The sequence below is a fragment of the Bombyx mandarina genome, chromosome 13 (genome assembly GCF_030267445.1).
Source record: "Bombyx mandarina strain Sakado chromosome 13, ASM3026744v2".
NCBI lineage: Eukaryota > Metazoa > Arthropoda > Insecta > Lepidoptera > Bombycidae > Bombyx > Bombyx mandarina.
Window position 1 is genome coordinate 1,762,363 of NC_143220.1, and position 134,242 is coordinate 1,896,604.

Here is a 134,242-nt window from a genome sequence, read left to right on the forward strand (position 1 = left end):
GTGTATATTAGTATGTAACGCAATCTTTAAATATGATTTTGACCCCCTTCAAAACGTCGATTTAACTCGAAATTTAGCATACTTATTAAGGACCGGTGACAATACAATATTTAAAAAAAAATGAAATTCAACTAAAACATGAAAAATAAATAATATGTAGTTCAAAAAAAAACACTTTTATAGAAAATCCAACTAAAAAATTGAAAATAAATTTTAATAAATTTGAATTAAAAATAGTGTAAGAAAAAATGATTTTATTGTAAAAAAAGCGTGAGGTGCTTTTCAGGATATTATCAAAATAACCCTTCTTCTCATATCTGTTCATAAAGTATTTATAACTACTGATACCATGAACCCCAGGCATTTTTTTTTAATAATAAAATCATATTTTCTTACACTATTTTTTGTTCAAATTTATTAAAATTTATTTTCTATTTTTAGTTGGATTTTCTTTAATAGCGTATTCTTTTAGTTTTTTTAAACTATTTCTTATTTATCTTACATTGCGTGCTACACACTGCCCTAGGAATAACAAACAGCAGCCTTGAAAAAGTATAAATTTTAAAACATGAGTGCTGTCACGATAGAATAGATAGAGTACCTATATAAATTCTAAAAGCATGACTATCGTGTAAGTTAATCTAATCGTACTGAAAACATATTTCAAGTGGTTTATCAGAAAATAAACACAGTAGGTATTGTTATAAAAATTCATCTATTTGAGTGAACTTGACTAGTAACTGATAGTAATATATTGTATACATTAGTTACTTATATTTAAAACATGGTTATTTTTTAAGTATATTAAATAAATTACCAGTAATGTTTATCTGAATGATAGAATAATAGCGCGCAAACAAAGTTACGAAAAAAATGTATAAAAATAATTATTTCAAATTTAAGCCCATATTTTACGTAAAATTACGGTTTAATGTTAGGAAATCGTTGGTATTTTGTTACCTTACTACTCCTTTACATAGTTTTACGTAAATAAATTAGTGGAACGTCCATAACTATTATTACAGTTTTCAGAGATCTACTTTTTTCTATCTAAATATAAAGTTTTAATATAGATGACAAAAAATCTAAACGTAAATAATATAATAGAGTAATAGCAATGTCACAATACTGGTCAATTATTACAAACGAAATTAATCAGCACACGCATATCTATCTGGGTTACGTAAACTAATTATTAATTTGTTTTGAGCATAACAAATGCTTCGAGTTAAATATGGACACTGCAAAAGGTCATCACCTTTTAGACGAGTACTTGTAAAATGAGACCATTTTGTTAAAAACAATTACCGAGAATTTTCCTTAAATCTCAACATTCAAATATCAATGACATCCTTTTCGTTCGTATTTCGTTTCTTGCCATATCTGAAGTACTCTTCTATTTGCAGTAAAGATTTATCTTTCGTTTCCGGTAAACAGAAATATAAGAATAAGGTACCGAATGTTGTCGATAACCCATAAAACATATATGTCCCATGATGCCCTATACTTTCGAACATAGCCGGCGCAGTCTTTACTGTAGCAAAGAAAGATATTGAAGTCATCATTACACTAATACCAGACCCTATTCCCTTTGTTTCTGCGGCAAATACTTCTCCTACCATATTCCAGGGCAAAAGCGATATACCCATATTGGAGACTACAATATAAAATGCTATTAAACTAAGCGATATGAACGGTGATATATGATGAATTATATTCTTATCAACAAGATACAAATAAGTGGCTAGGCCAAGTAGTGACAAAGACGTGAACACACCACTAAATAATGACATAGGTCGACGACCTGACCTTCTAAGTAAGATGCATGCAATAATTAATGACACACATCTTAAAACGTCTATACTTAACATCGCAGCGTAAGCGTGAGAATCTTTCGCGCGTTTACCCATAAGCTTTTTCATCATATCAGTGCTATAAGCACATATTACGTTTACTCCTGAAAGCTGAGTGATTGCGAAGAACGTAACCATGATGCACAAGGGTTTCCAGAATTCAGGTTTCTTGATATTTTCTTTTAGGGTCTCAAATTTGCTTTTCGATTTGTCTCTTCTTGATTGTTCTGCTAGCATTTTTTCAAGTTCTAGCTTCATGGCCGGGCTTGCACCCCTGAACCATTTGAAAGATGATATGCAGTCGTCAATCCTGTTGATTGAGGCAAGCCATGCGGGTGATTCCGGCGCGAAGAAAAGAATGATTCCAGCCGTGAGTGGGAATAGACCACAAAGCTGACAGGCATAACTCCAATGTAGGAAAGTTCCAAATAAGTGTGATAAAAAAACACCAACTGCGATTCCCAAAGATAGTGATGCTAAGAAAAACCCTCTATAAATCGGTGTAGTAATTTCCCCAACATAAACTGGCCCGAGGGGACCAAGCCAGCCTTGACATATGCCGGTTATAAATCTTCCAAAAAGAACTAAATGTAGGATATTGTTCGCAAATCCAATTATACACCACCCTAATAGGAAGAAGAGTGATACAAAAAGGAGGGAAATCCGTCGTCCAAATCTTTCCATTAAATATCCTGACATCAGGTTACCGAAGAACAAGGCCAAACAAGAGATAGCCGCTGAAAACAATGAGAAATGTATTGATAATTTTGTAAGTGCATGGAATCTTACTAATACTAACAATTATTTAATAAAAAAGCACATAGGAACAGGAACTAAGGAAAATATAAAATTATTAGTTTTGAAACTTATTAAAAAAAAATTTACTAGTTAATCATCATTACTATCAATTTGCTTTACTTGTACAATTACTGATCTGTACGGTACATATTTTGGACTAACATGAGAAGGCCCTAGTAGCAGTGAAGCGTACTGGCTTGAATTCAAATTAAAATTCAGAATTTTGATCTCATGTCTCTATTTCAAAATAAGAATGTTTTTTTTTTATTAAAGCAGGCCTTCACAAGCACTTTTAAGTTGCCTTGACTTTACCACCGACTTTCAACGCAGTTTCACTGCTAAGAAGAATTTTGCACTAGCACTTTTCAAAATATACTTTTCAAAAACTACACTCTCTACACTACTCGTTACATAATATAACAGGTCTGAAGATAAGAATCCGATTAGTGACCAGTATGGATCGCGGTAGCTATTTAATTCATGAGAGGTCATTAATTAATAATTAAATGTTTATTTATAGCAATAAAATCAATAGCAATGAAATAAAAATAAAACGCAATAAAATAATTGATCAATTATCTGGTCATCGAAAATATGTTATCAACCTTGAAAATTAGTTAACTATACCTATAACCTCATTAAATACCATTATAATAATTTGCTTCGAGAAAATAATTGAATTTGCTTTCAAATTTTATAACGATTTAATAAATATAACATTAAATAATTTTCGAAATATTTTCTATATACCTATATATATATATATATATAAATTAATTGCTGTTCGTTAGTCTCGCTAAACGAACGGCTGCACCGATTTGGCTAACTTTGGTCTTAAATTATTTGTGGAAGTCCAGAGAAGGTTTAAAAGGTAGATAAATATGAAAATGCTCGGAGTTAAATAAAAATAACAATTTTGTTTTTCCTTTGATATGTCCCCCGTTGGACGGATTCCTTTTGTTTGTTTTAAGTTTATTTTATACAAAAGCTTAGGTCTTTTACTTATCGATTGAGGTACTACGAATTCTGTCGGGTCAGCTAGTTTATATTAAAAATTTCCGTTCAAATTTCAAACCTTTGTACACGCAAAATTATACACGTACCTACCCATGACTCCAATTCGGTAGTGAATTTGTTCCTTCCTAAATCATTGGTCAGTTGTGGTATAAGGACGGCGGCTATCCCAGCCGTAGACCCGGCTGCAAGATTCAACATGAACACGCCCAAACAGATCAACGCCTGCAAAAAGAATGTTAAAATCTTCGTGAGTAATCAGAGTCACCTTGTATTTAAACTTTTGGGTTGGGATCAACGTCCTAAATATCAATTTGTTTGGAGAATGGAATTCGTTTTAAATTATTAAATTTCAACATTCGACATTAACAACAACAACAAATTTTAACATTTAAGTTTTTTTTAAATAAAAATCTACAAAAGTAGCTATATAAATTAGATGATTTTTATTTTATCGTTCACATCCAACTGTGGCCGAACTCACGGTCATTGTTTCCTTTTAGCTCTTGTCTTTATCAATATTCGTATGAACAACATTTTTCATCAGTCAAGCCGGTTCGTCTAGATTAACAGACAATACAAATCAACGATTTTAATTAATTCTATAATAAAGTATTAAATTCTGAATTAATAGACATATTTTTAAATGTCAAATATTCTAGCCTGTTTAGGTCGGCACATTTGTACAGAATTTTTTTTTTTTTTTGTGTATGTAGCAAAAATATGTGAACGAGTTAACAGCCCTCCTATCTGCTTAGTGCGAGTTTTTTTTTAACGTTCTCTATAGCGTAACAGTTAACTCAATTTTGTATGGAGTTATACCAATATCAATACTCTGAGAGTGAAACGGCAAACTCTCCGATAAACCACTTTGTCGCCTGTACGAGTATAACACCCATGAGAAGAGATGAGCTGCTGCTATTCTAGGCCATTGAAACATTGGTTTGACCTCCATTATTCCGATAAATAGCTACACAAAATTAGGTATACTTATTACAATTGTTTTCTTCTAAAATATTGATATTGACTAATCCGATTATAAATTAAAGGGACGTTGAATTAATTAATACAACAACGTCTTATAAATGTTTCTGAAATTCTCTCTCGAAGTTCAGTTTGATAACTGATTTCATTCACATTCGGGTTTTTTCACGCAGTCATGCTATTTTCTTTACATTTATATGCTAAGCTATCTTGGTTTTTATCTTCATGACAATAGGTAACAAAGTTGAATTAAAAAAAGAAAAAAAATTTTTATTAAAAAATAATACGCATGTCAATTAAAGGCGAATTCCAGCCGTTGCTTTACTGTTAATATAGCATTGAGATATTATAATACAAAGTAACATATCAATTTAAAATAAATACCGAATTTGCTCTAACAAGATCTAATAAGAGCTAAGGTATTCTAAATTTATTTGCATTAAACACAACGTGAAGCGTTAGATGTTGCAGAATCCGACGCGACATAAACTTTAACACAACTACTGTTTTTGTTGACTTTTGAAACATGCATAGTAAAGACATTAAAATAATTTTAAAATTATATTATATTTCCGCGATCTATGACCTAATAGGTCGATGTCCGGTGTTAATACTTAAGCGATTACAGCGTAGAGATTCTGCTGCAATAAAAAATTCGAAATAGTAATTCTTGTAGTTGCAAGAATTAGATATGGCTTAGGTTAGTGTTTGCTGTGTGTGACTTCCACGATGATAATAAAAAAAAAATATATATTACAACTAGCTTTTGCCCGCGACTTTGTCCGCGAGAAATAGTTCACAAATAATGCTTTATTTTAGAACAAATTTGATTAGCATAAAAAATGTTATAGTGAACTAACCTTATCATATAGACATATGCTGTCACGGACTTTTTTAGGTCTTTTAAAGGGGAACAGTTCTGTCATACATTATGCTAGCGAAACTTTAACCGTTTCTGCAGCGCACGCAGCGGAAGCTCTCAAAAGAGAAAAAAAACCCCGATTTTGAAACATTCTTTATTGTTGCTGTGCTTGTATTAGTCTGAGCGTGACGTGATATGGCCTATAGCCTTTCTCAATAAATGGGCTATCTAACACTGAAAGAATTTTTCAAATCGGACCAGTAGTTCCTGAGATTAGCGCGTTCAAACAAACAAACTCTTCAGCTTTATAATATTAGTATAGATTTGAAAGGAATAGAATAGCCGCTGAACCAATACAATCACCTTAATAGCGTGTGTGAAGGTGGATACCGATATAAGGTTCTGATATCTGTGGACTACGCTAATAGCTAGAGCTATTACTAATTTCTTTACGAGTTGGCGAACTGATATTCTGTCTCTTCATTATGCCCTAAATTTTTTTGGAGAAAAGGGCTGGCTTATGGCTGGCCCGATTTTTAATGTCGACAAACGCAACTACATACCGTCAGGCGAGCCAGTATTGTTGAAATAGAACAATATGTATTCTTTTTTTTTATTTATTGCTTAGATGTGTGGACGAGCTCACAGCCCACCTGGTGTTAAGTGGTTACTGGAGCCCATAGACATCTACAGCGTAAATGCGCCACACACCTTGAGATATAAGTTCTAAGATCTCCGTATAGTTACAACGGCTGCCCCACCCTTCAAACCGAAACGCATTATTGCTTCACGGCAGAAATAGGCGGGGCGGTGGTACCTACCCGTGCGGACTCACAAGAGGTCCTACCACCAGTATTCGTGCGCCAACTGTCGTTTACTGATAGCAACATACCACAAAGTATCTGCTTATAAACCGCATCAATTGTGTTAACTTGATCAGCTAAAAGACACACGAACACAAAACACGAATAAAGAAATAAACAAAGCCACAAATTTAATCATTTTGATGTAGACCAAAAATTCGAAAGTGAATTTTTATCGAACGAAAGTAGACGACACTGAAACGTTGCGACAAAAGGTTAGTTTCTAATAGTTATATTACAGTTTACAGCCTCACTGATAGTAAGCGATAACTACTATAAGCTGATACTTTAATGTGAACTTGTGTTCCTGTGAATTGGGTTTCAATAGCCCTAAAAAAAGGTTCGATGAACTTCAGGTAAGTGGCAAAAGTGAATCAGTTCTTGAAATTAAATACAAGGTTTTTTTTTAAACCTGTTTACGATTTTCGTTTTAGTGAATGTCGCTTCAAGTATTTTTAGGTTTTTTTATTAATAAAGCATTACTAACTAAAATAACATTGAAATTGAGTTCCTATTACAAACACTTGTATCTTTTATCTCGAGCGATTTATGGATGATAGCATATTCTAAATCACTTGAATTATTTCCTGATTCCCTACACTTATGTAATTTTTCACTCTGTTTTTTTAACACCCAACAATTGTTTCAGTGATCTTACAGGTGATGGTACAGGTTAAAAATAAACATATTCAACGACTGTCGATTTTCTGAAAAATTAATTTCGACCATATTTACAAAATGTTAAATAGTTTTCCATTTATACCGTTATACTTGAGTAAAACAATCCAAGCTGGATATTATCTTTAACGTTGCACTAATACTGTTTTGAACATTTTTTTACAAACTATTCATTGCGACAACTAGCTATATAGTAAAATTTAATAACCGTAAATTTTAAAGCTACTGTATTAAATACATGAAAAATTTCATTTGTTTTCGTAAATTTAAACAGCAGTTTGCAAAAAGAGCCGTACTATTCTTGCATGAATCAACATAATTATTTCACCTTGTGAATTATTCAATAAAATTCGATTAAAATAATATATTGATACCAACAATTTCCTAACAAAAGTTGTTATATTTTACACAAATTACCACAAACCTGTCTTTTAAATGGTGAACGTTCTGTCTTGTAGTAATCGTCTTTGTCGAAAAGAACAGGCTGTTCGCTTCCGTTCTTTTGGATTTTCTCCAACTCTGCCACAACACTGTCGTCCATCATTGACCGATTAAATAAGACTGCCTGGCTTCTAGTCCGAAGATGAAGTTATGAACTCAATCGTGATATAGTATTGTAGTTTATCTTATCATCGCACACGCCTACTGTCGACGACGTTTCGACAAAGTCTTTTGAATATTGTAAACAACGGCATGATTTTGTTACCGACAACACTCAGACCGGTTCTGGGAATTTTAAGCCTACTAAAACCTAATAAATAACGTGCAGCCTGCTCGACCGTGGCGTTAGTGTGGACAATTCCGTTTTTATTTTATATTTAACAAGTAAAACCTGTTTTTATTAGACGCAAATGAATCCACAAGAAGTAGTTGTCCTTTAAAAGCCTAAATATTTTTTATATTCTATTTAAATTACCTCTAAACTCTTAAGAAATTGAAATATTTTACAAATATAATAATTATATTATTGTATACGAAAGAAAACAAATATAAATTTAGATTTCTAAAGTTTTGAAATCATACCTAAATTTCTACAATATAAATTTTTTTTTTCGTTGCCGTTAATGCGCATATTAAAAATAATATTATAACTCTTTATTTAACAGCACATGTACAGAGTAAGCTAATAAAACAAATAATAGATGATGACATAAATCGGCGGCCTTATCGCTGAAAGCGATCTCTTCCAGGCAACCTTACAGGGAGAGGAATAAGCAAACTGGACGGTGCTATATCTTAATAAACTTACATAAAAATATATACTTATATACAAATGTGAAAAATAAATACAATATAAGATAGACTTACATACGATTAAATACAATATTAATTAATATTATGATATTTTAATTTTAAAAGGGCAGAAATTTTGTAAAAAGAAGTACAATAAAAGTATTTATAAATAATGATGTGATGCTGAAGATTACTAAAACGTCTCAATTTATTTATCTAAACTTTATCGTGTTATCAATTACTAGTGGTCCCGCAGTAGTCGAAATTCGACTATAATTAATTGAAATTATAAATTTCAACATTATTATGGTCCTATTGTTATAGATTTGGCCAAGACTACACTATAGACAAATACTCGTAATATTAAAGATTATAACAATACTAACCTATTCTTAATTTGACTACAGTCTATAGGCAATAACAACAGTTTGACAATAAACAAAGAGTAGGTATATGTGTGTGTGTCAAACACATGGTAGTGTGAGTAATGTTTTCTTTATTGTTTAATGTTTATGCATTATTTAAAAAAATATTAGCATTGTTCACTTCTTCTCTATATTCTCTATAAATATGGAAAGTTTCATACTCCTCCGTCAGCGCAATTTTCGTAAAAAGGGATACAAAGTTTTTGCTTCACGTATTAATATATAGATTGTTATGCAATAAAAACGACAAGCTATTTTCCGTAAGTCTTAATTTATGAAACTGGACAGCTTAATACGCAATTAGGTAAGTTGGTACGTCATTAAATTTGTTTTTCTAAGTATGCCTTGATAGATAACAGCAATAAGGTTCATATTTTGTAAACATATTTTATATTTTAATGAATCCTTTGATGCCCACTAAAATATGTGCGTTCAATACATTTTATTAGTGTGAATCGACGCTTTAATCTGTACTAGTTGTAAATAAAAACAAAAATGAATTCAGAATTCAAATTAGAGCCGCAGTGAGAATGATAACGGTATAATATCTTATTATCTATTTTCCTACAGGTGAGAAGAAGACCACCATCATATCATTATCTCTCTGGGAACAAAATCAGCAATAGGTAGTAAAAACTTGTAAATAAGTAATATTTCCCGATGGTAAAAAAATTTTTAATCACTCCATTCCACAAACGCCTACGAAGTTGAATAGCAATACATAAATACCCCACAGTTGCTAAGTCTTAACATGATCGAATAAAGAATAGAAGATTGTTTTGATTCTAAAAAATATGTGGTGTATAACATCAAATACTACAAATAGCTCATAGCTAGATATATGTCTATAACACAAGCGAACACTAGTTCCAGAAAGAGATGTTTCCTGATATTGCCTTCTATATCAGGTCCTCGACCAGACGGACAGCAAAAGCTTCCCAAGTCATACTGATTACATCGCGTCATTCCAAGCGCTGTGACATTTTCCTCTTCAAACGAGGCTTGCGGAGAGAGGCTTCCTTGCTTGCTAGTAGTAGGCAATGACTTGGCTCTGCCTCTAACATTGGCGGACCGTGTGCTTGTCAGCCTATATACGCAATAACAAAGAAGAATCGAATTTATGTCCCATGGTAGAACACGAAATTCACGTTGTAATGTTTATCGGTACTTAACTCGGAAATCTAGGCATCAAGATTGCGCTATGCATAACCAATTTAATAACGTTACTCAGTTCTTACTGAAACAAATAAATACTTTGATACACACATTCTCCCGTTAGAGCGCAGCTAAAATAGCCCTCTAGGCTACCAGCAAATAAGTAGGGAGAAGAAAAAAAACACGTTCTACTAGCCAGATGTTTAATATTTTTATAAAGATCTTATACAATTCGACCTCAATAAACCAACACACACAAATGCAAAAAGCTATCGGCTAATTAACAAACAATGACTTAACCCAATTTTATATGTGTGCTGTCGGAAATGATTTTTCATTTTTCAATGTTTATGTAAATGCAACTTCACAGGTAATCACCGATTGTTAAACTTAAAAAATATCCAGAAAATACAAATACAATTTGATCTGATATATTTTTAAGTTGAAGCAATTTATAATTTTGTCCTGTTCCTATCACTTTCTGTTCCGTACAAATTTAACTAGAGAGTCTCTTTAACGTTAACAAAGTCTTGCATTTTTTTAATTAACTTACACTCCCTGAAGAAAGCTTTGAATGCAATTAACACTAATCTCACTAACAAGACCCATAAGGTGTGTAATTTTGTTGTGGACAGACTAAGTAACTCCCGACCCACTTTTAAGTTGCTACAGGATCTTATAATTAGTCGTCTCAACGTGAATTCCGTCGCTCACGATTATTAGACGTGATGTAAAATAAATTATAGCGAAACCGAAAAACATGACTACTTCGCACTACCCACATTGTAACCGCCGCGGTGGTACAACACAGTCCGTTGATGAATAAAAAAATTGGGTATCCACGTGATACTAATTAATTATGACCTTATTAAATGAAAAAGTTAAAAAATACTAGCACATTCTTCATTTAAACAAATCATTGAGTCTATTCTTAATTTTGTACATAATTAAAGAGTAAAACAGAGTTTCATAGACAAAGGTTGAATTGAAAATGAAAATGAGAATAATTTTTCACATATAAACGCTTTTTTTTAATTTGAATTGGGTCATTTCTCAATGCAATGCAAATTCTAACTTCTTTGTAACTATGATAAAAAAACTGTTTACAATTCAACTAAAAGCAACAATAAAGTCAATTGTAAAAAATATCTTATGCACGAGAACCTTACTTATTACACAGGTCAGAATTTCAGGTTAATTTTAAGCATAAATAGCAGAACCGTAAAATCTTTTGGCGATTGTCTGTAAAGCAATGAAGGTGAATGCTTCGAACCCAGAACTAAATATCTGATTAAATAGTATCTGCGATTGTTCTGAATAACTAGCGTCTAAAAATTTAAATGTAAGTAGAATATTTATAATAATTACCTCAGTAACACTGAAACGAATAAAGGAATTCTTAAAGGGGAAGAACAGAAGATTCCTTTTTGTTTTTCTCGACTACATCAAAAAGTCTGACTTGAGAAATATTCCTCCAGAATATTTAGATCATACAAAAATAGGCAATTATAAATATAAAAATAATAATCTTAACCTTTATATTTTTAACTTAATTCCTTTTTTATCACGTTAACCTGACAAAATAGATCAAATACTTTGACTTAATACATAGTCATATGATTAGGTCACTAGGATTATAATTCATTAAAATGTTAATATTGATCCATGGCTAAGACAATAATGTTCCCTAAGCGTGTTATTAATGTCAGATATAATGGAAAAGGTGGTTCATTTTATAGCAAGAAAAGAATATCTACAAATATCAGCAATGCCAAGAGTACAAGCAGATTGCCTTCTGTTTTTGCTGGCTGAGCAATAATAAGCTCAACAAGCACTCATGACCGTCTACTCGAAGACATAATCAAGATTAGTATTGTTTTAAGGCTATGTTCTTAATTCATTGGTTTCAGCAACATGTCTTCACTGCTTAATTACAATTTTGAGTTTGACGTTCCACCAATATTCCACACCTTGCTGCTTGCAATCATGATAATGTGGATGTTACACCGGTGGCAACAATCTTCTAGGCTGTTTCGATTGGGAAATAAAATCCCTGGACCAATGGCTTTACCTTTAGTGGGTAATTCGCTACTGATTTTAGGGAAAAAAGCTGAAGGTTGGCAACTTTTCCATAATTTTTTAGCGATTAAGCTATTTTTTAATCAAAGTTACTTATTAACGTTGGAATAAAAGAAAAAGATTTTGTACCAATTATTTACTTTAATTATTCAACTTCTTTTTACTTGGTATAACGGGAGAACGTAATTTTGTACTCCTTCCTATAATAATTAAAAAAATATTTTTTAATTTTTTTTTATTGCTTATGGGTGGATGAGCTCACAGCCCACCTGGTACTAAGTGTTTATTGGAGCCCCTAGACATCTACAACGTAAATACGCCACCCACCTTGTGATATAAGTTGTAAGGACTCAAGTATAATTACAATGGCTGCCCTACCCTTCAAACCGAAACGCATTACTGCTTCACAACAGAAATAGGCAGGGTGGGTAGGTACCTTCCCGTGCGGACTCACAATAGGTCCTACCACCAGTAACAGCAGAACAAGTGTTGCAAGTGTACATATATAACTGTGAATAAGTTTTATTTTTACAGATTTAGTAAAATATGCTCTGGATTACTCTGAAAAATATGGAACTGTTGTGCGTGCCTGGGCTGGCCCAAAGCTCGTCGTGTTTCTAACAGACGCTAATGATGTCGAAGTAATTCTTAACAGTCAAATTCACATCGATAAGTCTCCCGAATATAGATTTTTCAAACCATGGCTTGGAGAAGGATTACTTATCAGTTCAGGTCTATTTTATTACACTTAAGTTTAAATTGCTATAATTTAAATAAAACACAAAGTTGTTTTTTCTCATACCTACGCCGAAAGTTCGGTTTTCCTCCCGCTGTGCAGGTAAGAAATTCTAACTTTTCCTCCCGCTGTACAGGGGAGAAAGTGTAACTTTTCCTCCCTGGGTACAACTGCGCATGCGCGTTAGTGTCTACGTCTGCTCTCACGCACCTAAAATTCTCCGCCATTGTTGTGCTCGGGTAATTTTCAATATTGTGTTTAGTGTAAAAGTGAAATAAACAAAATGCAATAAAATTTAATACTGAAGTATTAAACAAAGACGAGTTCATCAGACAGTTCTTATTCAATTAGTAGTAGTTTATTTAAAAATTAAAAAACGGTTAAATTGTTTTTTTATGAGAATGGGGGGCTCCGCCTTCCCTACCCCCTGCCAGGGCTTCGCCCCTGGACCTCGGCTCGGTACTCCCGAACTTACGGCCTGGTAGGAGAATAAATAGAATGTGCAACGCGGAAAAAAAGTAGGACATCTCGTCCCGCATGTTTGCCAATTTTACACGCGGAAGGAAATGTCCCGCTTTTCTCCCTTGGTGCACAATGTACTATAACTACAGTAGATGAGCAATTTTATTGCCCCGTTTCGAATACCTAAAAAAGATACCTTATTGCATACATACACAGTAATAACCTTCAATCGTATGAAGAAATAGAATAGATAATCTATTTATTTGGCAATCTTGGCAGTGTTTTTTTAAATTTAATGCACTAATTTACCTGAGGGAATTTTGATTCTAATAGTGGTTCCATGTAGCTCCTTGCATATCGAGTTCCACATTAATTATACAACAGCTGTCCTATATCTCAAACTGAAACCCATAACTACTTCTATGGTGGTATTGGTCACAGCAAGCCCCACAAGATGTCATAGTAATTTGCGTATTTTATTTTATTACATGATTTTACTGTTTAATTGTGGAACTCATTTGCGAGCATGTGTTTGATACATATTGTTACGCCGGTAAAAGTAACGCCATCTATCGCCGTATAGTCGAACGAATAACGAAAGATCTAGTATATGTCTAGAACGCTGGAGGAGTACACCGCCATCTATTGTCAGATAGCGGAAACACACAATACTAGATTTTTGTGGAATATTCTCGACGATTCTAGCGATTTCGTCTCGATTGTAAGAGTGTGGCAGAGATGCCACGCAACTGCGTTGCGCAAACTAACTAGTTTGCAATCGGAACTACTCGAAGCGAAACAGCGAACGGATCACCTAATACGAACCGGAAGAAGTGAATTGAGAGTTTTAAAGTGTTTGTTGAGTGTTATAAGCATTCTAAGTGTTGGATACAATGTTAATTTGTAATTCGGTAGAATTTTTATTTATTCTCAACCCCAGCGCGTAACAATATTTCCTTCTAAAATTGGTATCTGCATGCGGTGTTTAAGCCCTGGAATAATTGCATTTCTCGGTCTGAATATACCAGGCAACTTATTGATCTTTCAATATTTTCACCTAAATAATAATTAAAGCCTCAAATAGGCGTGATAAAGTAAATTCCCTGTTACTTATTGGTCAAAACTTCAATTTGAGACGCAAAAACAAAACCTGTATACCGGATATCGTTCTTTGAATAAACTTTTATATCATTCCAGGTGAAAAATGGCGTTCACATCGAAAAATGATCGCTCCGACATTCCATATAAATATTTTGAAATCGTTCATGGGAGTTTTCAATGAGAACAGCAAGAGCGTTGTTAAAAAATTACGTTCTGAAGTTGGAAAAACATTTGACGTTCACGATTACATGAGCTGCGTGACAGTGGATATCCTACTAGGTACAATTTATACTTACTTAATTATACATGTTTTCATTATTTTTAACTAAAATATTCCACACGCTGCTGACATCTGTTTTGTCAAGGTCATTGCCATGCGATAGTTCACATAAAGGTTAATATCAAACGTTTTGAATGCTGGTATACGTCTTATTAAATCCGATTAATTATTCCGATAATATATGGCCAGTTTACTTCTTAACCTTGTTCAAAATAACTCAAAAATCTGTTAAATTTTATAAACCGACTAGGAAAATTATTTTGTATTTAAGGAAAGTTTATTTCCGAATTGTTCCCATAGATATTTCCTTCCAAATCGGTCGAATAAATTATGTTTTATTTCAAACTAGCTGACCCGGCAGACTTCGTCGTCCCTCAATCGATAAATAAAAGACCTAAACTTTTGTATAAAATAAACTTAAAGCAAACAAAAGGAATCCGTTCGACGGGGGACACATCAAAGGAAAAACATCATTGCTATTTTTATTTAATTCCAAGCATTTTCATATTTATCTACCTTTTAAACCTTCTCTGAACTTCCACAAATAATTCAAGACCAAAATTAGCCATATCAGTCCAGCCGTTCTCGAGTTTTAGCGAGACTAACGAACAGCAATTAATTTTTATATATATAAGATAGATAAGCGGATCTGCAAAAGTAACTTTTAAAATACTTTTTCTTTCAGAGACAGCAATGGGAATAACAAAAACGACGCAGGATGCTGCGAGTTTTGATTATGCTATGGCCGTAATGAAGTAATTATAACAAATCTTTGAATTCAATAAATGAATAATGATATTTTCTTCGTTTACTGGTGGTAGGACCTCTTGTGAGTCCGCGCGGGTAGGTACCACCACGTTGCCTATTTCTGCCGTGAAGCAGTAATGCGTTTCGGTTTGAAGGGTGGGGCAGCCGTTGTAACTATACTGAGATCTTAGAACTTATATCTCAAGGTGGGTGACGCATTTACGTTGTAGATGTCCATGGGCTCCAGTAACCACTTAACATCAGGTGGGCTGTGAGCTCATCCACCCATCTAAGCAATAAAAAAAATTAAATAAAAAAAACCTTTGCGAGTCGTAGGCATAATTAATATTACCTTTACGGCTTAATCTGGGATTATTATTACTGACGTTTTACGCTTTTCGTGCTCACGGACGGCTAGTGTTATTCGTTGATATTTGAATATACTTCATATAGCATCAAGTTGTATATGCAATTTAACTATACTTAAAGAAACATTTGATTGATATCTTATTTTTTAAAATGGAGTAAGATTAAATTTTAGAAGTTTTTAAACGGTTTTTAGGTATATGCATATAGTTAATTTAGATAACACGTAGCCTACCTAACGTTAATTCGATTACCCATGATTTGAAAAACGTTTTTTTTTTGCTTAGATGGTGGAAGAACTCACAGCCCACCTGATATTAAGTGGTTACTGGAGCCCATAGACATCTACAACGTAAATGCGCCATCCACCTTGAGATATAAGTTCTAAAGGTCTCAGTATAGTTACAACGGCTACCCCACCCTTCAAACCGAAACGCATTACTGCTTCACGGCAGAAATAGGCGGGGCGATGGTACCTACCCGTGCGGACTCACAAGAGGTCCTACCACCAGTAAATAAATAATCGTCATTATCATCCCACTGACGTCCCACTGCTGGACATAAGTTTTCCCACAATGACCGCTTCTGCGCAGCCCGCAAAAAGGGGTTCCCACGACCTATATAAGAGGCCGTCAGCGCAAAAGTGGCATAAGCTTACCAAGTTAGTATGGAGATAATGATGTTCGAATTTACTTTTACACTGCTTCGTAGGCAAAAAAATATGCGCTAAAATAATGTTTACAAAGGGATCTGTTATGTACGGATAAAACTAGCGATAGGCCGATTTTGCATCAAAATTTATTATGTTTTAAATAAATTGCAATACATAAGCACGCATATGAATTGTAGATTAGGCCACTTTTGCGCTGACTGCTTCATAGAGCAGGTTGTTGGTTCACGCTTGGCCTACGCATGCTGCGTCTTAAAATACGCAGTCTCCACCCTAGAACTTTACGAAGAGATACTAGACGTGAATCAGAAATTGCATAATTTACAAATCTTGTTCTATTTTATTATGTTCCTTTGCTTTTTTTAGAATGTGCAATATAATTCATCAGAGGCACTACAAAGTTTGGTTACATTTTGATGCCATATTCAAATTGACTTCACTTTTCAAAAAACAGAGGGAGCTTTTGAAAACAATTCATGGTTTAACAAATAAGGTAATGTTTAACAATTTCTAACAAAATTATGAATTTAATGTATTTTATTCTGATATTCTATTTCAATGAGCTTGCTGCTAATAAGGTGCTAAAAAACATTTAATGATGGAATAGAATTCATTAGTGAGTTACAAGACAATAGAATTATATCAAGAGCTCTGACTCCGCAGGTCCACTAATAGTGAAATGGTTAGTTAGTGTATGTTATTTAGTTAATATTTGGATGTATCGCACCATTGCAATTAAAATTGTAAATTTTATTGTCATTGATTGACTCTCGCCCTATCGCATTTAGAAAGAGGTGACGGCGGCGACCTAAAAAAGTCTCTGTTTACATTAGATTATCACATGAAGTTAATTAAACTGAAACAAAATTTTAAATGTTCGCGTTTCTAAATATCCAGGTTATAAAAAAAAAGAAATTCATGTACCTACAAAACAAAGAAAAAGGCATAATTCCACCAACAATAGAAGAACTGACTAAAATAAAAGATACAAATGACAGCGTAATGGAAGATTCTGCAAAAACACTTTCCGATACAGTTTTTAAGGGCTATCGTGATGATTTGGATTTTAATGATGAACAAGATGTTGGTAAGCTATTAGATAGAAATAACTTCTAGTAAAAATCAATATTGGAGCCATTTGAAATCTCTGAATACACTGAATACTAAATACAATAGCCCTGTTGTTTTTTCACTAGATACTAGAATCAACATATTTTACGTAATGTCAGTTAGGCTACCGAAATCCATTTTCATGATAGTACTTTCTTTGAATCCAAGCATATTATTATATGCAATACAGAGACAATTGCGATTGGCCGTGCACATTTGAGTTCAAATTTTGTCCTCCAAGTTTTGTACGCATTTATTGCCGGTTCATAGAACATGGAAATTAGTAAAAGGATAACCATTTGTTTTATATTTATGTCTATTTTAATGATTTAACTTCTCTACCTTAGCAGTTATTGATTTAATGAATATATAATTATCTTTATATTCAAAGGCGAAAAGAAGCGTCTCGCTTTCTTAGACTTGATGATTGAATCTGCACAAAACCAGACATGTAATATCAGCGACCACGAAATCAAAGAGGAAGTTGACACTATTATGTTTGAGGTAAAGGAATATGTAATAAAATATCTTTTCAGAGTATGGAGTAAGCTATGGAACTATAATCGTCTTATACAATATATGAGATTTTTGTCTGCCTTATTTAGCTTAGTGAATTAAAAACTTTATTAATTTAATTGTATAGTGTAAGCTGACCTCAAAGTTGAACTTAACAATATCATTATTAATAATGCAATGTATGTACTCTATTCTATTATAAAGGGACATGACACCACAGCAGCTGGATCAAGCTTTGTCCTCTGTTTGTTGGGTATTCATCAAGAAATTCAGAGTAAAATATATGATGAATTATTTGAAATCTTCGGAGATTCTGACAGACTGGTGACATTTGCTGACACGCTCCAAATGAAGTACTTAGAGAGGGTAATTCTGGAGTCTCTGAGATTGTATCCACCAGTGCCGGCTATAGCAAGGAAGCTGACGCGAGATGTCCAAATCGGTAAGCTTCAAATGTTTAGAAAATATGGTGTCCATACTTATTAGTTTTGTAGAATCTGCATGCTCAGTGTATCAGAGCTGTGCCTAAAACAACAAGCGAAACAGAGAAAATCTATGATTGTTCATTTACTTCCAATACCTTTACAACAACTATAAATTTTCAATTGAAATCTTATCTGAGATTTCTTCAACTGATTCAGTTAAAGATCTGAAACATTCATAGAAATATTTTAAATTGAATTTAACATCAGCACCGTTGCCATCACAATTGTTTTTGAATAATTTATTGAAAAAGAAATAACAAACCGGAGAAATGCTACGAAATAGCTCTGATAGGTATATTTATTTCAGTTACAAACAACTACATTATACCAGCGGGAAGTACCGTCGTTATTGGAACGTTCAAAATTCATCGTGATCCTAAATATCATAAGAACCCGAATGTTTTCAATCCAGACAACTTCTTGCCAGAAAACACACAAAATAGGCACTACTACAGCTACATACCGTTCAGCGCTGGGCCAAGAAGCTGTGTCGGTGGGTAGATCTATTAATATTTATAGTATATAAAATCTAGTAGCCAGTGAGCCATGAATACGTTTGTCCATCTTAGCTAAACATACAAAAATACTATGGTTAAAATCGATACGGGTTTTTTGATTTTAATATATTGTAATAACCCCAACCTAACGATAGCACTACCTACATATATTAATGTTTTTGAACTGTTACGCGATTTTGCTATAGACAATACTATGTACAATACTATATCGACGGCAAAAAGCAAACCTGCTATAACCCATAAAATGTTCACAAAGAAAATTATTTATTTAAAAAAAAAAATCTCCTAAACTATAAAACTTAGAAGTATCATTTTAAGAACCAAAATGTGTTTTCTTGTTTTCTATCAAGCCGAATACTAAGATTTTACCAGAAGTAAGTTTTATTATGTGTTTGTGTTGGTTACAACAATAGCAACTTTTTGTCTGTTACGTGAATTTGCTGTAAATGAAGCATATAAATGTATGGGAGACTCAAAATCAAACATTTATGCGTAAAGAATATTTGATGTAATTACATAAACCAATAAATTATCTGTGTCAATTCTGAAGTAAATGATATTCTTGTGTATAACTAGATGCATTTCATTTGTCGTTACTGCTGGAAATACTGAAAGGATGGTAAAACATAACGCTGTAACTATGGAAATTTATTTATTTTGTGAGAACAAAATAAAATATTTATCTGGAAATTATCGGGAAAGAACAAAAACAAAAGTTTATGTATATTTTGTGAACAATAAATGTTGAATAAATAAATTATTTTAGGGTAAATTAAAAACATTATAAAATATCATAAAATCAAAATGTAATCAGTTTAACAATTTTTAAATCAATTTGCACTATCTATTTCTTGTATGACTTCTTCATCTGTGTCCATTAAGTAATCCTTTGCTTTAATGCTTACTTTTAAATTTTTATATTCTGCAGCAAACCTTGAAGGAATTATGTTTTTATTGACTAGACTCGTTAAATCCTTGTATTTTTTGGCAGATATTCCTAATGCTGTAGGGTATAACATATCCTTCAAACAATTTGTATTTTTTAATGGGCTTAAAGGAATTGTTATGGTTTCTGCGTCAGGTAACATTGAATTTTTAATATACATCAAGTTGGGTTCTTGATTCTTGAAGGTAGCAATACTTAGTTTTGAAATTGATAGCTTTTGTTTTTTATTAAATGTAGAGTTAACAAGATCGTCAAAACCAATGAAATCTTTTCCATTGAGTACTTCAACTTTGTATGGCTCTGGATCCAGACGTGCCAATTCCATTATAGTAGGCCATTGTGATGGTGCCCAAACGATACACTTTCCTATTTTTAGTCTCAATGGTAGCGTGAACACTATCCACCGGCATATAGGTATGGCCAGGAATCAAATAATTAATTTAAATTGTCTTTATGTTCTTGCATTGAGACAGTGCGTAACGTATCATGCTAAGGACAAATTTATTTTTGTTCTGGCCATAACAAGAATCGCAATATAATAACAAAGTTCTTGTTAAACCACATGAGTCAATTTTTTAAATATAATTATATAAGCAAGTACAAATTTCGTTAGCTCCACGGTTTGCATCTATCTCTGTCCACACATTGCAGTATCCTCTTCTAGTAGAGCTTTCGTAAATCGTAAAATTATAAACCGATAATTTTCGACTGTAATAGAGCATCATTGAATCTCCATGTGGAGTATTTAAAACTTTTTGCATGTCAAAACTTGCACAAATTATACTTTTATCCTTTTTATGTATATTTTGATGACATTTAAATCTTTTATATGATTCATCCTTTTCATTAGCATGCTGTTGTATTTTTTCTGTTTCTTCTCCGGATTTCTCTTCATTATTTTTGGTATTCACACAAATGGCACATTTATCTTTTTTCGGCACGTGGAAACCGATATTGTAAGATTTTTTAAACCAGGCCCTAAATACTTGAAAAGACATTGCTTTTATTTCACTTTGCCTGCAGTTATCTTTGTATATACGATACAGGTTAGATACGTTCCTAAATTCTTCGGGAAAATACAATCGTTTTGAGTATTTCCTGCAATAGTGCGATGGCATTTTCGGCAAAGATTCTATAAAGTTGTTTGCATGTTCTGTAACTATTTCGTTAGTTCTATTAGATCCACCATTTGATACACGTCCATCGGTTTTCGCATACCCACCATCTGTGTTTTCCAATGTGTACAGAATGAATCGCTGAGTTATGTCCAAAGTACTTAGAAGATATTTTTGACAAACTCTTCTCCTTCCTTCTCCTTCATTTATGAAGTAATCGTAAGCGCAACTTCTTGTATTATTGTCTTTATTTGGTCGTTTGATTGCCTTTTTCACAGCACATTGAGCTATCCAATCTTTTCTTCTTTGGTTACTATTAAGTTGCCAAAAATATGAAAATGATTGTTGACCTTTCTCCTCAGCTATATTACCACAATCATTTCCACAATTCTTACTAGCACATGGATTTGATTTCAATATTTTAGCTTCAATTAACTTTTCTTTATGATTGCTATAAGATTCACCCATTTCTTTTTCTTTTTTTGTTTTCTTTCCAAATAGAAGCTTTTGTTGTTTTTTTCTTAGCAGAAATGTTATGGTCTTCCGTTTTATTTTTTATGTCTTTCTTTGTTATTTTCTTGCCTTGCTTACTCTTTTTATTCTTCTTGTTTTTCTTGTCTATAATGCATTATATTATTTAGTAATATATTTTTTTATTATTCATAATAATATTGAAACACATGGCACTTACATTACACAGATACATATTTACACACACATACATACATACACACAAACGCATGTAAACATATTTTTACTCTGACAACACTTACTCTTTTTACTTTCATCATTAGATGTGTCTGTGCTTTCTTCTGTATCATATTCTGCGCTGGAGGCTTCGGAAGGGAAAGCTTCATGTAAAAATTGTTCAACGTCCTCATCCGACATGTATGTAGTCCATATAGGATTTATTGTAATGTGCGTTTCTCTTAAAGCTGTTTATTTTCAAGTTTTGCGTATATGCAGAAGCTGTTAAGGTAAGTAATCATCATCATCATCATCATCAGCCTATAGACGTCCACTGCTGGACATAGGCCTATTAAGGCCTAGGCCAACTAAGTAGGTAAGTAAGATGTAAGTAATGCTATAATACAATTGGTAGCATGGTTAAGCAAGTTCAATGAACTGATATTAGGTATATTTTATAATCACATTTATAACATAAATGATTAGTAAGAATAAGAAATTGACAGTTTACCTGTATGTGATGTTTCGTTCGTGGGTCTGGGTAAGACAGAGACCATCTCATCTTCGGCTCTACTAATTATATCATCACCACCTTCAATATAACATTGTTTTACAATTTCATGGTGGTCTTTACTAGCCTCATTTTCTGATCTAGGCTCGTTGTGTATTTGTCTAGAGTCTATGTCTAGAGAAAATTTCCCTTCACCATTATTATCTTCATGATTCTGTTCATTCAACGCTAATGTTATGTTATTTAAATTACTAAAATTATGTTTAATTTCCTCATTTTCTTCAGAATCGTACGGAGGAATAATTTTAAAGGCTTCTTTTATATGCGTCTTGGATGGTGTAGGGAATAATTTTACTGGTGTAATAATTTTCATCACTTCTTTAGTTTCTGCTAAAAAACAGTCGGGTTTTCTGAATGTTGGAGTTAAATTTTCTACATCTAATCTACGTGATAACTGTCGGGGAGTCATTTCAATATTCTCATTGTCCTGTTTTTGTGTATCAGTATCATTGTTAGTGGGGACCACATCATTGTTCATAAATTGAAATTTTTCTTCAACATGAGACATTTCAGTAGTATAAATTTCTGACCTGAGTGTACTTGTGCATTCTTGTATGGTATTATTTTTATTAATCGTATTTGTTTGCGTGGATGTCTTTTTAGTCTTAATACTAGACACAAGAGTCAATTTACCATTTTCATTTTTATAGGTTTCATCTTTTAAAATGTTTATTTTTCCTCTTTTTTTGCCAACAGTAACATCCGGTTTTAGCGATTCTTTCCAATCAAGACGGCGTTTAGACATCTGAAATCAATTAATGTTTATAGTTATACGAACTTACTTTGCAGTAGGTAGGAAACTAATTAACATAAAATTTTTAAATTATATAATAACAAGAACAATACTTACCTTTTAAAGTCACTAAAATTCCGCGAAGACACACAGTAACAGCAAATACGTCATACCTTCCTGGGTGCCGCGAAGCGACTGAGCGACGCGGTAAGCCGCGACCAAGTGAGCGCGAGCGCGCGTATTTAATGGCGGTAAACGCACATAATCAACACAGTAATATTGTATTAAAAATGGCATAGATAACAGGAATGTAAAAACTTTTATGTGTTTATGTTGCCGTAATTAGCGATTGTCTACAATATCATAGTTGTTATTCTTGTAGTACACTACAAGGATCAATTGTTTATACTAAATGTCGTAAACGTGGTACCTTGCTAAAAAATAATATGCAATTTTGCTGTAAACCGCACTAACCAGCGTACAACGGTGCTGTAACTACAATGATTACTTTATTAGGAAAAGCAAAGTTGGTGTAAATAACAAATGCTAGGAAAATGCTGTTTTTCATGTTATTTACTTCAAGTAACCAGTTGTCTTTTTGAAAAAATAGGATTAATTCTATTGCTGTACAAAAATTTCTAATCGTCGTTGAGCCACGGGAATAGAAACATTCGACTGAGTTTTTTTTTCTGATTCCAAATATGAAATAAAAATAAATCGTTACTGATGTGGGGTACAGCAGGTTTGCTTTTTGCCGTCGATATTGAAGTACTACCTGTTATCCAAAATTTTATTTTTCTGTTGCTGTTTATGGACGTATTAGCTCATGACTATCCTCCCTATACGAAAACCCACTGATACTGAACTATAGTCGCTGTGACCACTTATTGTGACAATCTGTGAGTCAGAAATCATCGAAAATACTGTTGTCTTCCTGTGTAAGTTCGCAATGCGCCATCACCACTAATGCAATGTAAAAAATGACCCAACGTATAAATAGCAAATGACGCAATTCCTACTCAGTTGTTATTGTAACTCGAAAACAAAAATCATCAACATAAACACCTTTGGACCCTTATTAATCTACATAGTTAATTATTGATCGACTTAATGTGCATAATTTGAATAATGATTTTCACGACTAAAGCTTTGATCATTTAATTTGAAAATAATACATAGAAAACTGTTTATTGAAAGCAAAAAAGTGTTCGAGGGTATACTTAATTCGATAGAACCCTCTCGTACACAGTGGATCTTTAATTTGATACAAGAGTACGACAATCAGAATCTATACATTTATTACAATGCCAGGCGTGTTCCACGATTTCAAACACTTTGATTACTCATAAAAACTTTAAAGTGCATTTGATATTAAACATTTATAAATTTAAATAAAATATCCTAAGGACAGTAAATCGCTATATTTAAAAGTTAAGAACTAAAAACTCTGAACAAAATTAATGACCTAATACAAATCACAGTATATGAACTAAATAAAATTACGTTTTGTTTTCAGGTCGCAAATATGCTTTACTTAAACTGAAAGTGCTGCTCTCAACAATTCTTCGTAATTACAAAATTACATCCGAAATATCTAAAGATCAATTTGTACTTCAGGCAGACATCATTTTGAAGAGATACGATGGCTTCAAAATTCGAATTGAACCAAGGAATAAAAATCATTCAAATCCTGTTTAAATTTAAGAATTAAATAAAGGTGATTGATTTAAACAAAGATGATTGTGAAATTCATAATATGTACTAACCGCTTGCTCTGAAAACATTATTCATATAGTTCAAATTAAAAGTTCAACCGTAAAAAAACTCTCAAAAGACTTTCTTGAGTGAGATGAATCAGATTTTTACAAAGTGACTGACATTTTAACTATTTAATTTACATAAACTACACTCTGTAAATCATCTGTATACATAATATTTTGTACAAGTAGTTTTTACGCAGGGACTATTATTATACATACGTAAGTTAGTTGAAAGCAAACGTTCAGAACACCTGAATTAAAAAAATAGTTGAAATTTTAGTTCGACTTTTCATTACATATTATTATGAAAAATATTAAAATATGTTAGAAAGTTATCTAAAACTATATAACGTATGATTAAAAATACATACGGCTTAGCATACTATATGGTACTATGGAGAACAGTCGTTTATTATCATCAGCCTGTATCTCTCCACTGCTGGATGTAGGCTCGTCCATAGTCCGCCACAATGAACGGTCCTGCGCCTTCCTTATCCAATATCTTCCCACATATCGCAGCAAGTTATCGGTCCACCGGGCAATGGGACGTACTACGCTGTGCTTACCGCTATATGGTCTTCAATCCAGAACGCAGCTGATCCACGCAACTACCAGTTCTGCGACACGTATGTCCAGCCCATTGCCACTACAACTTGCTAATCATTAGGACTTTTTATTTTTTTATTGCTAGGTCGTTGGACGAGCTCACAGCCCACCTAGCGTTAAGTGGTCACTGGAGCCTACAACGTAAATGCTGCCACCCCCCCTTGAGATATGAGTTCTAAGGTCTCAGTATAGTTTCAACGGCTTCCCCACCCTTCAAACCGAAACGCATTACTGCTTCACGGCAGAAATTGGCAGGGTGGTGGTACCTACCCGTGCGGACTCACAAGAGGTCCTACCACCAGTAATTACGCAAATTATAATTTTGCGGGTTTGATTTTTATTACACGATCTTATTCCTTCACCATGGAAGTCAATCGTGAACAATTGTTAGGTACGTATTTCAATAGAAAAATTGGTACCCGCCTGCGGGATTAGAATACTGGTGCATCGCTTTAAACGAATGCACCGGATTTTTTTTTATTGCTTATACGGGTGGACGAGCTCACCGCCCACCTGGTGTTAAGTGGTTACTGGAGCCCATAGACATCCACAACGTAAATGCACCACCCACCTTGAGATATAAGTTCTAAGGTCTCAAGTATAGTTACAACGGCTGCCCTACCCTTCAAACCGAAATGCATTACTGCTTCACGGCGGAAATTGGCAGGGTGGTGGTACCTACCCGTGCGGACTCACAAGAGGTCCTACCACCAGTAATTACGCAAATTATAATTTTGCGGGTTTGATTTTTATTACACGATCTTATTCCTTCACCATGGAAGTCAATCGTGAACAATTGTTAGGTACGTATATGCCCGGATTAATACATAGACCACATCGCGCATATTATCAATTAAAATAATATAAAATTCTACTACATTAAAGTAAATAATTAAATGAAAATAAAAATATGACCTTACGCCATAATTTTTTTTCTAATTAAGTCGACGATGCGTGAAAACTGAACAAATAATGTACCAAAAATAGTCCAGTACATTATTTAAGCCCTCAAGCTAGCTGCAACTGGATCGACAGTCACCTGGTTTCAAGTGGTTGCCGAAGCCAACAGAAGTTAACTACTACGCCAATCATCATCCACCTTGTTACATGTGCTCTATGTCTCAATTGTACACACATTTAAACTATTTAGAAAAGTTTTGATTAATGAAGATTTCACTAAATCTAAGTTAAAAAAACACGTGTGGCACTCGGGAACTGCCGCGGTAAAGCTATTGCATAGAATTTTTTATCAACTTATGCAATTGTAATTAGACCGTAATAATTTAATGTTAAAACAATAATAAAATAAGACCACGCTATATTTATAAACATTAACAAAAGCAAAACATTAACTGTCCCCTTCACACTCATAAGATAGACCACGCGAGAGAGAGATGGGCAGACTTTTCATGATTCGCATGCAGTGCGACGTCACGCCGCGCGCTTATTCACAAACACTACACAAGCGCAACGTGAGAATGTATTGAACGCGAGCTACATGGTAGGAGTGGGGGGTGTTAGGTTTTATTTTCGTTACGGAATTTATTGATTCAGTCAGCTATTACGATGGAATAATAGCGTCCACTGAATCCTCCTAAACTTTCTCGGAGCATTCTCCGTGCAAAAAGAAACAGAAGATCTCACTCTGTTGAAGTAGTTAACACTTTTTTAACGTTTTATTGACTTACCTATTCATTGGTGGTAGGACCTCTTGTGAGTCCGCACGGATAGGTACCAACCACCACTCCACCCATTTCTGCCGTGGAGCAGCAATGCGTTTCGATTTAAAAGGCCGTTGTAACTCTACTGAGACCTTAGAACTTTTAACTCAAGGTGGATGGCGTATTTACGTTGTAGATGTTTATGAGCTCCAGTGACCACTTAACATCAGGTGGCCTGTGAGCTCATCCACCCATCAAACCAATAAATAAATAAAATACTTCATTGTGTCGACAAATTTGTTTTTGTACCTTTGGTTCAAGCATTCTTGGTGGATTTCCATACTTGATAATTCAACATTAATGAATAGTTTAATCAAAAATCAAATAAATTATTTGATATACCTTTGATAACTATTTAAGTTTATTCATTACGAATTCATTCATGTTCAGTTATTCAAGTTCATAAAGTTCATGCACAACTACAGGTACGAGGTACAGACGGAGCCTTTCGTGAGCGTTATGATACGTCTTTCTCCAAACGACACTTAAAAGAACCCTCAGCGTTTCATATGTAATGATTTTGAAAACAAGCTGATGGTTATTAGCGATGGTCACAACACACCAGTATATTATAATTCAATGTCGGACGCAGCTCCCAATTGTGAGCAACAACTTATTACGAACTTCTTAATAGAAAAAAAAAACGGAGCCGCTACCTTAAGTAAACATGAATTAATCTACTCCTTTTAGGCCTTGATCATTGCGTTTATTATTTTCATTTTAGAATTTTTGACGTTTCAAAAACTTTAACTATTGTTGTTTTGATATTATCTAACGAATGCTGATATGTTTATTGTGGAAAATGACTTCACATTATTAATTCATTATATCGATCAAAACTTTTAAATTACAACTGAAATACTTCTTCCTTCAACTTTTCAAAGCTCCAGAAAAATCGGCAAATAGTACATTATGATACGAAAGAAAGTTCCAGGCATTGAATGAGCCACCATGATAACAACTTATAAAATGTTTACTGGCATTTAATACGATTCCTGTATACATAGTATTTGGGTATTTCAAAAAATGGTATATCAAGCATTGTCTAGCTTGTAATATAGAGGTACTTCGACAAAGCCACGCGACATGATAACCCACTTACATATTTCGACGAGCAAATTAACTCATACACACAACCCACTGAGTTTCTCGCCGGATCTTCTCAGTGGATCGCGATTTTGATCCGGTAGTAGATTCTACCAAGCACTGCTCTTCTCGTGGCATATGCAAGCGTACTGTTCGCTTACGCGGCCCGCATTATCTTGAAACCCCTTCAGGTTATTCAATCCCGAGGACAGCCGTCAGAGCACCATGGTTCCTCAGGAACGTGGATCTCCACGATGACCTGGAACTTGACTCAGTCAGTAAGTATCTACAGTCGTCATCATTGCGCCACTTTGAGAAGACGGCACGACATGATAACCCGCTTGTCGTAGCCGCTGGAAACTACATACCCGATCCTGTAGACCGAATGGTAAATAGTCCTCGTCGCTCAAAACACGTCATTACGGATCCTCCCGATCCATTAACGGTGCTTTTAGGCACCACAAGCACCGGTCACCGTCCCTCGTCGAACTTGTCGCTTGCGACGAAGAGCTCGACGAGCGAATTAACCCATATTTCGGTAGTGGATTCTGCGAAGCACTGCTCTTGCTAGGGTCAGTGTTAGCATCACTCCGGTTTGAGCTTCGTGAGCTCACCTCCTAGTTAAGGTTACGCTGAAATAGTCACTCAAGGCTATCAGCTTAGCTGCTCTTCCTATAGCTAGTGTTAGAAAACTCTTTCAAGTTGAGTGCGTTAGCTCACGTATTGATCGGCGCGTAGCTGGAATAGCCCCTGAAGCTACCAGCGCTACTCAAAACGAAATAATGCCCGCCACAACTTTGTCTATAAACGTGCTTATAAAGAACTCATGTACTAATCATTAGCCAATTGAAGCACCAACGCTTCTAATGCCAATGCTTACGAGTCCATAATGATGTTTTGTTTTTTTTTCGTTTTTTTTTGTTAATCTCAAGTGGGTATACAAAAAAAGCGAAGTTCTTAAAATTACCCATTCCTGAAATTCTTAGTCATTTAGTCTTGCTTTAAGCGCAATACTTGGAACACATTTTGTCTAACTGTGTTGTGTCGAAGGGACTGTCACTGCAGCCAGTTATGCTAGGCACGTAAAAACCTTATAAATTTCTATTTATATAAATGGGCCCTATTTTGTTTTGTGTAGTTGAAACACAAAACATATATTAGTTAAAATGCTTTTCCGTGTTAGAGTGGCAATTTTTAGATTTAGGATACTGTCCTTCAGATCAATTCGGGTGTTAAATTATTATTAATTAATATTATTATTTTTGAGAGAAACTATGGGATGTCAGCAACAGTACCGATGGTTTTTCATTGGTTTTTTTTATTGCATAGATGGGTGGAGCTCACGAGCTCACGGCCCGCCTGGTGTTAAGTTGTTGCCGGAGCCCATAGATATCTACAACGTAAATGCGCCACCTACCTTCAGAAGTTGTAAGGTCTCATTTTTAACAGTACAACGGCTGCCCCGCCCTTCAAACCGAAACGCATTACTGCTTCACGGCAGAAATAGGCAAGGTGGTGGTACCTACCCGTGCGGACTCACAAGACGTCCTACCACCAGTAATTACGCAAATTACGCACTTAACACCAGGTGGGCTGTGAGCTCGTCTACCCATCTAAGCAATAAAAAAAAGGTACTAAATTATAGCTGGGAACCATAAAACAACGAGGATTGTGCTTTGAGACCAGATACAGTTTTCACTTCTATTCATATAGATCCAACCCCTATTAGGACAAAGACAGATGTCGCAACGATATTTTAAAATTTCGCCTTTAAAAACACCCTATACTTCAATTATATGAATTAAAATTAAAGTCTATAAGCAAATTAACGTGCATAATTAAAAATAATTGACTATTAATAAGGAGCTAACGATATAAAATGTCAAAGATCAATATAAACTTGCGTTGCTGGTGAAAATTGTTTATAATTCTTTTATGAGGGCATCAGACAAGTGCCCCTGTAACTGATAGGTACGTATTTTAAAATAGGTACGTATTTTTACATTTTTTTTTATCGTAAAAATAATGGACCTAATTTTTTTTTTTTTAAATTGAAGTTAATTCATTTATTGACATGAAGCTATAACCGACCTAAGAAAAAGAAGAAAGAGCATGTGAAGATATAAATTTAAGCATTTGTGTAATTCGTGTGCTTATTATACCTTGACGTATTTATTACATTAACATAATCTTAAAAATATGCCAATCTACACAATTGCCTAAGCAAGCTGATAATATTAGTTTTTTTTTTTCATTAAAACCTTAATAAATCTATTAATACGTAAACACACTAAAGCCTTAATATTAAACTAAAATCATAATTTTATCCCCTTTTAGTGAAATGACGAGCTTGGTGGATGAGACCGAGGGATATCACGTTAATTCTCGCGTGATATTTTATCCTCTACTTGGACTTACCACAGCAATATGGATTCTATACAGATGGCAACAGAACTCACATATGCACAAACTTGCTGAATTGTTACCTGGACCGGCACCAATTCCAATTTTCGGAAATGCTTTGACTCTGATGAGGAAAAATCCCCACGGTAGGTACAGTACGTTATTATTATATGTGAGGCCATTAACAAGTTTAGCAAAACTTTATTTTTAATCTACATCATACACCTCTTCAACTGTTTTCACAAATACATCCTGAAATTCTATAGGTATGGAGTAATTAGTGCATACATATGTGCTACCTAATTAAGGGCTTCATAAATAAAACCAACTATATATTTAGAAGTATTTTCCAAATAATTTCAAGTTTCTCGTTTGTTCTAGAATTAGTCAACCTCGCTCTGGGCTATGCGCAAACATTTGGCAACGTCATCCGCGTTTGGTTGGGCTCCAAGTTGATCGTTTTTCTAGCTGACGCTGATGATATTGAAATAATCCTTAACAGCCATGTCCATATTGATAAAGCTACCGAGTACAGGTTCTTTAAGCCATGGCTTGGTGAAGGACTTCTTATCAGTTCAGGTATGTAAGAGTGGTATTTAGTATGTAGTTAGAATTTTATTTTTATTTTTATTACTGGTGGTGGGACCTCTTGTGAGTCCGCCTATTTCTGCCGTGAAGCAGTAATGTGTTGCGGCTTGAATGGCGGGAAGCCGTTGTAACTATACTTGAGACCTCAGAACTTATATCTCAAGGTGGCTGGCGCATTTACGTCGTAGATGCTTATGGGCTCTCGTAACCACTTAACACCAGGCGGGCTGTGAGCTTGTCCACCCATCTAAGCAATAAAAAAAGAAAGAAAAAAACAATACAATGAATAGTCATCGCCTGACCGTGGGAAACAGAATGCATTTAATTACTACAGGAATAGTTTTGAATAATTGAAGGAGATAGCGTGATACGAGTACTGTCTCATTATGTAACTTTTTTTAAAAGTCCCTTTCAAAAACCACAGGTTTCATAAAATCTGTGTCAGTTGGTCAGTCGACTACTGATGATCACTACTTTAATAATACAATTATAAAGTGCGCCAGTTTATGACTATCACCTAAAAATTGGTACGAGATTTCTTCTCTGTTAAATGTGTAAGGCCGAGAATTGTCGCAAAGTATTTTAGAAATTTATTTATCGGAGCTATAAAATTTTTCGATCAGTTTTTATTCTTAATAATTAATAAAAATTCTGCAATAAATCTACGAAATATTATTTTGGAAGCAACATTACATGCACAACGAAACATTATTTTAGGTCCAAAATGGCGTTCACACAGAAAAATGATCGCTCCGACATTTCATATAAACATTCTTAAGTCATTTGTTGGAATCTTCAACCAAAATAGTAACAACGTGGTAGAGAAGTTGAAATCTGAAGTCGGAAAAACATTTGACGTACATGATTACATGAGTGGTACCACAGTTGATATTTTATTAGGTAAGTCAAAACGTATATTCTGAGGTTTTTAAACGGTTTTATTTTAGCTCGACCCGTACGGAATATATTTGTTTATTTATTTGGGTCAAAATTAGAAATTGAAATTTAAGCACCTTCCCGTTGTCAGATTGATCTGAAATTTGGTATACACATTTAATTTACATGACAATACAATATAATAAAATCAATAACATTATAAATCTAAGATGGCCGCCGATACAAAATGGCGGATTACATATTTGTCCTCAAACCCCCTCAATATGGGTATCAAATGACAGGGCTACACTAGTAAAACACGATGATTATGTCATAATTTAAAATTCAAGATGGACGACGTTCCAATATGGCGGACTAGGTTTTTTTTGAAGGTATTAGACAAGATTGGCAAAAATAATTAGCGGTAAAGCATATTGTTATACCGCACATGTTTAGCGACTACCGTGAGTTTGTTCGCCCAATTAGACAATAAAACATCTATTATATTTGTTCAATCATAATTTTTTCAACTGTTAAATGCCAATTAGGAAGGCAGCAGCTTTGCTCTGCCCCTGGCATTGTTGATGTCCATGAGCGTCGGTAACTTACCATTAGGTGGGCCGTAAGCTTGTCTGCATACAAAGGCGACAAAAAATAATTATGGAGCTCAGGTTAATTTTGGTATTAAACTATAATTGAAGCCTATAGACATCATAATGTGGATGACGATGTCTACCTTGATACATGAGGGTGCAGTATCAATTTAATTGACATAGTTGATCCACTACAACTACGGACAGATGATAAGCAAATATATAGTTTCGAACTGACTCGTGGTCGCCGAGCCCATAAATATCCTCGGGCGCTACATCTACACATTTAATGTATAATGTTGGTTACAGAAACGGCAATGGGAATTTCAAGAAAGACTCAGGATGAATCAGGCTTTGATTATGCAATGGCTGTGATGAAGTAAGTACGCTGTGAAGAAAGTATTTTAAATTTATCAGTAAACCAAATTTGGATGCAGAACATTTACGATTCAAGCATCGTGATGATCGGAAAAATATAAATTCAAACTAGGGCTGATTCTGCCGCAAAGCAAGGTATTGCGATTTATGGAGTAGGATGAACTTTACACCGATGCAATTAAGACTTTGACATCGTGTCGCAACAAATTAGACGCCACCATCCACACAATTGTGTCCGTGGGCTCCGATGACCATTTATTTAGTAGGGTCGGTCAGAATTCCTTTAACCATAAGAAGAGAGTATCTTACGAAACGTACGAAATACGATACGAAAATTACGAAACAATGGTATAAGACGAAATAAAAGGTTAAACCAATTAAACACCAATTTTTGTAGAAATAACTACCTAATTTAAATTAGTAACCGACCCCAATGCTTGTTTGTCTCAATTTCTGGATTTTCATAATTAATTAGTTCGAGAATATTCAATAATCAGTGACAATGAAAATAATTAAAAAATTAACACACAATAATAGAAATGTAAAAATCATGCATCATTAATTTAAATGAAATCAGTTACGAGTGTTATATTTATTTCAGAATGTGCGATATCATCCACCAGAGGCACTACAAATTTTGGATGCGATCCGAGATTGTTTTCAAGTTGACTTCGTTCTTTAAACAACAAAAAAAACTTTTGGGCATTATTCACGGACTTACTAACAAAGTGCGTTTGTCTAGTTAATACTAAAATTTTAACTTTTGATGTGAAACATCTATAGCCGTACGTAAAACCGATTTCTGGCGTGGCGACGCATGACGTGGCGACGCGTGTATACTCCGTAGTGTATACAGTGTGGTTTACTACAGTACACATAACCTGTGTTTTACTTGAAAACAAATGATTTTTTCGTAATATTTTATTTTATCATTATGACATATTTAGTTCCTATTACAATCTGTTCTTTTCTGCATATTACTTTTACAAAATAATGTCGATGTTTCACATCTGCCAGGCGTCCCGTGACGGCTCCCTTTTTTTTTATATAGAATTACTTTGTCTAAAATATTGCATGTTCTTCTAACAATAATGAAATCGATCTAAAGCAGCATTTATTTGTGTTATCGTGTATATCTCGGATTTTTATTCAGTTTTCACAAATACACACGTATTCATTTAAAGCAATCTTAATTGAAATGAAATTGAAAATGGTTTGAAACTTCGGAAAGTTTTTTCATCCACCTGCTAAGCACGGGTTTCTGAGCAGTTGATATAAAGTACACCACGCAGGTGAAACAGCGGGACAAGTACTTTTAAAAAAAAATTAGCTAATCTAAAATCTATCCATATTAAGAAATAGCTTACTGAACTTAAATATTGTAATGTTTGTAGCCAATTATTATAAATTCCTATTAATTATTAATCATCATTATCTATCTTTCACGTTACACGCCCAGTACCTTCGAGTGATATAAGTTTATAATAATTTAATAATAATAATAATAATAATAATTTCCCAATAGCTACGATAGTTGTGAAGATTTATAAACCTAATTTCCTCCTCAAATTAAGGTCATCAAGAACAAGAAAGAAACGTACCTTGAAAATAAAGCTAAAGGTATCATACCGCCTACACTTGAAGAATTGACTCATCATTCTGGTGAAATTCTAGCAAATAATGCCAAAACACTTTCTGATACCGTTTTCAAAGGATATCGCGATGATCTTGATTTCAATGATGAAAACGATGTTGGTAAGAATTTTATAATAATTAAAAGTAACAACTTCATTGTTTTCTATTTACTGATTAAATAATTTACAACCAAACAAACTTTTCCAAAAAATTATGGATAATTTCAAATTTAAAGCCTACGCAATTAGTAATGATATCACATAAGAAAAAGTAAATTTTTTATTATGAATAATTTGATATAATTAATTCAACAGGTGAAAAGAAACGACTGGCATTTTTGGACCTGATGATCGAATCTTCACAAAATGGAACAAACAAGATATCTGATCATGAAATTAAGGAAGAAGTAGATACAATTATGTTTGAGGTAAATTCACATTTTAAAGTAACATTTAACGAAAGCTATTTAACATAAATATATTGGGTCTTTATATTCTTAGCTATGACAGACAACAAGCAATTTTTATAAGCTGAAGTTGAAACTGCTATTTGCCTTGAGACATAAAATTAAAAGCTTAATTGCATTTGAACAAAATTGATACCGGATAATGACCGCCCCAATGGGCATCGTCAATTACAGTAATTCCCCATGTAGCTACTGGTTTCGTGTAGGAACATTTAAAGTGGCAATTGTATCACGTATCTGTTAATTATATTACAATTGTAGTCAAAAATATTCTCTATAACTATTTAACAAAACCCACACTTTTTAATACTATATCTTTTTTTTTCTTGTTTTCCTACCTATGCTGATAGCCTTGAGAAGCTATTTCAGCTTCTCCTTGACGTGTAGGTGAACTCACGGGGTTCAAACCGGAGTGTTGCTAACACTGGCCCTAGCAATCTACCACCGGATCGGAAACGCGACCCACTGAGAAGATCCGGCGAGAAACTCAGTGGGCTATACTTTATCGAAATATAATCTCTGTGAGAAATTTAAAAACGTGCAAAACATTTTGTTTGTCAAACTAAAATGAACCATTATTTTTGTTCATAGCAGTTAGCGTAATGAGTTCATTATTGTGTATTTATTATTTTTGACAACAAAACAAGAGTTGTCGCTCATGATATCATTTCTCAGGGTCACGATACGACGGCAGCTGGTTCCAGTTTCGTTTTATGTCTTTTGGGCATCCATCAAGACGTTCAAGCGAGAGTTTATGACGAGCTTTACCAGATTTTTGGAGATTCCGATAGACCTGCAACATTCGCCGACACCTTAGAAATGAAATATTTGGAAAGAGTGATTCTTGAATCTTTGAGGCTGTATCCACCAGTGCCTGTTATTGCAAGGAAATTAAATCGTGATGTTACTATCTGTGAGTAATTAAACCTTTATTGTAGCTTTATTAAACACATGCACCGAAACGTATTTCAATATAACCTACTAGTAGCCCCTGAGCTGACACCTACGCTAACGCGTTTGTATCGCCTCTCGTATAGTATTAACAGAGTTCTGTCTTCATTGAAGACTGCCCATGTTCACTCTATCCCTAAGAAGGGTGACCGGTCGGACTCATCGAGTTATAGGCCTATCGCGATAACTTCCTTGCTTTCCAAAGTGATGGAGCGAATAATAAATACGCAACTTCTGAAGTATCTTGAGGATCGCCAGTTGATCAGTGACCGAAAGTAAGGTTTCCGTTACGGTCGCTCAGCTGGCGATCTTCTTGTATACCTTAATTACAGGTGGGCCGTAAGCCTTTATATAGCGATGGCATTCGACAGGGTCTGGCATAGCGCACTTCTATTTAAGTTACCATCTTACAGAGTCCCCGAGAGACTCTGCAAATGGATCGCTAGCTGTTTGGATCAGCTCAGTGCTCTCGGATATATCGGCTTCTATCGGATATAACTTGTGTCTGAAGTAGAGAACTCTCTGGAGTGAATTGAATTTGGTTCAATTCAACCCGTTGAAGACACAAGCTTGTGCGTTCACTGCGAAGAAGGACCCCTTTTTCATGGTGCCGCAATTCCAAGTATTCCAGCAACCTTTCAACAGTATTGGGATACTTGGGGTAGAATTTCGAGCGATGTCCAATTTCGGAGTCATTTGGAGGGCAAAGCCAAGCTGGAGTCAAAAATGCAAGGAGTCCTCAACAGAGCAAAGCGGTACATGATGCCTGGACAAAGAGTTTTGCTTTGCAAACCACAAGTCCGGCCTCGCGTGGAGTACTGCTCCCACCTCTGGGCCGGGGCTCCCAAATACCAGCTATTTCTATTTGACTCCATACAGAAGAGGGCTGTTCGGATTCTCAATAATCCCATTCTCACGGATCGCTTGGAACCTCTGGGTCTGCGGAGGGACTTCGGTTTCCTCTGTATTTTGTACCATATGTTCGACGGGAAGTGCTCTCTGGAATTGTTTAAGATGATACCATCATCTCGTTTTTACCACCGCACCGCCTGCCATCGGAGTAGACTACATCCATACTACCTGGAGCCACTGCATTCATCCACAGTGCATTTCCAGAGATATTTTTTGCCACGCACCATCGGGCTTTGGAATGAGTTCCTCTCCACAGTGTTTCCCGAGCGCTATAACATGTCTTTCTTTAAATGAGGCTTGTAGAGATTATTAAACGGTAGGCAGCGGCTTGGCTCTGCCCCTGGCATTGCTGACGTCCATGAGCAACCGTAACCATTCACCATCAGGAGAGCCGTATGCTCGTCTGCCTATACGGCAGTAAAAAATAATAATATTAATATTTACATAAATGTCTTCTTTATATGGGGTAAATGCTACCTACGGATATAACATACTTTGAAGTAAATGCTTTGGAACAAAACATTTAAAGCTAGTATTTGGTAATAGTCGTATGAGAAACGTTTAAGAAAAAAAAGAACTCGCCGTTAAAATTAGAAAGAAATGTTATAATAATATATCAAATCATTAATTATCGATAATCTTTTAGCTGTCTGTCTATTAAATGAACAAACTGGTTCAAAATAAAAAATTACATCTTACTAGTATTTCTGTCTGTAAATTATACTTTCATATTTAGATTTTTTTTACTATCATCTATGATTCGAGCTCGAAACTGACCAGATAAATTATATTATGAGTTGCCTTACGAAGCAACAATTATCTTGCTTTAATACTTTTTGAGATTTAGAGGGAAATTTGTTTTAGCTACCAAGAACTACGTGATCCCAGCGGGTACAACTGTTGTCATTGGAACGTTCAAGTTGCATCGTCAACCGAAATATTATAAAGACCCTGAAGTTTTCAACCCCGATAATTTCCTACCGGAGAACACTCAGAACAGACATTATTACAGCTATATACCATTCAGCGCTGGACCTAGGAGTTGTGTTGGTGAGTATCTGCAAGCGATAATAGTCTTGTAAAAATACTCTACATAGACAGAGACACGGCTCGACACACGATGCACCGGTGTTCGAATCTCAGGCGGGTACCAATTTTTCTAATGAAATACGTACCTACTCAACAGATGTTCACGATTGACTTCCACGGTGAAGGAATACCAAAGTGTAATAAAAATCAAACCCGCAAAATTATAATTTGCGTAATTACTGGTGGTAGGACCTCTTGTGAGTCCGCGCGGGTAGGTACCACCACCCTGTCTATTTTTGCCGTGAAGCAGTAATGCGTTTCGGATTGAAGGGCGCGGCAGCCGCTGTAACTATACTGAGACCTTAGAACTTATATCTCAAGGTAGGTGGCGCATTTACGTTGAAGATGTATATGAGCTGTGAGCTAGTCCACTCATCTAAGTAACAACAAAAAAAACATAGTCCATAGATCATACATCGAGTGTCATGCGCACAGTAATTCCCAAAAATGTCCTTTAATAGACATCATTTTCTTGTATATATATATATATATATATATATATATATAAATGAATTGCCGGTCTATAGTCTCGCTAAAACTAAAAAACGGCTGGTCCGATTTGGCTAATTTTGGTTTTGAATTAGTCGTGGAAGTCCAGAGAAGGTTTAAAATGTAGATAAATATGAAAATGCTCGGAATTAAATAAAAAAGCAATTTTGTTTTTCCTTTAACGTGTCTCCCGTCGGACGGATTCCTTTTTTTTAAGTTTATTTTATACAAAAATTTAGGTCTTTTATTTATCGATTGAGGCACTACGAAGTCTGCCGGGTCAGCTAGTTGTAAATATATATTTGTTACAGGTCGTAAATACGCTTTATTGAAGTTAAAAATCTTACTATCTACGATACTGAGAAATTTCAGAACTATTTCTGAAATACCTGAAAATGAGTTCAAGCTTCAAGGCGATATCATTTTGAAAAGAGCGGAAGGCTTCCAAATGAAGGTTGAACCTAGAAAACGAGTCCCAACGAACGTCGCCCGTTAAATCTGTGAATTCCAAAAACAATAATACTTTAGTAAGAATAATAGTGACTTATTCAATTATTTATTTAAATACACCGATTATTTATTATTATATTTATGTTGATTATTTTGTTTTAGTACATGAATTATAATTACAAGTCCAGTCTCTATAAATTAATAGTGACTAATTAATACTAAAGTATATGTAAAATCTTCTTCGACTTTACTAATGGTGTGGGACAAATGAAAACCGTTATATAATTTTGAACTTTGTGTTTTATTAATGAAAATTCATTATCAATACATCATGATTTTAATGATTAGCTATAAACTTTATTTTGAAATACTAAGGGCTGACTATCAGATAAAGTTAGTTATGCAATCATTTTTTTATTTTTTATTATTGCTTATATGGGTGGTCGAGCTCACAGCCCACCTGGTGTTAAGTGGTTACTGGAGCCCATAGACATCTACAACGTAAATGCGCCTGACACCTTGAGATATAAGTTCTAAGATCTCAATATAGTTACAGATATAATTATGTCAACTATAAAAGCGTTGCCTAGACGACAAAAAGGCAATTAGTAATCAGTTCTTTTTTATTTCTCTACCTATTCTCTGCTAGCCTAAGGGGCTATTCTAACTACGCTGTAACTGGTAGTGAGCTCACGAGCTCAACCCAAGAGAATGTGCCAACACGGACCCAAGAAAGAGCAGTTCCCAGAATCGACCACCGGATCGGAATCGCGACCAACTGAGAAGATCTGGTGAGAAGCTCAGTGGTTTGTATCTATGGATTAGTTTGCGGACGGAGACCGGTGCTCAAAGAGCTTTTAAACACCAATAGTGGATCCGAGGGATCGGACGAGACCTATTTCTGGCGACGGCAGCATTGCGTCGCCCCGTCGCCTGGTTATGTAACTAGCTGAAAGACAGGGTTATCGTTTCGCGCCGCTTTTTCAAAATAAATCAGTTCTAGGTATACGAAGCGAAACAACAAAGGGATCACCTGAATTGAAGTGAAAAAAGTGAAATGCAATAATTGAAGTCAACCTTAAGCGGATAAAAATACAAATTGACTTTTAATATGTATTTCAATGAAAGCAATACTTCAATAATTGAAGTCTACCTTAAGTGGTTAAAAATAAAAATTGGCTCTTAATATGTATTTCAATGAAAGCACATATTCGAGCCCCAGCACATAGCAATATACAAATACTTAAAACTGTATTTTTTAAAAATACAAGCGCCTACTTTTTTAAAGAATTAGAACGAGAATCCATATTGCCTTTAAAGTTTTTATAGGCGCTTTGTTCGACTTTAGCTGAAAGTATTCGCAAAGGCGGAAGGAAGGAAAACAGTACGAAATGAAAGAGGGTTGTGGTGCAACTAAAATTTATGAAAAATTTTTTTGAATATCTGAATTCCACCGAATTCTCAGTGCTAAAAAAGCTTCCCAAATTCATCGGGAAGTGTATTTAAAAGCACTTCACGGTAAATTTTTTTATTGCCTTTGCAGGCAAACAAGCATACGGCCCCCTTAATTGTAAGCGGTTACCGTCGCTCATAGACGTCAGCAATACCAGGGGCAGAGCCAAGCCGCTGCCTACCTCTATATCGCTCGTAATAGGGTGACACTTTCCAAAACTTGCATACGGACAATAATGATCTACGTGAGTGTGGTGTTCTGTCTCTCATACAAATAAACTCTCTTCCAAATATTCAATCAAGCCTCATCAGGAAAACCTCAGTGCATCTTAAGAAAGTGGATTTCACAACTACCTTATTTTTTATTGTTTAGATTAGATACCAGTAAACGGTCCACCAAGGGCCGTAAGTAAGTAAGTAGGTATTAGAGCCCATATACTTAGTCTGGCCATAAATACTGTTACAATTAAAAATAAACAAAATATTACATTTCAATTTGGAATCTGTCATTTTTATATGATTGCTCATTGAGTTTTCTCATTTTGGCGCCAATACATTGTACAATATTTTGCGATATTAAAATGGAGTGGGGTGATAAAGAGAACCGAATCGTTGTGATTGCATTACACAAAGTAGGTATGGAGCCAAATGCAATTTTTAAAACTCTCTACACTAATATTATTATTATTATAGAAGTAATAGTCTTTGACAATAGAACCATAATAATGTTCAAAGTTATAATTTCAATTCATTATAGTCGAATTTCGACTACTGCGGGACCACTAGTAGGTATTTCATAATTAAGTAACAAACAGTTTTCAACATTACTGTCACTAATTAAATATTAACTCGATTAGCAGCTTTTTATCTCCAAATCAGTTAAATTATACATTTAAAATTTACACGTTTGTGACACCGCCTCTTTGGGATTAAATGAATCCTCCTTAAAGACGTAGGAATTTAAAAATATGGATTACTAAAGAACATAATTTTAAATTTGGAAACCACAGACGGACCATTCGTTTTCCCGCTTCTTTCCGCGCAACGTGCAAACTATAACAAAATATTGAAATGTATTTTAAATCAGTTTTTTTTCTACCGCTATCGCATCAAATCAGAATTTTTAATTAACGGTGTGAAGTGCTCGCCTCCTGTTCGCCGTTGAAAAACCATTAAGGAAGCCAACTGTTAGAGAGAATGTGGACTTGGAAAATATCATGTGAGTCAAGAGTTTAGTATTCTCTGATTCAGGCTGTGTTTTTGAAACTTCACCACTTCGCCAAAATATCCTTACCGCCTGTGTCCGCTTGGTGTAGCTATTTCCACGCCACAACATTAACATAATATTTCGTCTGTGTCTATTATTAGTTTAGTCGCCCCACTAAGCACCGCTTTTACTTCGTCTCGACTAGATCGATAAACAGAAACGATGATAAAATATTATTAGATTAAAAAGTTGTGGCTATTAAGAGAAAACCTAACCTTTAAGGTAAGGTATTTTAATTTTTGACTGGCTTAATGAATAAATAAATGATTCTTTAAATAATTGAACGTACACTGTCATCTGGATACTTTAATTTAAAATGGGATGTTATTTTATTGTTGTAGACGAACTTAGAAAAAATTCAATAGCAGACAGATCAAGGAGTGCAAGTCCTTGATCTTTTTTTTAAGGGATTTTATGACCTGGTAACTAAAACCTTTAGGTAAAGTTAATTTTAATGATACGGAACTTTTGTATATGAAAATGATATTATGAAATGAAATGAAATTGATTCCTCTTTCCTCCTTCCTCCTCGCGTTCCCGCCAAAAAGTCCAAGTCCTTGATCTGCCTATCTACAAAGTTGCCATCTTACAATGCTGGCCATTTCAAAAGGAATTTATGTACATACCTATTGCTGGCAATAAATTCTAAATTTAAATGAGTTCTATTTTAAAAATATGGAATTATAATTTCAAATTCAGTCATTCGTTTAATGATTAGTGATTTTTTCCACTATATTAGTATATTTTTGGTGTCTTTATCGTGTCGATATGGACACGATAAAAATACGACTGAATATAAATGAAGAAAAGTTCCGTCGCAGTAGCAATGCCGCACAAACGCTCACAACATTATCGACATGTACGAAGTGAACGTTACAAAGGAACGCTTTTTTTTTTATTGCTTAGATGGGTGGAGGAGCTCACAGCCCACCTGGTGTTAAGTGGTTACTGGAGCCCATAGACATCTACAACGTAAATGCGCCACCCACCTTGAGATATAAGTTGTAAGGTCTCAGTATAGTTACAACGGCTGCCCCACCCTTCAAACCGAAACGCATTACTGCTTCACGGCAGAAATAGGCGGGGCGGTGGTACCTACCCGCGCGGACTCACAACAGGTCCTACCACCAGTAAACGCACAACTTGTTATCGCTTTGAACGATTCCGACATGAAAATCTTGATCGAAAAATTGAACCCCGTTGTCGCCGACGAATTAAAGGCTATAGTCGACGTCTGCTAAGTTAGCAGCTGCTTTAGACGTTAAAATCAAAAGGATATTGATCCATTTGCATCGAACTGGTAAGGTAAAAAGTTTGATAAGTGCGTGCCGCACGAACTGAACTACAACCAGCGCGACAAACGCATTATGGTATACCTTACTTGGCTTAATAGACCCAGAAATGAAAGGATTTTGAACAGAATTGTCACTTGCGATAAAAAAATGAACATCTTTTGATAATCGTATGTGGTTATCACGTTGATTGGACCCTGGTACCTAAACAATGGCCCAAACGAAAACTTTAAAAATTCATAGTCACTGTTTCATTGTCTAGTGCCGGTATAATTAGCCACTGTTATTTACGAAATGGTACCAGCATTGCTGCGGATGTGAGGTACTGATAAGAGTGATGGAGAAGCTCGCGAATCTCCAGCCAGCTTTGGTTAATCGCTCATCCTCGCTGTTTGTACACTGCAACACTCGACCTCATATGGCACAACAAACAGACTTTAAGCTACAAGCTAGTCATTCACTGTCACCGTCACCGTAATTCACTGTACTCACCAGAGCTTACGCCAACAGACCTCTACTATTTCAAAGTTTGGACAATTTCTTGGCTTGAGACAGGTTTTACTGGTGGTAGAACCTGTTGTGAGTCAGGGCGGTGGTACCCTGCCTATTTCTGCCGTGAAGCAGTAATGCGTTTCGGCTTGAAGGGTGGGCAGCCGTTGTAACTATACTGAGACCTTAGAACTCATATCTCAAGGTGGGTGGCGTTGTGAATGTCTATGGGCTCCGGTAACCATTTAACACCAGGTGAGCTGTGAGCTCATCCAACCATCGATGCGATAAAAAATTTCTTAAAAAAGGTGAGGTCGTCATTGCTCATTTTTCTCTCCTATACGCTTCTATCAGCCGTCATCTCAACACTCACTCCTCTCTCTTTCATATCGTCATTCACACACTCCATCCATGTCTTCTTCGGTCGACCTCTTCCCCTTCTACCTTGCACTACAATCCATACATCTCCTAGTCACATGCATCTAATAATAAGATTAAAATTCATATTATAAAAATTGAATGATTGTTTTTGTCTGTGCTTGGATATATAACAGTTGTATCTATAATACTACTCACGTATCCTCACGAATTCTAGGCTATGTATTTAAAACTTATTTTGTTATTCAGTACTTAAATTTTTATTTGTGTAATACTAAGTAAGACTGTCAAATTCAGAATTATTTTTGATAAATTATGTTATAAAATTCATATTCGTCTAATCGTATCGCTAAAATTCGAATTTTTTGAAAACCACAGTAAGTACAGCGCAAAGGTTAACTCACGCTGTAATAGATTACCCGGTCGACGGTGTATCGCGTTACGACCCATCAGGCTGGTTCTGGTCCAGCAGGGTATCCTGGAACACCAGTGGTATTTACCCGGGCGGCCTGGTAGGTCCGGCGTCGTTGGTCGTCGAGTATTGCCTCGACGACGGGCATTCTCGGGATGGCACCGCGAGTCTGGTTGTAGTGTTGACCGCGGGAACCCCCCAAGTCTGATCGGGTTCTGACCCCGAACGGAGATCGGACGTCGGGTGTAAGAGTGCAGGGGACTCGTTTAGTGCGGTAGGGCACTAAAACTCCTTGGGCCCGCGGTCTGCTCCCAACATCTGCAGATCGTGAAATCCCACATACCCCGCACTTCCGTTAGGCGCGGGGACCTCGACACACGGACTGAAGAAAAAAAAATAAAAAAAATAGAATGACTTTACGGTCTCGACTAATGCAAGTTTTATATGCACTTTTCAAGTTATTCAATCCCGTTTCTGCAGGAGAGCGGTCCAAACATTCTGGCATGTGAGAATGGTAGATCTTCACGACGACCTAAATTTAGACCCGATACGTAAGTGAGCATCAGAACAATACTTTGAAAAGGGGGCGAGACGCGATAGCCCTCTTATCGTAGCCGAACTACATATCCGATCCAGACAACGGGGTAATGCACAGTCGCTCTTACCCAAAATATGTCATGTCGGTTAGGTTTTTCAAGCGCCGGTCACCGTTCTCGTCGAATGCGAGGAAGAGTTCTACAGACAGCTTAACCAACAGTTGTATGTTTTATTATTGTTGACTTTTTTAACTCACTAAGTTTTTCGCCGTATCTGTACAGTAGGTCGCGATTCCGATCTGGCGGTAGATTCAACGAACAACGCTCTTGCTAGGGCAGATAATAACAACTATTCTCAGGCTGAGACCCGTAGCTCGTCAACTAGCTGCGTGGCTACGAACGATTAGGTAAATTAAATAGGATTGACTTTTCTCCAGTAATGTACGAACCGGTGGTGTGATGATTTTTTTATTTTTATTGCTTAGATATGTGGACGAGCTCACAGCCCACCTGGTGTTAAGTGGTTACTGGAGCCCATAGACATCTACAACGTAATTGCGCCACTCACCTTGAGATATAAGTTGTAAGGTCTCAGTATAGTTACAACGGCTGCCCCACCCTTCAAACCGAATCGCATTACTGCTTCACGGCAGAAATAGGCAGGACGGTGGTACCTACCCGCGCGGACTCACAACAGGTCCTACCACCAGTAATTACGTAAATTATAATTTTGCGGGTTTCACTTTTATTACACGATGTTATTCCTTCACCGTGGAAGTCAATCGTGAACATTTGTTGAGTACATATTTCATTAGAAAAATTGGTACCCGCCTGCGGGATTCGAACACCGGTGCATCACTTCAACACGAATGCACCGGACGTCTTATCTTTTAGGCAACGACGACTTCAAATACTTCAGATACTTGTTCTATTATTATATCATTATAACTAGCTGACCCGGCAGACTTCGTAGTGCCTCAATCGATACATAAAGACACATCAAGGGGACACATCAAAGGAAAAACAAAATTATTGTTTTTATATAATTCCGAGCTTTTTTTATATTTTCTCACCTTTTAAACCTTCCCTGGACTTCCACGAATAATTCAAGACCAAAATTAGCCAAATCGGTCCAGCCGTTCTCGAGTTTTAGCGAGACTAACGAACAACAATTCATTTTTATATATAGAGAAATTTGACTAATTAAATAAATTAAACTAAATAAATAAAATAATAAAGAAAGAGAAAAAAGGATCGATGCATTAGAAATGTGGTGCTGGAGAAGGATGCTCCGTATATCTTGGACTGAACACCGCACCAACGCCTCGATCCTAAAAGAACTAAATATCTCTCACAGGTTATCGTCAACAGTGCAATCCAGGATTCTTCGATATTTTGGACACGTATCGAGTCGGCCAGCAGAGTCTATCGAGAAACTTGTTGTTCAGAAGTAGGGTCAATGGTAAGAGATCTCGTGGACGAATCCCCATGCGTTGGACTGATCAGGTGAAAGACCTTACTGAAACCCCACTTAACGAGTGTGTGCGCCGGGCCTCGGTTCGCAAACTGTGGAAAACATCTGTTAAGGTTTTAATGAGCAAGAATTCCACATGACCACGACTGCTCTGCCAAAATCAACCGATTATGATGATGAGACTAATTAATTGACTTATCTATAATAATATATGTGATCGATTAGAAGACACTAATTGACTGGCTATTAGTGGTTTTAATTGTCATTTTATAAGAATGGACCGGCCCAACTCAAACTTGTTTAGTCACTTTAGGTGCTTCCGTAAGGTTATATGCATCTCTATCGATCGAAAAATATGTCTTTGGTATTCTAATATCTAAGAATTAATAATAATAATCTAAAGATTTCTACATTGTTAGCTATCGCTTATACGCTGGTCTTGAGACTTGGTACAACTTTTGCAGGCACCTTATGGAATTCCTTGGTCATTGTAATTTCAAAAATTTTACTATAGTTGTTTTTATTTACCACTTAATTTTGAGACTAAATTAAATTTAGTTTTTCCTTTATATTACGTTTTCAAATTTTTTTTTTTTATTGCTAGATGGTTGGACGAGCTCACAGCCCACCTGATGTTAAGTGGTTACTGGAGCCCATATACATCTACAACGTAAATGCGCCATCCACCTTGAGATATAAGTTCTAAGATCTCAGTATAGTTACAACGGCTGCCCTACCCTTCAGACCGAAGCGCATTACTGCTTCACGGCAGAAATAGGCAAGGCGGTGGTACCTACCCGCGCGGACTCACAAGAGGTCCTGCCACCAGTAAAATTCACATATTTAATGGACATACATTTGACATTAATAGTTCAATAAATCGCAGACTTCCTTTTCTATCGTAGACAATATAAGCTCAACGGTCTAATAAATTTCTACTTCCAATAACTGGTTTACATCAATGTATTATTTAAATACGCAATATTTATGATAATGCTTTTCCTATGTTTTTATTTTTATCAAAAAGTCAGGTTTGTTTTGCTTGTTGTGTCAAAAATGCATAAAATGCATCCGCTTCGTAAATAAAATGTGACGATATGCTTAATAAATATCAAAATTCTATCTCAAACTAATATATTATTAACGACCAAAATACTGAGTATAAAACATATTATTTTATAGATTCTCTGTTCTTCACAGCATGGTTTTTTTAAGACGCAATATATATCCAGTCAGCTCAGCTCTTTGTAAACCACAGAGATACAACCCCTATCATACCATACAATTGAGACCTTGACTTCATCTATCAATCATTTCTCCGTGGTCTTGCGTTATGTCTTTCATTTATCATATGTACTAGATTCCTTTGCTGAAAAAAAAAAATATATATTTTTTTGTATTGATACAGAATCTCTGCGCCTTTTTTTTATTGCCCTTATAGGCAGTGGTTACCGTCGCCCGTGGACTTCAGCAATACCAGGGGCAGAGCCAGGCCGCTGCCTACCGCTAATTTTACTATTGTGCTATTTAATAATATTCTTGTTAGATTTTGCTAATGGCATCTATTATTTTCGTACACTGTGCAGTTTGTTTGTGTCATCGCTATCGTTCCCGTTGAAAACAAGCCCTGGTTGTTAACGTGCAGCCAGCATAATATTAAATCGGAACCGGATTTACGGTGAAGGACGAGCATGATTTTAATTTAAATTGTTGATTGCTCATTCATTATTTATTTAATATACAAACCTTGTCTCATACAGTGAATGAAGTTATTCTACTATATACATTTTAACCCGATACCAGTGGTGTAACCAAGACTTCGACCGTCTCTTCATGGCCGCAAATGGAAATTGTGGGGTCTATAAACTTCAGTAATGGATAAAAGTCAGATAGGCCATGGCATTGCCGGTCAAACTATTTTAAAGCTGAAAAAAAGTGTTAACGAACATGTCTCTCGCGGTGTAATACAAGAAGCACAGTCAGAGCCCTTTTCTGAGCTCATAAAATTTACTGAAGGCGGGACCTCTTGTGAGTCCGCGCGTGTAGGTACCACCACCCTGCCTATTTCTGCCGTGAAGCAGTAATGCGTTTCGGTTTGAAGGGCGAGCAGCCGTTTTAACTGTACTGGGACCTTAGAACTTATATCTCAAGGTGGGTGGCGCATTTACGTTGTATATGTCTAACACCAGGTGGGCTGTGAGCTCGTCCACCCATCTAGCAATAAAAAAATAAAAAATATATCTACGAAATCAAGTGTTGATCCCAAAAATCTTAAAGAATTTCAGGTAACAACAATACCAGATCTACCGTTCGACAAGCGAAGATGCAAGGCCGTCCTCTCAATAATATTGAAAACCAGTTTACATTGTTTTATTTTAAAAATATGTCTCGAGCGGAAACCAAATCCTCAGAGTTAAAAAATAGCTTAAACGATTATGTAACATACTATTAGTTTTGTAATATAAGGAATAGGAAATAATCAACAACAATCACGAACTTTGTGTTGTAATTAATAAAAAAAAATACTATGAGCTCATTAAATAATGTTGCATAACGAATTCCTTGTATGTAATTCCTTGTAACAAACAAAAGCTCTGTCACAAAAAAAGCTACATCAAAGAAACTCAAAATAAAACAAAATTAAAGAAAAATAAATCATTTATTTTAGTACATGATTGAGCTACCTTAATCTATTGCTTAAAGGATATTTGGTTTTGTAGGAATGGTGATAATCATAAACACTGTCCTAAGTGGCTGGCAGTACTGACCACGTTGACTAAATACTTACAGACCACACTAAGAACTTATTTATCATAATGAATAAAAAAGAATTAAACATAAAACTGATAGAATTTTAAATAATAGAATCGAAATAATAGAATAATTTATCGGCCGCGTCCTATGTGCAGAAATCGTTCACACTTATTCAGAATAATTCGTTACTGTTTTGGGCTACATTCAGAAGCAAAGGTTATCGAATGATTTTAAGCATTGTATACCTCAGTATGTTCAACGGTGTTTAACTAATAAAGATTATAATATAGTGGTGTTTAGTTAATTATCTGAAATGGTATATGTAAACTTTTATTATAGAATAACATGGCGCCCAAGAAAACAGTCGACTAAATTACAATATTTGAAATTATAAAACATTATTAATTACTAACATGAATTTAATTAGAGTATTTTTAATGAAAAACGTTATAATATTATAATTTATTATCGTAGCAATAAAACAGATTATGGATCTTGTACTTTTATGCAAACAAAATTCAATCAATTATGTATTAAGGTCGGTAATTTTAATAAAGTTTGTTTTTTTGCCTTCTCTTCTATGTATCTACTGCTGTACACATCTTCAATATCTACAGCAAAATATTGTAAATACTAGGCTGCACTAAAAGTATCGGGAATGGAATATTTCCACTGTTCCTGTCATATTAAAATCTTTTTAATTGAAAACTCCTTGGTTTTAAAAATCGAATACCATTTATTTATTTAAAAAAAGATTCTCGGTCTTGTCACGAGGTTTTGTCAAACTTGTTTAGTCGTTGAGAAAATGGAATTGACTCGAGAAAATTCAAGAGCGATGATTTATTATGACTTTCGAAGTGGTTTAACACAAAAACAGTGGGTTGACCGATGATTTCTGCATTTGGTGATGAAGCCCCATCCAAAACCACAATTTATCGCTGGTTTGCTGAGTTTCAACGTGGACGTGTCAAGCTCAGTGATGATCCCCGTCAAGGTCGTCCAAAAACTGCAGTCACCCAAGAAAACGTTGATGCTGTGCGTAAGCTGATTGAGGAAGATCGACATGTGACATTACGCGAAATTCAGGCAACTTTAGACATTGGTATGAGTCAAATACAAATAATCTTGCATGAACAATTAGGTGTAAAAAAGTTGTTTTCCCGATGGATACCGCATTCGCTCTGTGAAGAGCAAAAAGCGGCTCGCGTTACTTGGTGCGTCAGAACTCTCGAAAGATTCCACGCAGGATCCTCAAATGCTGTATACAACATTGTATCAGGTGACGAATCCTGGATATACGCGTACGAACCCGAAACAAAAAATCAGTCACGAGTTTGGGTGTTCAAAAATGAGTTAAAGCCAACAAAAATTATTCGTTCACGGAGTGCTGCAAAAAAAATGGTGGCCACGTTTGTCTTCAAAACCGGCCATGTTACGACTATTCCTCTTGAGGGACAAAGAACGGTTAATGCAGAATGGTATGCTAGCATTTGTTTGCCACAGGTCGTTTCTGAACTCCGTAAAGAGAACTGCAACCGCCGCATCATCCTCCATCACAACAATGCGAGTTCTCACACCGCGCACAGAACAAAAGAGTTTTTAGAGCAAGAAAACATAGAATTATTGGACCATCCTCCGTACAGCCCCGACCTAAGCCATAATGATTTCTATACTTTCCCTAAAATAAAGAATAAATTGCGTGGACAGAGATTTTCATCACCTCAAGAAGCTGTGGACGCGCACAAAACGGCCATTTTGGAGACCCCAACTTCCGAATGGAATGGTTGCTTCAATGATTGGTTCCATCGTATGGAAAAATGTGTCAAATTTCGCGGAGAATACTTCGAAAAGCAATAAATACATTTTTAAATAGTAATGTTGTGTCACTTCGTTAATTCCTGAAATTTTCAGTGCTGCCCTCGTATATACGTATTTTAAATTACATAGAGATAAATTTTAAACGTAACTTAAGCACAATACACAGTATATAGTTACAAACGAAAACGATCATGAATTTGTAATTATTTATTTAACATTATTACCAATACACTTATTGGTTTTATATTGGTATTTAAATAAATCACTGTAACTAAATTAATTATTATTACGATTTGTACGATAAACAAAATACTCAGTAGTCCATAAAACAACACATAATAAACAACAGAAACTCATTGCCAAGAAACAATACACGTAGCTTCCTGTTTCTTCGTAGAGGACCCCTGAAAAAAGGAAAATCGTTTTCAAAACTATATTCAAAATTTATAATATATTTTTGTTGATTTTTTGATGGTAATTTCCCTAATGGAGTCGTTAAATTAATATGTTATAAATTGTTTGTAAATCGTTTTCCAAAGTCGTGGTTGAACTAAAAACTTCGTCGTTAGCGTACTAGTCTTTAGAAAATCAAATGATTTGATATTTTAATAGTAAATTGTGCACTAAGGGAGAAAAGTTGGACAGTTGAAAGTTGTTAGCGGTAGGCACGCTAGCTCTGCCCCTCGCATTGCCGAGGTCCATGGGCAACGGTAACCACTCACCATCAGGTGGGCCGTATGCTCGTCTGCCTACAAGGGCAATAAAAAAAATAAAAAATAAAAACATTTCCTCCCGCGGGACGAGATGAGATGAGATGTCCTACTTTTTTCCCTTGGTGCACATACTATTTTTTCTCCTACCAGGCTGAAAGTTCGCAAAAACTTAGCACCCGTGGAGTACCGAGTCGAGGTCCAGGGGCGAAGCCCTGACGGGGTGTTGGGGGTGGAGCCCCCCACCGATAAAAAAAACAATTTAACTGTTTTTTAATTTTTAAATAAACTACTACTATCGTGTTCTCTCATTTGGCTGTTTTAATAACTTCCCTGGCCTTTTTTCTGACTTTTATACCTAGTCAGGTCATAAATTCTGTCACATGTTTAATGTAAAATAATTGAAACAAGTTTATTCATTATGTAACCATTCATATACCAAAATGAACTTAACAAAACATAGATTCTTATGACACTAAAGTTTATTCAAAATGACTTTCGTGATTTTGAATACAGGCCTTCAATCTGCGCGGCCAGTCGTCTATCGCAGCACGAACGAGGTCCATGTCAATATCGGCGGCTGCCTTAATCAAGGATGTCTTGAGTGACTCCAAATTGGGATGAGGCTTTGAGCACGCCTTTTCCTCCAAGTGTTGCCATATCTTGTAATCTAACGGATTCAAATCTGGACTGGAGGAAGGCCAGTCTTCGTGCCGGATGAAGTCGATTTCACGCGCCGCCAGCCAGTCTTGTGTGCTCTTCGCTCTATGAGCTGGCGCCGAATCTTGTTGGAATACCCAGTGCCTGTTATTGAACATGGTATGAGAAACAGGTTCCACAAGGTTCGTCAGGACTGTATTTGATACACAACTGCATTCGTTTTTACACCTTTCTCACAAAAATGTACCTCTGTTAAGCCCCAATAAGAAACTCCCAACCATACCATGAGCGAGGATGGAAAATGACCTCGTTGGACACGCGGAATACGGTTGCTCGCTTCTTCACTACTGTGTGCGTACACCTTATCATTTTGTTTGTTGTAGCTCTCTTCTACGGTAAAAATTTTTTCATCCGAAAAAAGAATTCCCGATATATTTTTTTTCCGCGTACCGCTTCAACAAAGCGCGGCATCTCTTCAGTCTCAGGTCCATTAGACGAGCATTCAAACGATGTCCTGTTTTTCTTCGATATGCCCGAAGCCCTAAGTCTTCATTTAACACCCTTTTTCACCGTGGTTCTGCTTAACCCCATCTGAAGGGCCAACAGTTTCTGCTTACGTTTGGGATTTCTTTGAATTCGCGCCTTCACAGCTTTTATCACTGCTGGAGTCCAAGCAGACCGAAGGCGACCACTTCTGGACCTGTCATCTACACTAGAGTCTTCATTGTATCGTTTGATGGTACGATAAACGAATCTTTTGGTTATATTCAAATTTTTCAGTATGTTAAAAATTTGAATTGGCGCGTAACCGCAACGATGCAACGCAATAACTGCAACACGGTCTTCTTTAAGCGTCCACTCCATATTTAAAAATGAGTAAAATTCTAAAAGTTATACATTTTTATTTTCATGAACAATGCGAAATTCGAATTCAATAAACTTTTTTGTGGCCAGCATTCTAAAAGAAAAGTTTTTACTGTGTGACAATACTTATGACCTGACTAGTTATACTCGTCTCGCCGCCTACTCTTTTGCTCTGCCTGTATTTTTAATTTTCATTTTTCTTTCACCGTCTTGGTATTTAATTCCGTCCATTGATTATAATCACGATAAATAAACGATAATTATCGTTTCCGACTATTCTCTATGACGTATTCTTCAATCTCATTACTGCATCTCTCTTTTCTTTTTCACTCATAGCTATTATTTACTTCCAACTTTAGCGCCATTTTACTAGTAGATGAATCGTTCGACTTAATCTTTTGTGATACCAGAATTAAGAGGCATGATCGCAGAGAAGTTTTTATTTATTTATTTTTCTGTTATCCCCGTAATAAATATGGACGGCTAATTAAAATAGTCGGTGTTTTTATTATTCAATAGATTTGTAAAAATCATTAAATCATTGCGTAGATGAACTAGTAAAGTATGCAAATATATACACGCATTAAAACGTCTACGGCAATATTTTATTTCTGTCTAAAGAAACGCTAAGTTTACGAGGAAAACTGATTGTATTAAACATTAAATTTGCATGTTGTAAAGTTTAAGACTAAAATTTCGTATGACTAAATAACGAATTAGCTGCGGGAGCATTCAACCTTTCCTATTTGAAAATAAACATCTTCTGTCCATTATTTTTGTTCGAGATTATGCACATTCGAATTTAAAAAAGATTACGAAAAAATGTGTTCTATGCCTAATTGCAACGAATGTTTGGTGTTTACGTACGAAATTGCCGTTTAGGATACAGAAAAATAAAGTCGTTTTTTATTGTAATTTTTTTTTCTTCCGATCAAAATGTACCAATGGTATCGATGCATCTCTGTCAGTGCATCGATAATGTTTTAATGCTCTTCTTGAAAAGTCAGGTGTAAAGGTGTAAAGGCCAAAAGACTCTTCAAAAGCATTTTGTACTGCCTGTTTATTGTCCTTTTAAGCGGACAATCGTGCGACGGTCAATCAGGATGCCTTTTCAGGTGATCAAGTCCCAGAGGCGTTAGCGTAATAGCCGTCCGTATAATTTGCCTAAGACTGAAAGGAGGCTGATTGGGGGTTATCTCGCGAGTTCGCTTTAGGTTTCCAAGTTTATGTATGCCAATAAGGTCCACTTCATTCCACACCACAGGAAAGATGCAGTTCATTGGCATTTAATAATAATAATATAAGCGGCATTTAAAAGGGGACCAATATGATTATTAGTTGGGCGGATAAACTTTTAAAACGGGGCTATGTATGCCATAAGCGATTGTATGTTCGCAATTTCTCTGTATCTGTTAAACAACATATTATGACACGCCTTAATGCGTACGTCACTGCATGCAACCCACTCACGTATAATATATTTGTTACTATTCCAATTTTTTTTTTTTTTATGATTGAAAGTTTACTGGTGGCCCGAAGGCCTTTCCAGTTTCACCAGGACAGGTGGGCGAGCAAAGGCTCAGCCAAGAGTGGGATTTGCTAACAACTGCCCGAGCGCCTCCGAAGGAGACCTAACAACTCAAGAGCAATTGTTTCGTGAATGAATCTACTACCGGATCGGAATCGCGACCCGCTGAGAAGATCCGGCGAGAAACTCAGCGGGCTGATGCATGGGTTAGGTTGCACGTCGACCTCTTTGTCGAGTTCGACGAGTACGGTTACCGGGGTCCCTAAGCCTGCCCCTAGTATTAGAGCTGAAGGCATCTAATGCAAAGGTTATTGGATCTGATGGATCCGTAAGGACGTGTCTAGGGCGTCGACGGTGACTGGCTCCTGCATGATCAGGATTCGGGAGTAGTCAGCGGCGGCAACGATAAGGCGATTATCATGACGCATAGCCTTATCGAAGTATCGTTCCGACGCTGACTTCATGTATTTCCGAATTGATTCGAGGCCCAGGTCGTCGTGTAGGTCAACGTTCCTCACGAACCACGGAGCCCCGACAGCTAACCTGCAAAAGCGGGATGTAGGGATTGGAAGGTGTCTATGTGAGCGAACACCACACTCGCGTAAGTCATGACGGCCTTATGCAAGTTTTGTAAAGTGTCACCTTGTTCCGAAGGGACATTTTACTCCGCTTACAGATCATGGGTAGAGTCTACCGAGAATAAACGCGGCACGGTCACGGACTGATTTTATATGCGGGCGGAATGTCATCGATGCATCCAGGGTAACGCCCAGGTACTTGACCTCCTGGCCCAGGTATGGGTTGTCTAAAGAGAGTAATCGGGGGTGTATTCCAATTTGAAGCGAATGGATCAATATTATTATGTTGAAAAAAGCTACTTCTAACTGAACGGTAGACTGAATATCGTCGACTACCATTATCGTATTTAGTTCGTCGTCATTGACATTAGTGTTAGGACGTCTGCAGGGTTATTTTTTAGAACAAAACTTCCATGGCGGTAGCGTTGAAACCAATAACGAGTCGTGTGTTTGTTGTAGTGTTCACTCGTACACCTCAATAACGTTGTGAGCCGTTTATATTATATATGACGCATAACTGGCGCGACGGACCTCTTATTCCATAATCACTAGTATTTTTATCGTGTTAATTTGATTAAAAGTATCAAGCACAATGAACACAATCACTAATCAAAAAAATGACAGAATTTGAAAATAAAACTCGATATATTTAAAATAAAATTAATTCGAATTAATAATGAATTGGCAGCCAAACATAAATTACATAAAGTAAGATTATAATAATAGTATAATAAACGTAAATAACTACCAATTAAAGGATCAGCTATTAACATTAAAACTCCAGAGAACAATATGTGGAGAGCTAATGCGGCCGGGAATCTATCAGGGGCTGCCATAATAAGTACTAGCGGAACAGAACTTGTACTGAACATCTGACGAGACCTGATATAGCTGTTACGGCAAACACGAACCATAACTCGGATGAAGTCACTAACGCTGGAAAAGATACGAAAAAATCATTAAATTAAAAGCCTAAAAAGTGTCGAGTCTTTGGACCTTAACGTGGCAGTATGGTATTACGACGCGTTAATACAGTAAATTTTCTGATTTTGTTTTAAAGTTATAAATTTTCGCTATACTATGCTTGGACTGTTGATATCTCTTAACCCACAGACACAGCCCACTGAGTTTCTCGCCGGACATCTCAGTGGGTCGCGTTTTCGATCCGGTGGTAGATTCTGCGAACCTCGGCTCTTGCTAAGATCGTGTTAGCAACATCGTCAGGCTTGAGCCACATGAGCTCACCTACTAGCCCGGTGTCGCTGATATGTTCTCTCTAGATCATCAGCTTAGGTAGGAAAAAAAAGTTGATATTCCCGATTTTTATTGTATTTCATTTGGTTACAACAAAAAAACATTCTTAATGAAAACAATATATAGACCATAACTTGTCTGATAATCTAAAAGAAGCATATAGAAAATTAGATAATTATTTATTGCAAATTCATAGTAATATAAATCGCCAGATCACTTCGTATAATGCGAATACAAAAATCGTTAAATTAATCTTTTTTTTAATTTATTTAAGAACCAAGCTATCTAATGCATATAATTAAAACGGTTTGATTACTCGCCATACTTGTTTTTTTTTTGTAAGAGAAGTGCCTCAAAATTAATGAACTGAATAGTTATATACGAAAAAAACCCATTTAATTGGAATTTCATAGAAACACAATATATAATTGAAATAATTTAAAAAATTGAATTGGTTATAATTGAAATAATGTTATAATCGCACAGCCGGCGTGAGCGCCATCACCATCACAAAGCCTTGCGTATCATGTCATGTCAATCTGTCATAATGTCTGAACATGCAACAATTCTTGGTAGGACCTCTTGTGAGTCCGCACGGATAGGTACCACCGCCCTGCCTATTTTTACCCGTGAAGCAGTAATGTGTTTCGGTTTGAAGGGTAGGGCAGCCGTTGTAACTGAGACCTTAGAAGTTATATCTCAAGGTAGGTGGCGCATTTATGTGGTAGATATCTATGGGCTCCATAACCACTTAACACCGTGGGGTGTGAGCTCGTCCAACCATCTAAGCAACAAAAAAAAGTTTTTTAACAACTCACCAATGCGCAGGAATACTGTGACACATGTCCCAATAAAGAATAAGAGTCTACTGTCGACCGCGTAGAAGTATGTAAATATTGCCAGTCCGAATCTAGCTAAGAGATCGGAAACCGCTCCCACCATTACACATGATGCTACTTCAATCTAAAAAACAAAAATTGTTTTTAAACCCTCACACCGATATTTAATTGGTCATCTAATTGAATAAGAAATATCACAATACGGCTACTAGCTAATCTAAAGCTTTTAAGCCAATCATGGTTTGTAAACTACTGCTGTTTCAAATGAAATTGTATTATTTTTTGACAAAAGTCTTCATGGATCTGTGTTTATACACTAAAAGTTTATACACTATCTCCTTATTGGCAGTTTTCGGTGGGCTTATGTATACATTTTACTAAAATTTCTTACCTTAGTAAATTTATATGAGAACAGTAACGTGGTTCCATAGCCAAATATGTGACATCAGAAACGAAAGCGAAACCCACGCCGACTAATGTACTGACAAACCTGGGATCCTTAGAAGATCTAAATCGATATCTCATATATCGTCTTTCTGAAAACAATATTACAATAATTATAAATAAATTCAAATATACAAATGAATCGCGTGTCCTAAAATTAACATCGATTAAACAATCAATCATATTGGGTTAAATAATATTTGCAAATATACTTAATATTACATATTATGATGTATGTTTGGGTACGCATTTTTTTTAAACCTATGAATTGAGTGTTGACAAAAAAATATATTAGTAAATATTAAAAGATGGCCAAAAGATATTAAAAGATAGGTAAAAGTATCGTATGTAAGTCTATCTTATATTGTATTTATTTTCACGGTGTATAAAATTTTATATTTTATGTAAGTTTATTAAGATATAGCACCGTCCATGCTAGCTTGCTTATTCCTCTTCCTGCAAGGTTGCCTGGAAGAGATCGCTTTCAGCGATAAGGACGCCAATTTATGTCACCGTCTATTATTTGCTTATATGCTTACTCTGTACATGTGGTGTTAAATAAAGAGTTATATTATATTATTATTAGTATATTATTAAAAGATGGGTCACTGTCGCGAACAAGCGGAGAGAACAATTTTATTATGCTGTAATTTCGTACTTACATTATATGCTTCTGTATAGATTCACGTTTCTTTACTCTTGTTTCCCTCTCTTCACATTCTTTATCGTCACCTGGTAACACTTGACTACAGATTCATCGAAAGCCTCGACTTTTTTAACATTTATTACTTCACATTTTGATGTTAATTCTGAAAGCGTTATGATGTTATGTATACTGGAATATACATTATATCAAACATTACATTGGAAGTAAAATAGCGTGTAATGGGTTGACACGTCATGGACAAGATTTTAGGTGTGCTTCTAGTCAAATCGGTCATTACTGCGAGAATTATATACCGCATATACTCCTAGTTCCTTGGTTTAATGAAAATGTATTTCCGTATTATAAACATGCTATGGCCCCGCCGTTCACAGCCCATTAATAACAACGTATGGATCGTTCGAATTTGTGAAAATTACGTAAAAAAATGAATACCCAAAAGTTCATACGCTTCTGCTATCTACCGACATATGCTAATAAAACCGATGTTTTTTTATATCCAGAGATAGTCATTAAAATTTCTATCACGTCAAAATTATAAATTAACTAAATGAAGACAAGTTTTTCGGAATCTGTTATTTAAATTAAATTTCAGAATTCAATTGCCTATCGTAAAATGCGAGCACTTAAGCATAACAACCACGAAAACACATCTCATTAAGTACAGATGTATTTAACATTATAATTTATGTTAAAATAAAGCTGATATCTGCGTAATCGAATCATATAAAGTAAACTAGTCCATCAAAGTTGGTTTTGAAGTTCGAATCATTCAAGAAATAATCTATGTATATGTGAATAAACTTTCATCCAAAATGAAATAATAAAAAACTGTCAACGCTTATTACTAAGTACTACTATATTATTATTAGGTTTTTAATATTTTAAAATGAATAAAACATGAGAATAGCCATTAAAACGTCATTAATTGTGCCTATGACGTGCGAACTAATCAAATTTACATGTGTTTTACTTTAAGAATATTCCGTACAGTACTCCCGACTGTTTGTTATTGAAATAAATTATTCCATAACTTTTATTAAACCACGGTTGTAAATTACAATTCGGTTTTATGGATCGTTGAGCGACAGTTTTAAAGCACGTACATAAAGGTGAATTGAATGTTCGACTTCATTAGATCTCGACCAAATAGGCAAAAGAAAAAAACAGATCTAAGTATCGCGTCAAAGCGAATTGTCTGTAGTTCGTTTAGACTATCATTTTATAGCAATTATTGCCAGAAACGTAACCGGTAAAAATAGCTCTCGAGCCATACACATTTTTACTGGTGGTAGGACCACTTGTGAGTCCGCGCGGATAGGTACCACCACCCTGCCTATTTCTGCCGTGAAGCAGTAATGCGTTTCGGTTTGAAGGTGGGCAGCCGTTGTAACTATACTGAGACTTAGAACTTGTATCTCAAGGTGGGCGGCGCGTCTACGTTGTAGATGTCTATGGGCTCCAGTAACCACTTAACTCCAGGTGGGCTGTGAGCTCGTCCACCCATCTAAGCAATAAAAATAAAATAAAAAACAAATAAATTAAATACAAGTGTCGGATTGTATTGTCAAAATAGCACCTTAAAATGACTGATGCAATAGTGAATAACTAAGGGTCATTTTAATTACGAGAAAAAAACTAAAATTCCAAACAATACTTGTTATAATACAATACAAATCCGATTCCAATAAGGAAATATTGTTAATAACAGACACAACGACAAAAAGACGAGGCTGATTTAACTAATCTTTAGTTTAACAGAACAAATTACGATTCGAAAAAAAATATATTAGATCTTAACACCTTCACTACGGATCACGCCCATATCGACCCGTCGCGGTTCTTTCAGCAGGTGCGGATGAAGAAATCTATGTCCTTCTTGATGATGTGGACTAATTATTTCAGGTGTTTGTACGAGTTTGATAGAGACATTACATATTTCAGTTTATGATCAAAACTGTAGGTATTCTCCATAAAAATAAATGACAGGCACTTTTCGGCCTACCACGCACTGGCGACTGAAAACCACCTGCCCAGTCCAGCAGTGGGCCTATCTTTCTCTTTTTCTCCACCTTATCCCGCTAGGTGGGATCGGCACATCAAATTTTTCTTTCTATTCTCTTCTATCAGCCGTCATCTCAACACTCACTCCTCTCTTTCTCATATCGTCATTCCCACACTCCATCCATGTCTTCTTCGGTCGACCTCTTCCTCCTCTACCTTACACGACCATTTCCATACCTCTCCTAGTCACATGCATCGTCTCTCTTTTTTTTTTTTTTTTTTTTTTTTTTTTTTTTTTTTTTTTTTTTTTTTCCTACCTATGCTGATAGCCTTGAGAGGCTATTTCAGCTTACCCTAGCTTGTGTAGGTGAGCTCGCGGGGCTCAAACCGGAGAATTGCTAACACCGCCCTAGCAAGAGCAGTGCTTCGCAGAATCTACCACCGGATCGGAAGCGCGACCCACTGAGAAGATCCGGCGAGAAACTCAGTGGGCTGTGTCTGTGGGTTAATTCGCTCGTCGAGCCCTTCGTCGCAAGCGACGGGTTCGGCGAGGACGGTGACCGGTGCTTGTATTGCCTAAAAGCACCGTTATGGATCAGGAGGATCCGTGATGACGTGCTTTGGGCGACGTCGACGGTTTACCAAACGGTCTACAGGATCGGGTATGTAGTTTCCGGCGGCCACGACAAGAGGGTTCTCATGTCGTGCCGCCTTCTCAAAGTGGCGCAGCGATGCCGACTGTAGATACTTACTGACGGGGTCGAGCTCCAGGTCATCGTGGAGGTCCACGTTCCTCTGGAACCATGGTGCTCCGACGGCTATCCTGCAGAATCGGGATTGTATACCTGAAGGGGTTTCAAGTTGGTGCGGGCCGCGTGAGCGAACACTACGCTTGCATACGTCATGACGGGGCGTATGCAAGTTTTGTAGAGGGTTACCTTGTTACGGAGGGACAGTTTGCTTCGTCTACAAAGCATTGGGTAGAGTCGTCCTAGTATAAACGCGGCGCGATCGCGTACCGTTTTTACGTGGGGACGGAATGTCATCCCTCTGTCGAGGGTGACGCCTAGGTATTTGACCTTCGGGGCCCACGGTATGGGCTGGTCAAAGAGAGTGATGGGGCTAACGGCGGAGGTGTTTACGCGCCTACTGGGGAGTGGGGTGCTCGAAGTGGTATTCGGAGGGCGACCCCTTTTGAATAGCACCGCTGTGCTTTTCGTGGGGTTAATGTCTATTCGCCACTTCCGGAACCACTGTCCCATGGTGGTTACTGCGGTCTGGAGTCGCCGATGAAGCAACGACATCTTCCTACACGAGTAGTAGATAGCCGTGTCATCGGCGAAGAGCGCTAGATGGGTCTCCGGAGACCGGGGTATATCGTTGATATACAAACTAAATAGTAACGGGGAGAGTGCGGAGCCTTGCGGGACTCCGGCAGTCAGATGACGGGGACGAGAACGAGTTCCCTCTACTCGATATCGAAACGAACGGTTCGACAAGAAGTCTCGTATGATGAGCACGAGTCTGTCTGGCACTCCCATGTTGTACAGTTTGTAGATCAAACCGTTGTGCCAGACTTTGTCGAACGCCTTCGCTACATCGAAGAAGAGGGCGCCGGTCGGGATTTGTTTACGCCTATTTAGCCCTATTAAGATGTGCTCCGTGAGGCGGTGCACTTGTTGTACGCACGAGTGTTTGGCGCGGAATCCAAACTGCTCGTCTATTAGAATTTTGTTCGCGGTAACGAAGTCCCAGAGGCGTTTCCGAAGGAGCCGTTCGTAAATTTTGCCTATCGCTGGGAGGAGACTAATCGGTCGGTAACTAGCGGTTTCATTATTCGGTTTGCCCGGCTTGTGTATACCGATAACGTCTGCTTCTTTCCATACCGCCGGAAAGATGCAGTGCGTCATAGCAGCATTTAAGATGGTAGCCAACATTGTTATCAGTTGGACTGGTAAGAGTTTTAACGCGCGGTTGCGGATGCCGTCGGAGCCGGGTGCCTTCTTAGGTTGAAGGTTGTCTATTACTTCTCTAACTTCGTCAGAGGTAATGGGGGGTAACGCGTCCGAGGGTGGCAGGGAAGCTCTGCGCTCGACCTCCCTGTCGACTGCCTCGGTGTGTTCGGGGTCCGCGTATTGAGTGCTGGTGGTGCACTGCTCTTGCAGTGCATCGGCCAGCAACTCTGCCTTGTCATCGTCATCGAAAGCCGGTGGTTGGCCTGAAGGGCGTACGAGAGGAGGCATAGTAGCGGTAGTTTCGGACTTGAGAGTCCTTGCTAGTCGCCAGTATGCTTGATGAGAGGGCGCGAGTCCTTCTAAGTAACTATCCCAATTCTCATTTCGGGCGTCGCTTAGGCGAGATTTTACATCCCGCTGTAGACGACGCATCCGAATCCGGTTTGAGTGCGTGGGAAGTTGATCGTAGGCCCGGATTGCCGCGTTTCTAACTCTTAGGAGGTTCCTAAGTTCGGGGGACAGTCTGATGCGGTGGAAGCTATCCTCCACATCGACTTCTTTTGAGGATCTTATGATCGCGGAAGAGATGTGATCCGTGATGATGTTTATGGATTCGACTGTGTCCTCGGGGGAGGGAGTTGAATCCGGGCCGCAGGGAGGATTGGTGGAGCGGCATCGGCTAAGCATTTGCCCAGCTTCTTCCAGTCCACCATGGTCCTCGTAGCTGTGACTGGGTTGTGGGGGCGACCGAGCTGCATAACGACAGGTCGGTGGTCTGAGTCGAGCTCTGACATTGCTTCGATGAAACGCAAGCGCAGAGTTACGTTCCTCAGCAGTGCCAGGTCTATAGTGCTCGGACGGAGAGCGATTTATACGGATAACATGTTGGAGTTGGGGGACCGACTACTTCAAAGGTAAGGTCGTCTATAAACGCGTCGAGACGCCTACCATTTATGTTTGAACTGTGGCAGTTCCACCTAGTGTGGTGGCAATTTAAATCGCCTGCCAGGATGACGGAGTCTCCCATGCCGAACAGTGACTCGATGTCACTGCTCAGAAGGGGCTTGTCCGGGGGGAGATAAACGGATGCGATGACGATCGGCTGTGTCCGTCAGCGAGATACGGCACACTGACGCCTCGATATGTGAGAGCGAGGGGGTATCGAGAGGGACAACGTGCAGGGCCCGCCTATAGTAAATGGCAGTCCGCCTTTGGAGGCGGTGAGTCTGTCATTCCTAACCATGACGTAATTCGCGACTTTCGGGTCACGACGCGAGGGCTTCAGGCAGGTCTCCTGCACTAGCAGAATATCTACAAGATTGTCGCGGAGGAATTCGTAAATTTGATCGCGTTGTCGCGCGAGTCCGTTAGCATTGTAGAATGCTAACGTAAGGGAATATGGTTTCTCTCTAGCGTTTTGCGCCATTGATTACCGTGATTTTAGAAAGTACGGGCACGGACTCGTAAACGTCCATGTAATCGAACGCGGCCGCGAGCCGTTGTTCGGGGTTTACCGCCCTTCGCAACGCGTCTGCGAACGATCGCAGACGGTCGAAGTTGACCGCCGTGACGAAGTCGCGGCACGAGCGTGAAGTCGTGACGGCTGAGGGTTGCGGGGGACGGTACGCGGGCGCGGGGGGAGGTGCGAGCAGGGGCTGCGGCGCGGGACGTGTCGCGAGCGGGGGCTGGGGTGCGGTTTGTGTTCCCGACCTCGTATACGCACGGTTTATTCCACGCCGATACGGTGGGGAACCGCAGCCGGTACGAAGGCGGGTTTCGGTGCTGGAAGGCACCGAAGTCTTTGGGCCGACGGTACGGGGGGCTGGGTGGGTCGGACGTTTCGCGGAGCCTAGGACATCCACGGTAATTCGCGGGGTGCCCTTGCTTAAGGCATAGGACACAGCTTGGAGGTTCGGTCGCGGTTTCCCTAACTCGCGAGCAATCTACCGTGCGTGATCGCCGAGACACTTCACGCAGCGGGGGCGCGCGTGGCAATTCCGAGCCGATGGCCATATAGTTGGCATCTGTGGCACTGTCCGGGAGTGCCACGTCTATGGGGGGCTTCAATGGTAACCCCGGATAGGCCACATACTGTCGCGAGACATGCGATCTTTTTCTTGGCCTCCGGGTTGGTTCTAGAGCGACTAGAACCATGTTATATGGTTTTTTGTCGCGGCCGTTGTGCATCCGGTGCACACTTACTATCGGGAGGGACTGAGCGGTCAGATCCTCCCTTACGTACTCTATGTCGAGTTCCTTCGGAACTCCGCGTATTACTACGCGGAGCTCGCGGTCCTCCTGAAGAGCATAGGTGTGGAAACCTATGTTCTCCTTTCGGAGGTATGCTGAGAGGGCCCTATGGTCGCCCGGCGTTGCGACCTTTATCTGAATCCCATGCGCGACGTTACGCGCATGGGTATAATTTATTTTGTTTGCCTGAAGGGCCTGGGAGACGCGGTTCCACGCTGACTTCTCCTGGAGAATCAGCGGGGGCGGGGCGACGGTTTTTGCGCGGGATGCGGGCTTGGGACGCGGCGGTGGGTTGCGCGGCGGCCGGAGTCCGACTCCGGTGTCACGACTACCTGCGGACGGGAGGCAGTCGCTGACTTGGTTTGTTTGTCGTGGAGCTCCGGGACTCCACGGCGCGAGTACGTTTTTTCCCGCGTTTTACCGTTTGGAACCCATCCGAGGTTCCGGGCTGCGGGCTCGTCGCGGACTCGAAGTCCATCTCCGATCCGGTATCGGAGTCTGAACCTGAGTTAATTATTACCGACGACGCGACGGATGATATTGGCGAGAATGACGTCGCGGGTGCGTTAGGCGCTTCGTTGGCGCTAGGCGCTTCGTGAGTCGCTACGTGCGTACGTGCGCTCAAATTGGGTTTGGGGGCGGGGCATGACTGCGCGGCTCGAAATGACGCGGCGAGGGACGCGGGTGGGGCGGGACTCGCGCGGGCGGCCCTGTAGGCCGCGAATTCGGCCGTGAGGTTGGATAACACCGGGTACTTTTCGGCAAGTAGCCCGAGAAACCCTAAAAGTTCTTCTTCCATCTTACGTTTTTGCCCGGGGGGGGCGTCCCCGGGACTTAAGGCACACTCGCCGAAAGGCGAGTCCCCTGAGTAGGAGTTCACCCCCTGAGCTTTACCAGCTCCAAGGGGGGGGAGTGCCTTTGCCGTGAAAACGGCAGTCGGCTAGGATTGGGGTGGAGTTTGGGAAGGTGGGGCCCCACTGGGTTGTGAGAATGCCACAACAAGCGGTGATCTCAGCGGGGGGTTAGTCTCGAAAGAGACTGTTTTGCTCGCCGAATAAATAAATAAATTTAATAAATGATATGAGTGGGTGATAATGTGAAGTCGTTACGAATGCACAATCGACAAGTTCGAGTTGCTTTTACGACCCAAGGTCGCGACGCCAGCGATAGTGCGTCAAGAATTCGCAACAATGCCGCGATCGATGCGACAACGACAATGCAGCGAAACTCAAGACACAAGATCGCGACGGCAGCGACAGTTTCTCGTAAAAACACGTCCGGACTGTAAGGCGATGCAATCGGAACTGGTCGTCTCTCTACGCATCACAAATGTCCATACCACGCTAACCGTCGACCCGATGCCACACAGAATGCGCGCCCCGCCAATCATTGTTGTGTTGTCTAGCTGATCTGACGTAGCGTTCGCTCAACGATATAGTTGATGGCGATGATGATGGCAATTAACAAAAGAAAAATACAAACTATGGAAAATAGAGTAATTCGCCCTGCAGTTATTGATAGTGATACGACAGACTGCGGAGAAACTTGAATAGTGCCCAAGTAGTAAAAAAACATATTGCAGGAAATGCAATCAAAACCTTTCCGTGACATGCTTCAAAGACGAGCATCAACCAGAATAAAAATAAACAAAATATATTTAACTTTAATTGTTCTATTATCTAAATCCTCTTATTTTTCTCTGTTCCATCATACTAAAAATAATTTCTAATACCGGTCAGGTCGCTATCGGCCCGCTGCTTGCTTGTTCCTCATTTCATTTTTAACAGAACAACGGGCGAATCGAGGAAGTTGGATTCAGAGTCATTCTAACTGTACCAAAAATAATTGTCAACAATATTTTATCACAAAGTTATAGCATTTTAATCTACCCTAGTGCTGGTGGGTACAAAAAGGCCTGACACACACCGGTGGAAATATCGTTTGAAGTGCATTTCGACCCGCTGCCGCACCGAACGAAGGTTTATGATTTTACTTGCCGCAGCCAAGGAGTTAATGAATAATCTAACATCCGGAGAAATAGTCCCAATCTTCAACTGCTGTTACAACATTAACTTGATACGAGCATAAAATATCAATGTAATATAGAACAGCTACTTACCCGTATTATTTTCGTTTGTCTTAACTAAATGCCATTCAACTGGATGCATCACAATCATAGCAAATAGTAAATGTAAATCTATAGCCATTATTAGAGCTAAGGTCCATCTCAATCCGTATTCAGAGAGTAGATAAGTTACAAGCATGGGAAATGTTATTGAAGCTAAGCTGCTCATTGTCTGATTGGCGCTCATCATCGTTGTGCGTTTCTTCGTAAATAAGAGTTGAACGCTGTAAAACTAACTGGGATCATCACGCCAAAGCCGGCTCCTGAAATGCGATAAAAAATATTTTTATAGATTTATTTTTAACGTCCCACACCATCTACGACTACTACTCGTACTACCGAATTCTCTAAAAGTCTATTTTAAATATTTTTTTACAAATCGAATTAGGTATAATGAATCAAAATTTTAATAAAAAAATTTGAAACAAAAGTCGTAAATACAATTCTTGATCACTGATTTTTTACAATATTACGTATCGTTATTAATTAAAAGATTGAAAGACACGGTTTTTTTTAACGGACATTTCGTTTTTCCGTAATGAATTATGCAACAAACTCACACCCCAATATTGATATGGCTCTGTATGATAATAGTACATTGTGCACCAAGGGAGGAAATGTCCAACTTTTTTCCCGCGGTGCACATACTATTTTTTCTCCTACCAGGCCGAAAGTTCATGGAGTATCGAGCCGGGGTCCAGGGGCGAAGCCCCGGTGGGGGTAGGGGAGTGAAGCCCCCCCCATACCCATAAAAAAACAATTTAACTGTTTTTTAATTGTTAAATATACTACTACTAATTAAATAAGAACTGTCTGATGAACTCATCTTTATTTAATATTTCACTATTAAATTTTATTGCCTTTTGTTTATTTAACTTTTACACTAAACACAATATTGCAAATTACCCGAGCACAACAATGGCGGAGAATTTTAGATGCGTGAGAGCAGACGTAGACAGTAACGCTCATGCGCACTTGTCTGTACCCAAGGACGAAAAGTCACACTTTCTTCCCTGTACAGCGGGAGGAAAACCGAAATTTCGGCGTAGGTAGGAGAAAAAAAATATAGTAACACCTAATTTTAATACTTGAGAAGACAATGAAATTACTGTACATGCTCTGGGGTTTTATCAGTGTGAACGTTGTGATCAATGTTTTGCAAAAGAATAAATTACGACTTAATTTTTTTCGGGATATGTAGCCCATCTCTCTTCAGCCCACACATTTTTTATTTACTCTCTTATTCTGCTTAGTCTCCTATAGGCCAGATTTTTTTTCACCCAACAGTTTAAGTGTTTGGGAATACAATTGTGCATCAGTATAAGTGTTTTACTCTCTAGAATTTGCAACCTCCATTTAATGTATGAGCATACATATTTACATGTCAAGTGTAAACAATACTAACCTCTAATTACTCCAAAAGTGAAAACCAATTGATAAGTTCTCGTCACGAATATTGTGAGTATGTCTCCAAGGATGAATAGGCCAGCTCCGACCAAACCCACTTGACGAAATGAGTACTTTTTTAAAGCGATACCTCCTAGAAATCCTAAGAATAATAAAAGTGTGATCTTGTTATATATTTAAAAATCATGACTTTATATTACGCACACATGTAATTCACAAATTCATTAAATTTCACTAAACGTTAATAATATATGTGATATTAAGAAAACGGTGGCCGAAATATTGAATTTATCTGTTTTTAGTTTAGATTCTAATGCAATTTAGACTTCAAATTATTTAATAATGACAATTACTATACCGAGTATAGGCAAATGATTTTGCTCGCCGTTAGCCGTTCTCATATTGAATCTAGAATTTATTTGATCTAGAATTTACATACTCACCTGGTAATCAATTTAATATTTGACTTAAATACCTGAATATACTTTTAAATTCATTAAAATTATAATTATTCTGAATAATTAAGAAGCTTCTTCTTATCAATAAAGAATTACCTGATTAGATGGTGTTTTATTTCCAAGATTCTTAGCATAATATTTAAATTGGAAACAGAATTAAATTAGACTTCAAAAAATATATATAAATTACCAAAAAACCATCAAATTCCTTTATCATGCTTCTCTGAGGTTTTCAAATTAATTAATAACCTTATATAATTAAGTTAACAAATAAAGATATGTCTCGAAAATTGTTATTTTTCCTTTATTTACAAACATTGTTTTTAATGATGCAGATGCACTCGACATTTAATTTTATAATACATACACTAACATACTTCAGAAAAGACGCCTTAACGCACCTTATTTCAATTCCGTTTCACGTTATATACCAATTTCATAACAATACCACGCAAATAATGTAATTCTATAATAACGATAATATCCAAACGAAACACAACACTCATGTTATAAAATCTACTGATGTAACGCGGCTTCCGATACAGTATTTCTATACGGAACAATTTTCTCGTATGTAGATCATGTTACTGATTGCCTGAGAGTGAATTATAGTCGGCTTCTTTGTACAATTCATATTTTGTTTTTGTTCTATTGCAGCGGATCGTCGGATACAGAACGCGAATTTTGGGAATTGCGACAGTTCTTAAAGACAATGTGAAACTATGAGTGTATTTTTGAAAACTAATAGACAAGAAAGCAATTTACAATTTCAATGTCCGTTAGTCATATGATTAATAAATTCAGATATAGGTTGATTCCAACCTACATAATTTGAAGGAAACTTAATACGTGTGTTTCTCTTTGAAATAATAAACTGAACTTAGCTCAAATTTAAAAAAGGTGCATTTTTTTAAGAGAGCATAATTGTCAAGCTTAGTGCTATTAGCTAGCTCTAACAGATAGCTATCTGTGTTTAAGCACATCTGTCGCTACATTTTTAGGGTTCTTGATTCTTTGAGTTTATTGAATATAGTACTTTAATAACGTCACCTTACTGTCGCTCTGCCTATTAGAGACTTGAGATTCGGTTTTCCTCAGAATCTTTTTTTTTGGTATTCAATTGAAATTAGTACGAAATACAACGGTGGTAGGAAATCATATTAACCTCAGGGTTCTCAGTTAACACAATCAAAAAATATTTTTTCACTCCCAACACTTATGATGCTAATTATATAAAACATGTAGGGGAGATACTTTTTAACATAATCAAAGATATTTTTAAAATAAAAAAAGAAAATGCCTAAATCCCACATAATCGCAATATTATTTCTAAATAAAACAATTTCGTAATTTCTCCGATGTAAATAAAAACATTCTTACTGTTTTTGTTTGTTTTTTTTCTATTACAGGAAATAGTCTCATATGGCTCAAGGATGTAATAATATAAATGATTTAATTGCTCAGTTTTTTTTGTGTGATTTGCGTGTTTGAGTTTATCTCAATTAAGCAATTATTATGTAGCCAAGTGTATGTAGTCAACTATCTTATCTGGTACTTGGAGCTCTCAGGGCAAGACTTTTTCCTCTTAGTTATTATATAGAATATATATATAGACTATAATAGAATTGATCGACTAAGGATACTACTGACTAGCCTGGTAAATACGTGGTAACTGTGAACCGTAGGTCAGATAGGTAGGCAATAAAAAATGTTCATTACACAAGTTTATTACTGAACTGTTGAAACTCAAACCTGATTGACATTGTTATTCCCAAGCGCTCTTTTAACTACACTTAACTACTTTTTTTTTGTTGTTTTTTTTGGTCAGGAGGAAATCGCCAAACTCCCACCCTCTACTGGGGATGAGGGCGGGGTATGTCGGAGTAGAACCGACTAAAACCTCCTGTCGCTCAACAACCCACGTCCGAGCCTCACATGAGACAGAACTCATGAAAAGGCAAAGGGGGGAGAGTGAAGCGTTTAGTGCGGAGCACATCTCACCCATCACCCTCCCCCTCGGGACGCCGGGCCAGCGATCGTCGGCGTCACGACCACCAGCCCTCTCGGTCGGCAGTCTGTCCGAAGCCCGCCTAGATGGCGCCGGTTTCAATGGGTTATCCTACGAAATACCCCGCTGGGTCAGAACCAGCGTGGGTCGAGGATAGCCGGCCTTCCATCACCCGGATGCTCTTGCGTAAAACGCGTGTAGAACAGCTTGCACGTCGTCCTCTTAGGCCCCCTTCGCCGGGCCCCAGACTGACATATGAGGGGGAGCCGAAACACCAGGAAGGACCAGGGCTTAGGCGAGTTTCGCCTCCCTGGCCCTCGCTCGACGGCGGCGAGCTTGTGCGTCTCTCACGCGCCCCGTCGCCTCCTTCTGCGAGATGGTGCACTCACAGAAGTCGAGCATCGCCTTCCACGACTCGTCGTCGCCGAGCATCGATGCCACAACACTCGGCAACGACAAGTCGTTTCCTATTTTTGCGACGAGGACACGACGCCACCCCTCCCGTGCGGGGCGGGCAACGAGCGTGTGCTCCGCCGTGTCCAAGTCGCAATCACAATGGTAGCACTCTGCCGTCGGCTCGGCTCCGATCCGGTGCAGGAACTGGAACGCACCGAAGCAACCATGCCCAGTGAGCACCTGCGTGAGCCGGAAATTAAGGCGTCCTCTGTCACGATTCACCCAATCCAATCGGGCGAATCGCCTCGACGGTCCTACGACCGGCCGAAGGATCGGCCAGCCGCCTGGACACACTTAACTACTTAGTACTAAGTATTATAAATTTATCAGATATATTTATATTGTCTACTGATAATAATACAATTAGAGACAACGTTTCATTTCTTCTAACTCATATTTATTTCCACATCGATGCATCCGTCAACCGCCCGCCCGACCAAAATTGCCAATCCATATGAATTGATTAATTGACCTGAATTGAAAGCCTGGCTGCGCTGGAAGAACTTTGAAGGATCACTATTATTCTCACGCTATGAAATATTGAAGTGGGTGACATGACGTCCGGTATATTCGTGTTGAGCGATGCACCGGTGTTCGAATCTCAGGCGGGTACCAATTTTTCTAATGAAATACGTACTCAACAAAGATTCACGATTGACTTCCACGGTGAAGGAATAACATCGTGTAATAAAAATCATACCCGCAAAATTATAATTTACGTAATTACTGGTGGTAGGACCTGTGGTGAGTCCGCGCGGGTAGGTACCACCACCCTGCCTATTTCTGCCGTGAAGCAGTAATGCGTTTCGATCTGAAGGGTAGGCCAGCCGTTGTAACTATACTGAGATCTTAAAACTTATATCTCAAGGTGGGTGGCGCATTTGCGTTGTGGATGTCTATGGGCTCCAGTAACCACTTAATACCAGGTGGACTGTGAGCTCATCCACCCATCTAAGTAAAAATAAAATAAAAAATGTAGTAACCGCTTCGCATTATAAACGCCACCTTCGTGTTTACGCAAAAAAAAAAAACTCTAAACTTCTTCTAAAACCTTTATCTAGGCAACAGTACAAACTGACATAGTTTCTCATTAATTAAGGGCAGTAACTCGGAAGCCGATCAATATTGCTGTATAGGTGAAATTCGAGTACTACACATGCGTCACCGGCCCAACAAAACTGACATACGTGCGGTCAATTGAATCAATCATCATTTTTAGCGTCCAAACAAATAAAAATATTAATAGGTACAGTACAATTTGCGTCACTTTTTCAGTTAAACACGAAATTACAAATACTAGAGGTCCCGCAGTAGTCGAAATTCGACTATAATTAATTGGAATTGTAAGTTTGTACACTTTTATGATTGTATTTTATACTTCTAAAATCACAAATTTCGCCAAGACTACACTATAAAAAATATTAACAAAGACAAACCATATTAAAATTTAATCTAAATTTGACAACAGACGTCAAAAACAAAAGTTTGACAATAAATAGTACGCATGCGTGTGTGCGTCAAATACATGGTATGTAGTGTGTGTAATGTCTTCTTTATTAATTTAATGTATCTTTTATGCATTATTTAAAAAAAATATTAGCATTGTGCACTTCTTCTCTATATTCTCTATAAGTGTGGAAAATTTCATACTCCTCCGTCCGCGCAATTTTCGTAAAAAGGGATACAAAGTTTTTGCTTCACGTATTAATATATAGATACGAGTATAGTTAACACTTCAATTGTTTTAAAAGATCTTTTAGATTCCGTTTTTGAAAGCTAATATTTCTATTTGTCGTTAATTTAGTCACTGATATTCTAAAATCTAAACGATTGGCTTAAATCATTTTAAATCCAATATCATATTTTATGTATTCAATTAATTTTATTTTCTCCGTGGTTTTCCTCAACTTTTATATTGAATTAAACGGAGCTCATTATTGGAATAATATCTATTTTATCTTTCAACTTGTAGAAGTAGTCCAGTTTAACTGGTCACAAAATAGTTTTTTCATGTTATTGTGCTACAAGATTAGAATTACTAGTTTCAACTTTAAAAAAAATCTGAGAAGGAATCATAAATTTTATTTAAAATTTAATATTATTTTTTACTACGCATGACATTAAGGATTTTCAAAATTTTATGAAATATGAACATGGGTACCTATATAATTAATATAGTCCTAAGAATTTGTGTCACGTAGTTTCAAACAATTTGAAACAAAAAACTACGTGAGACCTTAGAACTTGTATCTCAGGGTGGGTGGCACATTTGCGTTGTGGATGTCTATGGGCGCCAGTAACCACTTAACACCGGGTGGGCTGTGAGCTCGTCCACCCATCTAAGCAATAAAAAATAAACTATAAAAAGATTTTTATATTGAGTTAGAGGTGTTATTTAGGTCATCAATTCAGAAAGAAATACTACAATATAGGTCTGTCATAACGGGGAAATAGAATTACGAAATAATAATAACTAGAGATCCCGCAGTAGTCGAAATTCGACTATAATTAATTGGAATTGTAAGTTTGTACACTATTATGATTGTATTTTATACTTCTACTAGCGACCCGCCCTCGCTTCGCTTCGGAAACATTAAAACACACATGAAACAAAAAAAAAAAAAAAAGTAGCCTATGTTCATCAGGGACAATATCGGCTTCTAATGGAAAAAGAATTTTTCAAATCGGTCCAGTAGTTTCGGAGCCTATTCGAAACAAACAAACAAACAAATCTTTCCTCTTTATAATATTAGTATAGAAGTATAGATAATCACAAATTTCGCCAAGACTACACTATAAAAATATTAACAAAGACAAACAATATTTAATCTCAATTTAACAACAGACGTCAAGAACAAAAGTTTGATACTAAATAGTATGCATGCGTGTGTGCGTCAAATACATGGTATGCAGTGTGTGTAATGTTTTCTTTATTGATTTAATATATCTTTTATGCATTATTTAAAAAAAAATAGCATTGTGCACTTCTTCTCCATATTCTCTATAAGTGTGGAAAATTTCATACTCCTCCGTCCGCGCAATTTTCGTAAAAAGGGATACAAAGCTTTAGCTTCACGTATTAATATATAGATTATGAATCCAAATACCTACCTACCTATACCTACATTTTGTTTTTTGGCTGAATTTAAACTTGCGTTTATTATTTCTCCGATGTTTTGAATACGTTTTTGTGATTACGAATAATTGTTATTTGGAGATTTCTGTTCAGCGATATTTGAATATTGTGCTAATTACCGTTTCATTTTAATTTAATATATTTTTAAATTATATATTACTAAAGGGGGTACACCTCACCAGGTGTGGAATGATATAGGGGGTGGAGGAAAGCACAGTCTTCTTACGCGTGAAAGTATCCCTCGAACGTGGGAATATCTTTGCTATGGAAAGCGTAGAGGATCTGTGACAGGACCATTCCCTTCGGAACGCCGGCCTTGACTGAGCGCACTGACGATTAAGAGACCGCGATGAGGTAGGTTCGGCTCTCCAGGTAGTGCGCCAGCAGTCACACTTAGGCGTGCTGAAGCTCCGTTTCCTGCAACAACTTGTAGACCAGTCCCGCGTGTCAGACACGGTCGAAGGCTTTCTCGATTTAGAGTTATACCGGTCCGCCAAGTAAATCAGGACACGGACGAAATGCAGCGTTGTAGAGTGACCGCTACGAAACCCGAATTGTTCTGGTCCAAGAATGATGTGCGCCCACATATTTCTCAGCAGCAACCGCTTTAATAACCTGCCTATGTGCGACAGCAGAGTGATCGGAAGATAACTAGAAAGCCTTCGCCTAACCTTGCCCAATTTCCCGGGAAATGGCCTGTGGACAGAATGAACTTAAACAGTCGTGTGATACCAGACACGATCACTCCAGGAAGGTGGAAAAAGGCTTAGGGGGGAATACCGCCCTCACCGGACGCCTTGCGCTTCTTAATCGCGCATCTTAACGCGCTAAAAAGTTTTCAGTATAAAAATATCAAATCTTTTAGTTTCAATTAGGTATTTTGATACAAGTAACACAGTACTATGACGGCTTCATATAAGAAATATCGGGATTGCAAAATAAATATTTTGAAGACGTCGTGGCCTAAAGGATAAAACGTCCGGTGCATTCGTATGTAGCGATGCACCGGTGTTCGAATCCCGCAGGCGGGTACCAATTTTTCTAATGATATACGTACTCAACAAAAATTCACGATTGACTTCCACGGTGAAGGAATAACATCGTGTAATAAAAATCAAATCCGTTAAATTATAATTTGCGTAATCACTGGTGGTAGGACCTCTTGGGAGTCTGCACGAGTAGGTACCACCACCCCACCTATTTCCGCCGTGAAGCAGTAATGCGTTTCGGTTCGAAGGGTGGGGTAGCCGTTGTAACTATACCTTATAACTTACCTATATCTCGAGGTGGGTGGCGCATTTACGTTGTAGATGTCTATGGGCTCCAGTAACCACTTAACATCAGGTGGGCTGTGAGCTCGTCCATCCATCTAAGCAATAAAAAAAAATAAAAAAAAATATTTACAAAATCTGTAACTTAGATTATGTTTTTTTTTCTTAACATATCTTAATGTTAATGTTAATGTTTTCACACGTAATCAAATTTTATTAGGTTAGTATTGTTTGACGTCCAAAGTCAATAATCGGATGATTCGGCACTAAGTATCTCCTACTTATCGCCGCTCACAACCACGGTGTGAATGGGGCACACACACACAATAGCAACTTTCTATCCAATAAATTTATTAAACGCATCGCTTCTGTGTTTGTGTGGTCTGAATGATTTGAAGGCGCAGTAGTTAAGCAATTCATTTGAAATTGACCTTGTGTCGCGGTGGATGGCGGAATTCACGTTGTTGATGTCTATGACTACCAGTAATCACACGGATGGGTCGCGTGAGCTCTTCTATTTTGGGCAATAATAAATATGACATGTTATTTTTTTTAAGAATTTTAATATATTTATTTATAATAATTATTAATATAATTTATGATTTTAAATGATGTTCGTGTCTTGAATGTTTTATGGTTAGAGCCTGTTTTCGAACTAAATATTATTAATCAGTCGTCTTATGTACATACAATACATCGAGCATCCACGGGTCGTGCACTGCTAGTTCAATAGTTTTAAGATAATTCTTTTTTTTTTCAATTTTTGTCGATTCAGCCGAATTTTATTGTTCCTTGTTATTTTATTATTCCCTATTATATAAGTGATTAAATAGATAAATAATTATTTAAAAAATAATATCTTAACGACTTAACGACGATCATAACTTAACGAGAATAAAGATATTTTTAATCATAAAACTTTAAAAATCATAAAAGTGTGTGCTAATTAACTTAAAAGCTATAATAATATATTTGTAAAAGATAGTTCCTAAACTCCTAACTATCAAGAAGTAATATATGATCTCATGTCATTTCAGAATGCGAAGTGTATAGATTTGATAGTCACTATTAAGCTGCTTACCCGATATTGATAAAGCTCCGTTGTAAACACCTATAACCAGAGGCAGTCCACTGCCACTCTCCTGCTCCAAAAAGAAATTGTGAAAGAGTATTCCGAATGCATTCGAAGATCCAAATCCCAGCATCTAAAAGAGATGAAGAAACTGATAAAATTAATTTACCATTCTAATTCAAGTATATTTATACATAAAGAGTACGAGGTCCAACGGCAGCTTTCAATGCTCCATAAATCATTTGAGGCTATTGCGTAAGGGCGAATTTACATTACGAAATTAGTGGCATGAAATTAATTTCGTGACATTAGTTTTACCAACAGTTTCACGTGTAATTTAAGAATTTCGTAATGTATGCATTAATTTCATGAAGACAAATAAGTTTCGTGCCCTGTGCGATTTTTTGGTGAAATTAGTGTCATGCAACTAATTTCATAGTGTAGACGCGACGTGAAACTAATGTCGCGAAAGGGCCTGCGCTGTGCGGATGTGTGTTAGCACGCGCGCGCTTCAAGCGTTGAAAATGGCAAACCAACGATGGAGTACAGATAAAAATATAAAATTCATTAATGAATATCAGCAACAAGAGTATCTCTGGGACCCTACAAAAGAATCAAAATTATTTTCACTCATCCGAAAATAGTTTTATAGCTCTCAGGATCTTCATCTGCTAATTCAGAGACTAAATTCATTACACCTAAATGCCTTCTTGTTAACCATCCTCGAATCTACCAACGTCCTCTTTTCTTGATAGTCTTTTTTTAAGTTTTTAGGTATATACCTAAGCATTTCCTTAGTTACTATGAATATAGCAAAATATAGCTTTGATGCTGTTGGCGCCATGGTTTCTGCGATACTGTGGATTTCACGACACTAATTTTTTTACGAAATTATTCTCGCATATTATTATATCTAAACTACTTTCGTGAAACTGAGTTCAACATGCATGACACTAATTTCGTAATGTAAATTCCGCATTTAAGGAGCGCGTTACGACCTGGCATGTGACGGAAGCATTGTCCTGCCCATTTATATTGCATAGCAACTCATGCATTCTAGTTTGAAATTTATGCCATAGTTATTGCACATCAATGGAATCAACTAATAGCTGGACATATTTAGAATCGATACGAATCCAGATCTTATCTGTCAAGTGGTATTAAATCATACCTTTTTCAAGGGACACCCGTTGTTATTGAAACTTCGCAGCCGTATTTAAGTTGCGATATATATATTATATGGGAACGGTTTACCGCTATGTGAGCCAAAAGCTCTGATGCCCATTTACGCTGATAGCAGCAATATAGCAAGAAGTACCACTTCGGCTTATCACTACAAAAGGAGAAACCCCATTCTGGGCCTAAGCGTTACACGAATGGGATATGTACCAAAAAATCGTCTATTTTGCTTGATTAACCTATTGAAATCTTAGCTTCATTGACAATGGCCAAGTGTAGAAAATAAGTTGAATTATATTTTTTGTTTTAAACAATCTTTGTAAACATCTGCAACACTTATTTCAATATACGTAACTAGCTCCACAAACGTGTGGATTAGAATTAAAGCATCCCTAAAATAGGATCGATTTAGTGGAAATCGAGTGTTAAAAATAATTAATACTCCTTTGTTTTAGGATAAATTACTGTTTTTATAGGTATTTAATCAATGTAAATAGAGTATGGCCATCAAATCGTGACACAAATTCAAAATATCTACAACTGACAACATTAAATAGTAAAGCACCAAAATCTACTAACAAAAATCATTAAAAGAAATAAATAACTGTGCCATTTAGTTATGACACGAAATCATGTCGGCAACTGCGACAATTCAAAATATTTTCAACTGGCAATCTTAAATATAACATGAAAAACCCGATTTGGTACTTTTGAGTTTTTCTATGGTGTAGTTACATTAATAATTTTATTGGTGGTAGGGCCTCTTGTGAGTCCGCGCCTCCCGCCCGCCTATTTCTGTCGTGAAGCAGTTATGCGTTTCGGTTTGAAGGGCGGGGCAGCCGTTGTAACTATACTGAGACCTTAGAACTTATATCTCAAGGTGGGTGGCGCATTTACGTCGTAGATGTCTATGGGCTCCAGTAACCACTTAACACCAGGTAGGCTGTGAACTCGTCCACCCATTTAAGCAATAAAAAAAGGCATGAAATAAAATGAAATAAGATAATATGGGATCACGTAATGATTTATATTTTATATAAAAAGTTATCATATAAATATCGTTTTTCATATAAAAAAGTTTTCATTAAAATTAAAATAAGACTGACCTAAAGGTCTTAGAGTTACCAGCTCATAAAATCCCTTAAAAAATCATTTCGTGCGCAGCGCGTTTCGCATTACGTTGTTTTTAATTTTTGGCTTTCGTTCGTTTTCGTAAACAATCTAATGCGCGATTTCTCGTAACAGGTTCCATTTTTATTTTCAAGCAACCTGTTGCTGCAACAGGTTTCGTAAAAAATTACTCATCTTTAGTAGGAAACAGCCTCAAAAATATCGTTTTTTATTAAAATATCTCGAGCAATAAACATAACCTAAAATGTAAACATTGTCTGATTTTACCAATTTGGCCATTGCTGGGAGACCTGAAAATTGGGCTCATGAAACCTTCTTAGGTATTGTAATTTATGCCCAAATTCTAGCACTGTAACGCCAGACCCAAGTTTGTATGGATTTCGGGTTTCTCCTTTAGAATCCCAATAAATTATGTATTTCATTGCCAGGGAAAGACTGCCCTTATTTTTTGCGATGTCTCCCAGCCAAATATGTAATTATTATCATCAAATTCGTTTATCATATCATATATTTTGAGCCCGCAAAGACATAATAACCTAGCTAGAAGCCTTTTTTTATTTTAGGTAAGTTACAGCGAACGTGTTCTTTATGATATTCCATTTCAAAAATTGCTTAGGGACTATTATCGCGAATGAAATGTGGTTGCCAATGGTAATAAACATAGTTATTGGGTATTTAACGCCATGTCAAACACGAATTTGTATGAAAATGGTGTTGGAATTCATAAATTTAAATGGAAGTCTGTTCTGACATCCTTAAAATTATAATTTAAAAGACTGTTCTGAACAGTTTACATAATTTTGTAATTTACCGTCAAATCTATAATTTGAAGCAAAATTTAATTGAGTTAATTAAAATGATTCGAAAAAATCTACATCAGATATTAAGGCAGTTTCGCGGAATCACCTCACCTACACCACCAGGGCGGGTGCATTTAGTAAATTTAAGGAAGTCTTATTAGGAACACATATACTCTGAAAACTGAATATGACTAAGAATTCTTAGTCCTATTACTTGATATAAATACATCGGACATACAAAGCTAACAAAATATTAATATTTTAGTAATATAAAACAAAAATTGTTTATAAAAAGTAACGTGGTCATTGCAATTGTGTTAGCAAATTGACATGCTCTATATAAAGAATCGCCCCTCCGACGCCAGTGCTAGTATCTCGTCTCGAATTGGGCCCGGTAACTCCATTCCCGCCGTAATTTTTGTTTACCAGCCCATAACCTTGGCCTCGAATACCAAGTACTTAGGAGTCACCCTCGACAGAGAGATGACATTCGATCCTCACATCAGTACGCGACCAAGCCGCGTTCGACTCTACCCTATGATCAGCAAGCGAAGTAAATTGTCCCTTCGTAACAAGGTGACACTCTACAAAACATGCATACGTTCCGTCATGACCTATGCAAGTGTAGTGTTCGCTAACGTGGCCCGCATGCACATTAATCCTCTTCAGCCGGTCATTGTTCTTGTCGAATCCGTCGCTTGCGACCAAGGACTCAGCGAGCAAACTAACCCACAGACACGTTTCTCGTCAATCTTCTCAGTGGGTCGCGTTTCCGATCCGGTGGTAGATTCTGCGATACACGGCTCTTGCTAGGGTTCGTGTTAGCAACATCGTCAGGTTCGAGACCCGTGAGTTCACCTACTAGCCCGGCGAGCTGATATGGTCTCTCTAAACTACCAGCTTAGGTAGGGAAAAAAACCCTCTTCAGCTCATCCAATTCCGTTTCTGCAGGATGACCATCAGAACACCGTTGTGCATGAGGAATGTTGGTCTTTACGAGGACCTAAATTTAGAAACGATGCGTAAAAATAGAAAAAAAGGGTCAGACCGCTAGCACCAGGCTCTAGATGCGACACGATAACCCACCTATTGTGGTTGCCGCTAAATTATAATAATATATCAGACCCTGGCAACGGGACAACGCAAAGCCGCTGTCACCCAAAACATGTCTTGTCGGTTTTATTTATTTATTGCTTAGTTGGGTGGACGGGCTCACGACCCATCTGGTGTTAAATGGTTACGAAGCCCATACACACCTACGATCTAAATGCCACCACCCACCTCGAGATATGAGTTCTTAATTCTCAGTTTTTACAGTGCAACAGCAGCCCTGCCCTTCAAACCGAAATGGATTACTGCTTCACGGTAGAAATAAGCAGGGTGGTGGTACCTACCCGTACGGACTCACAAGATGTCCTACCATCAGTAATTACGCAAATTATATTTTTGCGGGTTTCATTTTTATTACACGATGTTATCCCTTCACCGTGGCAGTCAATCGTGAACCATAGTCAAGTACGTTTAGAAAAACTGATACCTGTCTTCGGGATTCAAACACGGATGCATCGCTTAATACGATTGCACCGGACGTCTCATCCTTTAGGCCACGATGACTTTAAATCTGATCTTCTGGATTCGCTCTCGGAGGTTTTAGGCTCTTCAAGCACCGGTCACTGTCCTCATCAAACTCCTCATCGACATACATACGAACTAGACCATAGACACAAACCACCGAGCTTCTAAGTTTCGTCGGATCTTCTCAGTGGGTCGTGATTCCGATACCGTGGTAGATTCAGCTTTTCCTAAGCCCAATGTTCGCAAATTCTCTCAAATTGAGCCCGCGGGCTTACATACCGATCCATGTGTGACTGAAATAGCCAATTAGGCTGTCAGCGATTAGTTAGGGAAAAAAACATAGTGATGTGCCTTCAAAATCATGAATATGCGGAAGTAAAGAATAAATTAATTTAAATTAACTCACAAAGTTAATGGAGAAATATAATAACCATTATAATGTATAGCACTTCCCGTTGATCAACAAATAATTTGTTAACTGTCTTTACAAAACTATGTTATTAGCATAAGGAATAAGCTTTTGTCGATGATTTAGTTAAAATGTTTTCAATATTTGTTTTAATCAACAATGATACTTGTCTAGTATACAATTGATATTATTGTAGTCCATTACACAAATGATAAACCATTAACGTCAAAACGTTTACAACGAAATGTAATGGACACGATTACGGTAATAAAAGGGAATAATTTCGATAAGAGTTTGGAATGAGCTCCCCTCCACGAAATCTGCTTCAAATTGAATTTCAGTAAACAAAGGCGCGTTCATGCAGCGTACTTTTTTACAGAAAATATTTGCCACTTATCATACGGCTCTAAGATTAACTTCCTTACGCGGTATTTCTTAGGTGTACCATCTTACTCAAAACGAGATTTGACAAAGTTTAGCGCGGTAGCCAGTGACTTGGCTGTGACCCTGGAATTGCTAATGTAAAGGACATTAATAGCAGTAATAGCACTAGCATTAATAGGCTGTGACCCTGGAATTGCTAATGTAAAGGGCATTAATAGCAGTAATAGCACTAGCATTAATAGGCTGTGACCCTGGAATTGCTAATGTAAAGGGCATTAATAGCAGTAATAGCACTAGCATTAATAGGCTGTGACCCTGGAATTGCTAATGTAAAGGGCATTAATAGCAGTAATAGCACTAGCATTAATAGGCTGTGACCCTGGAATTGCTAATGTAAAGGGCATTAATAGCAGTAATAGCACTAGCATTAATAGGCTGTGACCCTGGAATTGCTAATGTAAAGGGCATTAATAGCAGTAATAGCACTAGCATTAATAGGCTGTGACCCTGGAATTGCTAATGTAAAGGGCATTAATAGCAGTAATAGCACTAGCATTAATAGGCTGTGACCCTGGAATTGCTAATGTAAAGGGCATTAATAGCAGTAATAGCACTAGCATTAATAGGCTGTGACCCTGGAATTGCTAATGTAAAGGACATTAATAGCAGTAATAGCACTAGCATTAATAGGCTGTGACCCTGGAATTGCTAATGTAAAAGGCATTAATAGCAGTAATAGCACTAGCATTAATAGGCTGTGACCCTGGAATTGCTAATGTAAAGGACATTAATAGCAGTAATAGCACTAGCATTAATAGGCTGTGACCCTGGAATTGCTAATGTAAAGGGCATTAATAGCAGTAATAGCACTAGCATTAATAGGCTGTGACCCTGGAATTGCTAATGTAAAGGGCATTAATAGCAGTAATAGCACTAGCATTAATAGGCTGTGACCCTGGAATTGCTAATGTAAAGGACATTAATAGCAGTAATAGCACTAGCATTAATAGGCTGTGACCCTGGAATTGCTAATGTAAAGGGCATTAATAGCAGTAATAGCACTAGCATTAATAGGCTGTGACCCTGGAATTGCTAATGTAAAGGGCATTAATAGCAGTAATAGCACTAGCATTAATAGGCTGTGACCCTGGAATTGCTAATGTAAAGGACATTAATAGCAGTAATAGCACTAGCATTAATAGGCTGTGACCCTGGAATTGCTAATGTAAAGGGCATTAATAGCAGTAATAGCACTAGCATTAATAGGCTGTGACCCTGGAATTGCTAATGTAAAGGACATTAATAGCAGTAATAGCACTAGCATTAATAGGCTGTGACCCTGGAATTGCTAATGTAAAGGGCATTAATAGCAGTAATAGCACTAGCATTAATAGGCTGTGACCCTGGAATTGCTAATGTAAAGGGCATTAATAGCAGTAATAGCACTAGCATTAATAGGCTGTGACCCTGGAATTGCTAATGTAAAGGGCATTAATAGCAGTAATAGCACTAGCATTAATAGGCTGTGACCCTGGAATTGCTAATGTAAAGGACATTAATAGCAGTAATAGCACTAGCATTAATAGGCTGTGACCCTGGAATTGCTAATGTAAAGGGCATTAATAGCAGTAATAGCACTAGCATTAATAGGCTGTGACCCTGGAATTGCTAATGTAAAGGGCATTAATAGCAGTAATAGCACTAGCATTAATAGGCTGTGACCCTGGAATTGCTAATGTAAAGGGCATTAATAGCAGTAATAGCACTAGCATTAATAGGCTGTGACCCTGGAATTGCTAATGTAAAGGACATTAATAGCAGTAATAGCACTAGCATTAATAGGCTGTGACCCTGGAATTGCTAATGTAAAGGGCATTAATAGCAGTAATAGCACTAGCATTAATAGGCTGTGACCCTGGAATTGCTAATGTAAAGGACATTAATAGCAGTAATAGCACTAGCATTAATAGGCTGTGACCCTGGAATTGCTAATGTAAAGGGCATTAATAGCAGTAATAGCACTAGCATTAATAGGCTGTGACCCTGGAATTGCTAATGTAAAGGGCATTAATAGCAGTAATAGCACTAGCATTAATAGGCTGTGACCCTGGAATTGCTAATGTAAAGGACATTAATAGCAGTAATAGCACTAGCATTAATAGGCTGTGACCCTGGAATTGCTAATGTAAAGGGCATTAATAGCAGTAATAGCACTAGCATTAATAGGCTGTGACCCTGGAATTGCTAATGTAAAGGGCATTAATAGCAGTAATAGCACTAGCATTAATAGGCTGTGACCCTGGAATTGCTAATGTAAAGGACATTAATAGCAGTAATAGCACTAGCATTAATAGGCTGTGACCCTGGAATTGCTAATGTAAAGGGCATTAATAGCAGTAATAGCACTAGCATTAATAGGCTGTGACCCTGGAATTGCTAATGTAAAGGACATTAATAGCAGTAATAGCACTAGCATTAATAGGCTGTGACCCTGGAATTGCTAATGTAAAGGGCATTAATAGCAGTAATAGCACTAGCATTAATAGGCTGTGACCCTGGAATTGCTAATGTAAAGGGCATTAATAGCAGTAATAGCACTAGCATTAATAGGCTGTGACCCTGGAATTGCTAATGTAAAGGGCATTAATAGCAGTAATAGCACTAGCATTAATAGGCTGTGACCCTGGAATTGCTAATGTAAAGGCATTAATAGCAGTAATAGCACTAGCATTAATAGGCTGTGACCCTGGAATTGCTAATGTAAAGGGCATTAATAGCAGTAATAGCACTAGCATTAATAGGCTGTGACCCTGGAATTGCTAATGTAAAGGGCATTAATAGCAGTAATAGCACTAGCATTAATAGGCTGTGACCCTGGAATTGCTAATGTAAAGGGCATTAATAGCAGTAATAGCACTAGCATTAATAGGCTGTGACCCTGGAATTGCTAATGTAAAGGACATTAATAGCAGTAATAGCACTAGCATTAATAGGCTGTGACCCTGGAATTGCTAATGTAAAGGACATTAATAGCAGTAATAGCACTAGCATTAATAGGCTGTGACCCTGGAATTGCTAATGTAAAGGACATTAATAGCAGTAATAGCACTAGCATTAATAGGCTGTGACCCTGGAATTGCTAATGTAAAGGACATTAATAGCAGTAATAGCACTCGCATTAATAGGCTGTGACCCTAGAATTCTTAATGTAAAGGACATTAATAGCAGTAATAGCACCTCCATCATAAAGTAAGGGCGACCATTATGTAATCCGTATACATACCTGCCTTCGTCAATAACAACAAAAATTCAATAAGTTATTGATAACATGAATAATAAATAATTTAGACCATCGTGTTGGGTATTGCAATTGTTTATGACTTAAGGTTTCGGGAACCACTTAAAACCAGGTGACTTATGAGTTCATTCACCTATCTAAAGAATAAATAACGACTCACTGCAAAACATATCGTAAAATAACTAATGTGTTCCGCATACACCTAATAATTAACAGCTATAGAAAATAAACTTGAACTCTAATGTAAAACAGCAGAACAAATTTTAGCATTCGAATTCTTCGTTCCGATTAAAAATATATTTGGCATTAATAAGGATGTGACAGCTCTAAAATATTGGATCTCGATTTACCCCGACCCAGTTAACTTGCCCAAGAGACAAAAATAAATACAATAAGTTATATTTTTTTCGTCACAAACAAAATAAGTAATTTCAATAAATTAGCATTAAGGTTGCTTGGTTACAACTCATTTGACTTTCAAATTCTAAATTAGTTAACAGGTTTCGGACAGCTGCTGTGAAATTTCTTTCTCCGAAAAGCTTTACGGCTTCTACAGGTAACTTAGTTTAGCAAAACCAACTTCAAACGAGAAGTAGCATGAGATAGGCTCCATATTCACTAATACAATAGGCAAAAGCGCATAATACCTAATATTATATTTTAGTTATAAATTATTTATCCTTTATACTATACATGTAAATATGCAAAGACAGACCGTAAAAATAAAAAAATAAAATTATAACGCCACGACCAACGGAATGAATTTAATATGTTACATTAAAGTTACTTCATTATTTAAAGAGACTATTGGACTTTTTGGCGGGAACGCGACGAGTGAAAATGTGAGTTTTTTTTTGTCTATTTGGTGTTTCTTCGGGTTTAAATGTGTAAGGACGGTGGTTTATTAACTGTTTAGTATCTGTGAAAGTGCACAAATGAGCCGCTCGACGTAACTTCTCGAAATCCTCCAAAAAGGCCATTGAAAAAGTATCCATAAAATAACCACAATTTTTCTGAGATTATATTTCATCCCCTAAGCGAAGCGAGGGCGGGTCGCTAGTTTTTCATACATAAAAAAGCGATGGTGCAATTTTGATTAAAATTAAAATAAGACATGACCTAAAGGTCTTAGTTACCAGGTCATAAAATCCCTTACAAAAAGAGAGACTATTTAGAGAGAGAGGGATATATTGGAAACAACAGTGATTATAGTAACCGGCAAACTTCGTGAGCAAATGACCTTGACTGCGCAGAACCGAATTTTAGATCACTTTGGTGGTGAGGGTGAGGCGCGACGACAGGGAAATCGTATCGAGCGCTTTATTGGTAGATCAGTCGAACCTTGCGTCCCGCACCGCGCCCTCATTCCGCTTGCTCCCAAAAGTACGCTTGCGTACAGTGGAAAGTCTATCGTTATTAATCGTTAAGTTATTTGTTATAATCACTTGTGGACTTTGTTGCCATTGCTATTTGTTGAGTGTTTGTTGATTTTTTATAAAACATACACTATGCCGCGACAAACTGGTGTACTATTCAAAAGAAAGGGTAGAAAAATTGTGTACGACGTATATTACTTCATTATAAAACAGGGGAAGAATGATATGGAAAAATTAAAACAGACTTCGGAAGTAACAAAACCATCAGTGAGTACTGTTAGGTGCATTATTATTAAGGAAGCTAAAGGCTCTGGCTTGCTCGCCGTGTTTCGGACTCCGGGTAAGAAAATATCAAGGAAGAAGAAAGTTACCGGAATGGATAGTTTCGTTCAATCTGTAATAAAAAGATGTAATCATAATAACTACATAACAAGCAGCGAAAGTCCGTACCGTAGAAAGGCTTCGAAAAATTTAAAGAAGATATAAATTCTAATGGCTCGGAATGAAGCTTAACACGTATTATGAAAGAGCTAGGCTTCAGATGGAAAAAAGAACAGAAAATAATCGGAAGCTGGTAATTGAAAAAAGTAACATTCGATTACTACGAATCGAATATCTTAAAAAAATAATTAATTATACACAAAAAAGAAGACCAAATCGACCGAGTTGTAAACTACACCGATGAGCCCTATGTCGACTAATCACGATGATAGCGACTCGGGTGATGAAAACAGTGATGATGATGATGGTCAAGATTATGATAACGAAAAAAAAATTACAAATACCAGCTTCGCTTCAACTGAACCAAGACCTGGCAACAGCTCTAGTTTTGACTTAATAGAAGGAATATCTATTTTACCCCAAGATTAAATTATTACAATTATTGACCTACATGTTTTGTTGATGTTCTAATAAATATATAAATAAATACATATGTTGATTTTAATAATTTAATAGCATTATGACGCAGAGTAAGTAATGTTTATGCACGTGAGTGTACCATGCGCGAACTTACCCCCACTACGTCAACAAATGCTCAAGAAGTTTGCCGGCTATTATACCGTCGAATAACCACTAACGAATGTAACTATCTAAAACTACCTAAAAATTAACTACCGAATCTGTTAACAAATAATGGAATTTGTAAAAATAAGAAAAAAAATTGCCAACAACATTTAATGAAATTATAACCAAACATAACTAGGAGCAGTAATCGCTAAACTTCATCAGATATTTACGTGGATTCTAAAATATCTCTTGATACAGTATTTTTTGTACAGTAGAAAAAATGTGATTCGACTATATCAATATTAGCCGATACATAATAACTAACGTCGAGACAGCAAAAAATGTGAATCTTAATTTTATTTTTAACAATAACATTCTAGTCTTGTTTGGTCCAAGAGCCGTGGGCACTGAACCTAGTTTGCGAATATACAAAAGCGTAAATTTTATAGATAAAATTTACATATGTTTATTTTATTTTACATTTCGGGTTTGTTTACAAAATACCGTTACAAAAATAGTAAGGAAACCTGTTGTCTATTATATGTTTACGTGTTTACTTTTGTGTACACATATGAATATTATGAATGACTAATGAGTTTGTATAACGACCACAGTTCGTTTGTAAATACGACATTACATACGGAGAGACTATTCTGGTTCCACATAAATATTGTTGCGCCGCTCTATCTTTTTCATTGCCAACTTCAGATACGATTGATTGGTTCCACATAACATTCCACATAAATATTGTTAGGCCACTCTGCCTTTTTCATTGGCAACTTCAGATATGATGAGTAGGATTAAACCACGATGAAAGCTACGATTGGAATATTTAAAAAGTTCAACATTGTTAAAGTTATTTTTGGAGCGATCATAAATGTTTGACATATGTGATAGAAAAACAAACGCCTCGTGTTATTTACCGATCCACCACAATTTTAGCTTAGCAATAATTAATTAGGTAACTGTAAACACTCATAAATAGACGATAGAAATATGACCATAACTTATAATTGATTAAGTAAACTGTTGTGCGAGTTACGTTAATTGTATTTCAGAGGTAATTCTGGTCTGATGAGCCAACTTGTTTTTTGATGTGAAACATCTATAGCCGCACGTAAAACCGATATCTGGCGTGGCGACGCGTCGCCACGCTATATGATGGTATATATTATATACAGTCTATATGCAGTAGTGTGTACGGTGTGGTGACGCGTCGCCATACGCAATCGACTGTGCGATTCTCTCCCACTCGATCCGGCGTTAAGCCATCTCTCTCGCTACATTGAGCTCGGATACCTATAGTGTATACTCCGTAGTGTATACAGTGTTGTTTACTACAGTACGCATAACCTGTGTTTTACTTGAAAACAAATTATTTTTTCATAATATTTTATTTTATCATTGACATATTTAATTCCTATCACAATCTGTTCTTTTCTGCATATTACTTTTACAAAATAATGTCGATGTTTCACATCTGCCAGGCGTGACGGCTCACATTTTTTAAAGTATGTTTTCAGTTTATTAGTAACTTATTTTTTACATTACTACTGAAACGAATTCGATAGCTTGCGACGGGCTTTTAAATACATTTTTTTTTGTTTTTAATTCGCTGCCTATGATGTCCCACTTAATGATGATGGTCAACGTCGCTCATAATAATATACTAAGCAACTAGGCACTAGATTACTTAATGAAATTTAATAGAGATAATAGAGATTCGTTAAACATTTAAATAAAGGATGGATTGCTATAAAATGGGTATGCTGCCATTCTATGATGTGTGTATCACAAATTTTTACGAAAACTTTAATATTATATCATATTAGATTAATTTAGCATACTAAAATAAATTCATATTTTAGAACTTTCAAAGTTGTTCGGAACAAGTTGTGTTAATTAGTTTTTGGATACGCAAAATGTTTTAGCTACATGATATTCGGAGCTAAGAAACATTTTTATTTCAAACTAGCTGACCTAAAAAGACCTAAACTTTTGTACAAAATAAATTTAAAACAAACAAAAGGAATCCGTCCGAAGGGGGACACATAAAAGGAAAAACAAAATTGTTATTTTTATTTAATTCCGAGCATTTTTATATATATCTACCTTTTAAATCTTCTCTGGACTTCCACAAATAATTCAAGACCAAAATTAGCCAAACCGGTCCAGCCATTCTCGAGTTTTAGCGAGACTAACGAACAGCAATGAATTTTTCTTTATATAGATTCATCATAAATGCACTACTCAATGACGAAATCTTTCACAGTGCATTTCGCGATATACACATTCCGGTTTTACAAAAAGTGTTTTTTTTTTTTTTATTGCTTAGATGGTTGGACGAGCTCACAGCCCACCTGGTGTTAAGTGGTTACTGGAGCCCATAAACATCTACAACATAAATGCGCCACCCACCTTGAGATATAAGTTCTAAGGTCTCAGTATAGTTACAACGGCTACCCTACCCTTCAAACCGAAACGCATTACTGCTTCACGGCAGAAATAGGCAGGGCGGTGGTACCTACCCGTGCGGACTCACAAGAGATCCTACCACCAGTGAAGTGTTAGAAAGAGTGGAAAACTTGACATGAGCGTGGACTTCTTTTCGACCATGACATTGTCTTTTTTTAATTTATATTTGGGTCTTGCGAAATTGCCGTTTAGTATACAGAAAGTTAAAGTAATTAAAAAAAAAAAACTGTCACAGCTTCAGATGAAGGGATAAGTGAAGACCTATTATATTCTAATTAAAGCTTTTCAGATAATTTCTTCTTCATAGTCGTACACTCCTGCGGAGTGAACTCAACGTGAAAATTATCTCAAATGAAGTCAGTCAAGAATTAAAGAGATGTCAGGCTTCTGTTGGTATTTTCAAACCACCTTTAGTACAGAATAAAATGAAAAATTAAAAGATTATTACTTCTGATCATCAGACCATTAAAATATGACACTTGAAAAATTCATATTTTTTTAACTATTTTGGTTTTAGAATAGAACCCATAATTCTTAGATGTGCCTACTAAATCTGTTGTAGTCTACACATTTGCTATTTAAATATGTATACATATAAATTTATTATTAATAAGTCGTAATAGTGTATGTTTTAAATATGCATTGGCAAGCCAGCTATTCAGGTCTAGACTTGATTATTACAAAAACATTTTTCAACTATAATTTTGAATTAATGTTGGCTAAAACCACTTTTCAATCGTCTGTCAGTAGTAGCATTCTCATTAAATTAATTTTACTCCTACTAATTCGTATCCTGATTTTCGATTAAAGCCTCACGATTCAAGAAAAGGGTTGTCATTCATTAAAGTGAATGTCAAATCAACTTACAACGTACACACATAATTATTTATATTATATAACATTATGCCAACTGCATAGTTAGATCTAGTTACTGGCCAAAGGACAAGAAAAAAACAAAAACACTACAATTATTCTAGTCGTTTATATGTTATAGAAAACTTTCTTATTCCTAAATATACCTATATATTATTATAGTCAATCTTTGTGTTTGACCTCTGCATTCCTAAGCCGTATCTTTTAATCATCGATGATTCTTGTGTATTATTTAATTTAAATGTTATTGTTTTCCATTAGACAAACTAATGATAAACTATGAACGTCGAAGCGTTCCAGCCTTTGAACGTTAATTTAGTTTGGTTTACCAATTAAATTTGTTTACAAACGCATGCAATAGACGCGATTATTTTATTTTAAGATCTGACAGGAGATCGCATCTCACATCATAAAACTTTGTTTTTCAAAAGACAAATGCATAGGTTTTTTTTTTCGAACAGGAAAACTGGCCAACCGTGATTTGCAGTTTTTTTTTTTTAATTATTATTGAAGTAGCTCGACGTATACATATGTAGTTTAGTAATTATTTTAATGTTTTTTCAATGCATTTGAATAAAGCAAAACACTTCCTTATGTATATATGTATAACAGATTTATAAAATAGCCATTCATTTAGAACTGTCTGTTCTATTTAAAGCAGCTCTATTTAAAGCTAGGAATATTTCAACTCAATAAATTTCATTCGAACTCAATCGATAAATATTTTTCTTTATATGAAACAATATTCATTATTTCAAAATTTTAAGTATGTTTCAATGATACTATGTACACATATGGACTTGTTGTTGTCTGAAATAAAATAAATCATTCATTCTACACTACAACTGGGGAGTAATGAAAAAATTAAGCGGCCCTAACATTGCACCTGTGCGGACTTACAGTCCAAGATCCCAGGACCACCAGACGTCACGTATTTTCTGACTGTGGCCGATTGCGTAGTGTTAGTATGTACTAAGAACGCATGCCTACCTGCTAGCTTGCTTAGACGGCCAATTTTCAGGTATCAGGTTATCAAGGTACATTAAATCATTACGTACTTCACGTAAATTCTTAAAGTTCATTTTTACGTATCGTTTAGGCAATATCCGTAAAAATAAGTCGCCAATTAGGCACCACAAGCAAAAATCATCATGTATAAAAATCAGCTTTCAGAATTTACGTGAAGTTAAGTAATTATTTTGGGAGTTTTAAAGAGTCTGCAAAGCAATTCGGCCGACGGAAAGTGTCTGGGAGTATTGGCGATTTATTTTTAAGTTGTTTGAAGTCGTCGTGGTCTAAAGGATAAGACGTCCGGTGCATTCGTATGTAGCGATCCACCGGTGTTCGGATCCCGCAGGCGGGTACCAATTTTCCTAATGAAATATGTACTTAACAAATGTTCACAATTGACTTCCACGGTGAAGGAATAACATCGTGTAATAACGTGTATCTTACGATGGACAAAGAACCTCTGGAATTCTTCGTGCTCTGTATCGCCTCAAGAATTTCCTACCATCAGCGACTAAGACTATGCTGGTACAAGCCTTGATCTTCCCTATAATTGATTATGGTGATGTGTGTTATTTTGACCTGAATGCAGACCTTCTTAATAAACTTGATCGTCTTCTTAATAACTGCATTCGATTTATTTTTAATCTTCGTAAATATGATCATATATCTTCCTATCGTGCTCAGCTCAAACTTCTACCGATTCGCCAGCCCCGTAATTTACGTGCACTGACGACTCTTCATTCTTTACTTATGTCTCCTGAACCTCCTTCCTATCTAACTCCCTATTTTCAATATCTTCACTCCAGCCATGAGCGGGCCCTACGTTCTCTCAATAGCCTATTAATTCATTGTCCCACACATAGTTCTAGTTATGTTCGTAACTCTTTCGTCGTGCAATCTGTTCTGCTATGGAATGCACTTCCTCTCGAGATCAGGACTATTACTAACCGTTGCACGTTCAAGTTAAGAGTTCGGCGAATGTTGTTGGAAAAGTTAGCGGAATCATCATGAACTTATTAAGATGAAGTTATTTGTTAAGGAAATTTATTAATATATTCCTTTTAATACTATATAAACTATAATATGTATGTATGTTATTGTGTATGTATGTATGTATATATGTATATATTATTATGTATGTATGTATATACTTTTTGTAACTTAATATAAATTTCATTGCACCTATCACTATCCTCTCTGCACTACCTTTGGTTGACTGGTAGAGAATGCCTTAGGCATTAATTCCGCCAATGTAAATTTTACATGAAGTGTAATAAATAAATAAAATAAATAAATAATAAAAATCAAACCCGCAAAATTATAATTTGCGTAATTACTGGTGGTAGGACCTCTTGTGAGTCCGCACGGTTAGGTACCACCGCCCTGCCTATTTCTGCCGTGAAGCAGTAATGCGTTTCGGTTTGAAGGGTGGGGCGGCCGTTGTAACTATACTGAGACCTTAGAACTTATATCTCAAGGTGGGTGGCGCATTTACATTGTAGATGTCTATGGGCTCCAGTAACCACTTAACATCAGGTGGGCTGTGAGCTGGTCCAACCATCTAAGCACAAACTTGAGCCATTAACTCAAGGTGGGTGGTGACATTTACATTCTGGATTCTATAGGCCCCGGTAACCATTTAACCCAAGGCGGGGCTCCTCGACCGACTCGACTTTTAATTTTTACGTTTATATAAAATAAAATAAAAATGATTTTTTTTGTACGTGAACGTGCTCACACTCCGCCTGAATATAGAAATCACTAAATCTAAGACTCATCTTTAAAGTAATTAGACGGTCCAGCCTTTTGAATCGAAATAAATGACTATTTCGCACCAGACATTCGGGCAGGGTGGTAGCATTTATCCTTGCGGGATTACAATACGTTCTGCCACCATTGATTACGCATTCGGTTTCATTTTAATAACAAGATGTTATTCAATCTTCGTGGGAGTCATTTAAAATATTGAATAAGTACGAATTACGTGAAATAAAATCCTCCCTGTACGGTTTGCTGCGACAAAACTTTTGACGACATGAATTATTTACATTTAAGATTACTCGGTCTGAAATTTATTTTGAGGAGAAATCTCTTAGATAAGATAACTAATAACCTTCTTTTTATTAATACAGGGATCGACAGCAGATCATATGACTGTTTTATTAGGATTAGTGGCTCATATGACAAAATGTGCAAAAAGTTTTACTGCTTTGTTTTGAAATTCAAAGGCACTGTGAGAGAATGTATTTATTTGGCAGTGGCCCTAAATTAAGTGATATAGCTTAATTATCCTCAACTCATTAATTGGTATGGAATTTTTATGGTTAAATGATATGATTTATTTATTCTATCTGATCGCTAATTTCAGCGATTAGCAATTAGCGACCCGTCAGAATGCGATGGAAAGAAGTATATTGAATGTAAGAAAAATACCAAAGATAAAAAGCGAATACATTAGAGAAAAAACAAAGCTGATAGATGCTCTCAGGTACGCTCTAACACAAATGTGGCGTTGGGACATCTTGCGAGATATACGGATAAAAGATGGACATTAGAAACCACAACATGGGAAGGGCCAGTGGGCAAAAGAAGAAGAGGACGACCAAGGAGCAGATGGACCGACGAAATAATAGCAGCAACTGGAAAATAATGGAGAAACAAAGCCAAGAATAGGAAAGAGTGGAGTAAGCTGGAGGAGGCCTATAACCGAATGGGGTTCGAATAACATACTTAATTTTTTTTATTTTTTATTTGATAAGGTGTTTAGGTTTAGGTAGCAACCGTGGGAGCTTACAATTAAAATACAGTAGGTGTCGATTCACGAAAGCAGTCCTTATTCCCATAGAAATTTATGGTAATTAGTTTTTTTTTTCCAATAACTCAACATTTTTTTGTTGTGAACAATTTTTTTTTAACGGTGTACATTAATTCCACTATGTGCCTCTTCAACACGTTTATTTGCAACGAAACTCGAATAACGAAATTCGAAATTGGACTGTATTAAAATTTACATTTTATATTGACCAAATATATAGGCGGGTAGTTACTAATAGCATACACAGTGACTAAGCAGTCGCTGTGTATGCTATTAACGGCCGTCTGGTGTAGTGGTAAGTGACATGGTCACTACACAAGGGGGTCGCGGGTTCGAATCCCGACAAGGGAAGATATTTGTATGATAAATATAAATGTCTTTTCCAGGGTTATGGATTTCTAGTGTATAATAAAAATCTTACATTTATATCCGTTATCTGGTACCTGTAACACAAGTTCTTCACGAACTTATCACGGGACCAGTTAACGCGGCGTGATTGTTAGTAAATATTTAATTATTTATTTATTTTATTTATTAGAAAAGTATAAATAAAAATAAATAACAGCGGTACGTGACCAGCACTTGCTCTTTAGTAGCAGGGGAGCCCAAGCGGGGATTTCGGGATTTACTAACGCGGCAGATTAATATACAGGGGGATACCTTGTACCCGGTTAAGTACCTCCACCAAATATGAACCTCATAAATAAGGCCGAGCGTCCAGGATAAAGGATCAGATTGGTAAAAAAAATTATCATCAGAAATTCTCGAGCGCGTCAGATTAAGGTAGGGTGAGTTAATTACATACTAAAAAGTGTATATTCCACTAAGTATGTGACAATTTGAGAGTGACGTAAAAAAGGGGAGGGCTACAAAGTCGTAAAAAAACCGTCATTTGGACATTCTTGAGCGTGGCTCAATTATTTATTTATTTTGAAGGAAATAATTCAATGCTCGAGTTAATCCCCATTTACCAGTCGGGGAGCCGACTATAGAACAAACGTGCAAATACAAATATCCTGACGTAGGTATAACCATCTTCTTACAGGTACTCTTCTATTTTCTAGGCACTCGCGTTTCCTTTTGAGTGGTCAAGAAGAAATGTGGTTGCCTAGAAATTAGAAGAGTACCTGTTATAAATTATAATGATGTCTTCAACCTAAAGCTTCCAAGATTTAACCTAGTTGGTTATACCGGGCGAGAATAGCTTAAAAGAACTTTTGGCATGCTTGTATGTTTTACGTTCATTTCGCTACATAAAAGGCGTTTGCTGGGTTTTTTTTTTATTCATAAGCGGGTGAACGACCTTATGGTCCACCGGGTTACCGGAGTGTGGACAACGACAACCTAGATTTCACCACCTTAAGACCTTAGTTCTAGGTCTCGGTTCTGCTTTATAATACAACGGTTTCCCCACCTAACCGGTTTCAAACCGAAACGCATTACTGCTCCGTCCGCAGTATTAGGCAGATTAGAGATACATACCCGTGTGGACTCAAAAGACGCCCTATCACCAGCAAGCCTTGTATGTAGGAAAACGGCCGAAACTATCGACAATTTTCGACATTTCTTAGAAAGTGCTTTCTAGATGCACACGGATTAGTTCTTGCACTAGCGTCTATTGTTTCATTATCCATGAGCTACGTTACGTTGTCTTTTTTGCCTTCAATAAATTGCCTGTTTGAAACGGGACTGCATAAAAAAGCGAAAACGTTCCGAACACCTAATTATTACGTATGACTAGGTATTAGGCGTGCCTTATTTTCGTCGGATGCTTCGTCCTCAGTCTCATGCGTTTTTTAGCCGCGATAGCTTCGCTTAGATTTCTCCTATGATACAAAAATTAATATTATTAGTTTCAGAATAACGTGTACTCCTTGCTTGCGTAAGATCAATATATTCGAAGAGTCATGAGGCCGGAAACAAGTTCTAATTGAATTTGCAAAAAATGCACTAAAGAAAACTAGTTTGTTATTATAAAATTTGAAGTTAATGGCCTTGGCTTATGCACGTCTGTTCAAAGCTTAGTAGCAAAACCGGGCTATGTTCCGCTGTGACTATCGCTGTCTGCTGTGACAAGATTTATTTGTAAGAACTTTCTGCTGAACTTTTAATGTACTACGAAAAAAAAATTTGCTAAACTGACAATAAATATTTCAAACACAACCGTTTTAATAATTGCGCACTCTTGTATTGCGAACAAGAAAACAAACATTCATGTTTATACATTACAGTTTTACCAATATAATAGAAACTTAGATTATTACATTAAGAATCTAATCATAACTATAGCTTACAATACTTCAAAGAGCCAGTCCTAAACATGTTTCGAAAAATTAATACTATTGCGCAATCTGAAGTAACAACATTTAACGATCCAATATTTATTACAGGTAGCAAAAAAATTAAGCATCTTGCACAACAGTCTATCAGGCTATCATCTGAATAGATAGTTTACTGGTGGTAAGACCTCTTGTGAGTCCGCACGGGTAGGTACTACCACCCTGCCTATTTCTGCCGTGAAGAAGTAACGCGTTTCGGTTTGAAAGGTGGGGCAGCCGTTGTAAGTATACTGAGACCTTAGAATTTATATCTCAAGGTGGGTGGCGCATTTACGTTGTAGATGTATATGGGTTCTAGTAACCACTTAACACCAGGTGGGCTGTGAGCTCGTCCACCCATCTAAGCAATAAATAAAAAAAGATAAGCAATTTAATAACCTCGAGCTACTGATTATATCATCTTCAAATGCAAAGATATATCCGACGTAGTATGTCACTGACTTACCCATAACCACCACTATTTCCCAGCATTCCCAAGAAAAGTCAGGCTGATGGTCATAAAACGGTAAACTAAATGTAGTTTTACAAAATTATACCGCAGTCCGCAACTAGCGGTAACAATAATGGAACGTAAATTAATTTATTACATCAATAATTAATTAGCACGTGAAGATTTAGGCTGATTGGTTTCAGCGCTATCTAAAATATTATATCATATAACAACGAATCTAACGCACCGTTATAATCTCTTTTCATTTGGTACATCGTGATTCAAGCCAACCAAGTTTAATGAATACTTACAAAAGTAAAGCCGACTCCCAGACTGACGACGTAGCCCCAGCCGCCGTCGGGTGCAACCCATCCAGCTTTGTTTTTCTTATTTCCACTACTCTCTATGTGTGCGAAAGCCTCATCCATTTTCACAAAGTTCTTTCACACGAAATTCAAATAATAATAAAAAATCAAATTATTTTTTTTTTACTCATATATTTTGATCATATTGTATCGTATTACATATAGTTTTAATTTTTTTTAATTTATCGAAGTGAAAATAAAACGTTTTCGTCGTCACTCAGTTAGCATTTTATCGTGTGATTCAGATACGGTCCGCGCACGTCCTCACCGAAGTGTTTTCGTAATGACAATAAGAGCTCTTGTTCAATGAATACATTCTTATTAACACTATGGAGAATTATGGAATCAGTTGTCACTCAAGTCCTGCCCTTTCAATCACTAGTTAATATAACACTCATCAATTTTCATATTTCATAGCTGTATGTCGTCAATTATATAACCCCGTTCATCTATTCGGGAGTAGATTAGAATAAATAGGTATGCGATTCGCGTCAATTGGAGTTAACCCGTTCTTCACTCGTGCTCCGTCTGGTCTACCCTCACCTGATTTTATCATCTAATTCCTTCTACTCTTGACCCTAATTCCTACTTTGAGCTCCCGGCGTAGGTCGTGTTATAGACACTGACTAATACTATCATCCGTCCTTATACCATCACCTTTATCATTTTTAGTCACCGAGTCATAAAAATTTAATAATAAATTAAAATAAGCCCTCACCTTATAGTGGGCTCTGGGAACCGCTTGTTTTACTGTTATTGCGGAAATGGACGAACGAGCTCACGGCCCACCTGTTGTTAAATGGTTACCATCAAACGATACAACTATACCGGTCCTCGAATCCTGTAAGCAAACCAACCAAATTTGTTATGAAACAGGAACTTAGCGTAATTACTATGCCGTTGAGGTATATACCTTTTATTAGGTTTCAAGATGAATAGAGGCATTGACTTTGTGATATCTATGAGCTCCGCCCACCGCTTAGTACCAGGTGAGCCGTGAGCTCGTTCAGCCATCTACGCAAGATAGATAGAATAAGATAAGATAGGAGTGTAAGTCTCTTTCCAAAAAAAGGATCTAATTCAAGTTATTGCATATTTGTTAAGGCTGGAATTTAAGCTTTTTGAGGAAACCTATGAACGTGATAATAAAAATGTTGTGAAACACATGACTACCTAAATACTTTAAGCGAATTTAAATTGTATGTCATTAAACATACTAATAATAGTTATTAGAAAGAAACAACAAGAGTTACTCAATAATAAATCACTATGACGACAATTCCCGCAATCGTGTCCAGTGCTTAGTATAGTATCTTTGATGGTATTTATAAAATGTTTATAACGTTATTGGTTCGGCAAGCTAGGAAAGTGCGTTTTTAATTACAGCAATGATACATAAACTCTGTTTTTTATTGATTCTACAAATTTATTTGACGTTTAATGTTTTACGTCAAGGAAACTTCATCAAGTTGTTTTCTGTTACGTAGGTATAATAATATTTAAAGGATAGGTATTTAAAAAAATAGTTGAGACTACAAGTTTCGTTAACCGCGAATAACGGTGTGTAGTTGTGATCAAGTTAGCCGCGGGCCAGCTTCAAAAAAATTAAATTAGTTACGACGTAAAAAAAATTTTTTTTCGTGCATGTGGTCGTACCTCCTTTGGAGTATCCGCGCCTAGGGGCACTCGGGGTATGTGGTACTTGACGATCTGCCGATGTTGGGAGCAGACCACGGGCCCAAGGATATCTTTAGGGTTCTTCCACACCAAGTACCTTGCACTCTATCACCCGACGTTTGATCTCCACCCGGGGTCAAAACCCGGTCAAATTAGGAGGGCACCTGTCATCAACACTACAACCAGACTCGCGACGCCACCCCGAGAACGCCCGACGGGTCGTCGACGCGATCGTCGATGACTAATTAAATCGAAACATGTTTTGAATATGATCAACGTTCTTTAAGGTTAAGTAATTATTACTGAGATTCTTAACGAGATCAATAGTTGCGGATTCGATACTCAGGCCGTTTCTCTGAACCTTATTTTATGTTATCTATAAATTTCCAATTATTTAAACCTTTACGGCATCACGGGAACATAAAATTTGGTAGGTACTTTTATTTAAAACGTATATAGTATTGTATGTAGGTAGGTATCGGTAGTTTTCGGTTTCATGATTATTGAACCATTACTGGAGTATCCACAAATTCAGTGACACTTAAATTACTTTATCTCTTAGTTAACTAGATAACTACTAACTGGGCCTTACGGTTCAACCACACTATTATTACGTTTTCGTTATATTACATTTTCGCGGGATAAAAAGTTATATACTTAAAAAAACTGGTCCATAAATTACTAGTGGATTTTGTAGATCCGCAAACAAAGTCGTAATGCTATCGTATTTCAGCTGTCAACCATTTTAGCATGATTGAGGAATTAATTAACAAAATTAGTATACATTCAGAATTTAATTGGAGATTTCTTTCTAATAATTGAGATGGACGAAGTTTGCAGGAATCAAATGTATTGTATAATGTTCCACCTTAATAATAGAAGAGCATGACAGCTTCAGTACAGAAACAGGCTGGAAGGTTTCCTACACAGACGGCCTTATAACCTTAGCCCAGTCTTTCTCAAAGTGGGCGATAACGCCCCCTGGGGGGCGTTTGAAACCTAGAGGGGGGCGTTAAGGGGCCCAGGAAAAAATGGGGGGCGTTGATGTGGGTTAGGGGGGCGCTGTAAAATTTGTAATTTCATTTACTTAATTTACCCAATACCGTCCAATGTCAAATAGTACAGTAAGCCTAAACAGCTCACTTATTGTAAAAATTGCTTACTATTTTATTTCTATATAATAATACGTTGGGGAAAAAGTTTCTTCGCATTTTTTAAGAACATTCACAACATTTTTTGATATAGTTTATTCGCATTTAAGTAAAGTATGTCGGTACCATTTTGTTCGATAGCTTTTTGCCATCTTGTAGGTAGGGACATGATCCCATTGCTATAGAAAATTTGGGGCTTCTGATCAAAATACCGCGACAATTGGTTTTGGCAGTCCTCTCGTGATGTTAACCTGACACTGCCTAAAGAATTCTGAAGAGACCGAAACAGGTAGAAATCTGAAGGTGCAAGGTAACACCTCCCAGCCAAGCTCTCTTAATTTTTGCTGAGTGGCTAAAGATGTGTGAGGTCTAGCGTTATCGTGATGAAAAACCACACCCCTTGATTTATTCCGGTTGATTAATTCCGGCCGCTTTCTCTCAACTTCTTGCTTTAATCTTATCAGTTGTTCGCAGTAGAGTTCAGAATCGATGGTCCTGCCTGGTGGTAACAGCTCATAATGTATAATGCCCTTCCAACCCCACTACACACACAGCATCACCTTGTTGCGAGTTAACCCGGGTTTTGCCAGAGTCTGTGAAGCCTAACCGGCCTTCGACCACAACCTTTCTCGTACGTTCTTGTCGTACGTGATCCACTTTTCATCACTAGTTATCAGCTTCTTCAAAAATGGTTCGGTTTCATTACGTCGTAATAAAGAATCACCAATGAGTACACGGTTCATTAGGTTTCTTTCAGTGAGCTTTTTTGTGTACCCAGTTTTTTTCAAGTGCGCCATAACTATTTTGTGGACAATTCCCAGTTCTTCAGTTACGTCGTAACTACTGATATGCCGATCTTGCCCTACTTTTTCAAAAATGACATCGATTTTATCCGTAATAGGGCGACCAGAGCGACGTGCATTTTTGACATCAAAATTTTCTGATTGAAAACGCTTAAACCAAATTTGTGCTACTCTCACAGACACTGCACTAGGTCCATAAACATCGCAATATTTTTTCACGGCTGGCGTTGCTTTTTCACCTTTTTTGTAGTAAAATTTTAAAATGTATCGAATGTCTTCATTAGATTCACTCGTCTTGACAGTACGGAAAATAAATAAAATCACACATCTGCCTAATTTTAATTTGGAATTATCTTCTTTCGAACTTAAACTTTTAATGATACCAAAACCAGCCAGATACAAATAGTATAGCCAAGGAGATTTTATTACAAGTTCATACATTTTTAAGCTATTGCATAGCTTTTATCGCGGGCCTTGAGCGTGGCGACCGAATCATGAAATTCCGTAACGAAAAAAACCTAACATCCCTCACTCCGCCTACCATGTAGCTCGCGTTCAACACATTCACACGTTGCGCTTGTGTAGTGTTTGTGAATAAGCGCGTGGCGTGACGTCACACTGCATGCGCATCATGAAAAGTCTGCCCATCTCTCTCTCGCGCGGTTTAGCTTATGAGTATGAAGGGGACAGTTAAGGTTTTGCCTTTATTAAGGTTTAATATAGCGTGGTCTTCTTTTATTATTGTTTTAATATTAAATTATCATTGTCTAATTATAATGTCATAAGTTGATAAAAAATGCTATCCAATAGCTTTACCGCCGCAGTTCCCGATTGCCACACGTTTTTTTTTGGCAAGAGGAAATCGCCGGACTTCCGCCCTTCACTGGGGTTGGAGGGCGGGGCATGTCGGAGTCGAACCGACTAAAACCTCTTGTCGCTCAACAACCAGCATCCAAACCTTGCATGAGACAGAGCTCATCAAAAGGCAAAGGAGGGAAAGTGAAGCGTTTAGTGCGGAGCACATCTCTCCCATCACCCTCCCCTTCGGGACGCCGGACTGGTGGTCGTCGGCGCCACGACCACCAGTCCTCTCGGTCGGCGGGCTGCCCGAAGCCCGCCTAGATGGCGCCCGTTAGAATGGTCTATCCTACGGAATACCCCGCTGGGTCAGAACCAGCGTGGGTTGAGAATAGCCGGCCTTCCATCACCTGGATGCTCATGCGTAAAACGTATGCAGATCAGCTTGCACGTCGTCTTCTTAGGCCCCCTTCGCCGGTCCCCAGGCCGACATGTGAGGGAGATCCGAAACACTTAGAGGGCCAGGGCTTGGGCGAGATTCGCCTCCCTGGACCCCGCTCGATGGCGACGGGCCTGTGCATCTCTCACGCGCCCCGCCACCTCCTTTAGCGAGATGGTGCACTCGCAGAAGTCGAGCATCGCCTTTCACGACTCGTCGTCACCGAGCATCGATGCCAGAGCACTCGGCAACGACAAGTCGTTTCCTATTTTTGCGACGAGGACACGCCGCCACCCCTCCCATGTGGGGCAGGCGACGAGCGTATGCTCTGCCGTGTCCAAGTCGCAACCACAATGGTGGCACTCTGCCGTCGGCTCGGCTCCGATCCGGTGCAGGAACTCACCGAAGCAACCATGCCCAGTGAGTACCTGCGTGAGCCGGAAAGTGAGGCGTCCTCTGTCACGATTTACCCAATTCAGAAGAACCGGGCGAATCGCCTCGACGGTCCTACGACCAGCCGAAGGATCGACCAGCCGCCTGGACCATGACTCCAGCACGGACCGCCGAGATTAGGCCCTCCGCGCTCTGACCACACCGAGCCTGGGACGCGCCACGCCCCGAGCACGAAGGTTAGCCCGCCACTGATAGTCAGCGGCGGGCGCCTTTGCCTCCAGGACCCAAGGCGGCGTCCCAGCCAGTACACACGCCGCCTCGAAAGAGATGGTGCGAAACCACGGATGATCCTGACCGCGATGGTGCGTTGCGGCCGTTGCAGCAACTTCGCTATCCCCACGGCCAGTGACTGGCCCCACGCGGGCGCCTCGTATAAGGTGCGTCACCTGGTCAGGCCCCCGATGTTGGGAAGAAGCCGGCTTAACATGCCGGCCACCCCCAACAAACGAGGGACCAGGTTCTGAAAGTGAACACGGAAGGTCCAACGACTGTCCAGAATGAGGCCGAGGTACTTCAACTGCACCCCGACCCGATACGGACGCCTCCAACCATGATATGGGCATCTACAGGTGGCACTCTCCGCGGCCTGTGGAACCACATGGCCTCGGTTTTACTGAGTGTCACGTCGAGGCCTAATCTCCTGATTTTGCCGATGACATGCGCCACTCCAGCGGTGGCAAGACGAGCAAACTCAGCAAAACTCCCCCCGGGACATGACCAGCGTGTCGTCTGCATAACAGATTACGCTTAGTTCCGAGAGGAGGGCACCTCTCAGTACCCAGTCATACCCGATATTCCACAAAAGGGGGCCGAGCACCGACCCCTGTGGAACACCGCGCACGACCGGGAACCTGTGCACGATCCCACCGTGCTCAGTACACGTGACCGATCTGTCCTCCAAGTAGGAAGCCACCAGTCGGCGAAGGTAGGGGGCACTCCGTGTCCTTTTTTTTTTTTTTTTTTTTTCGGGTAGAGGGCCGAACCTCCTACGAGGTCCCCGCGCAAAAGGGGCGCGCGGGGTATGTGAGACTCAACGATCTGCATGGTGTTGTGAGCAGACCGCGGGCCCAAGGATTTTAGGACCCACCCACTAAACGACTCCCCCTGCACTCTTACACCCGACGTCCGATCCCCTCCGAGGTCAGAACCCGGATGAGGTAGGGGGGCTACCGCGGTCAACACTACAACCAGACGGCGCGGCTCACCCCAAGGACGCCCAGCCGACGGAGCCTTCGAGGCGAATCGAAGGCTCTGAAACGTCGGCCGTCTCGGTACGGCAGCCCGTCGGGCCGCCCAGACGGTGCCGCTGGTGTCCCGGAATACCCCGCTGGACCAGAACCAGCCTGCCGGGTCGGGACGCGATACACCGTCGACCGGTCGCTCTATTCACTCCACGGCAGCGCGCTAGAGTGCTGGTAGCGCGCCGCGCGGCCTCACCCCCTCAGGTCGCCCCTTGACCTTCACCGGGGGGGAGGCCGCCACCTACAGGGGCCGGGACGTACGGGCGTATTCCAGCCTCCGGCCCCCGGCTCGACGGCGACGGATCGGTACGGAAAGGGAAGAGCTCTCCCTCTCTCGCTCCGCCGCCTCCTTCTGCGATATGGTGGACTCGCAGAAGTCGAGCATCGCCTTCCAGGACGCGTCGCTGCCGAGCATCGTAGCCACGACGCGCGGCAGCGAGAGGTCCTCACCTATGACCGCGACGAGGGCGGCGCGTTGCTCGTCGAATCCAGAGCAACGCGCCAATGTATGTTCCGCTGTGTCTTCCTCGTCGCGGTCCGCGCAGTGGTGGCACTGCGCCGTCGGTTCCCTTCCGGCTATTTTGAAAAGGTACCGGCCAAAACAACCATGGCCGGTCAACATTTGCGTCAGCCGGAAGGTGAGGCATCCGCGGTCGCGGCCCACCCAGTCCGCGAGAACCGGGCGGACCGCCTCGACGGTACGGAGGCCGGCCGACGGGTCCGCCAAGCGGCGAGACCACGCCTCCAGCACGGACCGCCGAGATTGGAGCCTCCGCGCTCGAACTACACCTTCGCCGGGGCGCCCTTCCCCCTAGAGCGGAGGTCGCTACGCCACCTGTAATCGGCAGCGAGCGCCTCCGCCTCCAGGTCCCAGGGTGGCGCCCCGGCGAGCAAGCACGCCGCCTCGAAGGAGACGGTGCGGTATCCTCGGATCGCCCTGACCGCGATCGCACGCTGCGGACGTCGCAGAGCCGCGACGTTCTTGCGGGTCAGGGCGCGGCACCATACGGGAGCCCCGTATAGTGCCATCGACCGCACCACCCCATGTAGAGGCGGCGCGCCACCTGATCGGGACCCCCGACGTTTGGAAGCAGCCGGCTCAGAGAGCCGGCCGTCGCCATCAGTCGAGGGCCCAACTTCTCAAAGTGAGCGCGGAAGTTCCACCGACTATCCAGTTCGAGGCCGAGGTACCGAAGACCGGTCACCCCAACCCCGACGCGGACGCCTCCGATCACGAGGTGGGCACCCACAGGCGGCGCTCGTCCCGGCCCGTGAAAAAGCAGGGCCTGGGTTTTATCGAGCGCCACCTCGAGTCCCAACCGTCGGATCCTAGTGACGACGTGTGCCACGCCTGCGCACGCCAGACGGGCAGACTCCCGGTAGTCCCTCCCCGGAGCCACGACCAACGTGTCGTCGGCGTAACATATTACGCTCAGCCCGGGGAGGGGACCCCGAATGACGCCCCGCAGGACCCAGTCGTAGCCGATGTTCCACAGCAGGGGGCCCAGGACAGACCCCTGCGGAACACCGCGCTCGACGGGGAAGCGGTACATCGTCCCACCGTGTCCGATGCACTGGATCGACCTGCCCTCGAGGTAGGAGCCGATCAGTCGGCGGAGGTATGCGGGGACGCCGTGATACTCCAGCGCCCCCGCGATCACCGACCAGGGCAGGGTGTTGAAGGCGTTCCTTACATCTAAGGATAGCGCCATCGCCACCCCGCCCCGGGATACGGCTTCGTCGGAGAGGGCCCGCACGCGCAGAATTGCGTCGATAGTCGAGCGGCCCTCTCTGAAGCCGTATTGCTCCGCCGAAAGATCGGGACCCGTCTCGGTCAGGTGCCGGACGATGCGGGCGGCGACGATTCTCTCGAGCATCTTGCCCGCTTCGTCCAGCAACACGATGGGGCGATAGCCCGCGGGTGAGTCCGCGGGGCGCCCGTCCTTCCGCAGAAGGACCAGTCTGCCCGTCTTCCATTTCGACGGGAACCGTCCCGACTCGAGGCACGCTTCGAAAAGCCCCCCGAGCCGGTCCCCTAGGGCCTCGAAGGCCAAGCTCCAGACCCGGCCGTGAACGCCGTCAGGGCCGGGGCCGTGTCCTTCGCTCTCATTTTGGACACGGCCGCATGGATCTCCGCCCCGTGATAGGGGGAGGGGGCTCCTCGGCAGCGGGAACGCTGGGGCGACGTGGAGGTGTGCCCCACGTGGCGTCCATCTGGGGGGGCTCAAAGTCCCCCCCCGCTGCCGGCGGGAAAAGCGCGGAAACTATCTCCCGCAGCTGCCGAGGCTGGAGCCGCTCGGTCACCGGGAGCGCCCACGGCTGCAGTTTCCTGCGAACCATCTTGTATGGGCGCCCCCAGGGATCTTCGTCGAGCGACTCCAGGAGAGTCTTCATGCTCTGCTTCTTGGCCTCGCCGATGGCCAGCTGCAGCGCCGTCTGCTTTTGACGACAGTCAGCGTGCAGCTGGGCCGCCGTCTCCGCGAACGCAGCGTCGCGACGACGGCGGCGGCGGTGGCGTGCGCTCCGGCGGCGCGCCCTCACGCACTCCTCACGGAGTCTCGCGATCTCGGGCGACCACCAGAACGCACCCCCACGTGGTGCTCGGGGGCCGACCCGGGGCATGGCGGCATCACAAATGTTTGCCATGGTGCCCCGGAACCAGTCGACCTCCGCATCCACGTCCGCGAGCCGCGCGGGTTTTGGCGCCCACGCAGCAACAGCGGCCGCCTCCATCAGCAACTCCTTGTTCATCCGTTTCAAGGCCCACCTGGGGAACGAACGGGGCGCACCTTGCGGGAGCTCCTCCTCGCCGCGGGCGCCCGCGGCTGACGACGACGACAAGGAGGAGGCGGAGAGCTCGAATCGGACGTATCTGTGGTCCGAGAGCGTCTCCGCCCCCTCGAGTACGCGCCAGCCGCGGGTTCGGCATGCGACGGACGGGGACGCGAACGTCACGTCCACATGAGACTGCCCGTTCCACCGCACGCAAGTCGCGACCGAACCTCTGTTTATGAGAAAGAGGCTGGTCGCGATCGCCCACTCCGAAAGGGCCTCGCCTCGCGCATCCGTGCGGGGGGAACCCCAAGCCGTGCACTTGGCATTGAAGTCCCCCGCGACGATGACGGGGCGGGACCCGAGGCGGTGTAAAAGCGCCTCCAGCCCGCCCAGAAACCGTTCGAATTCGGCGAGGCTCCTGTTCGGAGAAAAGTACGCCCCGATCACGACGGTCCCGTCGATCCTAGCCGCAACGTACCCGGGTCCCTGGCCACCATATCCAAGGGGGGTAACGCCGCGGACTGTCGTAATATAATGGCCACGGAGCCGTCGACGTCCCCGATCCAGCAGTCCTGGTCAGTGGGGACGAAATACGGCTCCGCGGCGACAGCAACATCGATTGACCACTCCGCCATGGTGTGGACGAGGAGATCCTGTGCCCTGGCGGAGTGGTTCAAATTACATTGGAGGAAGCGATGGACGCAACCCATTACGGGGCTACGTCCATCGCTCCCTCGTCTGTCCCGCCCTGCGGCTCTTCTGGTGCCGCGGCGGGAACTGACTCACCGGCTGCCCTTTTTGCAGCCGGCTTCTTTTTCTTTCCGCCCCTCCTCGTTTTTGTAAAGGAGGGGGCGGACTTGCACGCCGGGCCCCCGGCCCGGTGGTCGGCCTTCCTGTTAGCCGCGTCGCACAAGACACAGTGCGGCGCGGCTGCGGTGCAGGAGGCTGCCTTGTGCCCCGGTTGGCCGCAGCGGAAGCACAGGTCGCTGCGGTCCACGGTCGAGGGGCACTTGGCGAGGCCGTGGCCGGTGCCGAAGCACCGAAGACAACGCCACGGCCTGCTCTCCTGCAGTTGCACGTGGGCCACTACCCAGCCCACGCGCAGCCATCCTGGGCTGTCCGAAGGCCGACCCTGTGGAGGGGTGGCCAGGAGGTTCGCCGTTGCGATGGGGCAACGCGCCCACGCCGTCCGGGTTCCGGAGTACGTCGCCCGGAGCTCCCCGACTTTGACGTCGGCGAGGGCGCAGTTGCCTTGCGACGCGATGGCCGCGGCGACCTCCTCCTTCGTGGCGCACTCGTCGAGGCCCGTAATCTTCACCTCCGCCATTTTTACGGGCCGCGCGATGCGCACCACCTCGGGGTCCGGCAGGATCTCCCTCAGCCGGGCCGCCAATTTTTCGGCCGCGGCGTTAGTGTTTGGGCCGGGGCATTCTATGAGACGGGCCCCGTTGGCCGTCTGCCGGACCTTGATGCCCCCCTCCACGCCGAGGGCGTCCACATTTACGCCGCCGCGCGCCTGGGTCATCACCTCATGGTAGGTGATGCCCTTTTCTTTGCCGGCCGGCAGCAGCTCCACTACCACTGCAGCCGACCGCGGGGCGCGCGGCCTCCTTCGTCCATTTCGGCCCCTCGGCTCCGCTCGACCCTCTTGGCGGGGAGCGGTGGCCGCAGGGGCGGGCTTGGGGCGCGGCGCAGGAGGCGCCGCCACTTTCTTAGGCCCACGCCGCACTACCGTCGTCCAGGCCTCATCCATGTTTGCTGGGGCCGGGGGCAGTGGGCGGGGCTGGGGAGTCGGTGCCGGTTTGGCGGCGTTGACGCCCCCCTTCTTTTTATTCCGACTCCTACCGGGCCCCACCTTCGCAGGCTGGGAGGGGGCAGGAGCGGCCTTCTGGGTCTTGGGCTGGCCGGTGATAGGTGCCCTTGAGGGGGCGGGTTTTGGTGCCCCCATATCCTTTGCCGATGATCCGGGTTTGGCCGGAGCAGCAGCCGAAGCGGCCGAACGTGCCGCTGGTGTCGCATCCTTTTTGGGACCGCCAGATGTTTTTGCGGCCATTTTCTTTCGGGGTGCCGGTATGGGGGCAGCGCCTTTCGCCTCGTGAGCGAGGGGCGGCCTCGCACGCTCCACCTTGGAGCGGCGTGCCTCCAAGATTAAGAGGCGCCGCCTCAGCTCTTCGGCCTCGCTTTCATCTTCCACTTCGGGCGGAGGGGGAACGGGGGCCGAGCTGCGCTGCTGCTCTATCAGGTCATTGACCAGCGTGCGCAGCTCTGCCATGTCAACCTTGATTTGACCGTTTTCAGCTCGCAGGTGGCCGTTCTCTTCGCTCACCTGCGCAAAGCGGGCGTGCATAAGGTCCAGCTCCCGCCGCAGGTCCGCGTTCTCCTTGTCCGTCGTGCGCTCCACCACCTCCACCAATATCTCCTCCATCGAGGTGGCTGAAGATTTGAGGGCCCGTAGGCAGTCACCCCTTAAGCCCGCGCTCGACTTCGTCGCCACCGCGGACACAAGTTTTTTAATAATGTTTAATCTACGGAGAGGGTCATAGGGACCCACCTCCGTCAGGGAGCGCTCCAGTCGCTCGACCTCTCCCACCTCTGTCCCATTCGGTGCCTTTCGGCAGGCGGCCCTGGACTGCGCCAAGGAGGCAGCATCCAGTCCGCGGGAAGAAACGTCACAATTAGTGGCGAGCGACGCCGCAGCAGTCGCCGGCCCTTCCGCCAACGCCATATATTTGGCGCTGGCAGGCTCACCCTCCGAGGAGTCAGACGGAGCGGAGGACGCCGGCCGTCGAGCCGACTTCCGCTTCCGCCAAGTCCGTTGCCGAACATTATCGGCGAACAGAGCCGGAGTCTCCCTCCCACTGGACGCGTCGCCCCTCGTGGAGCTTCGCGCCGAGTGCAGGGAAATCAGGCTGTCACAGCGCTCCAGTAACACGGTGGGAACTCGGTCCCTTACGCGACCCGTGCCGTCGCCCCCTTCGTCTTGACAAAGTTTGCCCCCCCCAGAAACGGTGGGGCAGCGTGCGGCCGATCGCTCGACCGCACGGAGGGATTCTCCCCCCGCAGAGCGGGAGGTACCCTCCTGGGGTAATAATTCTTTAACTGTTGCCATTTTCATTTTTCCTTTTTGATTAACCAGGGGTCGGTCCCCTCACAAGATCTCCTCGTCCACACCATGGCGGAGTGGTCAATCGACGTTGTTGTCGCCGCGGAGCCGTACTTCGTCCCCACTGACCAGGACTGCTGGATCGGGGACGTCGACGGCTCCGTGGCCATACTAATAAGACAATCCGCGGCGTTACCCCCCTTGGATATGGTGGCCAGGGGATCCGGGTACGTCGCGGCTAGGATCGACGGGACCGTCGTGATCGGGGCGTACTTTTCTCCGAACAGGAGCCTCGCCGAATTCGAACAGTTCTTGGGCGGGCTCGAAGCGCTTTTACACCGCTTCGGGTCCCGCCCTGTCATCGTCGCGGGGGACTTCAATGCCAAATGTACGGCTTGGGGCTCCCCCCGCACGGATGCGCGAGGCGAGGCCCTTTCGGAGTGGGCGATCGCGACCAGCCTCTTTCTCATAAACAGAGGTTCGGTCGCGACTTGCGTGCGGTGGAACGGGCAGTCTCATGTGGACGTGACGTTCGCGTCCCCGTCCGTCGCATGCCGAACCCGCGGCTGGCGCGTACTCGAGGGGGCGGAGACGCTCTCGGATCATAGATACGTCCGATTCGAGCTCTCCGCCTCCTCCTTGTCGTCGTCGTCGTCGGCGTCAGCTGCGGGCGCCCGCGGTGAGGAGGAGCTCCCGCAAGGTGCAGCCCGTTCGTTCCCCAGATGGGCCTTGAAACGGATGGATAAGGAGTTGCTGATGGAGGCGGCCGCTGTTGCTGCGTGGGAGCCAAAACCCGCGCGGCTTGCGGACGTGGATGCGGAGGTCGATTGGTTCCGGGGCACTATGGCTAGAGTTTGTGAAGGGGTCGGTCCCCTGGGATCTGGTTGGTACCCTTGGGACTGGACTCCCTCCAGCCATTCATCCCATCGCCGGGCACCAGAGCTTAGGATTGGGGCATTTTTTAAAGAGGTTTACGTCCTCGCGGCCCCGTGCCTCGCGGCAGCGGCCCCCGTCCCCCACGCGGTGAGGATTACGGGTTGGCCGGCGGCCCGCCGAGTGCAACGAGCAACACGACAGACCACCGCCCGACGCTCAAGAGAGCAACTACGACGAAGCCACGCCGGTATACCGGTACCCCCCTCTGGAGGGCGTGCCCCTGTAGCCGAAGCCGGGGACATGGCGACCAGCGGCCGGAAGATGCGTAAGCAACGCCGGCTCACTTCTCCATCGAAGGGCAGGCCAAAAGTGGCCCACCATCACCCATGGGTTAGGTCCGAAACGGGTCGGACGTCACCCGAAAAACAAAAAGGGGAAGAAGGGGAAGAGAGAGGGAGCCCGAGCGTCTCCAGGAGGAACACCCTTCAGCGAGTGAAGGGCGTGGAGAGCCCGCAACTCCCCCTGCTGGTTTTGGTCCGCGTCATCCGATCTCTTTCGTTGCAAAGCCTAACTAGGCTACCCTACTCCTACACCTAGCCTACCTACCTAACACCTAGAAATCCTTGCAACGAAAAAGATCGGACGATACCCCTGGGAGTGGGACTGTTCCCAGAGGATCCCGTTATCCGCCACCTACGGACGCGCCCGGTGGAAATCCAGCAAAACTCCCCCACAGACGGAGCCCCCGGCCACGCAGAGTGCGCGCCGGGGGGCCCGCCCAGGTCCCTCGGGGGCACTCCGTGTCCTACCAGGGGCATTTTTTTAAATAAAAGAACACTTATTGCGGCATAACTATAATAGTTAGACATATGCTGTCGCGACACTTTTTGTAAATAATAATGTTTTTTACAAAGTCGTTGTACATTATTTTAATCTATCATCAATAGTTTTCGTAGGGCACGCGACGTAAATAATATTTAAGGTAAAAAATTTTTACACCTTGGGTTATTGGAGTTTTAGTAAGGATGCCTAATTTTTTTCAAAAAAGAATATGGCCTATGTCACTCGGGAATTCGAGGGCGGCACTGAAAATTTCGGGAATTAACGAAGTGACACAACATTACTATTTAAAAATGTATTTATTGCTTTTCGAAGTATTCTCCGCGAAATTTGACCACATTTTTCCATACGATGGAACCAATTATTGAAGCAACCATTCCATTCGGAAGTTGGGGTCTCCAAAATGGCCGTTTTGTAGGCGTCCACAGCTTCTTCAGGTGATGAAAATCTCTGTCCACGCAATTTATTCTTTATTTTAGGGAAAGTATAGAAATCATTAAGGCTTAGGTCGGGGATGTACGGCGGATGGTCTAATAATTCTATGTTTTATTGCTCTAAAAACTCTTTTGTTCTGTGCGTGGTGTGAGAACTCGCATTGTCGTGATGGAGGATGATGCGGCGGTTGCAGTTCTCTTTACGGAGTTCAAAAACGACCTGTGGCAAACAAATGCTAGCATACCATTCTGCATTAACCGTTCTTTGTCCCTCAAGAGGAATAGTCGTAACATGGCCGGTTTTGGAGACAAACGTGGACACCATTTTTTTTGCAACACTCCGTGAACGAACAATTTTTGTTGGCTTTAACTCATTTTCCAACACCCAAACTCGTGACTGGTTTTTTGTTTCGGGTTCGTACGCGTATATCCAGGATTCGTCACCTGATACAATGTTGTATACAGCATTTGAGGATCCTGCGTGGAATCTTTCGAGAGTTCTGACGCACCAAGTAATGCGAGCCGCTTTTTGCTCTTCACAGAGCGAATGCGGTATCCATCGGGAAAACAACTTTTTTACATCTAATTGTTCATGCAAGATTATTTGTATTTGACTCATACCAATGTCTAAAGCTGCCTGAATTTCGCGGTATGTCACATGTCGATCTTCCTCAATCAGCTTACGCACAGCATCAGCGTTTTCTTGGGTGACTGCAGTTTTTGGACGACCTTGACGGGGATCATCACTGAGCTTGACACGTCCACATTGAAACTCAGCAAACCAGCGATAAATTGTGGTTTTGGATGGGGATTCATCACTAAATGCAGAAATCATCCGGTCAACACACTGTTTTTGTGTTAAACCACTTCGAAAGTCATAATAAATCATCGCTCTTGAATTTTCTCGAGTCAATTCCATTTTCTCAACGACTAAACAAGTTTGACAAAACCTCGTGACAAGACCGAGAATCTTTTTTTAAATAAATAAATGATATTCGATTTTTAAAACCAAGGAGTTTTCAATTAAAAAGATTTTAATATGACAGGAACAGTGGAAATATACCATTCCCGATACTTTTAGTGCAGCCTAGGTAGTGAAGCTTCCAAATAGTGAAAGAATTTTTCAAATCGGTTTAGTAGTTTCGGAGCCTATTGAATACAAACAAACAAATCTTTCCTCTTTATAATATTAGTATAGATATTATTTATTACAAACGCTGACTTAAGCGGCGGTTTTTATTTGAACCAGTTCTAAATTATAAACTAAAATTCTATGAAAAATTACCCACATTTATCTATAATACGAAATGATATTAATTTATTTTTCGTAGTTTCCTTCCTTCTTGCGTCGATAATCCTCAGTGCTGAGGGTCGTGGCCTCCTCTAATAACTTTCTCCTGCATCATCTTGCGCCATTCCTGCCTGTCGTCGGCTGTGTGGATAGCAACGTGGACTGAGGTATTGAGAGTGGAGCGTATTTGGTTCGACCAGCGCATTGGATTTCTGCCTCTGTGCCTTCTCCCGCATACCTTGCCTGTTACCAGCAGCTTTTCCATATTGTCACCTCTCTTTCTGGCGATATGTCCAAAGATCTCGAAACTCCTCCGCGCGCATGTAGTGCGGAGGTGCATTGGAATCTTGAGCTCGGTAAAAATGGATTCGTTGGTTCTGTGTTCTGTCCAACGAATCCCGAGCATTTTCCTCCAGCACCACATCTCAAATGCGTCGATGCGTTGGCGGTCGGCTTTCTTGAGGGTCCAAGTCTCGGCGCCGTAGAGAAAAATGCCACCCAACACGGTCTATTTGGGACATAGCTCTCTTTGCCATACTGATTCGCCTTCTGAGGTCCTTTTCGGAGGATCCATTACTAGCTATGACGGAGCTCAGATGAATGAAATCCTCTACGTCTTCCAGGTTTAGCTTATTCGTAGTTTAATAAGTTATTATTGTTAGCAGTGTTATTTACTAGTCGAAATATGAATTTTTAATTATCTTATGATGAGAATCTTATATTAATGAGAAAGATATTCAACAAAAATAGTTTCGTTCTAATAAATTAGCATAGTAATAGTACAGTGAACTAGCAATTTATTTTGGTAACTCTGAATTTAAACAAACATATTGATGAGAAGAATTCATTTTTACTTTGCAAATTTGTAAATACAGGCTCTGTAGCAATGTACGGACATATAATAATATGAAGAAACAATAATAGCATCTACAAATATATATGTACTACGTGGTACTACATTTACTAAAATTAATACAACATTTGTTAATTAAATGAATGAAATTGTGGTTTTAAAGTTTTAGAGGTGTATAAAAAATGGGGGGGCGCTGAAAAATAATTGATTTTCAAAGGGGGCGGTAAAAGAAATAAGTTTGATAATCACTGCCTTAGCCCAACCAAAAAAGAACTTTCAGAAACCAGGTCTAGCAGATCGCTTAGCAGATATTATAATTTAATGTCATGTTATTTTTAAATGTATTTAAATTTATGTCCGTATGCAAACCTCTACAAAAATCTTACTGCGCGAAGAATTTTACGTCATAACAAAATACTATTGTGTAACGACAAATAAACGTCAATCAATTAAAATACCGCGGACTATCAAGTGCTCGTGTTCTAAAGGAGATTTCACAAACAATTAACCGAACGTTAAGTTCGCAGTTCGATCTCATTGCTGTACCAATTCCTAATTAATACCAGTTCAAAGATTAGAACGCATAAAAGCACAGCGAATTATTTCCCGTTGCTGTTGCATTTTTAGTTGCATTACTCATGACTAGATCGATCTGGAAAATATTCTTTTAGAACGTAACCTAAGTTTATTAAAAACCAAAGAACACTAAAAACTTCACCAAAATAAATAAAAAATCGTACATCACACGTTAATATCTAATTGATATTAATTACTATTGTTATCTCTTGCATAAGCTTGTTAACGAAATCACAACCTATCTGCTGTTGTGTGATTCCGGAAACCCAAGGTACGTGGATGAAGCTATCTACTTGAAGACATGAAGTTTCAGTTTCAATTGTATAGTAAAACGGCTGAGGCATAGGTGCTCCTGCCCATCTTATAACCATCCCATAACGTCTGCAGCTTTAGCACTAGAAGCAGGCTTAGGGACCTTGGTAACCGCACTCATCAAAGAGTTCGACGTGCAACCTAACCCATGCATCAGCCCGCTGAGTTTCTCGCCGGATCTTCCCAGCGGGTTGCGAGTAGTACCGTAGTAGTAGATGCACAATAGATGCGCAGTAGATGCATTTGCAAAGCAGCTAGCTGCCTTTGAGCCGTTAGGTCTTCTTCAGAGGCGCTCGGGTATCCCATCGGGGAGCCCGTGCTCGCCCACATGTCCTGGTGAAACTGGAAAGGCCTCCGAATCACCAGTAATACTTCTTTTATACAAAAAAGAGTAAGCACCAGCACTCTGCCTATTTCTACCGTAAGGCAGCTTTTAAAAAAGCTTTTCGGTGGAGAAGTTGAGGTAGCCGTTGTACTGTAAAAACTGAGACTTATAACTCATGTCTCAAGGTGGGTGGTGGCATTTACGTTGTTGATATTTACATATGGGCTCCGTAACCACTTAGCACCAGATAGGTCTGGAACTTGTTCAACCATCTAAGCAATAAAAAAAAGATATGTGGTGTCGTGAGACACCGGATAGGAACGAAGTTCCTTATTATAAAAGTATTAAAATTATAAGTTATATTCGAGGTATAAAGAAAATAATCATTCGGGTATACATTTTTTATTATGACTTTTTTATTGATTTAAAAAAAAAAAAACTGCTTTACAAAGTTATCAACTTTATTTTATTCAGAATGATTTTTAAAAAAATTTATAATAATAATAATAATATAAAGGCGTAGGGAAGTGGTGACCCCATCGCCCGCGGGTGAAACAATCAATATGAGATGGTTGTTCCATCCGCGCAAGCAACCAGCGCTAGCCGAAGGTGTAAGGCACCGTGCCGAGCGGCTACATGGCCTAGGGCGCTAAGTCTAGATCGTGAACGGTCCCCTTGGAGTAACTGGCGACCCTCCACTGTATTCTAGCCTTCTGCAGATATGAGACTCTGTCTGCAGCGACTGTCAGACCCCACATAAAAGCCCAACGATGAGTAAAACCTTTAACACAAATAAAAGATCTGACTCGTTAAGACCACTTAAGCGGGTCGAACCCCCATCATCATCACCACCGGGAGGCTTGGTGCCTGCAGAGTCCACAAGGACTCCGCAACAGGCACCCGCACTCGGTGGAGGGCGACGCATGCGATGGACCCGTGAACAAAATTCCAATGTCATGCGCGCCCACTTTGGGGCTGTGGGGGGAGAAACAGGCGGCACAGGGCGTCGAGCAAGACTGCTTCGTAATTTTCAAGCGCTTGAGCCATCGCTGACACACATTACAGACCAGAACCTAGCCGACCGAGTTCGTTTCATAATGCGCTCTAACATCTTCAGCGCAAACGAACTCGAACAACTACGACTCGAGGCTGTTCCGGCCTCCTCTCTTGCACCAGCTGAAGGACGTGTGTCTATCGCATCTATGCAGGACTTAAATGTCGGCGGTGCGGTAGACACTGGTTATCAACCATTGGCTGCTGACGGAGGGGCGGACGGAATAGCTTCCCAGGACAACGAGCAGATCAGGAGGATTCTTGAAGAGGCGATTCTGGAAGTGCGTGAGATGCCTCTCGACGCGAGACCCTGGATCCCCAGAATAGCTCAGAGTCACCATAATCGGAATGTCGTTGAGGCCGTTAACGAGATGCTGCTTCCATATTTGGAGAACAGCAGCAGCCTCACTGATACGAATTCAATCCTGTTTGGCGCCGCAATGGCAGTATGTCGGTATATCGGCGCCAAGCTCCAGCCAAATCGGCAGGTGACAGCTGCCGACGCTCAGCGTGTGAGAGATGCCGAGCCTGCTTGGAAGCGCAGAATTGAACGTCGTATCAGTGACGCTAGAGTCCTTATCGGCAAACTGATTAGCTTCAGGACGGGCAACACGAGGCCGAGAGTCTTGCGGTTTGTCAGAGTTGCGTTTGCGGGGTGTGGCTTAGGGCCTGCAGTGCCAAATGCACAACAGCTGGCAGATCGCATAGACCTCCTGAAGCAGAAGGTGGCTGCTTGGAGCAAGCGCATCCGGCGGTACTCGGAACGAGTTCAAAGGTATCGCCAGAATCGCCTCTTCATGAGTGATCAGAGGAAGTTCTACAGGTCCCTAGAACAGGCCAATGTTAGCGCCGCCACCGAACGTCCAGCTGGACAGGAGATGGTCACATTCTGGCGCAACTTGTGGTCAAGACCTGTGGAGCATGTGGAGGGCTCCTGGATGCAGGTCATTGAGGACTCGTGCGCGGGCATACCACCGATGAGCCCGGTAACTATCAGCAAAGGTGATATTAAGGCTGCAGTCTGTAGCTCTTCGCACTGGAAGTCTCCAGGCTGCGACGGACTGCAGCTTTACTGGCTAAAAAGTTTCCGGGCTTGTCACGAAACCCTCGCCAGACAGTTCCAGGAAGCCCTAGATACAAAAGTGCTCCCCAACTTTCTCACTACTGGGATCACTCACCTCATTCCAAAATCGGAAAGTACCGCGGATCCGGCACAGTACCGGCCGATAACGTGTCTTCCTACCACCTATAAGACACTGACATCCGTTCTGGAAACTAAGATCTCACACCACATAGACAGCTGTCGAGTACTGTCTGGTGCCCAGAACGGGTGTAGGCGTGGTAGCCGTGGTACTAAGGAACTCCTCTTGATCGACGCGGTATCTGGCCAGCAGGTCAAACGCAACCGACGAAATTTCTCTGCCGCCTGGATAGATTATAAAAAGGCATTTGACTCGGTCCCCCATACATGGCTGAAGAGGGTCCTCGAGCTGTATAAGATAGACGATACAGTTCGAGACTTCCTCAGTGCCTGTATCGGGCAATGGAGTACAATGCTTAGTCTATCCGGTGTGCGGCTGTCGGCTGTGGAAGACCGAATAAAGGTGAATCGGGGTATATTTCAGGGTGATTGTCTGAGTCCATTGTGGTTTTGCCTGGCCCTGAATCCTCTCAGTTCATTACTGGAAGCTTCGAGGACAGACTTTCAGTTCCGAAGGGGGGGCTTGAAGGTGTCCCAATTGTTCTACATGGATGACCTCAAGTTGTACGCTCCTCATGCTGCAGGCCTCAAGCGACTGCTTGACATCACTTGTGATTTCAGTAGTCGCATTAGGATGAGGCTGGGAGTCGACAAGTGTGCGGTTCTCCATCTAGAGAGAGAGAGAATAGTCTCATCGGATCGTTTACCTGTATCTGATGGGATAAACCTTCGGGCACTCTCCGAGGGAGAAACATACCGGTACCTGGGCATGTCGCAAAATATAGGTATTGACGTGGCGGTCGTCAAACAGGCTGCATGCGACGTGTTTTATGAACGTCTGACAAAAGTGTGTAAGAGCCTTTTGTCGGGCGTGAATAAGACAAGGGCGTTTAACGGCTGGGTGATGCCCGTCCTGTTGTATACCTTCGGCGTGCTCAGGTGGACTCAGACCGAACTGGACGCCCTGGATAGAAAAGTCCGCTCAATTATGACCCTCCATAGGATGCTCCACCCGAAGTCCTCGGTAATGAGATTGTACATTCCGCGGAAATGTGGCTGGGGCCTACTTAGCGCCAAGGTCATGCACAACAGTGGGGTGTGCAGTCTCAGGGAATATTTCCTATCGAGGGCTGACAGTGTGATGCACAGAGAGGTTATGGAATGCGACAAAGGACTGACCCCGCTAGCCCTGGCCAAAGACGGGTGGCAATCACCGGCGGTACTCAGTACCTCTGACCGTGAGGCCATATGGAAAGGGAAAGAGCTGCACGGACGCTTCTTTCAGGCACTGCATGAGCCCCACGTGGACAAAGAAGCCTCCGTGCACTGGCTGCGATTTGGTGACCTCTTTGGTGAAACCGAGAGTTTTGTCTGTGCAATACAGGATCAGGTTATCAGGACGAACAACTATAGGAAGCACATTCTGAGGGATGGGACAGCTGACATCTGTCGATTATGCCGCCGACCGGGTGAATCCCTCAGACATGTCACCTCTGGTTGTTCTATGCTTGCTAACACTGAGTACTTGCACAGACATAACCAAGCAGCCAGAATCCTCCACCAAGAGCTCGCCCTTAAGTATGGCCTCATCGAACAGAGGCTACCGTATTATAAGTACCAACCGGACGCTGTACTCGAAAACGACCGTGCCAAGCTCTACTGGGACCGGCCCATCATCACGGACAGGACTATTCTTGCGAATAAGCCTGATATCGTGCTGATGGACCAGACGGAGTCTCGGGTATTTCTGGTGGATATCACCATCCCCTACGACGAGAACCTCGTGCGGGCCGAGGCGGATAAAAAGACTAAATATTTGGACCTGGCGCACGAGGTGACCGACATGTGGAGGGTGGTATCTACAGAGATAATCCCGGTAGTTGTGTCGGTGAATGATTTGGTCCCTAAAAGCCCTAAAGTGGTAGCCCAAGTGCAAAAAGCAGTCTTGCTCGACAATGCCCGTATAGTTCGCCGGTTTTTATCCCAATAGTCCCTAATGCTCCGGCCGATTGTTGCCCACCTCGCCGGAGTGTGTCCTGCCGTCTTCCCGGGCGTGGCAGTGTTCAATACATAATAATATAATAAGAAACAGCTATTTATATGAATAATAATAATAACCGTCATCACGTAGACTATACATTAGACACTGTATAGCTATCATACTAAGACTATACATAAATAATAAAAATCTTACGTTACGGACGTTTTTTCCCGGTTAGGGTACCCCTCCGCATCGTCCCATAAGGAACTTCGTTCCAAAAAACGTATAGATGTTATACGTATGCTACTACGTATATGTAGATTTATTAGTTGTTATGGGATCTTTAACAATGTGACACAACCCACTTGTATTATATAACAGGCATCATAAAAATCGATTTAATAGCTACCATATATCACAGCACCGTGGACTTGTGAAAATATACGAGTTGCTATGGTTTTTTATTAGCATCGAAGGCCTACAGTTCCGTTTAGTTGATAACTGTCCTACAACTAAATATTGACAATCAAGGTTCATCGTTTAAATTAGAATTGTAGCAACGGGAAAAGCAAGTTCTCAATCAATTAAAGAGTTTCTCTATTTACAATAATTAATTGAACTAATACTTAAATTCCCTAAATACAAAATTCTTTATTTTAAACTTCTAGATACATTTTAATCAAATATGATTTTATAAGCTACTTAGTGCCAGGATGATGTTCGCCCAAAACATGTCTTAACGGATCTCCCGGATCCTCTCTCAGTGCTTTTAGGCCCCTCAAGCACGGGTCACCGTTCATGTTGAATTTGTCGATTACGAAGAGTTCGACGAGCGAACTAACCCTTAGACACAGCCCACTTAGTTCTCGCCGGATCTAGTCAGTTGTTCGCAATTGCGATCCGGCGGTAGATTCTGCGTTACTCTTGCTAGGGTTAGTGTTAACAAATTCTGTCAGATGAAACCCGTGAGCTCACCTACCCGTCCGCGCGAAGGAATAGCCCCTTTGATTACCAGCGAAAAGGTAGGTGGATGATCTTCAATTATGGTTCATAATAACAAATAAGGAAGTCTCATTTTAGACATTCACGCATTATATATATTGTGATTTACAAGAATGTAAAAAATAATTAATGGCTTTTTCATTGATTTGATTGGTGAACGCGCTCTCGGCATACGCGTTATAAAATGTTTAGCAGGGCACATACCTAGACATAACAACGCGAATGCCATTATGCACCTTGAGACACTCAAAGCCCCAATAGTATTGTATAACGGCTGCCCCGCTGCTTAAGACAGGACTAACAAATATTATCCAGCAAAAACAAAGCATACTTAATGGTGGATCCTACGCATGCCGGATTACCGCAATACACCGCATGTCGAGTGATTACGCAAATTTATACACTTTACTGGTTTGATTTTTATTACACGTTTTTTTTTTATTACCCCCGTTAAGTACAAAATATATTTGTACCTATGCCCATAAATATCTAGCACTATTAGTGATACTTTTAACGAGAATGACTTTGTATTATGTTTTGTTATGTATATTGAAATCAAGGTATGGTATCCATTAAACACTGCTGTTAATTATTAAATTACCACAGAAATAGCTCTGATTTTATGAAGATCCTGAAAGTATTCATCCAAACGTAATGTTGATGCCGATAATACTACTACTTTAATAAATTATATTCATTTACTTAAATAATAATTATTAGTACTAGTCGTTTTTGTTAGTTTATGTGTTGTGAAACAGCATTGTACTGGTGGTGGATGGAACGTTTTGTGAGCTCTTACATGTAAGGGAGACCACCACTATACCCATTTTTAGCGTAAAGCAGTAATGCATTTCGGTTTGTATAGTGGGACAGCCGCTATATTATAGAAAAACTGAGACTTAACCTGAGAGGCTGCAACCTAATACATGCATCAGCCCGCTGAGTTTCTCGGTGGATCTACTGAGCGGGTCGCGATTCCGATCCGGTAGTAGATTCATTCGCGAAGCAGTTGCTCTTGAGTTTCTAGGTCTCCTTTGGAGGCGCTCGGGCAGATGTTAGCAAATCCCACGCCCCCTGGCTGAGCCTTTGCTCGCCCACCTGTCCTGTTGAAACTTAAAAAATACATCATTCAAAAAAAAAACATGTTATCCATTAGATCAAGACGACTTAACTGTCTGACTGGCAAAAAAACACACATACATATGTCCATACTCAATACTAGTTAGTGGTTTCATTTAGAATATTCGCTTTGTTAAATAAGAATATTATGTTTTTCTGTGATTAGTCTGTGAATTTTGTGATTTTAGATTTTGTTAAATAACGACGCTCGACATACCGCGGGTGTAGATTTCAAAATGTATTAATACGCCTATCTAGACAAAACAGGGAATAAAAATTTTTAATCGTTTAATGCCAATATTTGCAACATTTAAATAACACTCGCTTATTGATACTACATTTTGACATTCATAACTGTTTAATTTCGTTCCATATGACACAGATTAGGTGACTCCCAATTCGTATTTTTTTATGATAAAAGCATCACCGATCTCTTATTTAAGGAATGTATTTTTTTGTTTTTTTTTTTATTGCCCTTGTAGGCAGACGAGCATACGGCCCGCCTGATGGTGAGTAGTTACCGTCGCCCATGGACTTCAGCAATGCCAGGGGCAGAGCCAAGCCGCTGCCTACCGCTTAATACTCTCCATAAGCCTCGTTTGAAGAAGGACATGTCATAGCGCTCGGGAAACACCGTGGAGGGGAGCTCATTCCATAGCCGGATGGTGCGTGGCAAAACCTAAAACCTATTTATGATTTCCCGTCATTCTAATTAATATACATACCTAAAACTATTTCAGCACATATTTTGACTATGCTAACAGCCACCCAAGCGCCTCCAAAAGCGACCTAATAAGAGCAGTTGCTTTGCGAATAAACCTACTACTGAATTTAAATAAAATCCCGGCTCGCTGAAAAGTTCCGGCGAGAAACTCAGTGGCTTGATGCCATAGGCTAGGTTTCACGTCCAACTCTTTGACGCCTAACTATGCCTACTTTTCGGTCAACGGCAGTCATGATAAATAAGGCGATTATCATGCTGTATTTTGGATATTCTTTAAATAATATTATATTTCTTTATTCATATCTTACCCTGGTCTGTATCTATAAGTATCAAAAACAAAACTCCTTTTGGAACAATTACCTCTTCGTGCTTCGTTCATCGTTCTTCTTCGCTATTAAAAAAACGATATTTTGTCACGAAACGAATCCGTGTATAATTTAATGATTTAAAATGTCGTCTGCAGTGCTACAAACACTATAATGCCGGCTAACATTACTAATTTAGTACACCTCCATTTTAAACTTTCAGGATACCTTTCTCGAAGGGATACAATAGGATTTCCCGCATTCACACCATAATCCAATTCTATCGATGAAAGATAGGTAGGCCCATGCTATGAATTATGCGCTAGCTTAGCTAGCTAATTAAAAATATGATGTTAATTTAATTTTTAGGAGTTTTTTTTTTATTGCTTTTTATTGCTTAGATGGGTGGACGAGCTCACAGCCCACCTGTTGTTAAGTGGTTAATGGAGCCCATAGACATCTACAACGTAATTGCGAAACTCACCTTGAGATATAAGTTCTAAGGTCTCAGTATAGTTACAACGGCTGCCCCACCCTTCAAGCCGAAACGCATTACTGCTTCACGGCAGAAATAGACGGGAGGGTGGTACCTACCCGTGCGGACTCATAAGAGGTCCTACCACCACCAGTGTTGAAAAAGTTATTTTAGAACATACATATGTCGGATATATCTTAAGATTTTTATAGTATTATTATTAGAGCTAAATCATTAACAGCTTAATAAAAATTTTATGATACAAAATCAACAAAACAATTAACAATGCAAATTACTTCCAAGATTAAGTCAAATTAGTATGAGTACACTATGATGATCATTTAATCCACATAATAGTTTCCACGATTTAATAGGTGCGTACCTCAGAGATATAAAGTTACATTAAATTAGATGAGCCGTGAACCGTGAGTGAGTGGGAAACCAACAAAGAACTGTAATCCGTTTCATATTTACGGCTGACATATTTACGGCATAGAATAGCAAGAATACTATTGCTAAACTTTTTTTTATCGTTTTGGAGCATATGGCCAGTGTGGTTAGTGCGAGTTTTTTAACGTTCCCGATAGCGTACGTTTGCCGCTAGGGGCGCTGTTCCAACTGCATACAAAATTGGGTTAACTTTTACGCTATCGAGAGCGTTAAGAAACTCGCACTAAGCACACAGAAGCTAACTGATAACTGTAGCTAACGTATATCAGCGATGCCAGGGAACCGGTGAAATAAAAAAAATCTTAACAGTGCCTGGATAACAAGACATTACTTAATTTTTGAAACTATTATTATAATATAAATTAATATAAACTATCTATTACTATTATTATAAAAATAATAAAATATTTCTTGAGGAAGCTAAGCTGCATGAAACCAAGCCTACCTTTTTCCAAATAGACTTTTCATTCAATGGATAATTATATAAATATCCAATGCAGAGAGCCTCATTCCTTATGGGAATGTCCCAGTAAATTTAGAGCACTATACCCATGCTATACTCATTAAGCACAGTACTATTAAGCTCAGTACTCATCAAGCTGTTATGACACGAAGATGCTTCCTTTAGGTGCCTCAACTTTCGAAAACGAGTTAACAGTTTGATTTTTAAAAAAAACATACCTAAAAATATGGTTTACAATTCTCGATGATCAATTGTCAGTAACCATTAAAACTGCGAATCGAAACGACATCACTCTGCTGCTAAGAGATTTTTTACTAGACAAGCCAGACATAACGGCCCACGTCCTGTTCGGTTGACGGTACTCATAGTTACGATCAAACTTCGTAAGCGCTTATCTAGAAATGAAATCGAAGTTCCAATTAATTATTGTAGTATTGTAAGTTAAACTTTCATACATGCTTGTACAAAGACTAGAGTAACAATCATTCTTGGTTATTGTGTGGATACGAGTGGTCAACTTATTTTATTGACCTTGTAGGCAGACTAGCATGAGGGCCCACCTGATGGGGAGTGATTACCGTCGCCCATGGACTTCAGCAATGCCAGGGGCAGAGCCAAGTCGCTGCCTACCGAGTGGTTACCGTCGCCCATAGACTTCAGCAATGACAGGGGCAGAGCCAGGCCGCTACCTACCAATGCTGATGGCAGATGCCGGACTACCCAAAGCCGAAATGGTGCTCGAAAAGTTCCCAATCAAACGCATTACAGGAGTAGCTCGTAGCAAATTTGCGAAAAATGTCCCATTAACTGTAAAGCATTATATACTTTACGAATAATATCAGAGTACAAACATCTCTTAGTCATATGATCTCAGAGACAATCAAAATCTTACAAGTCATAAGATTAAAACAACAAAGATTGGCTTAGCCTGTATTTGTCTGCTCGCTATCATATTTATTCAACTATTATTTACATGGAAGGAAAGCGTGTTTTTGCTAGCGCTCAGAGGTCAATGTTAATCGTTTACCAATGCCATGCCCCAAACAACACAAATCCGTAACCCACTTTTAAACAGTGTCGTAGTTTCAACAGCATTTTTTAAATTTTATTTATTTATTGCTTAGATGGGTGGACGAGCTCACAGCCCACCTGGTGTTAAGTGGTTACTGGAGCCCATAGACATCTACAACGTAAATGCGCCACCCACCTTGAGATATAAGTTCTAAGGTCTCAGTATAGTTACAACAGCTGCCCCACCCTTCAAACCGAAACGCATTGCTGCTTCACGACAGAAATAGGCGGGGTGGTGGTACCTACCCGTACAGACTCACAAGAGGTCCTACCACCAGTAAGCATGATGCTGACTTCTCTGCCAAGCATGTGAGGCAGTCATGGACTCCAGGACTACTTTTACGACCTAAATAAACAGGAAGGATTAGTGACCAGTACCTACTGCCTCTTATTGATTGATTAATGCCATTACACGATATTGAGTAATTATGCAAGTTATTCGTGAATAATTTTTCCCATCACCAAGTATACAACGGCTAAGGTTAGGATTACCCTTTAAACGGAAACACATGGCTGTATTGCAGAAGAAATGAGCTACGCAACAATACGTGAATTCTCGTGCTGGTATATTCAATTCAGTATTAACCTATTCTAAAAACAATTTTATTGGGACTGAAATAAAACAACAAATTGGTAACCATTCGATTACATAAATTAATCGTCTTTTTAATTGTTTTTGTAAAATGCCTATACAATTTTTGTTATTACATTACATTTTAATAATATTATAATATGTACTTCACTGAACTCCATCACACCATTTCAACATTCAATTATTTATCGTACGTATTTAATTATTATTTTTAATACAAATCTTCAAACATAAAACAAGATTATTGTCTCAAAATTATATGTATGTATGTACGAGTTTCTAGATTACACAATTATAATTATAATTTGTAGGACACCTTTCTATTTCTGTTCTCTTGTTCAATTTCTGTAATTGTTTTGTAAAGCAATATTTTTCATTGATAACATTCTCTAGTCGCTAATAAAACGATTAAGCTATGATATAATACATAGGATTTGAAATTATTTACATAAAAAATACGATATTATATTATATTGTTTGATGAAAGATTCTTCAATGTTTATCTTTATTGACGTTTATAATGTTTTAAGCACCACGCAAAACCAAGGATCTCTTATTTATATCAGTTATTGCGTTTAAAAATTTGAATCGGGCTTCAAAATGGTATACATATTTGAAAAATATAACGATTTCTATTTGTTAAATCACCCTTCGGTAACGGTCTCTGGACATGACAGACCTAGTCGTTTATTTCATTATAGGTAATAGGATATGATTTTGATTCCGATTTTAAAATATTAAAAAACACCACAAAGAATATGCTAAAGTCTAAAACAAACAACAAAATTATTATTGACCAACAATTAACAAAATATCAACATAAACAGCCTGCGTTGAATTAAAGAAAAACATTCGAAGAATTGATTAATCGAATTATGAACACTATTATAAAAAAAAAAACATGATGAAAATTAAGTTTGAATTTGTTTTAATTTTTTTATTTTTATTCATAGGTCTTTGCCGTATATTCATATTGAAAAATCCTTCTTATATAATTTAAATAACACCGTTAAAAGATATAAACTTTTGTACCGATCTTTGTCTTATCGATTGGTACACAATAGTTCTTACAGAACAGTAAAACAGAAAAATTATTCAATCGATTTAGCTTAGTTTTAAATAAATCGGATAATCGCATCTACTGTCAAAGGAATCGAGTAAGAATGGATTGTGCTTTCGATTTTAAATCTAAAAATAAACAAATCCATACATAATCATTCGGAAACAGTTTATAAACTTGTTGATATATTTTAACCTCACAATAAAACATTATGGTCAAAAGATTTTATGATTGTAATAAATCCATATTATCCTATCGTTGGTGTGGCTAGTAAAAATGTCAATTAAGAGTGGCATAGTTTCTTTAAGATGATATTTATCGAAATTATCGTATGTTGTATTTTAAAATGAATGATTAACAATTTTTGATTATTTTTTTCTTGCATAGATGGATGGAAGAAGTCACAGCCCACCTAGTGTTAAGTGGTTGCCGGAGCCCATAGACACCTACTACGTAAATACCGCGACCCACCTTGAGATACGGGGTCTAAGGTCTTGGTATACTAACAACGGCTGCCCCACCCTTTAAAGCGAAAGGCATTAATTACTGCTTCACGGCTATGGTCAGAGTGGTGGTACTTACCCATGTGGACTCACAAGAGGTCCTACCACCACAGTTTATAGTTAGTTACCCAAAACAACTGCACCATGTGTTCGATTTCCAATCGAAGTCGATTTCTTTGTGAATTATTTACGTACATACAATTGATATTCGGGGTCAGAGTTAACTTGTTCTTTCATGCATTAAAATTTATCTTGATTTTATTTTAATTTTCTACAAAATTATATTGTTGACTATTTCGTGACGTCGCAAGCTAGTACTTTGCGAGATTGCTTAAATTTACTTGCGTCTTTCGTGTTCTAAAGCGGGCACTGTATTCGAATGTTGTCACAAACATCACATGACTCAAGGAAAGAAGCTTTTTGGAGGCCTCTACAATTATTTGAATTTTATTACCAATTTTTATTTGATGACCGAATTTTAATCAGCAATAAAGATAAGTAATATTGGACATACTCTAATGATACCGATAAGGTAGTGTATTGCCATTAGGTAAGCAAACGAGATTGTGATGATCATGGAAATAAGAAAAAATCAGAGGTCAGTTATTATTCGTAGACGATTATACTTCCTAATTTTGAGACCATGTGGTCGCACATATTTCAGAGGACAAGAGGCACGAAATTATTTAAAATTGTCAAGAAATCAAATGAATTACATACGGAAGTTCGATTATGGATGCTGGTTTCTTTAAGTTTTAAATTGGGACTAACACGCATATATATATATATATATATATATATATATATATATATATAGTCAAACCTGGGTAAGTGAGAACTGGATAAGTGAGAAAACTCTATAAGTGAGAGTAATAGCCAGGACCCGTCATTTTAAGCTCCCAAAACCTCTATTAGCGAGAAACAGAAGCCTCTGTAAGAGAGAGTCGTTTTTCCCTCATGGACCTCCGTAAGTGAGACTGCTACTTATCTGTACCTCTATAAGCGACAGTCGAGCTTTATTTATCTATATTATTAGGAGGAACTAATGACAAAATAAATTACAAATTTAACATCTGCTATTTTATGACTCTTTCTTAACTTTCGTGGAACTTCCCACCATTGTTTTTGTATTGTTTTCTCGTCAATATTAAACCTATTCTATTTCGTGGAACTAAATGACGTTGTTATTTTATCGCATTTTTTTCAAATGGACACGTGTGCCTGTGTACCGTCCCGTTTGTCGGACTTACTCAATCGTTAATCAATTGCGAAAGAAAGTTCTGTTCTGCATCATGTCAAAACGGAAAATTAAAGTACTGTCATTAAGTGATAAACTTAAAATAGTGAATGCATACGGAAAATCGCGGAATGAAATTCAGAGGGAGCATTAGCGAGAAACTCGGGTTAGTGAGAAACCTCTATAAGCGAGAATAAGATTGTGCTCCCTTGAACTCTCGCTTATCCAGGTTTGACTGTATATATATATACATATATCAAAATCAAAAAATCAAAATCAAAAATTTTTTATATACAGTCGTGGCCAACTAATTAGGGACAATCTCTAGTTAAGCCAAATTGTGAATATTTTTTTTATTTTCCAACGAGTCTTAGCAATATTCCATATCTTTTACATGTAAGTGTAATTAGTCATTTATGTGCGCGATTATACAAACAATAACAACTTCTTAAACATTAAACCTCTTTACAGTATAGCTGATACAATATCATAGTGCTATTGGTTCAAAGAATGCTGGCTGGCCATTTAATTAGGGACACTGAGGTATTGCGTTCTAATTTCAAAATTGGAATTTTAATACTTTTTTGTTTCTTTTCTTATTGTTTAGTGGTCGTTTTGGCGGCAATCCAGATTTTTTATTTTAAGTTTTGAGAATTATTTTGAAGAAAAATGGCCAAAAATAAAAGTTGCGATCCAACACTACGAAAAATTATCGTTATCGTTAAAAATAAAAGTTTATCGAGCGTGGTTGGTCATACCGAAGGATAGCACAACATTTAAATTGTTCAAAAACTATGGTATGCAATGCAGTGCAACATTTCAAGCGCTATAACACAGCTTTAAATGTGTCCAGAACAAAAAGATCGAGAAAAACGACTCCGCAAGAAGATAAAATGATAACCAGGTTAGCTAAGAAAGATCCGTTTCTAGGCTCTTTTTTAATTAAACACGAAGTGTTTGGGGCCAACGAAAGAGCCGGTGTATCTGCGAGGACCGTTCGACGACGTTTGGTAGAAGTAGGGTTGTTCGGAAGAGTGGCTCGCAAAGTACCGTTGTTGAAGAAACAACATAGAAATGCTCGTTTGGCATTTGCACGTAAATATGGACATTGGACCTACGCCCAATGGCAACATGTACTTTTCTCTGACGAGACCAAGGTTAATTTGATTTCTTCAGATGGAAGACAATATGTACGGCGTCCTGTAAAAGCGGAAATGAATCCAAGATTAACAAAAAAAACAGGTGAAACATGGCGGTGGAAACATTAAAATATGGGGTTCATTTTCTGGACGTGGAGTGGGGCCTGTGAGGAAAGTGCAGGATAACTTAAACCAACATCAATACAAGGCAATATTGGGTGAAACTATGCTTCCCTATGCTGAGGAGCATCTCCCTATTATATGGACGTTTCAGCAGGATAACGACCGGAAACATACCGCCCATTCAGTCAAGTCGTTTCTTACCAGTCAGTTTGTATCGGTGCTAGATTGGCCAGCAAATAGCCCGGACCTCAACCCAATTGAGCACCTTTGGTACGAAATCAAGAAAAAAGTTGCCACTTATCGTAATACAAATTTGGATGAACTTCATGAAGCTTTTTGTGAGGCATGGGCAAACATTCCTGTCGAAACATGTCAGAAACTGATAATGTCTATGCCACATCGGTGTCAAGCGGTAATTACTAACAAAGGTTTTGCTACTGAGTACTGATTTTATACGTAATAAAATGGAGCTGTTAAAGATATTATAACACTGAAGATTATAAGTTTTGTGTAACTGTATTTTTCATTATAGTTTACTGTCCTTAATTAAATGTCCACTACAGAATTGTACCTTAATATTTAATACATGTTTAATCTTTGATATTAAATACTTTTTCTATTTATTAAATCTTTTATTTACAGCCATTTATAGCATAATAATCGGATCACATTATGCAAATAATACGTGCTGAGAAATCAATAGGGTTTTATATTTAAATGTACATAACCGGTTATAGCCCTTCACTATCTTAAATGTCCCTAATTAGTTGACCACGACTGTATATATATACCTAATACTAGCGGCCCGCTCCGGCTCCGCTCGAGTCTTTAACATAAATTTCAACGATATTTGACTTGTTTTATTTTTTTAAATGAAAGAACACTTATTGCAACCTAACTACTTCACTTCCACTTTTTTTTTTTATTGCTTAGCTGTGTGGACGAGCTCACAGCCCACCTGATGTTAAGTGGCTACTGGAGCCCATAGACATCTACAACATAAATGCGCCACACACCTTGAGATATAGTTCTAAGGTCTTAGTATATATATATGCTGTCGCGACACTTTTTGTAATTAATAATGTGTTCTACAAAGTCGTAGTACATTATTTTATCCTATCATCAATAGTTTTTAAAGGGCACGCGATGTAATGAATATTTTAGGTAACTTTTTTACACCTTGTGTTACATTATTGGTGTTTTCGTAAGGATCCCTAATTTTTTTCAAATAGATTATACCCTATGTCACTCGCGAATAGTATAACTTCCAAATAGTGAAAGAATTTTTCAAATCAGTTCGTAGTTTCGGAACCTATTCAATACAAACAATCAAACAAATCTTTCCTCTTTATAATATAAGTATAGATATAGATGATCTATGAAAACAATTCCGATGGTGCTAACCATTTCATGGCGATCCAATTCCATCATAACAACAAACCCTTTACAATTTAACCCTCAACGTTAGACATAAAGTTTTATATTGAATGTTTCGAATTAATATATATATTTTTCTAATTTCTATAAATATTTAGGCGACTTTAAAACGAATAATTTAAAAAAAATTAAAGATCGACAGACGATAGAAATTCGACCTTAATTTCTCGATACTTAAATTGATATTCATTCTCGTCTGCTTTGTTATTTTGAATTAAAAACGTAACTTAGCGTAAATAAACTTAAGATCTGTTTATTGATAGCACTGATATTTATCGATACTCAATAATACTCATTGATAGATATAATAAATACGTAACTTAAAAAAAAAACCGGTTGACGAACAGACGAGAGAAATTTGGTATGCAACTGTTTTGTATTTTCATATATAATTTACGAGGTCAAGAGTCCAGGCAAACACTAAAAACTATACACGTTTCCTAAAAAAGTATATCGGGCTTTATATCTAAGCTTTGCATTCATTGAAATCTTTTTAAATCCCGACACATTTTTATTCATGTACTATCTTTATACACGATTGTTTTAAAATTGGCACACGTACATTATTAGAATTTTATACTAAGTACCAATTTAATGGTAGTGAAATCACCAGGCAGATCTATAACCGGATGTCTTTTAAAATAACTGTAATTTAATGGGAAAAATAAACAAATAGACAACCTGCTTTTTCGAAATGTTTAAAAATAAATGTCGTTATGCAAAAGAGAAACAAATGGCATGCCGTTACATTTTGGAAGAATCAATAATTATGTTTCGAGGTCAGCAATGTCCATTAATAAACACAGACAAAAACATTTTATGAAATCGTTCGAGACGCTGGCGTGTCTCCGCCGAGGTTACAAATTCTTTTTTCTCAATGTAAACCGACTTTACTATAATTATTTAAAATGAAAATACTCAATCGAGATACATATCACTTTTAAGTAATCATATGCGTATCTTGTCGATAAATTTAAAGCAAAGCCGCCTAATTTATACTCATTATTAAGTATGTGTTACGTGATAACGAAAAAATCATTTATGTATCATAAAATATATTACTTAGTTCAAACGATCATGTTAATTAAAACGTCTGATATACATATTATTTAAATAAGTATATGGTCCGCCGTTTGATCTCAGACTTGGTTCACAAAATGTATTATACTAAATATAAAACACCAGATTATTGAACTCGGAAGAACGTTTATATCTCGGAGAGCTCGCATAACGAGAAACATCTTAAGTACTGAGCAACATAATTAATTTTAATTCTTTCATGACAAAATACAGTAATATAGACCTTAATGTTCAACGTATGAAGTTGAATTTCCGTGTTCCATTTAATTTAGTCAGCAGAAAAATTACAATAAATTAGTTTTAAACTATATCCCATTAATTAAACGAAGACTTGTACGACAGATTCCAAATCAGAAGTGTCATGACACAGTTCAATGATTATCGATAATTTAATCAATGCTGAGACACGATTTTTTTGATCATCGATTTATTTGTAAACAACTAACAGTCATCGATATTTAAATGGTTGAATTACATTCGATTAAATCGCTTTTTTTTTTCTTTCGTACTTTTAATGGCTAACTATCTCCGATCTGATCGTGCAAAGTAATATAATAATAATATAACTTTTTTTTTTACTTCGTATTAATTACCTACCAATTTCAATTTTCACGACGCGTTTACCTTGCACGAATGTGTGGCAGAAGTCTTCATTCGTATCGTAAACGGGAGATATATTAAATATAATGTAATTTACATACATACATATATAAGATATTATACATACGTGATACAATTAAGTACGTTATTATTATTTGGTCATTTAAATCACACATCGAAAGCATTGCTGGAAGTAAATTACATGTAAATACGTATACACGATAAGTGAAGACGATTACGCTAAACATTTCTGGAAGACCAAATCATTGATAATAGAATACAAAACGTCATTGACAATTCAGGATATCGTATCGTCAAACCAAAATCTGCTATATATCGACGCTTGAAAGGCAAACGTAACTAAGCGACAATAACTGCTTTGTACATAAATGATAGGCAATAACCATATTCGATGCGCATAAAAAATATATTTCTAAGTCTCTTAAAATCATTTCAATCCTACAGCTACTAGCTAGATTCTACTACAGTTAGATTCGTTAAAATAAATTTTGTTTTCAAGTATTTCAACTTTAAATTAGTCTACTGTAAAGTTCACGCATTGTCGCTTAGTCACGTTTGCCTTTCAAGCGTCGATATGCACTTTTTGAGATTTTTACTTTTTGAACTTTTCGTATAGTTCACAGCCCTATCTACCGCATAAAAAAAC

The 134,242-nt window shown here is 39.2% G+C and overlaps 6 protein-coding genes and 1 pseudogene across 9 annotated transcripts; 2 read left to right on the forward strand and 5 right to left on the reverse strand.

The window, feature by feature from the left end:
• Nucleotides 1–485: 485 nt before the first annotated feature.
• LOC114245271 (facilitated trehalose transporter Tret1) lies at nucleotides 486–7,849 on the reverse strand. 2 transcript variants are annotated; one of them, XM_028177376.2, is made up of 3 exons: nucleotides 7,477–7,849; nucleotides 3,755–3,890; nucleotides 486–2,590 (listed from the first exon to the last, which is right to left on the reverse strand). In XM_028177376.2, the coding sequence occupies exons 1-3, from the start codon at nucleotides 7,594–7,596 to the stop codon at nucleotides 1,335–1,337; spliced, it is 1,512 nt and encodes a 503-aa protein (XP_028033177.2). In that variant the 5' UTR covers nucleotides 7,597–7,849; the 3' UTR covers nucleotides 486–1,334. The 2 variants fall into 2 exon arrangements, with proteins under 2 accessions (XP_028033177.2, XP_028033179.2); XM_028177378.2 differs by lacking the exon at nucleotides 7,477–7,849 and having other exon boundaries at nucleotides 3,759–3,893.
• LOC114245270 (cytochrome P450 4g15) lies at nucleotides 6,432–24,722 on the forward strand. Of its 2 annotated transcripts, none has more exons than XM_089732265.1 (11): nucleotides 6,432–6,589; nucleotides 11,776–11,981; nucleotides 12,479–12,676; nucleotides 14,340–14,522; nucleotides 15,209–15,278; nucleotides 16,673–16,799; nucleotides 17,204–17,393; nucleotides 17,808–17,920; nucleotides 18,137–18,374; nucleotides 18,725–18,910; nucleotides 24,504–24,722. In XM_089732265.1, exons 2-11 carry the CDS (start codon nucleotides 11,780–11,782, stop codon nucleotides 24,683–24,685), a joined length of 1,689 nt encoding a protein of 562 aa, XP_089588391.1. In that variant the 5' UTR covers nucleotides 6,432–6,589; nucleotides 11,776–11,779; the 3' UTR covers nucleotides 24,686–24,722. The 2 variants fall into 2 exon arrangements, with proteins under 2 accessions (XP_089588391.1, XP_089588389.1); XM_089732263.1 differs by lacking the exon at nucleotides 6,432–6,589 and adding an exon at nucleotides 11,108–11,207.
• LOC114252412 (uncharacterized) lies at nucleotides 19,742–21,293 on the reverse strand (annotated as a pseudogene).
• LOC149501574 (uncharacterized) lies at nucleotides 22,044–23,062 on the reverse strand. The gene has a single exon (XM_089732266.1). The coding sequence runs from the start codon at nucleotides 22,997–22,999 to the stop codon at nucleotides 22,166–22,168; it is 834 nt and encodes a 277-aa protein (XP_089588392.1). The 5' UTR covers nucleotides 23,000–23,062; the 3' UTR covers nucleotides 22,044–22,165.
• Nucleotides 24,723–29,993: 5,271 nt separating the features above from the next.
• LOC114245283 (cytochrome P450 4g15-like) lies at nucleotides 29,994–39,282 on the forward strand. 2 transcript variants are annotated; one of them, XM_089732262.1, is made up of 11 exons: nucleotides 29,994–30,131; nucleotides 30,498–30,709; nucleotides 30,945–31,142; nucleotides 31,869–32,051; nucleotides 32,930–32,999; nucleotides 33,600–33,726; nucleotides 34,573–34,753; nucleotides 34,948–35,060; nucleotides 35,775–36,012; nucleotides 37,827–38,012; nucleotides 38,852–39,282. In XM_089732262.1, the coding sequence occupies exons 2-11, from the start codon at nucleotides 30,502–30,504 to the stop codon at nucleotides 39,034–39,036; spliced, it is 1,689 nt and encodes a 562-aa protein (XP_089588388.1). In that variant the 5' UTR covers nucleotides 29,994–30,131; nucleotides 30,498–30,501; the 3' UTR covers nucleotides 39,037–39,282. The 2 variants fall into 2 exon arrangements, with proteins under 2 accessions (XP_089588388.1, XP_089588387.1); XM_089732261.1 differs by having other exon boundaries at nucleotides 30,037–30,149.
• Nucleotides 39,283–48,937: 9,655 nt separating this feature from the next.
• LOC114245335 (monocarboxylate transporter 6) lies at nucleotides 48,938–98,521 on the reverse strand. Its single transcript, XM_089732267.1, is given in 13 exon segments — nucleotides 48,938–51,266; nucleotides 55,951–56,055; nucleotides 56,058–56,138; nucleotides 57,275–57,419; nucleotides 57,687–57,715; nucleotides 57,718–57,827; nucleotides 58,372–58,480; nucleotides 58,483–58,548; nucleotides 66,732–66,947; nucleotides 66,950–67,000; nucleotides 68,143–68,286; nucleotides 76,555–76,678; nucleotides 97,960–98,521. Coding segments are annotated over 13 exon segments (1,425 nt in total). The 5' UTR covers nucleotides 98,077–98,521; the 3' UTR covers nucleotides 48,938–51,138.
• Nucleotides 98,522–107,843: 9,322 nt separating this feature from the next.
• On the reverse strand, nucleotides 107,844–110,078 carry LOC114247075 (uncharacterized). The gene has a single exon (XM_028179912.2). It carries the CDS (start codon nucleotides 110,073–110,075, stop codon nucleotides 108,060–108,062), a length of 2,016 nt encoding a protein of 671 aa, XP_028035713.2. The 5' UTR covers nucleotides 110,076–110,078; the 3' UTR covers nucleotides 107,844–108,059.
• Between the last annotated feature and the right edge of the window lie 24,164 nt (nucleotides 110,079–134,242).

Excerpts from the sequence above, each read along its gene's own strand:
- LOC114245271 (XM_028177376.2), bottom strand. The coding sequence starts at position 7,596 with ATGATGGACGACAGTGTTGTGGCAGAGTTGGAGAAAATCCAAAAGAAC. Across the intron at positions 3,891-7,476 it reads GTTCACCATTTAAAAGACAG|GCGTTGATCTGTTTGGGCGT; the intron begins GTTTGTGGTAAT and ends TTCTTTTTGCAG. Across the intron at positions 2,591-3,754 it reads CGAATTGGAGTCATGGGTAG|CGGCTATCTCTTGTTTGGCC; the intron begins GTACGTGTATAA and ends CATTGTTTTCAG.
- LOC114247075 (XM_028179912.2), bottom strand. The coding sequence starts at position 110,075 with ATGGCGTTGGCGGAAGGGCCGGCGACTGCTGCGGCGTCGCTCGCCACT.
- LOC114245283 (XM_089732262.1), top strand. The coding sequence starts at position 30,502 with ATGACGAGCTTGGTGGATGAGACCGAGGGATATCACGTTAATTCTCGC. Across the intron at positions 33,727-34,572 it reads TTCACGGACTTACTAACAAA|GTCATCAAGAACAAGAAAGA; the intron begins GTGCGTTTGTCT and ends CCTCAAATTAAG. Across the intron at positions 36,013-37,826 it reads AAATCGTGATGTTACTATCT|CTACCAAGAACTACGTGATC; the intron begins GTGAGTAATTAA and ends AATTTGTTTTAG.
- LOC114245270 (XM_089732265.1), top strand. The coding sequence starts at position 11,780 with ATGTCTTCACTGCTTAATTACAATTTTGAGTTTGACGTTCCACCAATA. Across the intron at positions 16,800-17,203 it reads TTCATGGTTTAACAAATAAG|GTTATAAAAAAAAAGAAATT; the intron begins GTAATGTTTAAC and ends CTAAATATCCAG. Across the intron at positions 18,911-24,503 it reads TGGGCCAAGAAGCTGTGTCG|GTCGCAAATATGCTTTACTT; the intron begins GTGGGTAGATCT and ends TTTTGTTTTCAG.
- LOC149501574 (XM_089732266.1), bottom strand. The coding sequence starts at position 22,999 with ATGTCTAAACGCCGTCTTGATTGGAAAGAATCGCTAAAACCGGATGTT.